This window comes from Trachurus trachurus (assembly GCF_905171665.1).
Source record: "Trachurus trachurus genome assembly, chromosome: 9".
Classification (NCBI taxonomy): domain Eukaryota; kingdom Metazoa; phylum Chordata; class Actinopteri; order Carangiformes; family Carangidae; genus Trachurus; species Trachurus trachurus.
In genome coordinates, this window is record NC_139895.1 from 17,810,980 (window position 1) to 17,955,158 (window position 144,179).

The window sequence follows — 144,179 nt, forward strand, 5'->3', positions numbered from 1 at the left end:
TCCACTTTTTTTACATGGTAACTACTCTGTAAAACTCTGATATTTACCTGTTAATTATCAGGTAGATATGGGAGTTTTTTTTACCAGGTACCATGTTCAAAATTACACACCCTGATGGGGGGCAGAGGATTATAATCTACAGTTACCAGGAAAGTACATGGTAATATCATTGAAACAAACCACGCTTCCTTTTACAGTACAGTTCCACCTTCCTTACAGGGTAATTCACAAGGTTTTACCTGATAATGTAAATTGTAACTACTGGGTAATTAGAAAGTAATTACTTGGTAAATAGTTGCAAGTTATACCCTCACTGTCACTACACAGGTTGACTGGTAATACATAATATATAATTCCTGGATAAATACCTGGTAGTTTTCCGTATATTTCTAGTAAATACTAGGTAACTAGTTGATATTTACCAGGTAAATATCAGGTAACTACCACGTAAATAAGTGGTAGTTACCAGGTAAGGTAGCGATCATTTTGAGTAAATACCTGGTAATTACCAGGTAAATATCTAAGTTATTATCACCCTAACAAAGTCACGTATAGACACATCAGGATATCTACCTGGTAATTATTGGGTAAATACCAGGTAACTTGTTGGTATTTACCAGATAAATATCAGGTAAATATTTTTTAACTACCGGGTTTAAAATCTACAATATACAATTACTGTGTATCTACCAGGAAATTATTGGGTAAATACCTGGTAGTAGTCAGGAAAAATATCTGTAAATACTGGGTAATTACCTTGTAATTACCTAGTAAGTACTTGGTAATTACAATGTAATTGCATTTAATTACCTGGTTATTACCTAGTAAATACATCTTATTACCTGGTAATTCCCTGGTAATTACCGTACCGTAAAAGGAAGCGTTACCGATGCATATGTTTAATTTATGATTGGAGATTTTCAAAAGGGATCTGTTGTCTCAGAATCAAGCTTTGCCCATATCTTCCATATATATTGCCTCATTCTCTGTCTCTCTCAATTTTCTTATCCCCTTTATCTTGCTAGGGCTGTCATGCCTACATGGTAGACCCTCAGAGGGAGTATACACACATGCACGCTAACACACAATGACGACACACACGTATTTGTGAACTGAACAGTCGCACAAGGATTGCCGGGCCCTCAGAGCACCAAGAGGAAAATCCCCAGCTGATTCCAGTTAATACCAGAAAAACAACATTAGACGTGGCATGTCTGACGTGCCATTGTTTCACAGGCACAGAGAGCCTTTCTGAAATATATCCTGTGTCAAGTCTGTAATGGAACAGGCGATAAATCTCTCTCTGGTTTGTCAGCCTGCGATTGGTCTGCATGGCTCCGGCCAAGGGAACAGTTAGAGAGGAGCTGACAAAGTGTAAAACAGCCGATAACCAGTTGTAAAAGATAGTGGTAATGTTGGAGCTGGGGACTAGGGCTTAGCAACAATGAAAATGTATGTGTTTTAATAAAATGCGTCATGGCAGCTATAAATTTGAGAGAGAAAAAATGCTGCTTGTACGTCAGCCAAAGCCTCCAAATTAAATGATAAAACAGGTAGTTTGTCATTGTCTTCACAAACAGTTCACATGAGAATTTCCCAATTTTGGCGCCGCTATCATCAGGAAAACACAGTTTATCAGTGTCTTCCAAAATCCTTCTGATTCTGTGCTTAATGCTGGGTGATAGTGAAATGACATTTCTTGAACACTGTGGCGAACACATTGCATCTCCTAAAGCCACTTCACAATAAAAGCCTCCTGCTAGATCACTGATGGAATGCTTTTGAATGTGATGCAGCAGGGCAGGGGTATCAGGACATTTTTGGTTTTGCCTTTAACAGTAACTTACTCAAACAGGGCTGGAAAGTGAGAAGCCCCCAGAGGGACATGGGGGGAAAAAGATTGATGGGTGAAAAAAAAGACAAACTTTTTCAAAGTGTTTACATTCAGGGCAATGTACTTCCGGGTCAGTTTGGCCCAATCATACGGGCTTTCATACTAAATTCCTTTATGAAGATGTATATATACGTATATATACAGTATACACAGTATATATAGCATATGACACACACACACACAGGGTTTTGGTTATGATTGTTTTACTTGTGCACCTTCTTCTTCAATAGACGTGTGAATGCGGTGTAGGCAAAGCGGGTACCCATCCAGCATCTGTCTTTAAATGTACAACACTTTGTGAGATGTCACAAAAGTTTGTCTTTTTTTTTTTTTTGGTCACCCATTAACCCCCCCTGTAGAAAAGCAATCCGTGAACTGTAAAAAGAAAAAGAAAAAGAAAAAGAAAAAAGAAAAGAAAAAAAAGAGCCTAAGTTTTAAAAGCACGTGTTGAGCTAATCAGATTAGTGAGAGACACAGGTTTGGTTTGACGGGGTAGACTGTCTCATGACCCCCGGGAGACTGTCTCATGTTCATGGTAGAACCTGTTACCAGGCAGGACGACAGTAGCACACGTCACGGCGGTTACCCTCTGCTGTGAGGACACTGTAAGTAAAGCATGAGTTCAGGGCTCAGTGCACCACTACACTATTTAAACAGAGCAAACTATGACCATGGAATAATGAAATAAAACCACTTGGTTTAGGTTAAGAAATACTGTGGTGGACTCCTGGCTGTGCTGCAGAGACAAAAGAATTATCTTTAAAACAAAGAGAGAGAGATTATTTTAGGAATTTCACCAAATGACTGCTGCTGTGATTTTCCCAGTGAGGATTCTTTAATTCAAAAACCCGGCAGCAACATAGTGACTGAAGGGTTCAGAAAGGTCTCTCTGGGTTTTTTTCTTCCTTTCTTCTTTTTTTTTTGTAATTGCAGCTCTGAATGCATGTGACTGTGTGACAGAACTCAAGTGAATAGTGACCCCATTACTGTATCATATATGTTGCTCTAAATGACCAATTACCGCGCAGCATGTACTTCTGTCACAAATGTTAGAGTCATTGTGTGACTCGCATAATTAATTGGCCTGTTTCCTGTTGTAGGCAGTTGATGATCTCTCTCCCTCCTCAACCTTCTTCCTGTTGCTCTCCCACTCACTAACCCCCGCACCCCCACCTTCTGCCCTTCACCACGGGGCCTCAAGGCCTGCAGTGGTGTGCAAATCCATTGTGGAGCTGTCACTGCTGCCTGTGTTCCTGCTCCACCAGTGGCAGGTGGTCCCATGTCCTGCCTGGGGCAAGGAAGTGTGTGTGAGAGAGAGAGGCAGGAAGAGGGAAGGAGAGAGAGAGAGAAGCCGGTGAGATATTGCTACAGGTGAGAAAGTGAACATACTTCATGGGTGGCAGTGAGCAAATCGAGACACGCTTGCGCTCATTTACCTTTGAAAATGATTCATCCGTCTTCTTTCATCACTGCGTTACTTTAAGATGTGACAATGACTGACATGAAGGGAGGCCTGTTTTGTTTCACAGATGCTCAGACATGACACAGAAAGGGGCGATGTGAGGCTCACTGACACAACATATATTTAGTGTAATACACGTTACATTTCTACCTGGAGGCCAAACATGAAGAGGGATCCAAAAATGTTCACTATTTTTGTCCTGCATGAGCTTGTAAGCTACATGAAAAACCTGCATGAGGAGATTTATCATCTAGACTGTGACAATGTTATGTTTCATGGTCTTAAAAGTTATTACTGTCATTTCTCTTCTGGATCACAAAAGACAAGAGTAATACACGTTATTTAATGAGCCGGTGTCTCAGCCCAAGATATTACCTTGTCATCTGGATTCTTTGATGGAAATGCTAAATATCCTGTGGCCCCTGACCTAAGAATATGTTTCTGATGGACACCAGATGTCTTTTCATGGAAGCATGCTAGCCCTCATATTCATGCAGTTTTTTGCAGTGCAGGCTGCTGTGGTCAAGTCCATGGCGAACATGGAAATTTCTGAGCTCCGAAAGCTTGAGCTCTGAAAAACATTCACATGACCATCCCGGAAACAATCTGGATGTGCACATTGACATTTTGACACGTTGTTGTCTTTACAGGGAGCAATAACAAGTTATTTGACTTTGATTTATTGCAGCTGCTTAATGTGTTTGAGTGAGTTGGAAAATGTCTCCAGAGATGAATGTACTTGTGTCTTTACTGACAATATCTGAGTACACCTTGTTTACAGTAAATGCGTTAATCATCCACCTCAAATTTGGAGCTTTGGGACAAAAAATCTGCCTTTGATTTATTTTTATTTTTTCAAAGTCAGAGCCTGGAATTTATGACTTTCTGATGTGTCATGAACTCAGCATTTCTGATCCATTAAGAAGTCAAAATTTCTCCTTGGTCTCCTACTTGGATGTGTTCACATGACCAGACTTTAATCTGAGGAGAACCCTAGATCGCAATCATTTTCATAACAGGGTGTTTTGAAGGCACAAATGCCTTTACCTAATATTTGGGGGATTATCTAACTTTTCCACGTTTCTCTGTCCTTGTGGGGACATGTGGCACTTAAAAGATTCAAATATACACAGACAACAAACAAACAAACAACTTTTTCTCATCTTTTTCTCTTGCTCCCATAGAGTAAATGCGTTAATCATCCAAATTTCTCCTCGGCCTCCTGCAGTACTTATACATCTTCCATCTCTCCCTCTCTCTGCCAGTGGTGGTCATGTGTTTGGGACCCACAGAAAGAAACACATGGTAACAATACCAACAGGCCCATCAATGTATTTTCTGTGACACCACCAACATTCCTATTATACTAATCCGCCCATGGAGATGGTAGTGTTTGAAGAGGAGGGGGAGAAAGGTCAAACTAAAAAACAGAAAGGAGTAGGGGTTGATAATTAGCATCAACTGTAACTAGTTGTTAGCAGCTGCAGCAACACTAGAATCATCACTCCTAACTACTACTTAGGAAGTGAGAAGGGGCCACAGAGGGAACTTACTCTTTTTGTTTAGTTTTATTTATTTATTTATTTTTAGTGGTGTAGGATTCACATGCAACAAACAATCAATAGTTATTTTAAAACTAAAACTTCTGGAGGAACGATGAGGGTGCTGTGTGTTTGAGGGCTCCTCAGTGGCAAAAACCCTGTAATTAAAACCTGAATGTCTGATTTTGAGTCATTGTCACAAAGTCTTTCAAATTGTTTCATTCCAGTGTAAAACTGCACAACAAATGAATTCAAAGCTCATCATGAGAGGCTGTTTATGATGCAAATGATTTGGTTGGAAAGTCGCTGATTGGCACAAAGGCCCCTTAGGCAATGGCATCCATTTGAGAGGAGGGTGAGAGACTGCTCTATCTGATAGATCTCTCTCTCTCTTTCTCTATGCTAAAACATCTCAGTGGAGGCCCGGCCTGCTTGGCCTCTCTGTCAGCAAATGTCACTACTAATTATGACAGGCTCCTTGTTCCCTAACAAGTCGGCGTTGGCGCTGTTAGGGTCTGTTTGACTGGGTCCTAGAGATGAATTGGGCTCCAACGACCCCTGTGCTCCTAGGGGGTGCTGTATGAAGGTAATTGCTCCAATATCCTGAGCTGCGGGGATATATAGTGCTGACAAGTTGGTATTAGTCAAACATGGCGGTTCAGAGGGCAGCACTGTGTTCTGCTGGCCTGCTGGCCAGCAGGTGTGGGAGTCTGGTGTGTGGATGCGTAACATTATCACACAGGGATAATCAGGTTGTGTAATGTGAGCCTCACTCTCCCTCTGGGGGGCATCATGTGCAAAATTCTCGAACTGTAATATTGGAAATATCTTTTGAAAATGCAAACAACATTTATAGTCTATAAAGGTTCACTTTTCTCAGATAAAAGCATTCTTCTCAATTACCTCTTATGTCAAGTCATGCAAACATGTTTTGTTTTATTTGCCCAGATTTTGAGAAATCCCTCTCTGAGATACGGTGAACAGAATGCTGTTGTTTACAATGATGAAACAATGCGTTTGTTGCTCTGGATAATCCACAGATTTAACTGCAGGATATGTCAAAACCTGGGCACATAAAACCTACAGTAAACTACGGTTCAGTAATCAAATGTTTTTGTGTAGTTTGAATGAACCCTTTTTTATCCTTTACACTTTGCACAGATTTTTTCTGTGGATGCACGAGTTGACTAACTCAGTTTTGCTGCCATGAATCTTGAGGAGAACAAATACGTATGTTCCACTTGTGCTAATCATTGTAATTAAAGTGTCACACTGTAGTAATATAGGGCCTACACTATGATTAAATCAAAATGCCAGCGACATTTTCCTGATCCATTTGGTCTCGAGATGCTGATCCACTGGGAATTTCACTTTAGTGTTCTGTACGTCATCGTGATTGATGTTACATTTGGGGAAACGGGAGTGACCTCACATTTCCCTGGATCATATCAGTGGACAGGCCTCTGAGTGATGACATCATATTTCATATAAAAACTGAGGGAGTAATTGATGACATCACAACACAGGTGTGATGGGCGTCCCTCCCAAACCGGACATTCATAAGTCAAAGTGAGAGACCAGAACTGTGTGGGCGTGTGTATACAGTATGCAAGCTGGACAAAGTCATATTATGCTCATAATACTAAATCTTCATTATTCCAAACAGTACGCCAACACTTGTTTTTCAGATTTGATTACACAAAACATTTTCCTTGAAAAAAAAAAACACCCTGAAGGTTTTCTACCCCGTAATTTCCGGAGGCTGTATTTTCACATCTCTGTGCCTATGATTACACATGTGAGGACGTCAGCCCCGCTACCTCTACACATGTTCAGATGCGCACAGACATTAAAACATGAATCTGTGCAGCATGTCATCATAATGGGCTTGCGTGTGTGTTTCATGCCGGTTGTGCGCAAATGCATGCAAACACGACTGACAGGAAATCAGATGCTAGCTCACCCTGAGCTCTTACGTGTCTTTCGTTCACTCCATTAAAGAAAAGACAAATTAAGAACACGAGAAGGAAATGGTCTATCTTGGTGACTGAGTGATATCTGGAGAGGGGATTACTGTGGCGTCAGGGGGCTATGAGACATTCTGACATTCATACAGACAGTCATGAATGTATGATTGACAAAATGGGGCCACGATTCACTAACAAATATACACAACATGATGTTATTCTGTTGTTCTGTATTCGTAATAACACCTCTGGAAAGAAAACACACTGTATATGAAAATGGATGGCCTGTAGCTGGAAACAATCTTACATATGCAACGTGCATAACAAATACCGTCATAAATACCGCAGGGCAAATCTCTTTGTCAATAGCCCGTCAGTGATACTCTCTGTGGCAAATGTATTTCTCATTATCAGGTATTCCTGTTGGGAGAAAATTATCTTAATTTGATCAGCGTCATAAGCCCTCTTGCAAGCTTGGATCTCAGCTTATCCTTTTATGTTCGGAATTACAAATGACCCGATTAGAAAACTTTCCATAATGGCAGTGAGAATTAGCAGGCTAAGCATACACTAATGCTATTGTACCCTCATCAATGATGTATAGCTGAGCTCTTCAATGGTGGGCTCCTCCGCAGAGCAACACCCGCCAGAGAATGAGGGAGACAGAGGGGAAGACAGAAGCAGAGAAAGTACAGTTTGAAAAGAGAATCAACTGGTATTAATAAGAGATTAATGTTCTTTGGCTTGGACTGACACGCAGCACTATTATTCTGCTCCTTTGCTTTGAACAAGTCTGGCTATTAGCTTTGTCCTGGGCCTATGAATCTATATTTTCTTTCGACAGAAGAGTCATAAAGGGACAGTGGAACATCAATTTCTTCCTGGGACTTCAAAGAAAGACGTGAGGCCCCATAGAGCCGAATGGCTGCAGCGTTGCACACTGTAGCCAGGCATATCAAAGGCTTTTTTTTTTTTTTTACATTCATAGCTATAATGAAAGAGCACAGAGAGTACAAAAGAGGACTTGATAGTTGCCCACCCTCTCCCCTCCCAGCTTTTTTTGGTCATGATTGTATGTAAGTATTACTCAGAGTTGAGGATAGCCTCTCCAAATTGCGGCCCTTATTGCAGAAGCCAGCTGAAGCACCATTCACATTAGGGAAGGGACAATGTGCTCATAATATCTATATCAGCGGTGTCCTGTCTTAATTCACTTTTATTACATCCATTCATAATGCTCTCATAATGATGAGATGGATCCCAGCCAAGGGATTTTCACAGTGTCACCTTTATTATCGCATACTGTGATTTGTCATTTGCTCCTCTACAGGTCCCTGTAATGAGGATAAGTTAGACTTCTCTGAATTAGATCTAAGGATAAAATGCTACAATACTTTGTATTCTTGATCATTAACCCTCAATTTGCCCACTGGAAGTAATACACTTCAGGATAATAAATGAGTTTGGTTTAAAAACGGCAACAAGAAAAAGCAGCTCAATACAGTTGCAGCTAATATAACCCTTGGAATTTAAACACACACACACAGAGAAAGGAATGCACACAAGTACACAGAGGCAGTGTGTATGCTTCATGCATGTGGACACACACAGAGTTATATACTTTGTTTGAAAGTGAAGCTAGGAACACACACAGCTGGAGCTGATGTCATTAGTGTGCAGTGTGATAAAGTATCGCACAACATAATGCATCAAACATAGACATAGAGAAACAAACTGCTTTGTTGCAGGCCAAATAAACATTTATAGTACTGGGACAGCGGGCTTTTTGTGGTCTTCGCCTTTGACTGTGAGCATGTCTTCCTTCATTTAACTGTGGACAGAATGGGAGGGGAGGAAAAAAAACAGACAGCATTATTGTAACGCTGTTGAAAAACTGGGTGCAGGTCAGACATAAAACAGCTGTTTTCACACCAGTGTTGGCTGATAATGTCCAGCTGAAGCATGAAGAATGTTCTTATTAATTCTTTATCAGATGATGGTATGTCCCAAACCCCTGGAGACACAAGCCTGTGTGGATATTCTCATTCATCCAAGAAAGTAAAACTGCTCTGTGGAATATTTACTTTGTGATAAAAGATAAGACTAGCAAAAACTCTCTGAATCACATATGAGATTGAGTCTAAATACAGTATGTACTGCATGCACATACAGTAGAGGCGCCTACATGCATTACACTTGTGCACTTTTGCTCTTTATACTTCCGTGGACCTCTAATGGAGTTTTTCTTAGTGAAGGAAAAGATCATCTGTACAATAATTTGGGGGAATTGAGAGAGAATTCATCACAGAGATAGTTAGACATTTTTGAGGGGGAAATTCACTTATTCACTTTCTTGACGAGAATTAGATTAGATTAGGAGATCGATACCACTCTGATGCCTGAACAGTAAATATGCCAGGAGATGCTCGTCTTAACTTAGCACAAAAACTAGAGACAGTGGGAAAGCATCTAACTCAGTTTGTCCAAAGAAGTGCAAACTGTCTGACTTTGACACCAGACTTTGAAGTTTGCATCCTGCTTCTTATCAGCATTTTAAATATTTTTTTTTCAGTAATAGCCAGTCTTTCCCACACTTTACCCAAATGGGCCTTTAAACCTAGTCGTTCCCTAACTTTATCCAAGCTGAAGCTACTTGGATGTGTTTACATGACCCAACTTTAACCTGAGGAGAGCCCTAGATCGCAATCATTTTCATAACAGGGTGTTTTGAAGGCACAAATGCCTTTACCTAATTTTTGGGGGATTATCTAACTTCCAAGATTCTCTGTCCTTGTGGGGACATGTGGCGCTTACAAGATTCAAATGTACACACAGTACACACACGACAAAACAAACAAACAACTTTTTCTCATCTTTTTCCCTTGCATCCATGCAAACACAGGCACTATCACCACTGTCAGTTCTCTCTTTCCCTCCGTGAATAGAGGGACCTTGGCTGTCCCTATTGAAAACCTGATTCCTCATTGAATAGGAAGCCCTTGTCCTTACATCGCTCTGTCTACTGCACTGATGGTGTACTAATGGCAACATCAGTCCCCATCTGGTGTCCATCATTTGGATTCAGGGCAGGTCCCGTCCCAGCAGATACATCCGATTAGTCCCTCTCATCGATTTGTGCTGGCTCGTCATGACTTAGTCAACCCAAGGTGTCTCTTCTATGACATGCTGTCTCCCTGTGATTTAGTTTGCCAATGCTCTAAGTGCATTGAGTGTGACAATAAAATCTTTAATCTAATATGCATCCTAAAGAGGGAGGCGGTGGAGAATGAAGAGGGAGCAAGGCGGAGAAGAGAGGTAATGTTCTCAATGAGCTCAGATGTAATGAGAAAGGTTTACGTCAAGTTTATGAAGATACAGGATACAGATATTAAAGTTTTGAACACGGCACTTGTTTTTAATCCTGACAGATATATATGATACTTAATCCATAAGGTGTGGTGTTAAATGATTTGTCATGCAGTCTTCTCAGTTATCAAATGAATATACACAAGTGCGTTGCTTATTTTTAACTCCTGGTGGAAGCGGTTCCCTTGTGCATAAAGCCGAATTGTGATCATTATCTTCTGAAATAGCCATGAAAATTCTTTGCCTGTGCTCCAAAGAGGTGAAATTCCATTTTCTCCTCATATGTAACCCAGCCTAATCTGCATTTGCAGTTTGGAGCATGTGATATGATAGGATGTGTGAATGGGGTTATGGGGCACAACACATGCACAGTGCTATCGGTAATTCTAACTGACAAGGATCCTGGGATTGTGAGAGAGCATCATATTTATGGATGTGTGAGCTGTATATCAATGAGATTTGGAGCTACACTGCCTGAATAGATCATTACACTGGTCTCCTGTACATTGCTTGATGTACTGTATCCTACCACTGCTCTGTATCTCTGTAAGCAGACATAACATTAGTGGATTGCAATGCATAGTAATGCACTGCAAGAGGTATACTACATAGAAATTTGATAATGAGGATGATTTTAAGGGTGCCTTGAGAACGGATTTAATGTTTCCTTTTTATGGTTTATGGTATTAAAAGCAAGCCATAATACCTGTAAGGTGCCACTTTGTCCATGGTTTAGTTTTATATCTCTTTTGATGTAAGGGCATCTCATCACTGATTAATGAAAGTCACATCTAATGGATGCAATAGATCCCAACTGAGAAAAGGTGATTAAATTGTGCAGATAGTTTTAATGAACGCTTTGCCAAACAGTGTGACATGTTCTTTTTGTGTTTCTTTTTTTTTTTTTGCAGCTGTCACACACCTCTAATTGACAGATATTTTCAAGAGAACTCGTTCAAAGGATCCTTTTCGTTTTTCATGTCCGTAATTGCCTATTGGCATGCCTGACCTGCCATGTTGACACCAGACATACCGAGCTGTATTCTCACATCTTTTTAATGAGTCTGTGTTATGATGCAGTCTCTAATTGTCCCATTGGCAAAAGAACAATAACATTAAAAAAAGGAGAATGAACCACCAAGTCGGCCCTTCCATCTAACCCTGCTGTGACCCTGACTGTGTGGTTGTACAGAGCAGTGTGTATGTATGTGAGTGAGAGGAGGAAAATCTCAGGGCTTGGAGCCAGACACTTGTCATTTTTGGCCAAAATGAGTTCTATATATATCAAATTGAAGCCCTTGATGAAACCACTTACCCTTCATCAAAGAGGCATTACCAGAATCATGACACAAAATTGAATTGGACCATAAATCCTCAAAGTTAAATAGTTTTTTAGAGGAAAATAAAAAGGCTCTGCAGTAATGTGAATGTAAACAATTTATGAGGGAGAATAACAAAAGGAGCTGCAATGTTCAATCCCTCTCCAACACCACATCACCTGATCACTTAGAGTGTGTGAAACATTGTTTTATTTCTCACTAATAAATCAAAAAGCAGAATAAACCCAGCTTGAAAAGTTCAAGCCATCTTTGCACAGCTCTGCTGGAACATGTGGATGAAGGTGAAGGAGAAAATAGGCCTGCATGAGAAGTAATCAACGCAACCCACTATGATAGTGACAGCAGGTTAAGGAGGGGATGGAGGGGGAGAGCTCTGTCTCTATGCCAGAGAAAATGAAAGCAGTTGGGGGTATACGCTGTGCGCACTAGTCAGTTAAATATGCTCCTTATAAAGTGTGAGAGTGTGTATGAGAGAGAGAGAGAGAGAGAGAGAGAGAGAGAGAGAGAGAGAGAGAGAGAGAGAGAGAGAGAGAGAGAGAGAGAGAGAGAGAGAGAGAGAGAGAGAGAGAGATGGGACACAGCAGGAGAGGAATGCAGTCATGGCTGTAAAGTGGGTGTGAAAACAGCCATGTTCACTGACCTTAAGCCTGACCTCCCCACCCATCCTCCCCTGGTAGTTGATAGTGTCCTCTCTGAGTGTGAGTGTGTGTGTGTGTGTGTGCGTGCATGTCTGTCTCTCTCTCTCTCTGTGTGTGCATGCAAAAAAATATATATATTTGAGAAAATATGTGATAAAAATTGCTTGAGTTTGTATGATGGTGTGTGCAGTTGCAGCATTTCTCTCGCTCAGTGTGTGTGTGTGTGTGTGTGTGATGATGATAGCTGTAAGTGAATGGCCCTGAGTTTATACAAGTCCAAGGGAAGAGGTCAAGAGGATTATCTTAAAATATTAGCTGCCCTCTCACCCTTTGCTCCCTCCTTCTTTCTTCTTTCTCTTCTTTCTCCTCCTGTATCCTTGAAGCAAATAGCACCTGTTGCGCACGCACACACACACACACACACACACACACACACACACACACACACACACACACACACACACACACACACACACACACACACACACACACACACACACACATAAACAGTAGGTGTTTAGAACTAATTGCATTTGATTTTCTCGACTTTGCATAAATTGATTGAGTGAAAGTTTTTCCTGCCTGATATTACTATTCTTATTCATTTTCTATTGTTTATATAACCTATTACTTAGTGGCTGACAGACACATCATGAGAAAAAAGATGAAGTATATATTTGAACAATCCTCACTTACCATTTTAAAATAATCAACTTTTAGGTTTTAATTCCCATTGGCCTATATATTAATTTTACTGCTTGTACGATATTCATTTTGCATAATAACTTTAAATTGATTTTTTTTTTTGATTTTCCCATTACCTGATGCCACTTCTCTCCTGTCCTTTTATTTTATTCAATGTAACTATACATTTTTCCATTTGTGGTTTTGCTACATGACATCTGAATAGAAACTTAAATAGCTTAATACTGTAAGTTCACATCCCCTTTGAAAAACAATTTGTCATATTTAATCCATCACTTTTAACACACACAGGCGCGCGCACTAAAAAAAAAAGAAAAAAGAAAAAAAAAGCGCATGTGGGTTTTTCAACCAGTCCTAAATCTGGAGAAATAGACCCCCTTTTGCCACAGGGCCAGGTCTCCATAAATCCAGTCCAGACGCCCTGTACACTGGATCCCAATGAATTCATGTTACAGTTATTTTGGTTAGTGATTTCCCACCTGAATTTTGGCCTGCTGCTCATTTTCTAAAGTGTCATAAATCCTCCTTGTGAGCACTTGTCTGACTTAAGGCGACGACAGACGCGGTTCCTCTGGCGCGCTCGGACTTGGATTTGTCCTGGGCTGAGTCAGCTATCCCGCCTGTTTGCCACTGCGGGGCGTCTGGGCGCTGGAGCGGCGCCTTGAACCCCCTTCACTGGGCTCCCCGCGACTGACTGACCCGTTACACCTCCCGAGGAACCTGCGTGGCCACCATCTCTCCACATTACGCTGTCGCAGAGGCTGAGAGGCATCACATACCTTCTGCTTCTCTTTCCCCTAAACCTGTGGGATAGATGTGACCTTTCTGGAGGATTCCCAATATGATTTTTTTTATTACTAATACTGAAAAAAAAAAAAAAAAATCAATCAACTCATTAACAATTGGAAAAAAGCCCAATAGATATTTTAAATCATAAATAAATCCTATTTGAAATTAATAACCCTATACGTCCAGTCTGTATTACCTAAATACAGGCCTCTTTCTTGTTATTAGAAGAAGAAAAAAAGCAGTGGAATTGAGTCAAACTGGATTGAGACAGAGAGAAACCCGAGCCCATGGTCTTCTTTGGTCCGCTGCGTCCGTTTGCATGTAATTAAATAGCGCCGTGCGCAGTTATCGGACGGATCTGACAGTAGAGTATCTAAAAGCGGTCCCTGTCCTGTGCACCTCTCCCCCCGTCCCCTTCCAGCTCTACCTCTCGGTAATTGAATTAGCTGGGTTTTAGGCGGAGGAGGGGCTTAGCTTTGTTCGAGAGACGCCCATTCAAATAATTTCAAACCAATGGGACTATCCCCCGCTCCTCCGTAACCAAACCCACTCTCTCAGTCGGCGTCTGGAGCTGCCTGCCTTTGCCCTCACCTTCCTGCGTGTCCCGGCGTTTTAAACCCAAAACACAAGAATAGAGGCAGACTACACGGCACGCACATGGAAGAACGCGTGGTTTTTTTCATGCCCGCACGTCGCACGATGGCTTATATATGAGGAGGACACTTTGGGATGTGGACATAAACAAGCGTCTCCACGGAGAGAGAAGCGCATGAGAAAACACAACGCTGTCCGTAGTCCCTCCGACACCGAGAAGGACTCCTCCCCACCTCGGCCGTGACACCTCCCGGTAAATCGCTGAGAAAGGATAACAGGCTGTTCTTTTTTCTTTCTTTTTTTTTTACGCCGGAGACGAAACGCCGGGTCTAACCGTGCCATTCAAATGCCAGTGAGTGACTGACTGACTGTATGGCTTTAAAAAGTTGCCTGGAGAACATGGACATCTGACGTGCGCCACACGGCGTCATTGGACACACCGAGCCTCTCTCTCTCTCTCTTTTCCCCATCACACCGGACTGAATAACCTCCTGCGCTTTGGGTTTGCAGTAAAGAAGAAGTGTTGAGCAGTTGTCATTTGTCCTGACACTGACACACGGGCTACATCCAGTAGCTCCCTGCAGAAGGGGAACATTACCACACCACAGACGACACTGCCTGTTGTGCTGCGCATTTGTGTGTGCGTGTGCTGATCTCACTGTTTGCGCGTTAGAGGGAGAGATATTTTGTCAGCGCACGACGGATTTGTCAGTGCTGACATCCCACATGAAATAAAGCGTATGATTCAACTGGACCCTCGCCCTGCATCGGGAGAAAACACACTGACGCGCTGGTCTTTGTAACTTTACGTCCCCGTCAGCCTGAACAAGTGTCATCTCAAGTGCCCCCCCCCCAAAATCCACAATTGAATGGTCACAATTTTGCCTTCTCTGTGCTGTGCGCATTTGTATTTGTATAGCATTCACAAACTGCGCCAGAAACGCACGGCCACAGGTGAATGAGACTCGTCACCTGTCCCGGTTGAAGCGCTCGCTACAACTCGACTGACTGACCCCACACACTTCAAGAGGAATAACGTGCCGAAGTTTCGCTGTAGTGATGCTGCAAATGGAAATGGTCCTCTTTGTCTGCCTGGTGCTGTTGATGTGTGTTTTTAGCCAGGAGCCCAGCTCTAAAGTGGTGGCCGACCGCTACGCCGTCTTCTGGAACCGGACCAACACCAAGTAAGTGGCCTCACACCGGGCAGGTTTACCGCGGAGAGTCGGCGATGTTCAGTCTCCTCTCCTCGCATCTGCATGAACCACGGGGTTCGCAGGTTTGCTGGACCACATCGGTGTTTATTCTCCGCAGTGAGGGCATAATGCCAGTAGCTGTAGGTACAGGCTATAGCCGAGGACAGGAGCGTAAAGAAAAAGCTGCTGTCTTTTTTTTTTTTTTTTTTGTAATACGTGGCTGCTCACAAACAACAAACAGCGCGTCCGAGGAAAGTATAGATTTAAAAAAAAACCCGTGCGTAATAAGGCCTGAACATAACATTCACCATCTGCTGTTAGATCGCTGTCAATATACACAGTGAATCCTCCAGCGGTAGGTAGGTACAGGAGCGGAGCTGGAAAACCTGGAGCAGTAGCTCTGTGTTGTTTCTCTGTCCGCCGGACTCAGGCTGTGTATTTACACAACCCCACTGGAACCATTCACACCAGTATCTGACCAGTCTCATCTGAGCTGAGAACCTGACAGATCCACATGAGCACAAACCCTGGGTTCGAGTCCAATTTACCTACCAAATGTGTCCGCTCACCTCCTCTCTACAGCCTGCGTGAAGGCTCCGAGCCTTGATTTTGAAAAACTTCAACTGTAGGCGAAACGGGCCAAACGTCTGGACCTGAGAAAGTGAGGGGGAAAAGCTTTTGTTCAAGGGGTTTAAATTTTGCGGGTTCACCTCTAGAAAACATTAAATGTAGCCGTTGTGAGCGTCACGTATCAGTCTAACAGCTCCATCAGGAAATTCACTGCTGTTCACAAAATGTCATTTACTGGGCAAAGAGCAGTCTCAGCACTTCTCAAAGTGTCTACATGAATATCACAGAGGCACCATGGCAGTAGAATCAAATCAAATGGCAAAACGGACTAAGCTGAGGCCCAAGTGGAATTTTATGATGATTTCACTGTTGAACTTGTTCAAGTTCATGGATCCCAAGAGCTTGACTTTCTTTTCTTTTCTTTTTTTACTTTTAACATTTAATCGTTAACAGCCACTGAATTACTTTTTATTTGAAGACACCCTTCCATGAGAAGTTGAACAAAATATAATGTAATTAATTTTGGTTAAATTTAAATATTTAAATATGTCACAACCAAAAGAATACATTTTTCCTTTCTTTCTTTAAAAAAAAAACAACAAAACAAAAACATGCAGTGTAGCATTATAATGTCCTGTATTTGAACACATGGCATTTGAAGCTAATTATTGTAAAGTAAAAAAAAAAAAAAATCCAATGAAACTTGCTTAATAATAGATTTATTTGCTAAAATGAAACCTAAAAAATGCAAATACAGTCTGGGAAATAAAACCCAGTGCAGTGACTGTATAAAAAGGCTTTCATTAAAGCAGTAGTGGAAACCAGGGACTTACCCTTTTAAAAACTTTCAAAAACTTTCTATCAGTTAAACAGTGAACAGCTTCCTTATTCTAAAATGATATTTAACATATTGTTTTCCCTATATTTTACATGTTGTTGAGGATGAGTGAGTAGAGTAACACACAGAAGTCTGAAGGCACATTGTCCTGAAACTATTTCACAAGTGTACATGAGTATTTATAAATATATTTAAAGCTAAATTAAATATTGCCACAACTTGTAGGAATTAAATGTATATTCTTTTAACTTTTTTTATATTAATAAAGGGCAAGTGTTCAATGTTATAAAGATTCAGCAAAAAAAAAAGTCTGTGCTGTTGACTCTAACGGGCCACACTGGAGGACTTCAGCAAAGTTCAAATAAAAGTTTCTCAGTTGTGTCTCAGCCCTCGAGTCAAACCTCTCTCTGCTCGGACAGTCCTGAGACAGTTTCGGTGTTCAGTGTATGTGTTTGTCCAGACAACATTTCCCCTGCTAAAAGTCCCTGATGGAGTTAGACTGTACAGCCTTGTCCCAGGCTTATTAAGTCTAAACACTGCTGGTGGAGTTTACATAGATCTTTCACTCAACTGCCAACGGCACTTAGTATTTGTTGAATAAAATCCTCAGCTTAGCCTCCAAGTGCGTACAAAGCCATTAATAGCACACGGTGAATTTGTTGCACAACTATTTATATTCAGTTTGAAGTTTGGGAAAACATGATTTATTGCTTGAAGCAATTAGTGGTCAGGGGTACAAACGGAGGCTGACTGTAAGCGCTCTCCTAAAGTCAGGGCCAGTCTAGCAGGGTGCGTAAGATCCTCGGCCTGATATACCGTAGACCATGACTGTTGTGGTCTTGGTCTGTGCTCCGACTTACCCTAGCTGTTTATTTGTGGAGCGCTTTCTTCAATGGAGGCAAACACAATTTTCAGTTAAATCTTGATCCCTGCTGTTGATAGACCTACTTTAATTAGACTGTAGATTTTTTTTCACAAAAAAAAAAAGAAGTTTTGACTTGACTGGCTGCTCAGTTAACTTGATATCTTCCAGATGTGCTGACAAGTTTTCTCAGTTTCAGTGAAAGAAAAAAAAAGTGTAGTCAGAAAAAAGGGAAATTTAAGTCAATCCTGTTAATCTCACATCTGACACACTAACACCAAAGGAGAGAGAGAAAGAGAGAAGGGAAGAAAAACTTGGTGATCCACTAGTCAGCATGTATGTTCTGCCTTTTTTTTACTTTCCTTTGTGTCCGCAGTCAGGGCTCGAGGAAGAGATAGCTTCCTGAGCCTCATCTGTTTCTGAAGCCTCTGACTTGCCTGAGGAATGGAAACAGGTTTTCACAGAGGCTGTAATGCAGCTAACACCACTCACTCACTCTCACTCACGTTCTACTTACTCTAAATAGAGTTTGTTTGACTCTCACCCCTACAGGGCTGAGGCAGGAAGCCAGAGAGGTAACGTAACAGCAGAGAGGAGAGAGGGAGAGAGAGATAGCAAACTGGTCTTATTGATGACTCAGTTAATAAATATCGAGTCCCTTTCCACATGCATTACTGTACGAGGCTGGTGTGGCACTGAAACGTTGCTTGCTCGCGTCTGCCTTTGTTCTGAGGCTGCAACAGTCTCACCCAAAGTACGGCTGCTTCCAAGAATTTCCACTGTGAACGCCCTTGTGCGCACAGTCACATTTGAGTCAAAGTTGCATGTGACGCGACGGCAGTAACGTAATTTGTCAGAAATAATGTCAGCAGGTAATTTAAAGGATGATTTCACAGTTTTTCTTTTCCTCCAGGTTTGACTCTCCCGTAACATTCTTTCTTGTCGGTGTCTGAGCAAGATCGTTCAGGTCTTGTTTTACTACCCCCCAGAAGAAGCCATTTATCGCCATTCTTTTTCTTCTTCTTTTTTTTTTTGCTCTGTGTGAAATTGCAGCTTCCACAGACTTGAAAATTGCCCAAGCTAGATAATCCATCACAATGAGGCTGTAGTTTGAGTTTGACACAGAATCTGTTTAGCTTTCAATTCATTGTGCCCAAGTTGGATATTTCCCATCAGTGTTTGCAATACATCACCTAAAAGGCACAGGCAGAAATGGGAGATTGTACACGGGAACACAGACTCTAAACCTTAACTAAAAACTTTGCCTCATCTCTTTCACGCTTCAGGGGGTGGACAACGAAAAAAAAAAAGCTGTTAAAAATTAGCAAAATATTATAGGACATGTGTAATGTGCAATAATGTGGGAAAGTGAAGTAAAATACATGACTTTTGTTGTTGTTGTCTGAGTTACTGGTAGACGAAACACTCTTGACTTTTCTAGCTCAGACGGTCCGGTATATCGAATGAGGGGATCTCGGATAAGGAGGTTTTTTTTGTGTATGTGTTTGAAAGGGAAGCTTTTGTTGACAAAAAATGTTTTAACTAGTCAGAATGTCGTGCTTTTGGTTTTCCAGTGGTCTGAATTACAAGCAATTGGTAGATTAGAGTGGAATTTTATCGGTTTGGAGTCTCATAATTTGTGTTAGCTGTGGCACGGTTGTGTCTGCTGAGTGTTTGTGTTGTTGGTTGAGTTGGGTAGGATCTGAAGGGGATTTCCTCGCTGTTTTGCTGGCTCCACTCCACCGTTGTGTTTCACAGCTCCAGCTTGAGACCAGTAAGTTGCGAACTTCTTTATTTTTCTGAATAACACCTTTATATCCCTCTCTCTCTCTCGTTCAGCACACTCACATTTTCTCTTTTAGCTTTCTGCCCTTGGCTCAGTTTCTCTCATAGTTTACACTTTGAGAATTTTTTGGGTTGTTTTTTTTTTGGAGCAAGTTTAGAGCAGTGTAAGAAATCTTCAAGTTTTTATCTGTAAAGAGATCCTTCAACTTGAACTTACTAAAAATAAGGGGGCATTTCTCCCCGTGGATTCTGCCCTCTGCTATCTCTGACTCTCTTTGCTTGTGAGTATTTATTCTAATGAGGGGACAGACTGTTGCCCTAATGATGTCTCAGCTGTAACGCCGAAGAGATGGCCCTTTCCTTCCTTTCTCCCCCCTGCCCTTTTTTCTTCCCCTTATCCCTCCCTGCCTCTCTTCCGTGTTGCCTCTCAGTGCTGCCTCTCTACGTCTCTTTCTCTCCCTCCCTCTCCCCCTCTCTGTCTCTGTCCCTCCTTGGCGGGTAGAGAAAATGAATGAATACAATTAGATATTTCGGGAGTCCCTCCACGGTTTATGGTAGAGAAAGACGCACAGAGGTCAGGCACACTCTGAGAGGAGCTCAAGGGGGGAGAGGTCACACATAAATGGCGAGGAATAACGCAGCAAAAAAAAGAAAGTTGGCCTGTGAATGACAAACTAGAAACAACTGTAGACCCGTCCTTGAAGAGGAAGTTGTTATTAACATAAACAGTTAGATGAGGTGGTGATCATGCAAATCTCTCAAGGTGATCTGTATTTTCCTGCATAACTTGTAGTGCAACAAGCATTTTTTTCTAAAATGCTGCTTTGGGTGTAGTTTTCACATTTTCTAAATGTGCTGCATTGTGGAGGCCTACATACTGTAGTTTTGTTGGTGGTACCAAAGACAACTTTCTTTTGTTGCAGTTGTGTCTTTGTCTTTGTCTGTGCATGTTTTTGTGTTTGAGCATGCGCGTGTGTGTGAGCCATGAGGTCATATAGGGCTTGTGTTCTCTCCTTCAGACTCATATAATACCAGAATAATTCCCTCTTATTCATTTGGACTCACCATTACCTGTTACAGACCAGTGGGACATGAATAAATGTCTTGTGTATCTGTCCGTGTGTTTGTGTGTGTGTGTGCAAATGCTGGCTGTACACTTAACAAAGGCGTGTATGCACGGAGGTGGAAAGTTCGTCCATACACCCATCTGACCAACACATGTGAAAATTGTATATTGCAGCACTTGCTTTTATTTATAATTAAATTTCTGAAAAACTCTTATTTTTGAGAGGAAAAAAAAAACAATTGTGTTGCCTGTGATTGCTGAAGTGGGTAGTTTTTGACCTCATGCGAGACTTTCATGTCCACCTTATCATTTTTATACTTAACTTGCTTGGAGCTGTTTTACTCCACTGCTCGGGCTCTTGTCACCCCCTCCTTTGCTCTCTGTCTGCAGAGTGATTAGTTCTCGTTAATGACCCCTTGCTCTGTCATTCTTTTATGCCTGTGGCTCTGGCAAGAACAAGCACCAACCGAGCAGCGGGGACAAGCGAGTGTAGGGGACACAGAGACCGCGAGGCAGAGGATATTGAAAAATAAACACACGACCTGACGGAAAACCACCAAACTGTAAAGATGGTGTTGTGCGATGTAATACTTTTATTAGGTTTAAATGGCACTCTGTGTTTTCTCACCAGACCTGTAAATGCACTTTCCATTTAAATTAGAATTTTTTTTCTATTAACTAGAAAATGAGCCCAGCAGGCAGTAGTCAATGCTTAGTCAATGTGCTTGGCAGAGCAGCTGTTCTTCAGCGTGCGGTGGAAGAGGGGGAGGACTCTTGGCCGTGACCCTTGCGGAGGTGCTATGCGGCGGACAGAAGCAGCCCTGTCGCCGGGGGTGCCTGGTGGGCAGGCTGTAGCCTTGGATATGCTAATTCTACTGAAAGGCAGCTTACTTATTTATTTCTTACTACCGTATCTATTTATCTATCTATTAGGTAGAGGTAAGATGCGACAAAAGTAAAAATGCCTCTGTGCCATTGTGATTGAGTTATGGCCTACAAAATCATATTCCTTATACAACAAAGACCCATGGTTGGTTGATACAAGCTTAAACAAAAATCAAATCATCAAAATTTCAGTAAAAATGAAATATAAAAGACAATTCCAACTTCAACTGTGACTTGTACTGCATCATACAGTATCTCCCGAAAATAACCGCGATATATATTTTTTGCATATTGTTCAGCCCTAATATAATTATATGTTTTTTTTTATGTATTATACAGGGCTGAACAATAATGTAGAAAATCATATTGCGATTATATTAGCAGATATTGCTGTTACAATACGAGTCTTACCTATATAATATATGATAAAAACATGATGTTGGCGTGGCGTGGATATGATTTGTGGGCTGTGGCATATCTGGCAAAGGAAATTGCAGCTCATGTAGTGTATAAATAATTGTTCAGCCCTAGGATTTTAGCTATACATAAACATTATTTATTTTAAAAATTGTTATTTAATAAATGCATTCTGAGCTTCTAGGTTACTGGGTTGGTTGTAAATAGCTACCCTGAAACATTGTGTTTTGAAAATCTGTCCTGCGCTTTGTGCTTTTACTCTTGAGAATTGTTACAGCTCTTTGACCTTCACTGTGGTGATTCATTTACCTTAACACAACATCGGAAACCCTATGTTTGCTCACGATTTGATATATACCACTCAGCCTGACCAAGGTTAAATGTGTTGAATTGGTATTAAGAGCCTTAAAAATACAATCATCAATTTAAACATTAGGTTATCCACCAACGAGCAGACTGGGTCCCACATTGTTACGACAGAAACGGACAGTATTGAATGGCAGTTTCATTTCAGTTGCACATGTTTCCCTTCTTTGCCTAGGGAACCAGATTTTAATGTCCAGGTTTTTGTTTTCAGAGTAATCACTCCAAGGTCAGATGGAGTGCTGAAACACTGTTATCAACTGAGCGATCTGTCTTTTAGCCCTCATTCAACCATTGGCTCTTAGGGGAACAGTCCGTATAGCACTACTTGGAAACAATAAAGTATTAACCAGCTTATGCAACAGCCGCATATGCCCAGCTCGATGCAAGACTTATATCCTGCCATGAGAGCGATACAAATAATTTCCCACTTTCTTGCTAGTTGGTTGCCTTTCTACTAGATGCATGAATTTATTCAGGGGGCAATGTTTTTTTTCTATCCCCGCTCTTGCTGTCTCAGTTTCACTCTAAATTTCAAAGTTGGGGAACGTTTTTTTTTCCCCTAACTGTTTCTTTATTTTTCCTAAAGTTACTTTGTGCCACCACAGAGCAGCTGTGGGGCCTTGCAGTCAGTCCAAAGTTGTATTTTTACTGTGATCACTCAAGTAGATTTGCAGCTAATATGAACACAGCAGACAGAGAAAGAGAAAAAAACTATTCTGCTGTCAGGTTCATTTCACTCCCATCATTAGAAAAGCACGTTTCGTTTTCAGAGTCCTAAAAAGGAGTGATTAACAGGAATATGGGATCGCTGCAGGTCCGAAAAGGCTCCAGACACGAGTCCCGGAATCTCGCTATCGTGTATTATAGGGACTCGTTCATGGCTGAAAATGGCGCTACCATATCCGTCTTCAGCTCCTCTGCTCTCCTCTGTAAGATGGAGGCTTAGAAGCAGCTGTTACTGTAGTAACGCTTGGTTGATCTATCACCCCTGACCAGAAAGGGGCGCTACTGAGAGGGGTCTGATAGCCTCTTGTGCCCTCTCCTCTCAGTCAAAAAGCATTTCAAGTGTACAGTTGGGGAGAAAAAGCCACATACATGTGCTTGATTTTAAAGTCAGCTCTTTCTGTTATGGTTGATTTGACCTCGTTAAACTCATTTACTGTCAAAGTCATACTGTATTTACAGGACCTACACTACAGCATGTGTAGGCCAAAACGACTGATGGGTTTCAATTTTCTTTTCTGTTTCTGTCAGTGTTCACAATTCAACTGGAAAATGTGACGGGAACTATTGAGACTGTTCACTTTTTTTTTTTTTTTGCCAGACACATTTTCCACAGATAATTCCTTTCATGGTAGGCTGGCTTCGGACCTTACACTGCCGTTTTCCTTATTTAACTTGGGGGGCTGCGGGGGAGTGACTGGATGTTTTTCTAGCTGGGCAGCAGTGTGGAGAATAGATCCCATAAGAGAACACATCTCCAACTTGTGAATAAAGACCTAATTGACGGGTTGTAAGCTGTTGTAAATGACTCATGAGGTAATTTGTCTTCACAGACAGCAGAGAAACACACAGGGACTGTACGATTGTGTGGTCTCGCTTTCCCTTTGGAATTTAAACTGTCTGCTTTTTTCATTTTCAAACTTTCATATCTGCAAATAGAAATTGTAGAGGTCATAAAATGCTGCTTTTAGCCTGTGATTGTGTTATCACGTCCTCACCTGTTAGTATCCTTGGAAAGAGTGCCCAGCTTGTCATGGTTTTCGTTTGCTGTTTTTTTGTTTGCGTCGGCACAGGCATGAATTAAATTGGTGAAGTGAATTAACGTGAAAAGACTAATTGATTCCCTGGCCTTGTTTTTTTTTACTATCAACACCTTCTTTATAAAGTTCCCACTGCTGCAACTGCCATAAATATAAATAAACAAACAATCAAACAATGTCACTTTCACTTTGTTCAGTCTACCGTTGTGGTGAGACGTGCCAATAATAAGCTAGCGGCATTAGCCCGGTTGAATTGACAGTAGAGAAAAAAATACTAGCAGCCAATACACCCCCTCTCCCACCCTCCAATGCCAGGCCATGAGACTGAAAGGCGGCCATTGTTCTGCTCTCTCTGTCCACTCCACATATCCACGGCTGAAAGTAATGCATGTGCTTTAAACGGAGGGAGGAAAAAAAATAGGGAGGGCAAAAAGAGAAAAGAGCGAGTGAGAATGGTGTAAATGGCGAGGGGAGAGAGGGAGAGAGCACAGCTGAAGTTGTAGTACACTTTCAGACAGAAAAAGGGAGGAGAGGAGGAGTATAATGGGAGCGCCAGGCACGAGGAGAGAGGCATGTAGTCGCCAGGGGTGACACAGTTGTGTGGAAAGGAAGAGGTGGCAGTTTCCCCTCATTTCCAACTAGCCTCATCCATCCTCTCTCATCTACTTCTTTCCACACCATCCAGCTCATCTGCCCCCACCACCACCCACCCTCCATCAACTTCTTCTCTGTCCTTGCCAAGGTTTAAAGATGCATGCGGCTTGATGTCTGCCTCTGTCTCCCTGGTGGAGGGACCGTGGCTGGTCGGTGGTGGTTCTCCAGGGGACAGACTCTGGGTCTTCACCCTGAGGAGGTGTTGTCTTTGCGGTCTGGGGTTCGGTGACACCGGGGCTATTTTCTACAGAGATAGGATTAAGCCTGCTCAGGTTCAGACCCCTGCTTTGTCTCCCCTGACACTGAAGACGTCCCACACACAGGGCTGTGTTTACTTGGGAGCTCTTGCTCTGGTTCCAAGTTGCATCTTGGACTTTACGTCAGTGAGCCATTGCACACGGTGCCCTTGAAAGTGAGTTTTTCACTGAAATGCATGTATCACAGCTGAAATACTAGGGTGTAATGTAGCGGCTTAAAACAGGGAGTTCATTCCAAAACGCTATATATCTGCCGTGGTGACAAATTGGCACAATAAGAATGAGCTACTTTTGTCCTCAGAAGTAGATCTACTCTGCAAGCACTGGTCATAAAATGATGTGTTTCCTTTCACTGTGATGAATAATTCGGATAATTAAGCACAATTGTAATTCAAATGGTGGTTAGCTCATTTTGAAACAAATCTTTGTCTTCGACTCAGCTTGGGGTCTAATAAGGCTAAGTGGAATTTTGACCAGAAATTAAATGCTAAATTGAAATTGTTTGAGTTGTATCCTACTGTATTAAAAATGTCTCAAGACTAAATTTTAGAAAACGACTAAAGTGAACTTCCAACGGCGACTTTTTTTGGGGGTTGAAAAGCTCTTTTGGTCTCCTGGCTCCGAGCCTTTTAGTAGGCAACAGATGCTTGTCTGATGTGAGCTCTAAGAAGAATCTGGAATCAAGCAGATAATAAATCATGTTTAAAAATGTAGAACACAGAACAGAGTTTGACGTCTTCAGTTGAATCTGGGTTTGATGTTCAGACAGGCGAGTCTTCAGTGTTTTGTGTGTACCGATGTCCGTGCGCCCTACGTTGTCCATGTCCGTGTGCTCGCTGGCAACCCCTGCACATGCACATCTGTATAGTTACTTAGTGCGCATGTGTAAGTGTGTATTTGTAAGTGTGTATGTGTGTGTGTGTGTGTGTGTGTGTGTGTGTGTGTGTGTGTCTGTATGCGTGCGTGCAGTTATCCTGAGCCGACCTCTGCTTCGAGGCCTGCTTTAATGAAGCAGCAGAAACACACACCCTTTACTATAGCAGAGCACAGCACTATTCTTGACCCAATTCTCCGAGCCTGCTCCTCTGAGAGCTGCTTGATAGTTTTCCCATTTTGTGAAGTTACATTGTGTGTGTGTGCACATGTCAGTCTTTGTTTATGTGTGGTGGTTGGTATTCCAGTGTGAAACTGTACTGAGTGTGTGTGCGTGTGCGTGTGTGTGTGTTTTTTTTCCCCTGAAGGGAAAACGATTGATCCCCAGAATGTGTGATAAATCCCATCTTCACCCTCTCCTCTCATCTGAGTGCAGCTTTGACTGGTCTGGCTTACTCCGAACATTATCCCACATAACCAAATATGACACCCCAAAGAACATGGGCCGACAAACTCACACATACACACGTACACACAGACACCAGTTTCGTTTGGAAGGGCAGTTCATTATTTCTTTAGTGAGGTTCAAGTTGCAGGAGATGTGGTATTTATTCTGGTTGTTTATTTTCTTCCTCTAAATCAGCGAGCAGTGAGCCTTGGAGTGCAGCAGCCTTTGAACCGCGGCCTATCCCATGACTGCAGCCCTGGGTATTAACCCAGAGCCACTGAGAGGCTTAAAAAGCCATCAGCTCATTGTCCGGAGACACAAAAACCCCCTTCCTCCAAAATCCCCCCCTCCATCCTTCTCTTCTCTTTCCCTCCTTCCCTCCTTTCTTAAGAATGCCTTGAGCTGGCCTCTGCTGGCATTCATATTAATCAGTTTTAAGGGTCTAATGAGATAAGTGAGACTTAAGGGGAGTCCCCAAAGTGGCCTAAGCCCTCCGGATAAACAGAGGTGATGAGCGCTGCCTATGGCTACATCCTCAAGAGTGTGTGTTTTTTTGCCAGCATTGTCATGCATACTAAAGTTTTTTAATGTCCTTAATCTCACTGTTGAGCTTTGCAAACCAAGGCACCACTGAACTAGATTTATTGAAGAGACAGTCAGCACTTTGCCTCCTGAATGGTGAGGCGACGATGGAGTGGTTTCATGATTTAGGTTTGTTAAGGGGCTGAGAAGTGAGTGCATCTGTGAAGTTGACCACCATCTGATCTTTTCCGTGATAGCCCCCCCCCTTTTCCTAACTACCCCACACTCCCCACCCCACCCCACTCACCCAGCCAGCTAATGCCCCCCGTTCCTTATCCCGCCAAGTATCCCTGGAATATAGGGCAGTCTGGTTCTTCCCGCTCTTTTGCTGCCTGTGCCATATTGTCCTCTTTTTCTCTTTCTTCCTCTCTCCTATCTCTGGGATTACCAGATCTGTAACTGTAGCATCCTTGCTCATGGCTCTAGGGGTCCTGCTGAGGTGACCCAGCATGCCCACTGTCAGCATTAGGCTCAATGTTGTGGCTGCAGTTCTTGACTGACAGTTGCCCACGCTCTCTTTCTCTTCCCCCCCCTTGTTTTTCAGTTTGTTTTTCTTCTCTTTTAATCTTTTTTGATACCATGCGCCACCCTAACCTCTGTCCCATTTCTACTAAAGCCCTCATCTCCTCGACAGACAGACAGACAGCTACAGTGTGTGTGTGTGTGTGTGTGTGTGTGTGTGTGTGTGTGGCACTTGTCAGACACAAAGAAGTAAATATGGCTGCCATGTCTGCATCAGTTTTTTTTTAATGTTCAGAAGAGACATTTGAAAATTGCATCAATTTGGCAACTGTGATTAAAGCTACTCAGCACAGATAACCAGCTCATCTGTAATAATCTGCTCACACTAAACCAGGTGTGGAAGTCAGAGGATGAGAACAATGAGCACAGAGATTAAAGACCTTTAAAAAAAAGAAAGAAAGAAATTCCCAGGAAAAATGCATGCTTTTGATTCAATTTTTCTTTTTCTTTTTTTTTCTTTTTTTTGGTCCAATGAAAGACTCATAACTGGCTCTGTGAAAATAATAAAAGAATAGTGTTTTCCGGACATTTGGGCTCTAGAGGGTCTGACTAAACTGAATTGGTAGAAGTAACTACTGGAGTAGCTGTGAGGCGGGACAAGTCCTCAGAGAGTTCAGTTTCACCTGCTGTTCTGTTCCTTTGGGCCGCAGGACTCCACGACCGGAGACATTCCAGCCAGGATTAGAGCGTGCATGGCAAACGGAAGCACAAATAAGAGGGAGCGAAGGACCTTTTCTTTTTTTTTCTTTCTTTCTTTTTTTTTTTCTTTTTTATACCAGACATAAAATAGTGTTTGGCCTGGCTGCTTTGTGGCGAATAGGCTTTTGACATTGGTAGAGAACCAAAGCAGAACCAACATGTTTTGAATTTTGGCATTAAAAACACAATTCAAAAAGTTAAATTATGAGCACAATTAGGGTAAAACGTTGCAATGATTAACAATTAAAACCAATTATTAAAAAAGTAATTTTCAACTAATAAAAATCAGAATAAATAGCAGCTGCTCTTCTAAAAACTGGATAATTATGTTTTGAAAAACTGTTTTAAAATGTATTATCATTATTTTTTAGGGATTTTCTTACAATATGTACATATTCTATAAAATATACAATGGAATTCAATCCAATATGTAAAAAAAAAAAAAAGAACGAAAAGAAAAAAGTTTTTGTCCACCCTGTATATTTTACATTGTTAGGCCATTTTTTACTCCATTATTTCTGGTTTATTTTATTCTTGTAATAGATGTTCATTATTATATATTTTTGCTCAAACTTAATGAATTTAAAAGTTTCCACCAAGTTTCCGTACAAAATGCAAACTTGTATTCCATTAATTACCTTTTTATAGAAGAGCCCGACAATTTGCACATGTTTGAGTATTATTTTTTATGAGGTACAGATTTGAAGTCAATTATGAGCCTGTGGGAAAACAGATGCATCATATTTCTCACTTTGCCTCAAAGCGTGTGCTTGGGTTTGGGGTGGAGTGATGAAATATTCATTGCTGTTTGTGATCTCTAAGAAGAGTAGCACTTGCAAACCTTCGCACGCAATTCATGAAAAATGAAGTCAAGGTAGACGATGTTTTGAGCATGAAGGTGATGGAAGGTTGTCTGCTTGTCTGGTTTCTATGACCTTAACCATAAACAGTCATGGTGGCTGCTAACTGTCTACCTTTCCTCTATGGGAGTTTTATCTGCTATATCGCATAATTATTTATTATTTCTGATTTGTTTTTTTTAATTTCTTGTTTAAAGTTGTTTAAACATAAAGATCATTATCACATGTTTGAAGAAGAAGAAACAGTTGTTTTTCTTGTTAACAGATTGACAGGTGTCAGTCGCCAAGTCTGTGACAGTGACTCGTCAATGTGTGAATGACATCAGATCCACAGCTGCTTTAATAATGCAGCCCAGCCACACTTTTTATATCATCTTCTGCTCTCCATCCTCTCCTTTCTCTGGGATGTAGAGAGCCGTCCTTACATTAAGGCCAGGTCAGATTGTGTCTGCTGTTGTACATTAGCAGCACAGCCTTCCTGCCTGTATCAGTGGTAAGAGGAACATGGCACGAAGATGGCTGAATTATTCACACTCATAATCGGCCTTTATGTCCTCCTGCCAAGCCTGGCCCCACTGTTATTCTAGTGCATAATTGATAGTGCTCAGAAGTGGAAAACTTAGAATAGCAGAAGTAATGCGAAGCGAAAGTGTAGTCAGGCAGCACAAGAAGGGAAAGGGGGAGGGGGGGTAGTGAGGGGGAATGGAGGGGATGGAGGTGGGCCCCTATAGGAGTTTTTACACTGAGGCCTTTACGGGGCTTAGGCCCAGCTAGTGTGAGGATCGCGTGTGTAGGCCAGCCAGACTAGTCTGGGGGGGGGGGGTAAGAGGGGGATAAGAGAGGGATGAAAGAAGGAGGGAGGGAGAGGAGATTGGGAACCAGAGTAACAAGGCCTGACGCTGAGCCGGCCCAGAATGTGGTCTACAAGCCCCCCACCCCTCCCACCCCATCCGCCATGCGCCCCCCTCAAAGTTACTCTGGGACTTCACAGTGTTCGAATATATTTTCAAAATCAGATTTAATTTTATTATGGAGTGAAAAAGTTTATTTTTATCCTTTCTATCTATGGAGAAGAGTAATCACAAGTGTTCTGTTATCTGAGCATCCTCTCAGTAGATCTCATGGGTTTGTTTTCATTTGGACCTAATCCAGCAGGTTTGCTCACCACCTGCTTGCTCGGGTAGATAAGAGCAGCACTAACATTATATTCCATTACAACTATCTGAAACAATGATCAATGAACAGCAGCATCCAGAGATGTGCACTGATTGACTTTGTTCCAATAGAATTCAATTATTGGTTTTTATTTTTATTGCATACATTTCTACAGCCAGATATATAGCTCTATTTTTGTCAGTTTTTAAAATAAGTTTTTAATTTATTTTTGGTCTCCTCGTAACTTCCGTATACTTTTCTCCGTGAGTTTCTCCAACTGAATGGAGCACGCCTTCGAATGGCTCAGGTGAAGGTGTTAACACAGCCCCAGGTGTAGTCTATTTAACACCTCTCTGACCCTTAACAAAGCCTCACTAACTGCTGCCTGGCTCTGCCTTTTGTGTTTCATAACAAAGCCCTTTAGCTTCTAATAACACCACAGCACCGCCAGTGTCAAGAGAAACCTGAGATAAGGTCCACATCAGAGGGTTGGTGGGAACTGTTTAATCCGCTTCTCGAAACCAAACCAATACACAACAGGCAGGGATCATGTTTGGCAAAGTGGCCTGCTTTGATGGAAGGATCGGATGGTGTGAGCAGGAGAAACAGGGATGACGAAAAATAGAAAGGCGGCTGAATGCCGGTAGCCTTTTACTGAGCTGTGAAAGAAAACATCTGGGGAATAATAGTATTGCACTAATGACACACACACCCACATCCACACACACACACACGCACACACACACACTCGAGTATCACAGTAGTGTTGGATGCAGTTTTTTTATGATCATTTCTTAATATAATTTTAATTCAGTATTTCCAACTCAAATTGCAAGAAAAGTAAACCATTTTTTACATGATTTTTTTGGATGAATGCAAATACACTTAGCCTTGACCACAAGTAAATGATTACAGTTGCCTATGAGCTTTCACTTCTATTCAAAGTGTTATTTTCTCCTCACTGTCTGTGATTCTCCTTTATATTCTACAAGGACTGTTACATCTTTCATTGCAGTGCCAAACACACTGTTATCATTTAAATGAAAGCTGTATATCTAAGCCATATTTTTTTGTCAACATCACTTTTACAATATATTAGAAAGTATCTTTCACCAGAGTCACTACAATGTGGCCATAAAGCCGTCGAGTGGAAACATTAGCAGCGATATGTCTCAGAAACTCATAAAGCCAATTTACGAGTGCACTTAAGGCCCATACACCTACTGGAGCCTTTCTATAAAGATGCAGACAGAGATTGCACCAAACCCTCCCCAATTACCCACATTTAAAAGTAATAAATGTGGATCGATAAGTGATAGAGGGCCTGTTAATGTTAGTTAGTTAGTTCCTTTTCAACCTAAAATTGCGGCATTTACAAGCTTACCATCGATCTGTTTTATTGTTCTTTTCCTACTTGGGGCTAAATGCTGCATTGAGCTGTTTTCGCAGTGGTCCTCGCGGATGTTTTTATCTTTTGTAGTGTTTAAATTCTTGAGAGACTCACCTTTATCTTATTAGGGGAGAAATTGCGGAGAGCAGAATGGTTTTTATTGCTATTAGTCTTTTTTTTATTAGTGTTTCATTTTTGATATCCCAAATAAGAAAAAAAAATAAAGGAAACATCAATAATCAACAGTTCGATATCATGTAAACAACACTGCTGCCCTGGTGCATGGGGAACAATAATGGCAGCCCCCAAGTGAAATACACTCTTGGTCATCCAGCAGTAGGATATGCGATGAAGCCAGGATGTCTAGTTGAGCTCATATGCTTATTTATTTACAGCTTGGCTCAGCGTGCCAGTGCTGGAAAGCTATCAGCAGTAGCAGGTATGGATTAGACCCCTTTCTGTCTCACTGTGAAGTTAATTGAGGGAATCCTCCTCCCACAGTGGACTGAGACCGTCTCAGATCTTGCATGCCGACTCAGCTCACAAAGCACTACAGTTTCACTTTTAATTTGAGCGAGAGACGATTTCTGAGTCCAATCTGATGAGACTGCATTCGATAAATCATCTCTCTGTGACCTTTTACACGCCTCATCTGAAACAAGCCCTCCTGATCACACCCCACCCCCCCTCTCTCTCCCAGCCCCCCATCGCCTCTAATGTAATGTCATTAATATGATATAATGGCTTATTATGGTGTCACTAATTAGATTGTACAACAGTTAGATGTGTTATCATCCTAGTCCCCTGTTAATTGCTTGACTTAATGGTTTACTTTTACATACTTAACGTGTAACTGTGCAGTTACTCCACATGTCTTTAGGTGTTTGTGTCTAGCCGTAAAGCTACAGAAATATATTTCCTCCCTGTTTATGATGTGGTGAACACCCAAATTTCTGCAACTAATTAGTGCACTATCAAGGAAAAAGGATCATTATGAAATGTCACTGCTAATGCCCATGGCATTTATTTAAATACTCACATGGCTGATGGAGGATGAGCTACTGTCTTTTTGATACATTTGTCTGAACATGTGTTATTTATGTGTGTTTTTTATGTAAATAGCTAATTAAGTAAATGTCACAGCAAAGCTCAGAACAGCCATGTGTTTATTTGCTCACAGTGCATATTGGAATGTGTGTGAATCTGAGAAAAAACCAGTTGATTCCTGATTGATGACAGTGTTATTTACTTGTCATGGCTTATCATATGGATTAATATATAACCACTTGCATTGTTGTAGTATGAGTTATTTCTATCTCTGCTGTTATATCAATTTTTTCTTCCATTTCCCGTCCTTGAAACCAAGAGAGAAACATTACTGCCTGCCACGTGATCTCCCCTCGGAACTTCATGTTATTGTGTCTGTTGCGCAAATGTTTTACTTTCACATATCTGGACACACAATAATTCCTCTCCTTCTGGCTTTGTTTTCTCTGTGTCTCCGTTGGTCTTTTAATTGTGAAATTTTCCAGTGTTTTACAGCCTAGTAATGATTTTATAGCAGGCTGTTTTATGCCGGTGTCCAAACCTGCAGCCTGGGGAAGATTTAGTGTGTTGCTGCTGTTGGGTACTGAGCTCTAATTGGAAGGTCAGGGGGACGTGTTTGAGAGTAGCAGGAGATCACCCGCGCACTGCAGATTTAAAGGTTATCCAAACCCCCCCCCCCCCCCCCCCCCCCAACTGCAGACATAAAGATGCAATTTTCAGTTATTATGCTATTATTATAAAAGTGTGACAAAACTTTGTAGCATCATCTAAATGAGACCAAATAAAATAATTTGTCTTTTCAAAAATAAGTTCCAGACAATAAAGCTGCAAATATGCTCCTTTTCTGCCATGATTTGCATTGAGTAAAATCACCCTATATGAATCTCCATTTGAAAGATACACACATGTACTATTTTAAAAGATTTAGATGTAAGCAATAAAATATAGGGTTTTTGGTTGCTCTGACCCCACCGGTCATGGTGTCTCTCCTAAGAACAGCTGCCTCTGGTCCTGCATGGCATGCCAGGAGTTAACCACACTGTAGGCTTGGCTGGAAGGCTGAGATGTCTGTGCTTGACTCTATGTGTGTCTGAGGGGGCTCCGTTTCTGCATTTCGTGCCACATTTCGTGTCTATTGCCAGCCCTTCTCTCACGCTTGCCTTGTCCCGTGTCGTTGATGGAGTTTGGGTGGAGGGAGGAGTGAGGAGGATGTGGGGGAGAGGAGGAGAAGGAGGAGAAGGAGGAGGAGGAGGAGGAGGAGGAGGAGGAGGAGGAGGAGGAGGAGGAGGAGGAGGAGGAGGAGGAGGAGGAGGAGGAGGAGGAGGGTGGCAGCCGGTAGATAAGTGGTCGATGTCTGGCTTATGCTGTCAATGTAGGCTGGGGTAGGCTGGGTCACGTGGTGCACCCATAAAAAATGTTTTCCCTTGGTGATTCTTGGCACGCAATGTTTTGAACTCTCCACACACACACACACAGAGCTCATGTTGTACATTCACATTCACAGACACAGAAAACCATAACGTTACTGGTTTCCAACACTGATTAGAGTGGGCATGTGTGAACTGTGTTTGTGCGCTGTGTGCACCTGTCTGTATCCACATGTATGAGCGCGCATTCGAGTGTGGCTCAGTGCTTTTTCCGCCCACTCTTGGTCGCAATACAGGTATTGACAACAGAAGGAAAGGTGAAGGTTCTGCAGACAAAGAGGCAGAATTTGCTGACCAGAGCATCCAGCGACAAAAGCAGTGAGGAGTGTGGGCTGAGGCAAGGGTGCAGGGAAAAGCAGATATACCATAAACAGCCTGGCCCAAATGAACTGGCTTGCTGACCAAGACTCCTCTATTTTATTTCTTCCCTTCCTCTTCTTCTATCTCTCCTCCCCCTGTTTCTCTTTCTCGTCTCTTTTTCAAAGGACTGTCTGCCATTAAAGCAGGGGGAATTGATTTTCTCATTCTTTCTTTTCCCCCCTCTTTCTTTTATTTAATACCCCTCTGCCATCGCCTACCCCTCACAGCCAAAATCAATACAGTATCTGCATGTACACTGGTATAAAATACAAGCACACACTATAAAAGTGTCACAGCAGGTTGGGGGTGGGGTCAGCTATTCCTATAAGGCGGTGTCCTCTTATTTGTGCATCCTTTTGCTGTTTTTTTCTCCTTTTGTCTTGTCCCTTTCCCCTATACTCCGTCAGTCTCCACTCACCTTCTTGATTATTTGATTCAGTTTACGTTGCCTCCTCGCCTCCCCTGCTACCTCCCTCTTATCGCAGCGAGGATGTAATGCAAAAAGGTGAGAAAGTTAAGAGATTGAGAATGCATTTACAGTGCCCCTCTTCTCCCCGTGCGCCTCCCCCTCCACCTCCTCCCTTTGGGATGGCTTGTAATGCGAGTCTGAATGTGTGTATGTGGGTGTGTTACGTGTGAGTAAGTAATGAGAGCCATATCGGTTCTTATGGGGTCAGTGAGAGTGAACACGCACAACAGAGCACAACACTTGCCATAACAACCCCTCACCCTGTGTGGATATTGAGTGTGAGTCTATGTGCATACGCTTCTGTGTGTGTGTAGGTTACACTATATATATATGCAGAGCTGACTATCTGCAGTCCTCTCCGCTTTAACCTTCTCCCTGTCCCCAGCCAAGCTTTGTCCGGAGAGAAAACAGAAACAGGCGAGCGCAGCGCATGCAGGCCCAAACACACACACACACACACACACACACACACACACACACTTTGCAGAAAAGCAATCAGAGAGGTGGACTGACACACAGCTGCAAACACACTGACACCGCTTCTTCATCCCTGTCTCTCTTCCTCTCTTTCCCTGCAACTGCTACTTGACTACTTGACTATATTCAGCAATTCTGTGGAGCAGCATTGAGAGCTGTCAGCCCCAGTGTGGAGCTCCCATGCTGGGCTTGCTGTTTCCTCCAGCTCCCCTCTCTGATGACAAATGACCTGTGTCTCTAGATCAGACACTGCGAGCTGCTGTTGGGGGGCGGGGTGAGGGAGGGTTTAATAGTGTAAAGTGCCCGGTTATATGGACTGAATTTTAAAAAGGTACTAGTAGAAGGCAGTAAAGGAAAAAAAAAGAAAAGAAAAGAAAACAGCACATGGAGAGAGAATGACCCATATCGGTGAGAAATGAACCTTTTAGAACAACGCAGACCTCATTCACCTTTCCCTTCACTGACTCACCTTTCCCACTATGTGTGTGTGCATGTGGTTGTTTTGTCATGTATTATGTGGTTAAAACATCAACTACACTGCCAGTTAAGAAACCATTTATCAACAATAAGCAACACAATTAAATACCCACACCTTATTGAACACAATGAAGATATTCGCAGTTTCCAAAGCCCCCTTTGGATGTTCTCACCAAAGAATACAATACAATAGCCTTCCCGTCAGACATTCAGCTCAAGAAAAAATAACTTCAAAATTGACAAGGTGGTATTGCAGAGTAATTTAGGCCTATTAGAATAGCTGCTGATTGGAGACGCTATTATTTCTGTGTATTACAGAGTAAATGGCCTCTGATTCACTGCTTGTCACAGGACGGGGGAGCCCAAGGGGGGCTGGTGTGACTAACAGTTCCTCTTTGTTCGTGCCAAGGTTTTCATCAGGCCTTCAGGACCTCAATTTTTAAACAGAAATGCCTAATTCATCCCACATGGTTCCCAATTCCTTCCCTCATTTTCTTCACTTTCTTTTTGTCATTCATTTTCTCACACACATGGGAGATTATACCTGCACACATGCAGAGCCTGAGCAGCCATGTTCATGTACAAATTCAGAAGCAGACAACCAAATTACATGCACACACACACACACACACACATGAGCGTACACCTTCAGCCCCTCTCTTCCTGCTTGGCTGTACCTTTTCTCAGTCAAGTGAGTTCAGTCAGTCAATGCTGGATCTTGCTGATTCAGACAGCTGTCACAGCAGCATCAGCACTGGAGGCTACGCCAGACAGACACCATGCAAAGCCACGCAGACATTTGGGTGTGTGTGCGTATGTGTGTGTGTGTTTGAGGGGGAAGGGGACTGGAGTGGGTGGGGTGCATATGATCTGCCTCACAGCATACATCAGTGGTTTAGTTTAATTCACTCACCGCTGCATTCAAAAGAAAATGTATGCATTCTCTGTGTTATTTCATAAGGGCAGACGTATGGTATGGCCCTGTGGTCGGAGAGACGGTGCCATAAAACGATGCTGATCTGACAGCCAGAATGAAGTGTTGAGAGCTCTTGACGCCGGAGCCTCACCTGCTCATTCTGTGTAATTTACTCAGGATGAAAGCGTCATCTGAAACACCTAATTTTGTGACAGATTGGACATGACAGCAGTTTCAGGACAAAAAATGCCTCACGGAGATCTGATTCGGAAGAAAAATACACTGGCGTTAACATTAAAGGGCCAGTTCACCCAAATCTGAAATCACGCCAATACAAAGGAGGCAAATGCATTTTCTGGGGGCTATGTTGCTTACAGCAATGAAAAATTATCTTAAAGAAGCAAGATCTTTTTTTAAAAAAAAGCAGTGCTCCTGGATAATCCATTAATCCGCCCAATAGCCCTCAGAGGCAGTATTTCTGTGGTTAAAGAAAAAGTTTCAATAAGAAACATTTGCATGGTATGCTGTGGATTATCCAGAGTAACTGGGACACATATTTGTAGAAAGAAATGTTGCTTCTAAATTTTTCATTGTTATGAGCACAACATTCAATTAATTTGCCATTGTATTTGGTCTGAGACAGCGACCTCATGTATCTGAAAACATGGGTAAATAAAACCAAAACTTTCTACATGGCTTCATGAGAAAACATGATTTTGGGTGAACAGACCTTTTAATTTATATGTCTTCACAATAACACTCTACATTTCTGGGTGAATGTACAGACATTTTGTGTTGTTCTTTTTGGAGAGCAGGTCCACTGGTGGATAAGTGTGTGAGCACCACTCGGGGTCCTTATCTCCTGCTGTGCTCTAAACCGGGGGTGGGGGGGGTGGGGGGTGCCCTTCATAGATTACACACCATCTGTTGGCTGGCACTTGACAAACACACATCGCTCTTGTAGACACACACACACAAAACACAAACTTACACATCTGTTGCACTTTTCACCCTTTTCTACATGATTTATTCCTTTATCTTTCTCCAGAACTTTTTCCATATTCACTTTTGTTTTTTCTTCTGACCTTCTCTGTCTTCCATCTTTCCAGACTTTGTCTCAGGTCTTCTTGCTTTCACCTCGTCCTTTTTTTAAATTTCTTTCCTATAGCCACTGTTTATCTCTGCCTTGCCTCTGCTGTTTTTTTCCATATTTCATTTGCCCTCTCTCTTTTTTTTCCCTTCTGTCTTTTTATCCTTCACCCTCACTGCCTCATGTTGTCCCGCTCTCCATGTGTCCTTTATCCTCGACTCTTTGCTTTACTTCCTCCTTAAATATCGCCCTCCTTCCCTCCCTTTCTGTCCAGTGGGAGTGTTTGGGTGTGAAAGACTGTCATTAAAGAGATGCCCCCTCTCCTGCTGGGAGTAATCATCTATGAAAGAGGACACATTAATGTTACCACAGCTAACACTGTTGGCTCTGTGCATGAGCGGGTGTGTGTCGCTGTCTGAGTGGCCCATGATGCCAACATGGCCCACTTTGTTTTACCCAACACTCCCTCCGCACATACTCACCAAATCCTCCCTCAAGGACACAGCCACTCGGACCAGACTCTCTCTCTGCCTGTGTGTGTGTGTGTGTGTGTGTGTGTGTGTGTGTGTGTGTGTGTGTGTGTGTGTGTGTGTGTGCGTCTCAGTCTGTTGCTGATCCCATGACTCTTGCTTTCTTGTACCTTTATGAATAGGGCTCATTCTCCCTGCTGAATCACAGACGTATTTTTTAAATCCTATTTTTGAAATTGGCATATAATCCGCAGACCAATTTCACAGGAATTGATGCTGAACTTAAATAAATGAGCGCATACTTGTGTGTGAGGGAGTGTGCCTGCATCAGCAGTGTGTGTGCATGTGTATTTTTGTAAGGGAGTCGCTTCACAAGCTCTATTTTTGTGTCAGCATTGTTTGTGTTTTTTTATGTGTGTGTGTGCATGTGTGTGTGTTTGTAGGTATGTGTGTGGCATCTCTGCGTTTCATCCTGCCTCATGGGGTTCAATGCTCTCTGGCTATTCTGAAGGTCAGAGATGACACCGTGGGAGAGGGGTCAGTCATCACTGTCATCCCTCCATCTCCTTGTCTCTCCATCTTTCCATCTCTCCATCTTTCCTTTCATGTATTCTCATCTCTGTCTTGTGTGGCTCTTGGTATGTGGACTTTATTAAATTTTCCTCCGGGTGGGTGACGGAGAAGACAGGAGGGGATCAGGGAAGTCATCCCCTCTTTGCTGCTTTCATCTGTCTCTCCTCTTTCATTCCTACACGGGGGACTCTGGGACGTAGGGTCCTCATGGTGAAAAGGTAGCCCAGGAACCTATGCCCTCTTTGGGCACAGAGCTTCATGACAGCTCCCTGATTCCATCTGGAGGTCAGCGAGTAGAAAAGAGATAAAAAGAGATGTCTCTCTTCCCTTTCACATACTACACCAAGGCCATCTTGTTCTCTTTCTTTCAGGCCTCAAGGCTGACGGAAAGGTAAAAACTTTGTTGCACTCATCTCATCAATCTGCCTCAATCAATAGAAATTACGAACTGTGCTTTGCAACAGCAAAATAAGACCCAGCTTGGAATTGCTTTGCAAATTCACTTAGGTTGGATCGTGAGCTCCTCCCTTATTGAAAGGGTAAACACATCTTGTTTTGCAAATGCCACATTTCTCAGTAGTTCTTAGTAGGCATTTCAGACAAACATGAGAATGGCAGTACTTGTGTACACACGCATGGATGTGTTTGTTCGAGTATATAATAAGTCTCTTTTTGTTTCTGGGTAGATAAGTTACAGGACAATTACAGCTGCTTATAAGCTAATATGCGTATTTTATTCTCCCCTTGTCTAGTGTGATAAAGTGTTCTTTCCCTTGTGGTCAGAACATCAGGTTTGTGTTTTTGTTGAGTGAGTCTGTGTGTGCGGGTGTGTTTGTACACTCGAGTGAAAGAGCAAGAGACAAGGAGGATTAAAATGAGAAGAAGAAGAATTGAGAATCTATTTGAATGTTATGTAAGTAAACAGCTGGTGGAGGTGCATGAATTTGGATGTGAGGATGCAACCAGTTTCTGTGCAGTTGCATACATGTTTAATTCATTTCCAGCGTGTACGTGTTGTTATAAACCAAGATGCATACATCTTTCATTCAGTTTTTCAGTAGCTGCTCAGTTGTGGTGTTTCCATGTTTGTTCTTCCTTTTTTTCGTACCATTCTGAATCAGATTGTGGTCTGCCCCGGGGCTTCCTGGCTCACACTGTCTCTGCTACAACCGGGGAATCAAATGAGGTAATTGATAGCTTAAAATGATACATTTCCCCCTGTTGTTTACTGCTCAATGTGTCTGTACACGCTGGAGCTAAAGCTTGTTTATCAGCACTGATTATTTACTCATATTTCCCATGAGGGAAATGGGTAAATAATTAACTTAAGGCCCAATTGCAGGCTTTATGTTTGTTATCAAACAGGGCCAAGTGATATGAAGTAAGTGATGAAACTGTTTTAAACGTCCTGCAGCTTTGAAACCTTAGAAACCAAAACATGGTTCTGGGTGGAGGGGTTTTCCTGTAGTAAATGTTTATTTTCTACAACAAAGTAGTTCATCCTCCAGCCTGCCCTAATGATGACATACATAGGAACTCATTTGAATGGAAAATAAGCAGGTTAGTCAAACACAAAGAACAGTCTCAGAATGAAGAGATGCTTTGTATAATCTGTTCTTTATGCAACTGAGTATGAGTAAGTCCTGAGCAGGTATTTGCTTGATGCAAACCTCCAGAGGTCACATTCACAAGAACAAACATCAATCTATGTAATGTGGAGAAACTGTGTCAGAACATACAGCGCAGTGTTCAATCTGTTAATAAATTCCCTCAAAGGGGTTCTGACAGATAAATGATTTCCCTCTTGTTTTACTCTAAACTCTGCAGCCAACAGACCGGGATTAATAATTTGCGCTAACAAGAGGGATGCCAGCCTCTCTCCATCCATCCTCAGATTGTGCCCATCTCTGCTTCCACCCCTGTCACCCTGCTGATTATACCTGACAGTTCCTCCTTCTCATCGTCAGAGATGACAAAGTGTTTCTTCTCTGCTCTCAGAGTCTCATCCCTCACCCACGGATGGCCCAGATCACAGTAGGAGCAGATATGAGACCAGGGAGGAGATCCGTCACAAGTCCCCTTTGTACCTGCAACTAATTTTTCAGCTCTCGGATAGGCGAGTGTGTGGCATCTCTTAGTGGTAAATGTGATTTATCCACTGAGTTGTTGCCTGGTGGTGTCTAACGTTGCAATAGGAGCGTCCAGAATCAAAATTAACACAGATTTATCTGCTAGCTCAACTGTTAGCCTCTAAATCAGCAGTGGCGATAATGAAAATGCTTCTGGCGGAGTGTTCTAACATTAAAAAAGTCCAATTGTGCTGGTGTGGAAAGGACAGGATAGTCAGTCATAGTTTGTTTTTGTCCAGAATGTGTAATTTGGAAATACATCACTTGAAATAATAATACATCATCCCAATTTTAGAATTAGTTTTTTTGTTTTGTTTTGACTCATGAAAGAAATACAAATTCAAATACCAACTTCATACTCTCCAGGACCCTTTTGTGACCATGAACATTACGCCCTTATGAATAGTATTAAATATAACCGTGTTCTATTTGTATCGCCATTCCTTTTCTCTGCTGCCACAATGGGAGGAAAAGCTCAGCCACATAATTTAACACAACACTAGGCTAATATAAAGCACTGTAGGCAGCAAAGACAGACATTTAGCAGCAGAGTATTAGATAGGATTAGGATGATTCAGTGTGGAAAGAAGGCGCCAGAGATGACAGCTTTAGCCACACGTTTCACTAGGTGTCATTTAATACAGCTCCACTGCCGAGCCAAAATTAATTCACTCATGATGACTTGATGCTCTTTTCATTTTCCTTATTTATATATTTACTTTTGTCACATTTGTTCCCATGTTCCCCCCTCTCCTTTTTTGTGCCCTTTTCCCTCAAAGATTTAATGGATTTATTTAATTCAGTCTTTTTTCTAGTGTGGCAGCAATCAGACTACCACCAATTTGCAAGAAAATTAGTCCATTTTATCTCTGTAATTATTGACATGAGGGGAGGGAGTGGGTGTGTTTGAAACACTCACACATGCCCATTACTGGTTTCTTTGAAGCCTGCTGCAGCCTGCTCTGTCAACAGGTTTGCCAAGAAACTGTGACATGATTTACTATCATCTAGACAGTTGAGTTAATGTCAAATAGTTTATACGCACACGCAGGGAAACAGAGACCACATTTCAAAACTGGTCAGACCATGGGGCGTGCTGAAGAACCCTGCAAACACAGGGAGTGATGAGTTCACAACAGTTTTGCATCATCTCACCCACAATGTTATAGCATGCCATAATTCATCGTGATCCAGCTTTCTCAGCATGACAGAAAACACAGTTTTCCTTACTCCACACTCCTCTCTGTTGACGTTTGGTGAGGAAAACGTCGTTTTTGCGGTCTGGGACTCGGGGGGAACGGAGGGATAGCAGGACTGAGAGGGGTGAAGGGGTTTAGGCCTTAGCCTGCTCTACCTCAGCGCTGTGTGAAGAAATGCTGAGCGCAGGCAGTGGCTGGAGGTTAGGTCAAGTCCCCAGTGGAAACCCACAACATTCTTCAAGCCCCAATGTGTGTATTGCAATCGTGTCTCCCGCGATCTGTGCATGTGTGTCTGTGCGCATTTTCACACTTCTACCGTATCAACTTATGTTTCCACTGTGTGGTGTGGTATGGGGGGGGGGGGCACTGGGGTCTCAGAGGGCTCTGGAGTTTATGCTAAGACCCTCATAAAGGATCGCGATTGCGGACATTTGTGTGAGAATGTGTTTATGTACGTCTTCGGCGGGCGCCGACAGGGCTCTCGCTCTCTCGCTTGAGGAGGGTTTTAATTCCAAATGGACGTGTGAGGACGGGCAGAGTGAAAAGTGTGTGTACGTGGGGTGTGTGTGAGTGAAGGAGGGGGTGGGGTAGAGTGGGAGGTAAAATGGTTATTGTAGCGTAATCAGCGTGGTGACCTCAGCCTGAGTTAATATTGAAGACTTTGACCTTTTCTTTTGGCGGGAGATGAGGAGTGCCCTCTATCCCCTGTGGCTTTATTCTAGGATTCTTTTAACACCATGGTGCTTCACAGACCCACAGACACACGCACGCACGCATGCACACACGCACGCACGCACGCACGCACGCACGCACACACTTGTTTGCATGCATATGCCCAACTGCAGCTAAGTAGTTGACTATTCACATCTACGATAGTTATGCTTTTTCTACAATGGTAGATGCAGTAATCCAACCTCAGACACAAAACAGACACTTAGAGATGTCACTTGTGCACCTCTGTTTGCATTCACTGATGCTGAAAATAGTTACAAAAGGGCTGATTTGTTTAGAGGCAGCAGAAATGTGTGATAGTGAAACGTCTTTTGCTGTAGCTCAAACTAGAAACAGGCTAGACAGCTCTGCAAGGCAAGCTTCAAAAGTAAGAGAGAAGCAAAGGGGGGGAAACGCACAAACAATTTTGCTGGCTGGTATAAGCAAGTCATTGTTTTGTTTAAGAAAGACACCTTATTCACCTGCTGTCACTTGTTGTTTCATTTACATGTGAGAAACCTGCCCGGTCATACCTGCCCATACCCATGGGAAACAGACAAGTACTCTGACATCACAGAAAACACTTGTTTGCAAGCGACTGCTTTACTCATCCCTCCACTCATCCCTCGCTTTTCTCCACTTCTCTGACTCAGTTGTTCTATGACTTCATCTGCTTTTATAACCTCCAATGCTATCTCCCGTATCCTCGCCTCTTAAATCCTCCCAGTAGTATTAAATTTGTGTTTATCCCTCCAGCCTGCCTCCCCCCACGTCTCCAGGTCCCTAAGGAAGCATCCAAAGCACAGAACCGCAGGTAGGAAGCCCCGGGCTGGGCTTGTAGCTGCCGTGGGAGCCCTCATAGGGATTTGCAAGCCCTGGAGATCCTGTAGTTGATGCACAAGGTCTTGTGTTTCACTGGAGAGGAATGATTGAAGGAGAGTGGGGAAGAAATAAGAGCGCAAGACAGACAGAGGGCAGAAAAAAAGGAAATCCAGTTAACAAAGTGGTTTTCTTGTGTACATTTAGAAACATAAAGGCTTGTGTTTTGCTGTAGATCTTCAACTCTGGGATGAAAAGGCTGAGGCCTGTGGCATGCATGCCCTAAACCCCTCCCACACATGAACCCCTGCCTCCCATTTGTCTGACAGAGAGAGAACAATTGGTCACAGTGGTTTCAGGGGCCCTGCCTCAGTCTCCGCTTTGTATAGGGATAAGATGATGTCCCATGCTAAGAACAAAGCTGGATAATTGACCCCCCCCCCCCCCCTTCAGTAGCACTGGGCAGCATGGCTCATGTTGGCTTGTTGGAAGGACGCAGCTTCCTGTGTACACATGAACGCACTGACAAGCATAATCACACTCACACACACGCACACATTCAAACGGGCAGAAATGCAAACAAAGTGTCTCCCACTGCTCCACGCTTGTTTCACTTTGTAAACTATAAGCTGTGTGCCATCCTCCGTCTCCTCGCCCGCACAGTGCATTTTCACTGATGTGCCGAGTGCCTTCCAGTAGCTGAACATATACACCCTGTAATCTTCTCTGCTTTGTTATACAGCCTAGGTGTAAACTTTCAGCTGTGATGGACAGCCTTACAATAGGCAGGCTTTTCCCATTTCCCTCTGTGTAAATGGAGGACTCTTGATCCTCAATGGCGGCCCACACTTAACCGTGCGAGGACAATGACAAATATTCTACATGCTTGGTTGGAGTTGAAATATACCATGTTACACTTAATCTCCCGATCTTTGTCTTTCACTTCCTGGTCTTTTCTTCATTCACTCCCTCTGTGTACAATATAGTGTAAGTACATAATGAATTGTGAACATTCACTTTCATGCTTGAAATATGAAGCTTTTCCCCTCCAGTAACCATTTGAACCTTTAAAGGGATAGTTCAACATGTTGGCAAATACAGAGACAAAAAACCGCCCCCGATGGGAACGCAGGTTTTGCATGAATTTACCTCGAAAACAACTCCGTCTTGTAACGTTCCGTTATTATTTCATAACGTGGTGAATGTACAGGTCACAACTTGTCCACCAGAACATTTTGGAGTTGTTGGATTGTGTATTTGATGAGTTTGATGTGGGAAACCAAGAAATTCCATGAGCCTCCGTAGCGTAGCTCTGAGCAGCTTGTGGCTCTGCTGCACCGTTCTAAAAATAGCTTGCACCGAAAAATAAAGGTAACGAACCTACTGCTATGACTATAGGGATAATGGCAATGGGCCAATTTGCACAAATGTTGAACTATCCCTTTAAGGGAAAAAGAGAGAGAAAGAAAGAAAAGTACCTATCTGGTGTACTGTGGGATACGGGCTCTTATTTAGTATTCAATGCAGTGTCAAAATTACTCAAGAGAGCTTTCAACCTTTTATCTAACAAATTGAATTGATTGTTTGTGAGAAAAATATAACAGACCAAAAACATTTCCAACAGAATGTGCTTGAATCTGTGGCCCAGGCCTATGAAGTAACGCGCTTTCACTCTGAGCACATGTTTGTGTGTGTGTGTGTGTGTGTGTGTGTGTGTGTGTGTATGTGTGTGTGTGTGTGTGTGTGTGCGTGCGACTCTCTCTCTCTCACTCCCTCACTCTTGTCTGTGTGTTATTGAGCTCGTGCTGCTTAGCGCGGGTCAGTCACATCAGTCATTCTCAGATGGCCAGAGTAGCAATATACTGTATGCTAATTGTTTGCTTCTTAATATGCTACATCAATCAGGACTAATTATGACATTGTTTAGCACTCGGCGTTGTTTCAGCAAATGAGATCGAGAGAGAGCGAGAGAGAGAGAGCGAGAGAGTGAGTGAGAGTAAGAGAGAGAGAGAGATGGGAGACAAAGACAGAGGGATGCTTCATAAGTGGAGCAGAACCACGAATACAAATGCAAGTGAAGATGTGCAGCATATCAAAGACAGTGTATATCGACTCTGCAGTTCCTTAAGCCTCAGAGAAATTCTTGTGTTATGATAAGTCTAGTGTTATTTTGAAATGAACTCTTTTCTATCTCGGTTCTTTTCTCTCTACGATTAAAATTGGCATTAAATGCACTGCTTTCAACAACGGAGATTATGATCTCCAACTTAGCGGGGGGTCCACAAACATGCAAGCCAACAATATGCACAGCACACATATTAAATATCGGCTTACCAAGTGCTTTCTATGGTTTTTCTGTCAGATGTGGGGGCTAATTTTAATGACTGTCACATTAAATGCCTTTCATGATTGATTACCACAGGAAATCCTTTTAATGGGCTCCCATCACACAGTCGAAGAAGCAACTCTTGTTATGATGAATTGTTGTGCGTGGCTATCCAAAAAAAAGATAGTTCCTGTGAGGAAAAAAACTAACATTGACGTACAACCAGCCTTGCACACACTCACACACACAAACACACACACCTTTAAAAACTTCTTGACTGCAGTGTGTGACCTCCTGGTGGTTGCCAAGTGCCTGGGATGGGGGCCCTCTGGCTTGTGAGGCTTTTTAATGGACTCCTAAACAGTCCATTTCTATTGTGTGTGGAGAACAACCCCAGTGAATGCAGCAAATTAATCACATTTGGACCCGGGTTGGTTGCCACCTTTCAGTGCGAGCCCCCTCGCTAAGGTGCAACTAGAAGGACCAGAGGGGTCAGACAAGCACGAAATGGAGGGCCGAGGGAAGAACAGGGGGAACTCTTTAGTTTAACCCTCAGCTGAAAGAGGAACAAGGCTGTCATTTTGTATTCTAGCATAGCCTCGTTCGTGCTCCTGCTGGCATTCCTGCTGCATTCGTAGTAGTGTGTCTTTGTGCGTTTGCGTGAGTGTGTGTGTTTGCATGAGTGTAGGCAGACAGGGAGCATTCTAGCTGTTTGGTTGTGGCAAAGGTCAGCTTGTAGTGCCAGCTGGAGAGAGGCCTGTGAGGCCTACTGGATCGACAGACTCTGAAAGAGGTGGAGACGGTGAATGAAAGGTTGAGGCAGATGGTTGGAGAGGAGTGTATAGGAAATTATTTAGAAGCAGGTATCTGTTTGACTGGGTAATGGTAGCTTCATCTCAACACATAAAACGTAGGCGATGCTTTTTGAAGACAAAAAAAAACATTTGTTCGTTAGTTTCAGTAACAAGCCGAGGCAGAATGAGGCTAATGTGGGAAGGAGGAGGAGGGGAGTGGGTGGAGAAGATGGAGGGTGGAGAGTTTTAATGGACGAGGGGAGGTGAAAGCATGGAGACGTGGAGAAAATAGGTTAAGCAGCAAGAGGAACCCCTTTGGCTCACTGTGGCCCCTGTTCAGTATGCATTCCCACTACTGGGATGATAGTGGGGGCAGAAGAAGGCCATTGTTCCTCTCGGATCTTCCTCTCCATTGAAAAGGGAGATGGATGGAAGAGAGGAAGAGAAGAAGGCAAGAGACAGAAAGAGGGGGTTAGAGTGTGGGGTTGACCCGTGACCCCACCCCGACCCGTAGACACCCGCTACAACCGGGGCTTTTGTCTGCGGATCGAGCTCTCCGCGACCTCCATGTAAAATCGAATCCTTAGAACCACCGCCCCCCCACCTCCTCTACCCTTCCCCCTCGGACACACTCGAATGTGACAAGGTCAGGGTTCAAACACTGTCGGGGGCCCCGGGGGCAGTCAAATAGAACTGGGAAGAGGCATAGTGCGTGTTCCTGTGTGTGCACCTGGCTACGTGGATATGCGTTTATATGCTTGTGTGTGCAATTGTTAAAAATCTGTGGTCATGTAATGTAATAAAGAGGGGTGGGGTTGAAAGGAACAACTCTCCCAGGGTTTTGGAGTGGTTAAACTAATGCCGGCTTTATGTTCATTTCAACACCCTTTCAGTTTTTTTTCTACCGATGTGTGTGTGTGTGTGTGTGTGTGTGTGTGTGTGTGTGTGTGTGGCTCCAGATTGCAGCGGGGACTCATTATCATTTGTCCTTTGGTTTCAGAGTATGGAAACAGCCAAATTAACTTTAAATGCGTTCACCATTCATGAGGAAGAAAAACTTTGGATTGGAGAGAGTCAATCAGATGCTTGGTGATATCAACTGTAACCGTATCCAAGACAATCAGACACACACATTCACACGTTTCTCTGTCTTTATTTCTTTATCCCTCTGTACCCCCACTTTATTCTCTATTTAGTCTTTCATCATTGGTGTATCATAGTTTATATTCATTGGAGCCCATATACTACTGCAAAATCACAGGAGCCTGACTGTTTCCATGTGTCGGGTTTTATTGCCGGTTTCCTGCCTTACTAATGTGGATTTTATCAACCCAGCATGTGAACATAGATGTTTGAGAGAAAAGTAACGTTTTCCTTTTTTGGAGCCTTTCCATCTAAACCCTCTATGACACAGTTGGTGCTTGAGCTTTAGGGGCATTCTTGGGCACACATAGACTTAGGTCCTGTATATAAAAAAACAGGAAGACTGGCTCTCTCTCTCTCTCTCTCTCTCTCTCTCTCTCTCTCTCTCTCTCTCTCTCTCTCTCTCTCTCTCTCTCTCTCTCTCTCTCTCTCTCTCTCTCTCTCTCTCTCTCTCTCTCTCTCTCTCTCTCTCTCTCTCTCTCTCTCTCTCTCTCTCTCTCTCTCTCTCTCTCTCTCTCTCTCTCTCTCTCTCTCTCTCTCTCTCACATTCACACTTCAGAATAGTATGCTTTAGGGACAAAATAAATCACCACAAGATCACACACACCTGCAGTCAACTCCTTGGCAACGCATCCCCCAATATAAATGAATTTCATAGACCTGGCCGGTGACCAGTAGGCCAGGAGAAAACATATATTAACATTTTCCTCTATATTTCAAGCTTGTCACATGAAGGTGGGGGTAGACAGGATGTACAGCTGGTAAAATGTTTTGACTGACGCTTGCTGACTGGAGTGGAGCATTTAAAAGCTATAGCAAGTGGGAGGGAGCGCAGGAAGAAAAGTGAGAAGAGCTAAATGTGGAAAACATGAAGATGCTGGCAGAAAAGCAGCCGTGGAGCAGCGGGGGATCAAGAAAGGGATGGTTTGACATGGCTCTGTCAAACCAGTGTAATTACTAAACACCCGAAATTACATACCCTCATTTAGTTGTACCCTATCATTTACCACTATCCACATAGTGCTCTTTTTACTCCTCTCCGTCCCGCTCGTTTGTGCTCTCTCACTCTTTCTCTTTCTTCCCTTCCCCCCCCCTATTCTCTGTCTGCGTTCTTTCTCGTTTTATGTCCCTTCATTTCTCCACCTGTGGTTCCTCTGAGGCCTTCAATGTTATGTGGCATCTGTATCAGGGTCCCGGATGGTTATAAAAATTTCATTTCTATGTAGGCTAGGCTTTCTCTCATGTGGAAGGTGTGTACCTTGAAAACCCAGAGCTCCGTGTGCATGCAAGCGAACGGACACGCTGGTGTTCATTTCACTGTGCTGAAATGATGAATGATGGTGATCTTTGGCACTAATGGCAGAGTGGACACACGGTTGCCAAGGAATTTGGTAAACAACAATCGGGGCGGTGGCCTTGGATAGAAACGATATCATTCCTCTATCCAAAATATACCGTGAAGCCAATGTTTCTCAATGTGTTAAACTGGAACTCACTGTGGGTGTGAGGCCTTGTTGTGAGAACATTTATTTACATTAGTCCCCTGACAGTGAGTGAAACATCATTTCCATAAGCTCAGCCTCTCGCCTTTCCACAGCCATAATGGAGACAACCATATGTTTAGAAATCTGGGAGCGAGACTCAGGGTTACAGCACCCACTGTGTACATCTGTGGGTTCTTTTTGTGTGTATGCCCAAGTGTGTGTGTGTGTGTGTGTGCATGCTTTTGTATGCACTTGCATATTTTTAAGTGTCTTAATGTGCATATGTGGTCAAAGGGTGTATGCTAGTATCAATCCCCTGTGATTGTCCCGTGCTGATTACAGCCTCGCTAGTTTGCTTGGATTGGCACCAAAAGTGGCACAGGCAAACACCAGAAAAGTAGCAAAGCCCCTGCCACAGACTAAATACCAGGTTAAAATGCCTGTATCCAATGTCCCTCTGTTTTACCCACAACACACTCGTAGGTTTCCTGTTTGGCTTTCAGTGTGTACCTTTTTGATTCAGTTCAAACCGCTCCCCATGCCACCACTATCTGAAGTGTCTCATTCTGTTCGGGAAAGAATGAAGCTCTTAGGAACATAGCCTGTTCTAACATTTTGTTACTGTTTGCACAACTTGAGAATTGTGGATAGATCAGACTATATCAGGCCTCTCTGTGTCATATCTCTGCTGTGGCAGCATGCTGATGATGTCATAAACCTGCTCCAGCCCCCTCTAGATCATGGCTGACATTTTCACGGCTGACGGGACTTCGAATGAGCCGAGCACCTCACGTCGAGGAAGAGATTCCATTACTGCTCTCGTAACTCATAACTCTCTCACACACACACACACAAACGCGCGCACGCTTCTGTCTGTCACCTATTCGCAAAAGGTAGACTTAAGCTAGAGGACACTTGCCCATTGGATTCCCACTATGCATGTCTCGGGAGGTGTGTATCATTCCCAATGAGGACATTTGGGGTTTTCAGGGTCGAGGAGTGTGTGCTCAGTTGGTCTCGTGGTGATAATCGCCAGGCGCGGCCCCTGATTTATAGTCCCATCAACAGCCACGGAAACCATCAGCGGAGCAATGCAGATGAACGGAGAGGTAACGAGATGAAAAACGACAAGAGCAACCAAGAAGTGAAAGAGAAGGGGCTGTGATCAATAGGAGAGTGGTGTCCATTTGGGTAATGGACAGAGGATCATAAGTGGACAGGGTCAGAAGCAGTTTCATTATCCACTCCATCCTGATCCCTGCCTTGTGGCCATGTGCATGCAGGTATATGCATGAGTGCATGGGTATGCTAATGTGTGTGGTGTGTGTGTGTGTGTGTGTGTTGGCCTCACACACTGGTATATAGACAGGTTGCGAGTCAGCTCCATTATCTCGTCCATCAGCTCTTTTTTCTCATCTAGGCCATGTTAAGTGAATTAGAACCGAAAGAGAAGAGGCTGATGAGACAGCCAGTGTGAGAAGCTGACACAACTTTAAAGAGAGCATTAAGATGATGTTTATCGAACGTCCACAGTATAATAAACAATAATACACTTGATCCATGTGTCCAATTTGATTACCTTCTTTGAACTCTCACGTCATCATGCACTCGCGTACACACTCGACGCTTGTTTTGAATTTCTGATTTCTCCTTCCTTTCATTTCCCGTGTGCTTGTGGCTCACTCAGGTGCACACCAGCATTTGTGTGGGTTTTGAAGATGCAGGTTAAGTTTCCACGGTCACCTCCTACAACCCCATCTCTCTGCTGCATACACTATTTGATCCCACCTTTTGCAGCAATGCTTTGAAGCGTATTTGCATTGTGACTGGCTGCCAGGTGCTCTCCATTTCCCTCTCAGCATCTCCCCCCTTCTTCTCCTCTTCAATCTCTCTCCCCTTTGTTCCCCTCTGCACTCTTTCTGATTCCTCCTCCTTGTGTTTCTCTGCCTCTCCTTACCTTTTCTACCTCCTTATTTCTCTTCCTCCCCTTTCCTTCATTTTTTTTCAGTTCCTCCATTCACCCCCTTCCTTTCTTTCCTTTTCTGCCTCTGAGCTGAAAATGGACTTAAATGGATGAGGTCATAGAGGCCTGTCAGCACTGTGATCATATGGCTGCTACCGGCTCTGCTAACAGCTGAGGATGTGCTCCCAATGGCAACTCTTGTGTTTTGTAATCTCAAGAGAATCTTAGTCTCAGGAGAAGAGATAAACTGACTGGAAACAAGGACATGGTGATAGGCAGGCATAAAGACTGACAGGTGAGGCAAACAGGTTTTTTTCTTTTCTTTTTTTACTTTTCTGTACCAGGATTGAACACGAACATAAAAGTTACCGGTTTCAGGTAACTTGTCTGTCTGGTTATGTGTGTGGTCACAGTGTCGTATGACTGGGGTGGCGTCGCTTTTCAACAGATGCTGAGACATCAGAGAGAGCATGTGAGAAGGTGTTGATTTGATCCCACATACACACCCTAAATACACACACACACGCACACACACACTCCTAAATACATACTCTTCATCTGCCAAGGGAATTCCCTCTCAGGACCAAAGTGAATGTGGTTAATGATTTTTCGGCACGGATATGATCTTGTCTCTCGCTTTCTCACACACACACACACACGCACACACACACATATATTATAGCTCCTCATGCATCCCCTCCAGTTCTGATTTAAGATACTCTACTGTTGTTTCCAATACTGTTTCCACCACCCAAGCCCCCTCACTGGTCCTTTTTCTAATGAAACACCATGCTCGCTATGGGAAGGCTTGTCTCTGTAAGTTATGTAATCCATATGTCAATAATAAGTGTTTGCTGTCTTGTCTTCTCTTAGCCCTGGGCAGTGAGTTAAATCTCCGGCTTGCTGCTGGATTTGAGTCTGTACCATCAAATATAACTATAAACAGTCTTCTTGACTAAACTGTGAATACAACTTTTGCACAAAGAGAGGAAAAGTGGAAGCTGTTTCTCACTCTTTTTGTTTTAATACACTGCTTTCTTAGTCACAGGTCAATATTTACTTTAACAATCAGCCGTGAAAAATCTGACAGTTTGGTGCCAAGTTGTTGGTTTGTTTGCACCTCTGTGTGATTTGTGTGGAGAAAGACTGAGAGTTAGAGCTATACTGTGAATTGCATGTAAAAAAAATAAATAAATAAAATAGCCGGCAGGTATTTAGGCAAACTAGCCTCCACTGATGGCTTTCTCACTACATGTGGCTAGAACGATTCTTAAGACTTTAAAACTCTTTGTCACCTCCAGGTTCATGTAGCGCTGCCTGGGGCTACTGTTGTTTACTCAAGGATAGCGTAGGATGATGGCTAACAGCATGTGTGTGTTTGTGCACCCAATGTGGATGAGGTGCATCTGCTTTTTTATGTCCCCCATCTTCTAAGCACTCCGCGCGCACACATACACACACACGCACACAAACACACACCCAGTCTCTCTTTCTAGATGGTTATAAATGGCTGGGTGTGTGGTGCCTGCAAGCTGTCATTAGGAAGCCATTAGTAGCATGCAGGGGAAGGACAAAATGAAACGGAACAGAACAGGGGAGGAAACATGCAACTGAGATCATCTTGGATCTGCCACTCTACGTCCTCCTCCTCTTCCTCATTTCCTCCTTCATCCTCCCACCCTGCAGCAGACTCAAGGTGTTCGGCTAATGGCTACCACGCCTCCTTTCAACTGCCCCAGGCCGCCAGGCACTGCTGTCAGACAGAAAAATATACAGGGAGGAGGGGCTGTGGGTGACTGGAGGGGAGGGGAGTGGAGACAGATGAGGATAGAAATCTGGCTCAGCAAAGGGATGTTGATAGCGAATAGTGAGGAGAAAGAAAAAAAAACAGGTGAAAAGAACAAGACAAGATGAGGGAAAGAGTAAGGGAGCAAAGGTGGAAAATGAGAAAGAAAAAGAGAAATTGTATGGGGGTTTTGATTTCTTAACTGTACCCTTGTGTGACACAAAGCAGGAGATGGGAGGAGAAGAGAGAAAAATCAATAGTTTCACTTTCTTGTCCTCCTCTTCAAGTTTCCCTTCATCTCTCTGCAACAGACAGCTCTCTCTTTCTATCTAAGTTCATCACTCTTCTTTTTGGCCCTCGCTCGTCTTAAGTTTGCCAGATAGTGAGAGATATAGTAATAGGACAATAACCAGATACAGTGAGTCTGAGTGAAATCGAATGAGGAAGAAAAGAGAGAGAGAGAGGGAGAGAGAGGGAAAGGGAGGAGTAAATAAAAGCTTGTGAATAGCTGCTTGAAGCGTGGACACAGGGTCTCCTAGCAACGGGGACCAGCTATGCATTTCTTCTCTTCTTTGTTTGATTTCCTTTAAAAGAATGAAAGGGGAAACACACTTTGATTAGGAGAGGAGTACTGTGGTTTTGTTCTCTATGGACCAGCAAAGGGACAACATCAGGGATTTACTATATCTCTCAGAAGGCTGCGATTTAGGGAGAATGGGATGAGGGGACATTAGAGAGAAGACTGGAAATAGATAGTGTTCAGAAAAGTGGCTAATAGGAATAAAATATAAGAAAGTAGAAGAAAGGGTTGGCCCGAAACCAGGGCTCAAGGACACACCCTGTTATGAGAGTGGAGTTGGACCTGTCTTGGGATGATGTTAGGGCTGAGGCAGAGCAAAGGAATGTAGGCCAGACAGTTAACCAGAACAGACATTTTGTAACGGAGCAGCGATGAGAGGAGGGCGGAGGTGAGGGTGGTGGGAAACGGAGATCAAGAATTTATTAGATGATGATCTTTGTGTGATCCAAATGGGCCTGAAGTTCCTCAAACGATGTCAGGACTCCAGCAGAAGGCAAATGCAAGCAAGGGGAGAAGAGCTGGAGGGATCGGAAAGTTGCAGAGCAGGTGGAAGCAAAAGTGGGTGAGGGATGAGCTGCAGGCAGGAAGGGAAGGGTCTGGAAAAAGAGGGAGGGTGCAGAAATCATGGCTGCTGTGACGTTTCTTTTGTCTTTGTTTTTTTTTTTCATGTTGACATAACCACAACATGTCCAGCAAGGGAAAAGGATGAATGGCCATGTGTGCATGTGCATACAGTTTGTCTGCGCTTTTGTTTTAACTGTATGCCTTTGTATTTGCACTATATGCAATGTGTACATGCAGACGTGCTAAGTTTAGGCTTTTGTTACAGTCGCTATAAAACAAACTGGGAGCGAAGGAACTCATCTGGGATGCCACAAGCTCAGAGATCAGAGAAAAACCATCTGTATATATGAGTAAGCTTATGTGTGTAATCGCTTTGTGTGTTTAAGTATTCGTCTCATATGGCAAGAGGGAACGGTGCTGATAAATAGAAGACCTGTTTCCAGGAGGAACAATAGATAATAGGATCAGAAATATACAGTAAACAGCAGTTAAAAAACACAGCATGTGCTTTTTCACAATAATTACAGAGTCAAAAATTACATGGCGAGTACAAGTCACTATAAATAATACTTTATATTAATGACGCCCCAAGTGATTGTTTAACAGCAGTATGTCATATGTTGATGAGGATGGTGAGCACAGTTGGGATGAAACAGAAGTAGACAGGAAGCGAAGGAAGGTGGAGATCAAAGAAGGGGAGATTAGATCATATCTCAAAATTGACTTGGTGGTGCCTCCCTTGACTTAAGATAATTAACATCCCTACCTACAGAGAGATAGAGAGGGGAAAAAAAGTAACTTGGCAGACAGATCTGTGGAAGACGAATGAAAGAGTCAGTCGGTGTGTGCCCATGAACATGCACCCATATATAAATGTGTTTGCGAATTTGTTTGATTGAGAGCTGCTTGTCAAACCGGAGGAGATAATGATTACAAATGGGAGCAGCACCGCCTGTTTGTCAGCTGTAGAAAAAATACAAGCTATATCAGTGGGATATTTATTAGTTATAGTCATGCACAGTATATTTTCTTAAGGAGGAGTTCTCAGCGATACTGCAACTTCTCAAGATTTTTATTCACACTTTAATTAAGAGCATTTGACCTTACATATAGAAATTCTTTCAAGTCACTGTGGAGAAATATCTATTTTTCTTGTAGATAGACAAATACAGATAGACAGTTAGTCATTACTTTGTTAACTCCTCTCTGTTTTCAATTCAACATGCAACCACATACTGTTGAGGTCGGCCTTGTTATGCGTTGGCACCAAGTAGATAACTCACACACGCTCTGTGTCAGAGTGACAAAATGCCGCTGTGTTGGTGGATAAAACCAGCCAAAGACACAAAAAAGAAAAAAAAAAGAAAAAAAGGAAGAATGAAGGTGAGAGCAGGGTGCATTCCTGTGTAATAGCCAGCCGGCCTGCCATCCCTTGTTCTTGTTTACTGTAAACAACCTCCATGCCAATCATTCTATTTCTCTTTCCCTCTCAGTGCTATGTGACTCCGAGCTAGTGTGTTGCCGCGGGCAAGTTTCAAGCTGAAAGCTTGCGCTCACATGCAGGAAGCATTTGTTGATACACGCAGGCCTGTCTCACTTGCATTTTCACAAACAACACTACATTTACACCCAAATAGACTTAACAGCAAATTTCTTTCCCCACCTCGCACGCAAACGTCCTATTTCTTGTACTCCAAGTCATGATGGGGATGTTTCTGAGGCCCAGGCAGAAACAAGGGAGGACTTGATCTGAAGAGTGCCACTGATACCAATATGCCGGAACTCATGCCAGCAGTAAGCCACCTAATCAGGGGGCCTGAGGACATAACCGTCTATATACTCTTCCTGCCGTGTAGCAAAGTATCAACCTGTCTACTGGCAGGCCTACCAGCTCCATTGTGTGGATCTGGGTATTTTAAGGGCGTTGGTGGGTGTGCTCTGTGCTGTCTTGGAGTAGGGAGACAGGCAGACTCCTGACAGGCACTCTAAGCAGGCTGGAGGGCACGGCAAAGAAGTGATGCATTGTTTGACCAGCTGTATAAAAGTATCTAGGTATAGGTGTGTGTGAGAATGAGAATGAGAGAGAGGGGGGGGGGGGGGGGGGGGGAAGTGGGGAAAAGAGAGTGCAGAGGACTGTGGGAGTTAGGAGTGGAAGGACGAGTGTGACAGATTCCTCAGTGACACGTGCTGCTCTTCAGGCCTCAGGATGGTGGTTGATCCAGCATAATGATGAACCATGATGGATCAACATAGGTCCCAGTAGCCGCTCGGGGCTGCTCTTACTAGAGCTGAATGAAGGGAGGGGAAACAGTCCCCGGCAGCGAGCCGACACAGAGCCAAGATGGAGAGAGGACACTTGGGGCATTTGTTTATTTATTTCCTCCCATATGCCGTATCCTCTGCAATGCTACAGTGAGTCAGCTCAATGAGGCATAAGGTGAATGCTCCATCAACCCTCTGAGGATGGGCGGGCATTTCTGCCTCAAGAGCAGCTTACTCAAACTTCCAGCATAGAAAAGTGGGAGCTTTTGGGGTGGCAACAAAGCAATTTTTGGCATTTCACTGTAGGCCAGTGGACTTTTGTTGCTCTTTTACTCACTGTCAACACACATACACATGAACCAAACTGGGTGTGTGTGCATTTTCATTATTTTTTCTGAGGCTGCCTCTGTGACAATTTACTTCCCGTCCCTGCACGTTCACACGTTAGTCATAATCTCCTATGCCCACAACCTGAGACTGTAACAATGCCATCTCATTACCAAATGTCCTTTGTGTTTGTTTACACCATATGGAGCGTTTGGAGCCAGAAGGGTAAAAAGAAGGTTTTTGACTCATTTTACATCTCAAATAGTTTTGACCTTCACTTTGAAAATTCTTTTTAAATCTTACCATATCTGTGCTCAGAGTTTCACCAAGAAAAACATTAGTATATCAAAGACCAGGGAAAGGATTCAATGGGGAAAAGGACTGAATACATACACTCACACCAGGAGGTTGCCCATTACTGGTATTTGCTTGAGCTTCATGCTCATGGAATAACAACAGACGCCTCTCAGTCCATCTGTGTACAGGTTTTTGTTGTAAAGTATTTTGCATTCTGTTCATCTACTCTAATGTCATGAATTGCCCACAGCTTTAATCACTTAAAAGGAATGTACTGTACATGTTTTAGATTATTCAAATCAGTCATTGCTCACGTCAATGAATGATTATCCAGTGCGTACAGCTACAAGTTTTTAGACTGATAACTATTTTTGTGAAAACCTATAGGATGTCTTTTGGGTTTGCTCAGTTGGAAGCTGCCAACTAAGACTTAAGATTTTACCGTTAAACTGCGATCTCTTCTGTGCAAACAAATGACCAAATTCTTATTATTATTCTTCACATCATCCATGTATGTTTTTTTTCTCCTCCGAATAGTTTTTTCTGACAACATTACTTGTGCAAGTGATGCTTTTTGGCAGCTGAATCTTGCATGTTGAAGTGCTTTGTTTTAGATGACCCCCACTCTCTCTGATAATGAAAAAAAAAGAGAAAACACTCAATTGTTTCAGCTCAAACTTTGTGCTTCTTGAGGAGTTAGTAGATTTCATTCACATCTAGTAAGAGGTTACCCACCCCTGCCACTGTCTTAAACATGGGACACAGGTATAGTATAAGCTCTTAATACTACACACCAAATCCAGTCAGGATTAACAATTTAACTATCAACCGTGACAGCTAGGTTTCATATGTTGCCTATAGTGCACTGTGTTATCCACATTAGCTCCATCCCATCCATCATTTCCTACTGAATTTAAGGCAATAACGCCCATCTTCCTTTCCTCAAAAAGACCCATGTGTCATCCCCCTTTAGAGATATTAAATTCTAGCAATGGATTTAAGAAGTCCCTGCTTGTAATGACAAAACATTCACATAGGTATTGCTGAGGCAAAAGGTTTTATGAGGCTTTGAGCTGCAAATAGCATCAAACTTCTACAGGAACACTTCTAAGAGGTAAGACAAAATGAATTCCTGATGTCTAAATCGAATTAGTCTGTGTCCAATCTCAATCTGACATGGAAATAAGAGACAAATTTAAAGAGAAAACCATATGTAGGCTACAGCGAAAGAAAAAAAAATAGAATGAAAGAGGCATCACCTCTTGAGTGTTGCACAGCAGCAGAGGCCGGGGGTGTAACTGCATCGTGATGGGAAACAATTACATGTTTACACAACGCTCCGGAACGTTCATCTGCATACATGCAGTGTACAGTGTGTGTGCATAAGAGTGCGAGCCTCTGCCTATGTGTATCTAATGAACAGTAATTTCATTTAGAAAGCAGTTAGATGGGGGCACAATCGGGCATCCCATTTCAAAACTCCTACCACCCCCAGGTCACTCAGACACACATGCACAGTCTCTCTCTCTCTCACACACACACACACACACCATGACTCTGAATGCGTACTGAATAAATGTCTCCTGGCTGCTATCTAGCTATCTAATTATTCCTTTTTTCATTAAATGGGTAAATCAGATTCTAATTAGCTAGGCTGTCATTCAGTGGCCAGGGAGCTAGGAATGGTGAACACGTATTGGACAGTATTAATCTGAGAGTGTGTGTGTGCGTGCGTGTGTGTGTGTGCGTGTGTGTGTGTCTGTCTGTCTGTCTGATAGCATATGCTCTCCTCTGTGTCCCTAGGGCGAGGTAGAGGTCTCTGGTAATTACTTTTGTTGCACCAGGAAAGAATGCCGGTGGAGAGGAGGAAGGAAGCCGGCGAGAACCAATCAGGTGTTAGACCTCTGATTAAAGCTTCTTCAGACGTATCAATACTCACACTTCAGAGGGCAGACACAACTATCCTCTGAGTACATGATAAGTAATTTAAGTAGCACCTTCATTCCAAGGAATAATCTTAATTCGTGCAACATCCAGAAGGTAACTCATCCAGGTCACGTTTCGGACAATGTGATGTCTCACGTCTTCAATGTGTCTGTGAAATCCTTACATTTGCCAATTTCTGAATGACTGTCTACCCCAATTTGCCGTACTTTGTTATACATGTTTTAGTATTTTAGTAGTGGGTAAAGGAGCCATCAAAGGAAATAAAGCAGAGTAGAGGGTTGTGTTACATTAACCATGGCTCCTCTGACTAATTTGCCCTCAAGAGACTCACAGCTGAAGGAGGACACTTTCCTCTCATTCTTGTCCTGCAGCAGGACCACCATTACCGCTCTGCTGCATCTCACTAGGAGTGGGAAAGCAGTTTACCAAGCCTTGACCATTAAGGGCATGTGTTTACGTGCACATGAGTGTGTTCCTAAGGCTGCCTTTTTTGGGGAAGAGGGGGCCATTATGTGTAACAGCCAGCATTTCTGATTGGATGCAGCACCGCTGTTTGTCCAAGTCCCATTTGAATTAGCTGAATTGATGTAAAACACTTCAGAAATTACTATCTCTGCCCGATAAGATAGACATCACCTCATCAGGAATTCCAGGCTTGCACTACCGAACAAGCCTGCCAAAGTTTCCCATCAACAAACCTTGTGTAGAATGTCAATGTCCCTTACTACTGATTCTGATTCTAATCCTGACCCAGGCCCCTTCCCTCTGGGGACCTACTGAAGATTTGTTTGGGAGGGCTTTTGAAATTTGCAGGACCTTTGCATTTGGCTCCTTGTTTTCTGCCTGTCTGGTTGTTCTAAGTTTTAATTACGACAGGGAAAGAAAGAGAGTGGACCTGCGCTTATTTCAGTGTGCGCGCTTGCATGTGTCCCGCAGGTTTTAACATGTGCGTGTGCGACTGTGATAGTAAGTGGCGGTGGGAATTTGGATTTGTTCAAACGGAGAACAAAAACATTCCTGCATTAATGTTTACTTCTAAACATCGCCACTCGATACCCTCTCCCCCTCACACACTTCAGGCGGCAGGAGGTGGGAGAAAGTTTGTTCGACCCCTCCTCACATGTTTGACATGAGAATGAGATGAGCAGATAATTTACCACTTTATTGTTGAGCACTGACCTCTCTGGTAAAGCAAAAGCATTGGTCATGGCCTCAAACTCTAAAAATGACCCATGTTCGGGTTTTTCCTGACAAGCAGCCCCTTGTGGTTGTGAATGATGAATGCTCTAGGCCCGGAAAGAAGCGTGACATTGTTACAGCATTGCGAAAAGCTGTAGGGACTAGGTCGGTGGATGGATGGATGCCCAGAATATTGGACGTTGACATCTACTTTGTCTCCACCCGACAGATAACCTTGGTTTCTTTTAGCGATGATCGTTCCCTAACAGTAAGTTACCTAAACATGTCTGAAGCATTACTATAGAGGGTGCAGCTCAGCAAACAGTCATATGAATCACTTTTGTAAATGTCATTCAGCTTGTTTTAGGAAAAGACAAATCACCTCTTTTGTCATTAACCTCTGAGGATTTGTTGGTTTCTTTTCATGCAACATCTGTTCCATTGCAAAAAAAAAAGAGCAAATTAAAACATCATGTGACGGCTCTTGGCTCTATGGTTTGTGCTTCTTGTAAAGGGATGTTCATACTTTTCACAATAAAGTTCATAAACTCTGTATAACCTAGAGTAAAGACCACCTGCACTGCTCTCCTCTCCGATATACCTGCTATAGCAACTGCCAGTGTGTGTGCTTGCATGTGTACTGTACAGAGCACTTAATCCCTGTTTGACCTACACAGATTGAGTTCAGATAGCAACACCTACACCGCGCACACTGCTGTATATATTGTGGCCGCGTGCGTGTGTGTGTGTGTAAATAGAGGACACTGTATCAGTGCGGTACGATGGTTGACCGCAGTCCAGCACCAAGTCTGGTTATGATTCAAAGCCTCCAGGGAAAAGAGGAATTAACAAGAAATACGGAGTGTTGCAGAAGACTGCACTGGCAATTCTGAAGTGTTCTTTAGAAAAATGTAGAATGAGTCATTATGTAAATAGTTAAATGCTTAAAGATATTTCTTCACTTAGTCAAGCTTCTTTTCGCTTCAAAGCAAAGACCTTTGGCATATTTAAAGATGATCTTTTCCTTTGTAAACACTCTGTGATTGAGAGCTACCCTGATGAATCATTTGTAAACAAAGAAAAACAAGAAACTTCTGTCCGCACCCCTTGTTGCTCACTTCTCACGCCGATGACATCACTGTTTAAGAGGGCCTTTTTTGCCCGGGTGTGTGAGAGCATATGACAGAAGAGGGAAGAGATGAGGATGGTGTGGCTGTATTTCCCTCTTTTTCTTTCCTAAACTTCTTAATTCATTTTCACCTATTGTTTTCTGAAAAATGATCTTCTGACACACAGAAAAGGAAGACAACTCACTTTCTGTTCCTCCTCCTATTTGTATTTCGCACCCTTTCAGTTCTGTGTGGGTGTTCTGTAAGTCGAGCCAGCTCGCCACATCTGGGTGCTGTTTGAAACTACACTGTTATTTCGGCAATTAGGCTTAAAAACAAATAGAATAGCCTCAGTTTACGCTTTCAAATCTCCACACACACATATATATATATATTTCTATAAATTCAGACGCACACAATCTCGCTCACACTACACAAGCACATGCAGGTCATGCACACACATAATGACAGTTGTTTATGTTTGTCATACATTTTTCATGGCCAATTAGGTGAAATGGAGAGCATGTCTCACCAAAAAAAGAAAAGAAAAAAAAAACTCAGCTATGGCAGAAAATCTCCGGCTTTAGAGGATGCAGACAGCAGCTTAGAGATGAGCTGTGAGTGGTAGTAGATCAGGATGCACGTGCTATTATCGTGTGTGTGCATCCCAACCCCCCAGGAACAGTCTTTTACTGTTGTTTGTTGTGTAGTATTCAAACTAGTGTGTGTGTATGTGTGTATGTGTGTGTGTGTGTGTGTGTGTGTGTGTGTGTGTGTGTGTGTGTGTGTGTGTGTGTGTGTGTGTGTGTGTGTGTGTGTGTGTGTGTCTGTGCGTGATGCTATGTAGACCTTTACAGTGTACCTTAAAGTTTCATCAGTTTTGGACTTACACATCAATCATGGCAGATTAGCTGACACCTCTCCTACCCACACTGCTCTGCTCCCTGCCTGCAGGCCTGACTGATAGGTGGGTGCTCGAAAAACAACACACACACTCAGCCGATAGCAAACAGGAATACAAGGTTTCTCCCCCTTGCACACACACACACACTCACACACATCCGTCCCCCTCCCTTGCTTATTTTCTTTTTCTCTGTCTTTGTTTTTCTCTCACTAACTCAATATTTTTTCAGCCCACTCACTGGATCAGTCCATCTTCATGTATACGATTTCTTGTGGCCTGCATATTTGTGTGTGTGTGTGCGTGTAAACCTGTATGTATGCGCTCTGGTGTTGTTGTGTATATATTTCCCTGATTGTCGTGTCTCTCCGCGGTGGCTCAACGCCCACTGGGCTCGGTATCAGTGCTGATCAAATGCTCAGCACTCTGTCTGTCTGATCACACAGGCAGACGAGCGAATCCCCGATGATAGGAGCTCCAGATTACAGTCTGCTCTGGACCACCAACCAATTCAGCCCTGAGGTTATACCCAGCTGGGACTGACAGACTGATGGATAGACGGATAGGCAGTAGATGGTTAAGAGTGTAGGCGGGTATCACTGCCTCGAAAAATACTCAAGTATATCTTTGCACTATGATTTACATGTAGATGTTTAGCCTCATCATTCACTTGACCTACTAACAGCAATGCTGTCCCGGTTGTCACTGGTGAAGGATTAGTCATCACTGGCACTCGCAGTAGAGAATTATGTTGTTTGTTTTTTTTTAGACATGTAGGAGGAGAAATAGAAAAGTTCTGCAAAAAGGAAGAGGAACCAGTGCTGGTACAGTACCACAGTATAATCTAACAGCTTTTCCTTTAGCTTCAAAACCAGAGTGCTGTTGTTTTAGCAGAAATGCACAAGCTTGAGCTATCGCAGCATTTAACCACAGCACAGGGAGTTATGTGTATGACAGCGACTATGAGGGAACTGCCACCACGGACGTGACCCGCATCGGCCATGTGGCTCGAGTGGCTGGCGCTGTGTTTACCGGATGTTTACAGTGCGTGATCAAAAGTCAAATTTCTTCATTAGAGGCTGAAGTGTGAGCTGACTAATCATCTCTGCAGGAAATGAGGTGGGGGAAAAGAGAACAGAAACAGAAATGTTGAGAGATATTGAATATTACAATAATGAGAACCACCTGCTAAGCTCTGCAAGGCCCTGCAGTGGAAACGAGGCCAGTGATTTTGTAATATCCTCACACAGTATGTTGTCTTCAGTAGCTTGAGTCATAGTCTTTAAAGAAGAAAAGATACGGGCTTACAAACACACCTACGTACACACCTGTAGATTGTGTATGCTCGTGTGGATTCCTTTGTGTCTGACTTGGTTCACCAGACCAGTAATATCAGCCCACGGGACCAGCTAAAATTGGTAGGCCACACAGGTTGAGAATATGTGTCAGCACTGTATTTTCTGTGTGTGTGTGTGTGTGTGTGTGTGTGTGTGTGTGTGTGTGTGTGTGTGTGTGCGTGTGTGTGTGTGTGTGTGTGTGTGTGTGTGTGTGTGTGTGTGTGTGTTTGTGCATTTTTGTGAGACTACAGCCTGCCTTTTCTTGATTAATGGAGTGTGAAGGGATTATGCTGATTCAGTTCATAACTGGGGCACGGTGACACAGTCATTACACAGGTGAGAGTGTGTGTGTGTGTGTCAGACTGTGAGTGTGTGTGTGGGTGTCCTTGCATGGCTGTTTTCCACACACAGGCAGGTGAATGGAGATGGTGGAGCAGTGTAAACGTCCCAGTCCCTTTGTCCTCTGTGCCAAAGGCAAACATGGCAGAGAGCTCTCACTAATCCCCTCCTCTAGCCTTATCTAAACTTCACCTGAGAGGATGGAGGAGGGGAGAGAAGAAAGGGCAGGTTGGGGGGGGATGAGGTGTGGACAGAGAGAGAAAAAGAAGAGTGATGAGGAAAGTAAGATGGTAAGATGAGGAATGTGTGCAGGAGAGAGGATGCAAGACAGAGTGGAGTTACATGCGGATGGGCCAGGATTAGAGAAATGAGAGGTGTGAAGATGAGACGTAGACAAAGCAAGAGAGGTAGACAGAGAAATAAAATGTGAGGCTGTAATAACAGTCATGGTGTAACAAAAACAACTGAAAGCTTAGTAATAGTTGTGCTGTGTGTCCTCAGGTTTTAGAGCCAGTGAGTAATGTGATTCCTGCAAAGATATTTTCTGGCTGTCATGAATATAGTCATAACGTCTACCTTTGAGACAATCAAAGCTTTGCAGTTTCACCAGACAAAACTACCTCTTACTAACATCTATATGTGGGCCATCAAAAACCATGTCACCCACAGATACTCTTATATCGATGTATTCAGCTTGATCTATAGGAGTAATGAGTTTTGTGTTGTATTCTTTTCCATTTAAAGTGCAAACCTGCTCTTCTCTGTCACAGACACAACAAGCTAATAGATTATCACAACAGCCTCTTACACAATGGGGTGGGTATGTCTGTGTAAAAGGGTGAGCCGGCATGGTGAGGACAGATGCTGACGCTGTTTTACACGTCAAGCCACTGATTGTGGAAATGCCAGCCTGCTATCTAAAAATCACGCACTGGGGTGGCAATATGCCGGCTTTGTGTGGTTCGGTGTAAACAGGCAAAAGGCTGCACAATGAAGGGTCTTCGTAACAGTAATATAGCAGGATCCCAGTGTAATAGGAGGCGGCTGAAAGCTAAAAAGGAGCAGAGGATGGACAGAATAGACAGAAAAGCAAAAATAGATTAGATAGATGATGCAGATGGTTGTGTTTGGAGAACACAAAGGATGTCTGTCTCCATCTCCCTTCACTGCTTTCTGTTACTCTCATGTTCTTCTACTTATCCCTGTGCATGTGCGTGCACGCGCCCTTGTTCTCTCACTCAGAGCTGAATGCCAGTCTCGAGTGAGGAAAACAGGAGCTGCGTCATGAGCATTTTACACAGATCAACACCTGCACTCGCCCTACAAACCAGGCATGTGGAAGACAGACAGACAGACAGACAGACACCCACGCTCACAAACACTCTGAGTGTTTATGTGGAATCCAATAAAGATAGTCCCAGCTGTCTGTCTGTCCTCCACACCAATAATCTCACAACTCTTCTTTTCTGCTTCCACAGAGTCTTACATTATGAAAACATGCTTGTATGAGTAATGTGCGTGTCTGTCGGCTATAAAATGTCTCTTATTCTCTTGGCCATTTGACCATATTCCTCCAGGGTACGGTTCTCTTTTTCAAAACAGTGATCCCATTGCCAGCTTCAGCTGGTTAGCAAACTGGCAGACGCTTGATTTATGGGCGAGGGTGGAAATATGGCAAGATCATGTTTAGGTTGGGAAAAAAAGTTGCTCTTTGGACAAGCATGTGAACCCACAAACCATGTGTTTTCATGTGCCAGTCTATGTCTTCAACTCCTCTTGCAGTATGTCCACTGCACTGATGTACGTCATATCTTGATATCTTGTCATCTGTGTGTGACTGTGCATACATTTAGGGATTTTCTTTTATCTTGTTCGTTGTGTGTGTGTGTCTTTTTGTGTGTGTGCATGCACATGAGTGTGTGCGTGCATGATAGAGTGCCAGGCAATGAGTTGATTGGCCATATGTCTGCACAAATGAGCTCTTTATTTAATAAGGCCGGTGATCTAAATTGTCATTACTGTCAACATTTAACTGTGGTCCTCCCTGCCAGATGGTATTTTGTAATATATCACAGCGATGAGCTCTCTCAGATTACTCTTTCCTCATTACACGATGAATCCATCCCAGATTAGAAAATGCTCCAGCTTTCAGTCAGATTATCTTGAAGCACTCCTCAGATTTCTTAGATTACACTCAGTTTTCCCCTCAAATGACTCTCGAGTTCCTGTTTAACTGTTTTGCGTTATACAACAAGGTGGCTGGCTACTGAGCCGACCCTCACTGATTTTGAGTGGGGTGCACAAAGCAAAGCAGAGCAGAACGCAAAGCAATCCAACAGCACCACAAAATGATCATATAACTGAATCAATACCTATTGAACCGTTTCAACAAGTGCACCTAATAAACCACTGAATGCAGTTAGTTGTGTCCCTCTGAAACTAATATAAAATAAGATTAAAGCTCAACACAAAATACTTAATTAATAAAATAAAAAATGAACTTGGCATCTGAAGGTGTGCCAATATTTCTGATCCGGGCATCCACCCCATTGTTCCATCTCAGCAACCATAATTTCCGTCTTGATGTTTGGCTGAGCTCATAACGGAGCTTGCTCTGCTGCTGACAATACAAGACAACTGATGAAAATGTCAGCCATGTTTGTTAATGATTGTGATGTCCCAGACGAGGTCAGGCGCACAGGAAGGCAATTAAACTTGGCCGAGTCTGTCCCATCGCAGGAGTGTCTCGCAGGCACTTAAACAAGGAGACAGACATTTTAGTAGACACAGAGACTAAATTAAAGTCTCTTTGTGCTTTTGGGCTAAATTGTGCAATTATGAGTAATAGTACTTTAACAAATTGTTTTCGGTGATACTGTCCTTTGTCATTTTCTCCTGCAAAATGTCTAGGAGACCATAACTAGAAAGCATTGTGTGTGTGTGTATGTGTGTATGCATTAGCAGGAGGATGTCAGTGGAAGTGCGATATAACGATAGAGTGGCAAGGCACAGCATGAAGTGGAGATACATGTTCAGACAGGGTTTGTGCAGAGACAGGGGAAAGATGTGCAGATGGACAGTCTAAAGGAGGCAGAATGTGTGTGTGTGAAGTGTGTGTGTGGTGAGCTGCTGGTCCTGTGACTGTTGCAGTCTGAGTATGTATGCATGGGTGAACGTGTGCCTGTCATATGCAGTGCACAAGCACAGCACTGTATTACAGTGCCTGTCTCCCGAGTTGTTGTCTCTTTCGCAGATCTCCTGACATCAAGCACCACGCTCACACGCCTGCATATTGTTTGTCTTTCTTTTGGACATCTTTGTCCTGTCGCTACTCCCCTGTGCCATGCATCTTGGCAGCAGTTTTAATCAACGGTCATGCCATTAAAAAGCTTCACTCCATGGAACAGAACCGAGTGCGGGAAAACAAAAGGAGAGACTCCAACTCGGCTTCCTTTCTTGCTGTCAGGGCAATACTTCAGCTGCTTATCACCCTGCCAGAGAAATTTATTCTCAGAGTTTTGGCTTGGATCAATGTGGGGATTTAAAAAGATATCACAAAAAAAAGTAACAAATCCTCTCTGCGAAAGACAAAAAGTGAAAGGGAGACATCTAATAAACCACGTCAGAGTCATAACAAATTCAACCACAGAGTAGAAACGGTTGTGTGTGTGAAGTGGAGGCATGCTGTGGGCTTGGCAGGTTGGTAGAGTGCTTTTAATACAGGATAATACGGCATATGTTCAGAAGCACACTCATGAAACGAGGCAAAAGTGCTCACTCGCTTTGGATGTAGTTCGTGTAATTTTTTGCCGTTCGGTTCATTCATTAGAAATCTCCCTTTCATCTGATGGCCCATCTTTCTTTGATGGAGTCACAAGGGGTGAGTCTGGAGAGTGTTCACATTCATTCTGTGCTGTCTGAGAAAACGGGGAACTTTTTTCCATCTTTAACTTCTTTTCTCAGTTTTGACTGTCTTCCTCCCTCTCTGCCTCCATCTCCCTCTCTCTGTCTCTCTCTGATGGGGGTTAAGTGTTCAGGTTAATTGCAGCCCTAAGTGGAGCCCCCACTGCAGCTAAAGAGGGAATTTTCACACTATTCGTAATGTCCTTTTTTTCCTCTTCTTTCTCTTACACCATCATCTGTCCTCCATTGTTTCCTCATAACCCAGTGGGAAATACAGTGGGCCACTTCACGTCTCAGTCTGTCCCCTTTCCCTCTCTTTTTTTTGCATGAGGCACATATGCTGGTTCTCTAATAGCTGTTACATGTTTGGGAAAATATTCGGAACTGCATCCAGAGATGTTTCATTACTGTTATTTACAGTATGTTTGCTGTGAGCGTGGGAGATGAATATTCATCGCCTCACCGTAAAAGATGTTCAGCCCAATTCTTTCTCTCCTTGATGTCCCCGTCTCTTGTTTCTTCCCGCTCATCTGTCATCCCTCTCATGCTGCCAAGAGACAGCCAGGAGGCAGGGAGCAGGAGCTGGGTAATAACAGGGAGGGAAAGCAGGTAAGGAAGGGAAGGAAAGGAAGGAGGGAGGGAGGATGGAGAAGGAGAGATAGCGAGAGGGAAGGGGAAGCGGTGTGTAATAATTGTGTAACAGAGGGGAGTTGAGAAAAGTACAGAGCAATGGTTTTCACCTGCTGCACTGGGACCGGTCAGGGAGCTCAGGTGTGGCTTCACACATGTTGTTACATTTTGAATCATGTTGGGAAAAGAACATCATAGATAATTAATGCGAGGTATTTCATTTTATGTTGATCGAATTTTGGTCCGACCCAGTTTTATAGCTCCCCTACTATAAATTAAAGCACAGCATGTGCTCCTATGCTTATGAAATATTTAGTTATATTTAATTAAACAAATGCTGTAAGAAGGAAAGATTAGAAGCTGTATATGCTGCTTTTGAAGGTTGAAATTGGAAATGTAATCACAGTTGCCGAAGCTGACTCAACGCTCTTTAGGTTGCCAGTCAGATCTAAAGTGATAATGCTTCTGCATGAGGGAACACAGTTGTGCCAATAGAAGCAGGCAGGAGGTCTGATCGTGTCTGATTCTCTCCCCTGTTTTCTTTTTGTTTTTATTCTCTTATTTTTGCTCTGAGGTGTGTTACTGTGCTTCTGAAAAGATTTACTGTAGATTTATTGGAAGGCTGCACTGCTCTTCTTCTCTTTGTGTGTGTGTGTGTGTGTGTGTTCCTCTGTCACACGGTGCTTAGTGTCATTCTACTTCACTTTCTGTTGGTCTTTATTCGCCTTTGTTTTTTACTCCATCTCCGCGCTGACTTCCTCTCCCTCTTTCTCCTCTCTAATTCTATTCATGAGAGGCGCACACTCCATCATTCTGTCTCCCTATATCTCTGTCTGCCCTTCATTTTCTCCACACCTTTCTGCTCCGGAGCGAGATGGAGGGAAAGGCAGGAGGGGGGTAGAAAGAAACAGAGAAAGGGGGGAGGGGTAGGAGAGATGGACAGATTAGGTGACAGTGATAAGCGATCGATCTCAAGGCCAAACAGCCCAGGGAGGATCTCCCTCCCTCCTTCCCTCCCCTCTACTCCTTTCTTCTTTTTTCCCCACTGTCCACTCATCCCCTCCTCTCCCCTCTCTTTTTTTTCTGTCTAACCTTTGTTCCCTTCAAACTGACAAGGGTTCATTAAGGATCCACTTTGTGCGTATAAGTGCGTGTAGGTGTGTGTGTGCGTATACGTGTATGCACACTTTTGCCTGTCTGCCTAGTTGATAAGTCATGAAGGATAGCTCCCTAAGGTGCCCCTAAAGAGCTTTTAGTGGCTTTCGATCACACACACACACACAAACACACACACACACATACACAAGCCTCATTAGAGTTTTTCCACAAAGCACTTGGTTAGCGATTGTTGTACAGTCGTTCTCGTGTCTGTACTGTATATTAACTTTGTGCACTGTTGCTTTTCTGCTCAAACCCACGTGAAGAGTGAAACACTGCAGGGACCGTCTTCCATATCCACCCCTGCCCTGTCACACCCACCTCCCATCATCCCCCTTGTGTCTCAGAATGTGCCCGCCACAGCATATTGCCCTAACGAGGCTGTCTATTGATCAAGTGATGCTCTTTGTTCTGGATGCCTAAATGGACCTTCAGCCACTCTCACCAGCCCTTTTATGGGAGCTGTTATGGCTTTGGCCTGATTACAATAGAAGCACTTAAAATGCTCAACGGCTGATGTTTTATGCAAGAGCATGCTCAGCTTCAGAAGTGTACGCCCGCTATATTACAGCATTCCCTGAGTGTATGCATTTGAGTGTTTTTTTTTTTTTTACCTCATGATGCTCATCGGTGGTTGGCCATCGGTTTGTTTTTAATGTGAGAGGCTATTTGCTTTGTATAGATGCTCATAATGAAAACCTGAGCAGCTCAATTGGATGTAGGTATATAAACTATTTATTTATTTAAATAGTTGATGTACTCGATCCCTTGCGAGTCTGTGCATGGTTGAAATAAGTCTGTGTAGTACATGCATGTTATTTTTTGCACTTGTGTGTGTTTGTGTGTGTACTGTATGTCTTTGTGCGCTTGCGTACATGTTCAAAAGTATTGCCGTTCCCCCCTTGTGCCAGTTTAATTTAAGGCCAACCAACTGTGACAAGGAAGCATGTGGAAATATTACCCACAACCCACTTCACTAAATCCCAGGTTTCCCTCCCTTTGCTGCCCACATCTCCTCCCCGCCCTTTGCCGCATCCTCCCGATAAATAAATACGCTTTTCCAACCAATCATTCCCTCAGCTGTTTGCTCATGATTTATCTCCTTGAAATGTTTCACCATTCATTCATTTGAGGAAATATGCAGAGTCCGGGCTTATGAAATATGAAAAGTGTCTGTGACGTTGAGCTGAGTATGTGTGTATGTGTGTATGTGTGTATGTGTGCGTGTGTGTCAGTCTTAAATACCATCTGTAAGTCAGTGAGTTAAACGGCAGCCTCCACTTTTGTTGCATTTTGTAAAACACTGATTGTCTCTGGTATTACTTTGATCCATTGTCATCTGTCAAATTTGCTCAAATGAGATGTGCGAGTGCTCTCTGTAGTTTAACAGATGTCTCTTCTCTCTCTCTCTCTCTCTGTCTCTCTCTGTCCATAAGTTAGTGTTTCTCATGAGCATATTTCAGTAAAACAGCATGAAACCAGGGTCTGATATTAAACCAACCCCTGTGAATGCCTCACACAGCGCGCTGATGTGCTCAACTGCAGAGATGGTCAATTAGATACCAACATATGATTTTCATTTTAATACTTTCATAATCTCCTTCCCTTTTCTTCTTTTGTCTGTAACCTTATGACATTCACATGCTTTCAAAATCAATGATTTTCTAGCACGCACCCCTGATATTCTTTGAAGTGTTAAGTTTTTTTTCCCATGACATATAAGTATATAAAAAAAGAAAAAAAGAAGTTTTTCTTGGATCATTTTGGTCTTTTTGGTCTTTTCCTTATCTTGATCCGTCTTTTTGCTCACTCTCCAAATATCTGATGTTTATTTTTTTCCTCCTCGTGATAAAAAAAAAGGTCAATAGAATTTATGGGAATTTATGTTTTTATCTCACTGCTTGAAAAAGGCCGACTTCTCTGTGGAAAAACAAAGAGGAGATATGGCTGTGTCTGTTAACAGCTGTGTAATGTCAGAAACTGTAAAACATGCAGGTGAGGGCCAGAGCAGGGATTAGTGTGCGAAATGATTTGTGTTTGAACTGAACTCTAACACCTGTGGGAGGACTCAGCCAAACCTACGCCGCTGTCTTGATATGGACCATCTCTCTTGGTACATACACACACACACTTGACTAATGCGTCAACTGGGACATCTCACCCAAGCATCTGTGCATCTGCATGTGTGTCCGCATGTGTGTCCGTGATGAAGGGGCCCCCGCTGTGCCCTGATGGGGACATCAATACCAGGCGGTTTAGGCTTTCGACACGCCAGCATCAGAGTGCGGAGAGAGACCAGCAGGTGGAGTGAGACAGGGACAAAATGGAGGATGGGCAGAGGGGATAATACCGGCCACAATCGTCATTGTGTTGTTAATGTAAACACAAACAAAATTAAATTGCTGCAGTTAACATGTGAGAATGCTGAGAGAACTCATTTAAACAGATCGTTTACATTATCTTAATGTAGCAAGCAAAACAATATGAAATCAATTCAGCCCTAAACTATTAAAGATTATCGTAATAATACACCATATGTACCATATGCAGTACGGCATATGGCCCTAGTTTGAGTCGTTAAGTGACAATTGGAACCACTTTTACAATACAGATTGATAGTCATTTCATTTTATGAGGTCTTGCTGTACCCAGCAGTGGTATGTGGTGAATGTGCAGTATGCTGTGTTGGAGCAGGAGGCCCTGACAGCCCGCTCAGGTCAGGGGATGAGATGAAGGAGACAGCTGGGGAGGAGTGAACGTTTAGGGATGGATAGACGCAAGGATGGAAGGCATTCTCTCCCAACTGCGCTAACTTTAGACCACACATGTCGGTAAACCTCCTAAAACCTGTCCACAGTGTGTCACCACTTGCTTCCATAAAACCCCCTTTGTGAATATTATGCATGTGTGTGTGCGTGCGTGTGTGTGTGTGTGTGTGTGTGGATGTGTGCGTGTCGATTGGGGAACATATCTCTCTTTGCCCAAACTAACTACAGTGAATAAATAAACATCACAGAGGGGCCAAATCATTTGCTAGTATAACAAATCCTGTCTCTGTGTTGAAATTTCTTTTTTTTCTCCAGAAGCTTATTGTTTCAATTTCCTGCTTTGCGCGGGCAAGTTCAAAAGTTCATGAACTCACAGTTGGAAGTGTGAACAGAATGTAGCTTGTGCCCACCAAGACGTGACCCAGAGACCTTGTTTTAGTGCCAAAAAGCCTCCTGTCTGCCTCCACAGGGGGAAACTCAACTAGGCCAATTAGATTGAATGCAGAGCTAGTTTTGGTTCAACAAGAAATCAATCAGAATCTTTATTATCAGAGGGATGACTTGAGGAGGGATGTGTGGGTGTGTGCACACATACTTGGACAAGTGGAATGATGAGGTTTTGGCTCGTGTGCGTACATGGATCATCAGCAACGCTTAGCTTTTCTTTTCTCCTCTGAATTGATGGTCTTGATAAGGACTGTTTATCCCCATTCGGAGGTTCATACAAATAGAGCGAGTTATTACACACCCATGCAGATACAGTAAGGTCACCCCTCACCTCTCACACGCAGGCAGTGTGTTTGCAACACTAATCGCCCGTGGGCCTTCTCTCTATGACAGCAGAACAAAGGCACGCTGAGCATCTTTTAGCTTGTTTGACGTGACACAAAGCTCCATGAACTTGACAGAGTTCCTGCTCCGTCAAACTGGGCCTTTTAAACAGGGCTGAGTCAGGATCAAAGGCAAGGACAGGACTGACTGCTCCCACTTTATGCGTTTTGATCCTGTTTGCTGCTCTTTCCCAAACAGAAACACATTTAGTCTCTTCAGAGGGAAACAGAAAAAAGAAGGAAAGTTTCCACAATCCGTGCAAAGTATCAATAATGCCATAACCAGCAGCAGCAGCAGCAGCAGCAGCAGCAGCAGCAGCAGCAGCAGAAAGAAACCTTTTCAATACAAAATCTTAATCTCTAGGAGGTTACTCATATAAAAGTACCTGCTGCTGCATTGTGACAAATGTCAGCAGTTAACATGTAGCTTCTTAATAAAAAATATTTTTTTCTGTTGAATGGAGTTGTCTGACAGATATGCAGGCCCTCTGTATACTGAACAAGGTTCTGTCCGCAATAAATACAAAAAATAGGGCCCACACCAAGGTCTCAGTAATGTAAGCCATTTATAATAAGGGCAATACAAGGCTAACTGCAAACTGGCCCTGAACTATACACTTTAACTTTTGAGGGATTTATGTGTGTGCATGCATGCCATGTGAATGTATGCATTCAGTTTTGTGTGTATGTGTATGTGGCGGGCAATGCGTGTGAGTGTGAGCATGCATATGTCTATATTATATAGTGACCTTTTGTGCCCTATATAAGACAGGCATTGCCCACAATAAGACACACAGCCCCAAGTACCCGACACACCACTTAACCCCCTGCCTGGGACCTTGACAGCTTCTCCATGGGAGGCTGACCCTGAAGGTCCCGGAAAAGGCTTTGTTCATACCAAACACGCACACACACAGACAGACACACACACAAACTCGCTGCTTTAATACAGACTTTACGCTCCACACATGCGTATACAGTGTTCAAGCTAAAGGACCATATAGCTTTTAAACAGGCATGAGGAATTAGCAGAGAGGTCCATATGTCAGCCCCCCCACTGACAAAAGCGCTGTTGATCCCCCACCGGAGGCACAGCTACTGCTCTGTCCTCCTGACCACCGCGCCACATCTCTCTTCCTCCATATATCTCCCTCTGACACGCACACACATGTGCACTAACACATGCGGAAATATATGTAAACACATATATGTAGAAGTATGTTTTTACTTTTATCAAGCAAGAATTTCAAACATTTGCTCACACCAGTTTCTCAAGCATGGAGATGTGCTACATCTGTTTTCTATCATTGTGAACAGAATAGGTGGAAGGTTTGAAACACTGTTTAAACAAAACAAGCATCTGAAGATGTCACTTTGGGTCATTTTTCTTGGATGTTCATTGGATTAATGACCATTCAATTTGTTGTAGAAATAATCAAAGTGTGCACTTACACAACTACATACACGACAACTAAGCATGACTGTGTGCAATGTTGTTTTGCATCTGAAATGATTAGAAAAAGAAAAAAACATCTTTGTGACACCCAGAAGCAACAGTCCCTTTACAGAGAGCGCCACTGTTGTTGCTTTGTGCCGGGGCTGGTTATGAAGGACTTCCATCATCTCCCCAGAACCATCTGCTCTTTAAAACACTCTGCCTTTTACAATCAGCAGATGCTCTGGAAATTACCTCCTCTTCCCCTCTGCCGCCACATCAACCACATCTCCTGTCTGCCAGATCTTCAGCTCAATAACAAAGTCATAACACCCGAGGATGCTGGTGAATTTCGATTGTTGTTAAAAGTTACAAGTGAACTTGACGGTTGTTATCTGATTGGGGAAAAACCAAGTCTATCCAGTTCTTTTTAATCTACTCTGTGATAGGTTTTCACTGTTGAGTTAAATGTAATAGATCTTAATAAACCCTTGTTACAAATGTGGAAACTTTAATTTGGATAGCTGCCAGGGTGATAGCTATAGGGGAATATTGCAGTTATCTGATGGCTGTGCCAGCACTGTCTCCCGACGTTGTGTTGTGTAGACTACATCATGACTAAGACAGGTGAACGCTGTCTAGACTGATGGAGATAACAGTAGCGGCAAAAAAATGACATGATGTGACAAAACATGTCATCACACAAGCTGTAAGCACGTAAACTGCTGGTGCAAGTAAGAATCCTTCAGTACAGTGAGGGATTAGCCTAGATATACAGTATTTATCATAGGGGACCCTGGGAAACAAAAATATAAACCAAAAACTGTCTGCTGGGCAACATGAAGGTAGAGCGAGTGAGTTAGACTGTTCTTAAATTAGCTGAGTAGAGTTTAGATCAATGAGCTGGTTTCCTTTAATCTAAGATGCCAGTGTTGTACTGCATTTCACTTCACAGCCCACTTATATTTCCCCAAGACAGTAATTAGTGTAAAAATGAATGGTTGACATATCATCTCATTATGTGAACAAGCTAAATCCATTAAATGAAATACTTGGGAAGTAACACTTTGTAGCGGTGCAAAGATATAGATTGCAGTGGAAAGAGTTAGAAAATCAGCCTGGAGCAAACACACTTGCGATAAGAATCCCAACAAGCTTTGTCAAGTAGTTTTAACTCAGCAGGGTGGGTGCTTGATACCCAACAAAACATTTCCAAACATGATTTTATCTACAGCAGGCAGGTGAAGGTTGTGTAATATGAAACTATCCAGGAGTCATGAAGACTGAAATCTAGGAATGACCCTGGAAAATGTGAGAGGTAAGCTGAGGGAGGAGTTTTAACCAATTCCCAACAGCACTTGCTCACCTCTTTATAAGCAGCATACTAGAAAATGCGCTCAATAGAGTGGATACCTCCGCCAAGGCTGATGGAAAACAACATACACCAGACTTCAGAGGGGAAAAAACAACAAAAAACATTCAAATCCATAGTAAATGATCCAAATCTGCCTGGAAAATGTAATGGGTTGTTCCCTGGCCCATGACCCAATCCCTCCCCCAAGTTCAGTTCAGTATGTTCTGTATTGCGCTGCTTACAAACAAATATCAAACAAACAAACAGACACAGGTGAAAATGTAAGCTCCTTGGTGGAGATTGAAAATGCAGCAAGCATGCTGGGATATTTCCATGTGCACACACAATTTCAAGGGTCAGTAAAGGGAATTATATTCACTGTTATATTTAGAATATTGTCATGCACAGTAATGACACGCAAACACTTCCAAATAAAAGGTGAATCATTTATGTAAAGCAAAAAAAAATATATGCATGGAAAATGTATTGAGCATCTCATAACCAGAACTACAGCAGACACACACAGAGTCTCATCTTAATCTGGGTAAATTTAGATAAATTAAACATCCACTGATGCAATACATTCTCATTGTTATCTGAAAGGATTTACAAAGGGGGTTATACAGTATTAACTGTAGAATTTTCCCACTTGATAAGTGGGATCCCCAGAGGAATGAGGGTTTTCACATGACAACAGTGATGTAGAGACAAGGCACAACTATAGCTACACTCTGTCAGCAGAGCAATTGCATCCCACAGATAACGCGTAACTGTTACCATCTGGCTTCCCATGGCTCCCTCTTTAAGTTTTGCATACCTAACTCAGCCTAGATCACAGCAAGCCTGACACACACACATTTTGCACGCATGCACACACACAGCATAACACATATCAGTGGTTTGTGAACTGTGAAAGGGGCAAGGGTTTTTATGAAAGTGGTGACATTATAACACCCTGACACAGCTCCATGGCAACCTACCTTGAAGGTCGGCGCGTTTGGCCGTGTGTATTTGGTGTGTATACAGTATAGGGGAAATTTCAGCGTGGGTCAGGATGTGTATGTGCAGGGATGGGATGTGAGACTTCATGGTCAATGCTTTGGATGAAAATACAGGCAGGCTGAGAGGAAACAAACAGGACACTGACATGTTTGTGAGTCCTCTTTTTTCCCCCACTGCTTTTTCTCCTTTTCTCCTCGCTTCTATGTAATCTTTTCCCCACGCATATCCTCCTCCCTCCATATTTTGCAGCTTTAAAAACTTTCATACACGCTTTTCATCTTTTCCCTCCTCCTCCCACTCTGCATCTCTCTCTCAGTGTCTCCCACATGGTGCGTTTCTTTTATTTTGTTGTCCGTGTCTGCCCTTTTTTTTGCCAGTTTTCCTACTCATTCCACTCCTCCATCCATCTGCTGATCATTTGTCCTGAAAGGCAAAGTGAGGCCGGGAGTGAGTGGGGCTTACATAGGAACAACAGAAGAAAAGTGGGCTGACATTTTTCTCTCTAGTGCGCCGTGCACAGGTGGGTCGCAGGGGGTGGATGAAGTGAAAACAGGAGATGTGACATAGGTCTAGTCAAAACATAGATGTCTACATATCCTTTTCAGAGAGAAGTGGTAGCCTAATATGTCTTTAAAAGTCAATTAAATTAAAAGGCAATAAAATGCTCTTCCCAAATACAGAAGAATGCCCACTCTCTGTTCCATCTAGATCAGGAAGAACATGTCAAAGACACACAGATGATGCACTGTGTTAGTCTGAGAGTGTGGGTGTGCAGTAGTAGTTCAGTTCTCAGCAGGTCATCTTCAATGTTCAAAATGTACTTATTGTGCTATTACGCATGTTTGCCCTTGTGGGATGAAACACTAGCATTGGATTGAAGTGAGCTGAGCTTTCTGTTCTCCATATAAGTTTTTGGCCTGCCTGAACCTGAACATTATCTCCTGAGTGCAGTGGGTTTCTCAAAAGTGAGAGAGAATCTCATAGAAATACACATTTTATATATAAAAACATTTTTCAAACTGGTTATTTAAAGAGGCTGAAACCTTATGCAATACACCAAAGCATTGTGTATGATGGTCTTCTGAATAGTATGAGAAGAAGAAAGTGATGGAACATTGTACCCATTTGAATTTGAACCACCAAGATTTTTTTTCAATCTACTGACTGCTTCATCTACTTTGGAGAGATCCTTTTAGCTCCATTTAAGGTTTTCATCCAGGGACATTATGCAACGTCGGCTACCGTTTACAAATTCAAACACGCACCTGGAGATCCGTTCTCGTATCCGTGTTTACATACGGATGTTTTCCCCCACCCATCAAAGTGTGTTGTTATGTCATGTACACTTATGTAAGAATTAATTTCTGTGTACACATGGGAACTCCTAGCAGCAATGTGGAGTGTTTGTGTTTTTCTAACCGTTAGGAACTTATCCACTGTTAGGCCACAGGTAAACAGCAGACCAAAGGTTCATCTTCATCACCATCTATATCGGAAGTGCTTATCTCACTTGTCTCTCACATTAGGAAGACATGTTACGCAGCTCAGAGCCATTTCATTGCTGCTGTTCCTCCTTAGCTGCCAAATACCTTGTCACTATAAAACAATGACTTATGATTAATAGCTAAACACGTTTCCCCACTCAGTGATGTATAGCGATTAATTGACACTAACTGCCCACGTGTGACTGTGCATAAACTCGCATGCAATCGACGGCCATGCACACACCCACTGTGGTCCCAGTAAACATGTCAGAGCATACAGTATTTACAAAGGGACTGAAGTACTGTAGGTTTGGGGCAGCAGTGATTCAGGAGAATGGCCCCAGGGTCTGACAGGATGTTGGGAGGGGATGTGTCATTCCTCCCGGACTCCCTTGGTGACGAGCGAAGACATAAAGAAACCCTTTTACACACATGGAGATAAACACAGACCCACATACATACACTCAGTCATTCACTCACATATATAGCCTACACACATCAGTGTTATACGTCCATAAAAATGGTTGTTTGACAGAGGAGTGAGTAGATGAGCTCAGAGGAAGTATCTGTCCTTCTTTTTTTCTTTTTTCCTTTCTTCTTTTCCTCCGTTTTGGATCCGAGCTGCAGCATGTTGATGCAGACGGCATCAAGCACTCACTGGAGCCCCACATCTCCACACCAAGAGCAGAACAAGAACTTGTCTGTCAATGCTCTTAATTCATTGTCTCCCCGGGGGCAAAAATGAGCGCTGACAGACATAAATGGCAGAAATGAATATCGTAAGATTACAGTAAAGGGTGAGTAGTGGTGTCGAGGGGGGCGGGGGAGGGAGGGAGGGAGGGAAGGAAGGAAGGAGGGCGGGAGGTGGTTGGGGTGGTGGTGAGAGGAACCAAGGAGCAGTGTGTGGTGGGGTTGGGGGGGTGAGGGATGGAGAGATATGGAGGAGGAACAGAAAGAGTGTGGAGAAGTGTAGAAGGGGATGAGATGGGAGGATGATGTGAGAAAGAGAGATGGAGGAATGCATGGGTACTTCTCTGTGTCCCTCACTGATGACAGTCAGTATATTATAGTGGGCTGACCACCTGCTCTGAGCTTTGAGAACACCCTTCATAAAGCTACAGCAGATGGACACAGGAAAATGCACCATGACCGGCAGCTATGTGCTTGTGTGTGTGTGTCTGTGTCTCTGTGTGTGTTCATGACAGCAGATATCATGTATAAGTATATTAAAATATTGCTACATTCACACACACACCCTCAGCCTCCCACCATGTCCCAGAGGCCATGTGAGTAATACGTGATACTCTATAGGTCTGATCTCCCTATGTCCTTTCCCCGAACCCCTCCCAGCGCTGTAAGCCTATCAGCCAGTTAGCCAGACAGGAATGCGGCTGTCAACTCGTACAGTGGGGTCCCAAAAGTCTTGAGACCACAAGTGGTCTCAGATCTTTTATAGGGCTCCACTGTATATCAGCAAGTGACACTCGCAACATATTCCTCCTCTGACTTCACAGCTCCTCTGCCTCTCCTGAGACACCTCTCCACTTCAGTAGCAGCATTTTGGCAGTTGCGTCATGCGCCCTCTCTCAGAAGGTGTTACGACCAAATCAGAGCCGAGGACAAAACGCGATACAAGATCTTAAGAGTTGAAAAGGTCTGATGGCGCAAGAAACACAAGCAGTGAGGCAATGTAGGTTTTTAACAAACCTCCCGACCACCACTCTTGGAAGAAACACTGTGCAAACTGTCAAAATAATTGCCTGACTGTTCGTACAGATCGACTCCTATAACCCAGTATGGTGCGAAACCACAGTTTTACTGTTGCAAAGAGGGAACATTACCAACATTTCAGATGGTGTAGATAATCTGGCTGCACCAGCGGATTGTTTACACCCTGTCTGAACACTTGTGTTTCTTGAAACTATGAGACTTTGACATTTGACATTTAATCTTTCTGAGCAGTGTTCAAGCCGAGTATCAGTTCAGGTCGGGTGTGATTGTTGGAGTGGTTTGCGAAATAGCCTGTTGTGTGTTACGAGCTGTAATATGAATATCCCAGAAGGTGGTATTGTCATTTCTTGCCAGTCCATCAGACTAAACGAAAAGAATGTTTTCCCATCAACAGGTCCCAAAGAAAAAATGACTGTTGAAATGGTTGGCTGTTGAGGAATTTAATTTTACAGTCAAGATGATTGTGGAGTGTAAAAATTGGATGCAGTTATCTGTTCCTCACCCATCTCTCTGTTCTCCATTACACTCCTTTCGCCTTTGGTAACAACATAGAGAATAGGTCTCTGGGTAGAAGGCCAAGTCCTTTCTGACTCAAGTCTCAGGGAATGATCAGTTGCAACAGTCTCTCTCTCTCTCTCTTCATTCCCTCTGCCTCTCTTTGTCTTTCAATTCTTTCACTCCACTCTCTTTGCCTTTCATCTCTGGTTCCCAAACCAATTATCCGTAATTAGACAACTGCACAAACTATATCAAGAAGTGTTTGTGATTTGCATTTGAGCCGTACGTGTTGAAAGGTCCCGAAAAGGCCTATGCATGTGTACTCTACTGAGGGTTCAGTCAGAGTTCGCCTCCTCCTTGGCTAAACATATTTTCCCTCCGGACAAAAATCAACAAATGATCTTTCACTTTAGGAACATGCACCCATATACACACACATCCGCATAAGTGTACACACACTCAACAGGATACAGACAAGAAAAAGTTGGGAACAAACAGTCACAGATTAGCCTTAGGATCCGGTACATTTCTAGTTTCTGACTTGCTGCGATTTGATTTATCAAGCAACTGTTCCATTGCCTGAGGATATTGAATTGAAAATATATCAGATGTATGAATTTCAACATGGGGAGGTGAAATAATGTAAATAGCACTGATTCGGGGTCACAAGCGGGATTGGGCTGAGAGAGAAAGTCAGTCAGGTGCTCAGTCAAGAAAGAGAGGGGGTAGAAAAACAAGAAAGCAAGAAAACAGAAAGGAGGGAAATAAGGCAAACAAAAGATGCTCTTTAATACCGAGGTAGACAGGGATTTGACTTTGTGATGTGTGCTGCTGTCAGAAGTAGGGAAGTGCCACAGTCTTTACAGCTCGTGAAGCAGAATTGTTTCATTTCTTTTCACATAAAACATTCACCATCTTTTCAGTCTTGTGTCGTTGCCTATCCATCAACGGTCCACCCATAAAGTCAAAATGCTGTAGCTAGTTTCAAAGTGCCGTTTTCTCCTTTAGCCTGGAAAATAAACTTTTTTGGTTGGCGTGGTATTACCAGGATTATACCGAGTTGCACCTGCACACAGAAAAAAAAACAACATGCATGAGGAAAATATTTAATACAGGATCATTCTAGTCTCCTGACATCCTGTGTTTGTAATCACTCTCAGCCTTTCCTTTGCGGTTATACCTTGGAGCATATTTAGAGCAGTGCATTGCTACGGCAGCTCATTCAAAAGCTCCTCTTTCTATTGAATCTCACTTATTCAACTGGTTAGATGACTCGGATTGCACTCTGCCTCTACCTGCCACTGAGCTCTTTCTCTCCTCCTTTCTCTTTCACTCAGGTTAGCTATCTCTCCCTGTCCTCCTTACTTTCTGTCTGCAGCCACCGGTGCACAGCTCAGAGAAGTGGCTGATGGGAGTTCACTGGGTACACTGTGTGTGTGTGTGCGTGCATGTGTGTGTTTGTGCACGCAGGGCCTTTGCGTGTGTGTGCTTGTCTCTCTCAGTGAGGGTGTGTGTGTGCGTGCGCGAGAGTGCCCGAGTGTATGCACAGCAGTGTCACTGGGCTGTGTAATTGAAATGGAAATGAGCCAATCAGCAACTGCAGTGGTGTGCCACCTTACCCTGCATTCACTTCACTGTTCAAGCTCTCCCAAAGTCTTTCTCTCTCTCTCTCTCTCTGTTTGTGACTCTATGTTTATGTGTCTCTATGTATCTGCGTGTGCGTGTGTGTTCGCACTGACAATACTTGGCCCTTCAGTTTCAGCCCTGAGGGCGCGGTGTGAAAATGTAATCAGTTGGTAATAAAGATTATCTCCCTCCCTCACACTCACACTCTCTTACTCACACACATATGCGCTCACCCTCTGCGTCCAGCTGATTTCCCTGGCTTTGTGTTGTGATCCACAGATCACTGGGACAGCTGTGTCATAACAAAGACATGTAATTATCACCATCTGACAATTAGCCTGCCACCCAACTTTGCTCCTTAATTATCTATTTTACTGCTAGAAGGCCTCCGCTGTCACGCTGCGCCACAACTCATTTCTCACAAGAATGGAAAAAAGGCTGCTCGTCAAGTTTCCCAGAAGCATGTTGTAAAATACAGGGAGGTGACTGTGGCTGCTCGGGTGGAGCGTGTGTGCATGTGTGTGGCACTGGGAGTGGAGTACGGGGGGCTACACTGTGCCAGCTCCATCTGGACTATTTCTGATGGGATTTGCACCAGCTTTTATCTTTCATCTCAGAAAACGTCACATGGGCGCCATCAGTGTATGGACTCTGAGATGTGCCACTGAAATACAGCCACAACACCTCTGACAGGCTTGTTGTGACACGTCTCATTACATTGCTGCAATCTTCTTTTACACACAGTAACAGGTGGAGGGAGCCACCTCCCTAGAGTCACATCTCGATTGGTTTCATATTTATATCAACATATAAAAGACAGAATAAGGAAATTCAATATTTGACCGCCAGTCTAATTATATTTTATTTCATTGTTTTAACACGTAACTGCTCATTGAAAGTGATAAATTCATTAATTAAGAGAATCTATATTTATTCTAGTAGCACACTGCAGACACTATATTGCTGATGGACGCACATAAAACAGCCCATTCTGATGGAGCCTTAATTTACATTTTCCTTTGTGTCCACTGGATTAGTTGATCCTGCAGTATCTTTGCAATTACTCTCTTCTATTGACTCCAGTGTTACTGTACGGTCACTCCTGCCTATATTTCACTCTTTGGGATTCTAACTGTAGAGCACGGCCTTGATTTACATTCCACTGGTGCAACCTCTTAGTGCCCGTGTGTCCTGCACAGAGGCTGATGTATGTTTGAACAACACATGTCCATTTTGTGGAGGAGAACGCTTTCCTCTTTCTGCTGCAGCAGCAGCAGCAGCAGCCAACCGAGGCTGTCGTCACTATAAACAAGACACCAGGCACATCTAAAGCTCACACATTAGTCCCCCTATAACAGGTTTTTTTTTTTTTTTTAAAGGACAATAAACACCGCTTTCTACAAAATCCAAGAAGTTTCTGGGACACATCTTGATGACAATCCAGTACTGAATAGATCTGGTGAAAATTTTACAGTCAATCTTTTTTTAATGATAAATGCATGGTTGAATAACTCCGGCAAAGACTTGGATTCACTGGGAGCCTGGCAGTATTATCAGCAGCATTCAGTCTTGCTGCCTCGTTTTTGTATTCCCTCACTCTCTTTTTGGAACCAGGTCCTTTCTCTCTCTCTCCCTCCCTGTCTGTTTCTCACCCTCACTCTCTTTCTCACTCGGTGCCATTAGCAGCTTCTGGCTGTCTCACTTCTGTTCCTTTGCCAGTGTGCCAGGGAGCTCGCTGAACTGATAACACAAACCTAATGTATGTGCGTGGGCGTGTACGCGCACGGAGGTGTGTATTGGTTGTGTATTGTGTTGCATATATATGTGTGTGTGTGTGTGTGAGAAAGAGAGAGTCAGTGTGTGTGTTACGTGTTACAAATGCCTGTCCTGTCCCTTTTTATGTGCTCACTCACCCAAACATCCTCAGCTTCATTTGCAGTCAGGGCCACGAGCCACTATTCTGACTGCTGAGGCAGGGAGAGAAGGGCAGCTGAAACATCACACACACACACACACACACACACACGCACACTCATTCTCTTTCGTTCTACCTCTCTCTCATACACACACACACACACACACACACACACACACACATATACACATAGATGCTGTGGCAAGCGGATGGGAGGATGTGACCATTAAGTCAGTGACATTTTAAAGCAGTGAGGGAGATGCATGGCTCCTCTTGGACCTCTATAGACATGTTTTAAATGAGATGTTACAGATGAGCTACTCCATGCCTTGGTTGTAAACACCCTCACATTGGTATTTACCCTACATGGGTAAACACAGAAAAAAAGAAAAGAAAAACGGATCATGCTAGCTGTGTGCTCACACACACCAACACACATGCACATACACATCAATAGACATACAGAGCAGAGCCAGGACACATTAACAGTAATGAGAAATGACAGTGGTTTGATTTGTCGCTTGATTGTTACATTAATCATCCGATTACCAACATGAATTAAGTGACAAGGGAAGGCGCCAAAACCAGACTTTGCTCAAATTGCTGTTTGATCTTCAAAACAAGCGGTGTGGTTTAAATTTTGATTGCAATTCTGCATACTTTGCCTCAACATACTGCAGATTGAAGTAAACGCAGCCATGCATGAGAAGTGTTTTCTGTGCACATACAGCGATTTGATCTTAGAAAATCCATTCTTTAGAGTTAGAACTCAGATGTCACATTGAAAACAGTGAGAGCAGCAGAGTCGTTTTGAATAGCAAAGGCAAATAAGTGGGTGGAAAGAGAGACACGGGGAAAAATCAGGAGGAGAGACGTTTTTCTTATACCATTGTGCAGCAATGTACTTTCATCAGCATCTGAAGGTGTCTGAGATCAATGCAAATTACGTTTATTTTTTCCCTACACTCATATTTTTTAGACTAACAGCAAGAAACGTTTTAGAAAATAGTCCCCCTTCTTGATAACCCTTATCCGAAGGAGACAGAAAATCTTTATAGGACGTAATGGACATTTTGGACATGAGAGCCTCAGAAAAGACTGCAATGGCGAGAGAAAGAGGTCACCATGCTGCAAGAGTGCTGCTTCAGTATGTTAATCCTGAGGCTCCAGAGTCCTCAGGATAAAATTATTTTAGCCTGTTATACGCCCTGCCCCTTGTGTGTTCTGGGGCTCGAGGAGCTCTTCTTATAGGCAGCAGTGGCAATTTTCAATTAAAAGTTTTGTCAAAACTCTTGTCAGGTTGTGCTCTTACAACATTAAAGACTGGGTCTCAATTATAAACTCACACCACCTGGCCTCTGGGTGAAATGAGTCAGTGGCACCAGCTCTGTGTGTGTGTGCGTGCATGCGTCTGAAATTGGTGCAACTTTGTGGTTGGCGTCAGTTGGAGCACTTGGAGTGTGTGTGTGCCAAATTGAGGGCTTTTCCTAGTAAGTTCACAGGTGTTCAATATTTTCTCTGTGAAGTCCCCTGTGGCCGCAGAGTGAGGGTCACGTCACCCTAGACCAAACGAGAAACTCACAGATGCAGGGAACTCTCTCTCTCTAATTTCGATAGCTGTGAAAATCGCACAGGCAGGAGAACTATTTTGTGTGCAGCAGAGATGAAATTTGTGTTTGTGTGTATAGGGTTGGGGTTTGTAAGCTTGGGGACAGTGCGTGGCCTTTTGATGAATCTGCCTGTATGTATTCGAGCCCTCTGACCCTGCGTGGCCTGTTCTAGATCATTGCAGCTGTAAAGATGCCTCGCTGCACAGCCCTCAGAGACAGCCAGGCTGTGTATTTTTCCGATCATGACATTTACTGTCTGGACCATCCTACATCCCCGTGATCATTTCTACAGCCTGAGGTTGTCTGTCTGTGGTTGTTTTTGTTTTTTTTCGTGTTTTTTCCCCTCCTACCTAAAGTCTTTTTTTTTTTTTTTCAAGAGACCCCATGTTTTCTTGAAAGCATATTTTCTCCGAGTTGGACACTTCACTTTGCTATCATTCAGAAGGCAGATGTGTGTATGTGTGTGTAAATATCTGCTGCAGTGATAGATTTATAGATAAACCAACCCACCCAGATTTATTGAAGCCAGAGGATGAGAGCCCTGGTGCTTGTAAATTTCCACGCCACTGAAAAAATACTGAGAGATCGAGCCTTGTTTCTCGACAAATACAGTGAATCCAAACCAATTCTTAACCATAATAACTGGGGCAATGTTTATACTGAGATATATTAAGATTATTAAGTATGTTTTGCAGTGCAGAATCCACAAGTACTGTACTTATAGTTTCTAGAGATTTCAAAAAGGATTAACCTCTTCCTGTTGCTCTTCTCTTCTAGGTTCCACCGTGGGGACTACCACATCGACGTGTGCATAAACGACTACCTGGATGTCTACTGTCCTCACTATGAAGACGCAGTGCCTGAGGAGCGGACAGAGCGCTACGTCCTCTACATGGTCAACTACGATGGCTACAGCACATGCGACCACACCGCCAAGGGCTTCAAGCGCTGGGAGTGCAACAGGCCGCACTCCCCGAACGGGCCGCTCAAGTTTTCAGAGAAGTTCCAGCTCTTCACTCCCTTCTCCTTGGGCTTTGAGTTCAGACCGGGCAGAGAATACTACTACATCTGTGAGTCCTCGTCATGATTGCATTGCACTAAATGTACACGCAGATGGGTGACAAATTAACTCATTGAGTGCCAACCACGTAATTTCTCGTTTTTCGTTCCCATGCGTTGAGTGCCAAAAACGTAATTTTACGTTTTTTGCTTTTTTTTTAAATTATGAAAATAGACACTTTAATACACATTATATGTAAATTTGGGGACTCTACGACGAGGAGAACTGAAATAGATGACGATCAAAGTCACATGACAGCTCATGATCTGGAAGTTTTTATCATAACTCGGCTTCTGCAAACGAGTTCTGCATGCAGATGCAGCGCAGCTGCTCTGCTCTCACCCGCGCTGCTGCTCCAGCTGCTCGAGCTGCTCGGAGCTGAACCAGGAAGCTCTCAGCCGACAGTCCGCCCGGTCTTCAGCTGGAGCAACACCGTGTCCTCCCCAAAGTCCTCCCGCGGTAAAATCTGATGGTCTCTGGGCCAAAGCAGACCGGCATCACCGACCCGAACCACAGAAGGACCGCGACCACCGGCGGGACCGGTCTTCCCGAGCCGCGGTGGCCGACTGACCCTCACGTTCCGCGGGGAGAAGCTGCGACACGGCACGGTGCGTCTGTGTTATTGTTGTTTAGTGGCGCCCCCCCCCCGCCCCCGCTGGTGGTTTTGTGAATAGAACAACAATTGTTGTATATATTTATCTTATACGAGCCCTTTGATCCAGAAATGCGAGTGTGAGAAGAGCGACAGACACAAACAGCGCACCTTTCATAAAAGACGCTCTATCTCCTTTTCTAGAAAAAAAGGAGGGATTTTGGTGAAACCCAGCCATGTTTAGCTTGAGTTTTCTCAGGAACGGAGGCACGTAGAAACAAACGGTTTGTGGCCACTTGAAGCATTAAGTTAAACCTTTCAATTGAGCCACAGTATGTGTTGGTGGCAATAATATAGAATACACTGTGGCTCTACATAAAAAGTCAAAAATGGTCTAAATTGCTGGTACACTTGACTAAAACTTTGGAAAGGAGCGCGGCACTCAATGAGTTAAAAGGGAAAAACCAGACACGAACAGAACAAAACATCTCCAGGTCTCATTGGCATCAGATTTTCACAGCTTTACGGCACGACTTGAGATCTGGTAACTGTGAAGCTAATAGCATTTGATTCATGCCGGTTTCACACTCATCTTTCCAAAAGCTGCACAAAAACCCACATTCATTCATCATAAACAGACAAAACCACATAACTTAACTTGATGTCAACTAAACATCATCATTAGGTGACCAATTCCTGACGTAATGATGTTTTTTTTTTTTAATACAACATGGGGGGGGCATGTTTTCACAAGTCCACTACAAAGCTTTGAGAGTGGCGTGACAGTGATCCGAGTAGGTGCTTTCATGCTCTGCTTTCAGCCGAGCTTTTCACACTGCTCTCATCACTGGGAAAGGGAAAAACTCTTCCCTAAAATGGCAATGGAATTCACGGGGGAGTTAAATTGAGACAGTTTGAAAGTTATAGTTCACTCGCCCTGCTACACAATACCGCATCCTTCAAACAGGAGTGCCCTCCTCTCTGCATTGTATTATGGCCCCCATTCAGCTCGCGTTGGATGTTAAGTTGTCTGCTTCTCGGCATAGGAACCGAGCCTAACTGAGTTCACCTGAACTTGAAACCCCCTGGGAAATTAGATTGTTTTTTTGTTTTTTTTTATCAAAGCAAGGTGATAGAATGGAAACGAGTTGAGTTTGTCCTCCCACCGCCCGACTGTATGCACACAGGAGACGGAGGAGTCACCATCAGTGGGCGCAGTCACTGTCACTCGCTCAAAACACATTTGTCATCGGGATCCGCTGATATTACAAGACAGGAAGTGCAGTTATGTTCTTATATGGGTGGCATTAATGTAGCATCACGCTGTGTGATGCTATTGAGTTAGAGGTTTGCTCATTTTGCGGAGGTGTGTGGGGTTTACAAAGTTAACATTCTCGTGTTAAATGCTGCTGGCTATACCGCACCCGCATCTACTTATCTGCAAAGTTTGATCTGTTATGTTAACTCAGCTCAAGGTGCCTGTCAAAGCCTTGTGTCTTTGCATTTTCCACCTCTCTGCGAGACAGCACTGAAAGAGTCGGGAGCGTAGCGTAGCTGTGCCGAACTGGGCTGAAATCTGTTTTCTAAATTGGCACTTTTTTATGAGGCAGTTAAGCTGACAGCCTGCCAAGACCTCTGTCTCTTTATTCACTTCACGTGTTTTTCGCTCTCACTCTCTTCTCTGTTATACTTTAAGAATTAGGGACCAGAGTTTGGGGGGGGGGGGGGGGGGGGGGGGTGCATGCCGCGTTTCCATGGTGAATAGCTGTTTTCTCTCTCATGCTTGTCCAGGAAACAAATAGCCTAAGTTCCTTTTCTGCGGGCCTTTCAACAACCAGGTGTTTGCCCATTTGTCTGTTCAAAAGTAACCCGATTTTCCTTTGCTTTTATAGCCAATCTGCATCGACAGTCATACTAAATAAGACAAGGGAAAAATGGAAGTCTCTGAAGTTGGGAGCGTTGATGGGGGTTAGCGAAGGGTTATACAATTCATCCACTCCCTCAAGTCTCTATTTCTAACAATTTTTTTCCCCCATTTCTGTTGAGAGATGCTTGTCCTGAGGGTTGGATTAAATTACACTGCAACCGACAGGGCTTCCATGGAACACATCCATTCTGCTGTAGCACGCCATATTGGCTTAGTGGCCCGCGGCTTCATTGGCTATTGAACGATTCTAGCGTATAGCTTCTCTGGCTACTGTGCCGGATATTAAAGTCATCTACCATGAAGTCATCTGACATGTGATTTCCCAGCGCCATTGTGTCCAACCTAAATGTCCATAAGAAGCAAGCAGAGACGGTGATGGTCTCTTTTAGTGGACAGAATGTAAAGCTGGGGGAGAGCGATTAGGATAGTTACATTACTACACCTGTCAATTCATTGGCGGCATAGGTGTCTATCACTACCACCACCAAAAGAAAGTTGTTCTCAGGCTCTAGAAATATTAAGGGTGCATCATTCTTTATTCTCCTTTAATCTTCAGATTTCAGTTTTTCTACAGCGTTCTAACTGTGGAATGAATAAACAGGCTGGAAAATGAAACCACAAAAGGGGATTTTTCAGTACAACCTAATTACTTTCATTTTCTCATGGATTACATTTTGGCTTAACATATTATTATTACAAATATTTCGGAGTTAAGATCATGAAAAAACAAATTAAAAACACTGGTTCAGACTTGATTATCTTAAATCTCTTTAAAACAGGAAAAGTGAACCCAACAGCAATTGGAAATCTTTCCTGATCTTGTTGGTACACCAGAAGCAGGCACCAGTTTGGCATCAACTGCAACAACCCCATGGTCATTTGAGTAAACTTTTCCCATGTCCATTTTCCTCCTGTGCACCATACGCTCACATGCACAGTCCATTTAGGTCTATTTAACAACACCAAACAAAGTCAAGCTGCTGGTCAACTTTTGCCTGTCCTTTCTGTTTTATAAGCTTTCCTCCACTTTCACAACAACTCCATTAAATGAGACGGTGAAAATATTCCTTTTGCGATCTTTCAGGCATTTATATTGATCAGCTTATTAAGTGCTTTTGACTGATGCGGCCATAAAACATTTCATAACTTCGCTTGCACAGTCCAATAGAAACAAACAGGTCTGTCAGCTGCTTGGCACAACATCCACCAAGCGCACATTAAAAATATTTACAAACTGAAACACAAAGAGTATTATCTTTGGAGTTTGCATGAGTCCCTACAAAAAAAAAAATAAGGCAATGGGGGTGGTCTAATAAGAAGGAAAAACAGCTCCCTCTGTGAATGCACATGTCAAACATCTTGTCCGACTGAAGTGAGCTTGAGCAAGAATATTTCAGAATTTTAAATGTTCCTGTCATTGCACTGTAAAGTATAGCGTGCTGATAAACTCCAGTGTGAGGATAAATAACTTCTCAGTGTTAGAGAGATTGGGTAACCTCAGTCGAGTTTATAGAGTTACAGCCAGGAAAAACAGCGTCCGTGTCCAGGAACAATAAGCCTGACAGGACTGCACGCATGTTATCTCTGCTGCAGAGATTTGTGTGGAGGAGGTAAGTTGTTCCAGCCCCTTGTTGTCATAAACGAGACCAAAGCCTTTTAATGAAACACTCTCCAGTCTTGTAGCGTCAGTAGTTTGTCATAGCTGCTTAATGAAGTAAAGGCAGAGCTTAGCGCTTTTTAATCTCACGCGCTCAGGTTGATTTCTGAGACGTCGGATGCCTATTGAACTATGAAGCAGCCTTGCTGATATTGAACTTAAGACTATTATTACGACGGCAGTTTGCCAGCTATCTTGTGATGATATCCAGTCTCATCATTGTTACTAATGAGTATAAAGACTGTTGTCAAATTTCAAGTTATCAATGTGTACCGCTGTGCAGCCATGAGTAAACATTGATTACACTCTAGCTCACAGCTCTAGGATCTTTTTTTCTCCAGAGCTCTTTAGTTCTGCATGTACCACTACTTGGACACACAGAGGCCAATCTAGGGTAAATGTCAGTTCTCAGACTTTGGCGATCAGTGGTGGTTGCGATGTGACTCGAATGAGCAACACACTAAATCTATTACAGAGACGAAATGAATAAAGTGAAATGAGAATATTTTACTAATATTATCATCAGTTACAACTGAGGAATGTGGGTGAGCCAGAAGTCATGAATGGCCTCACCTGCTGTGGTGAATTTAACCAATTTTGCCACGAGGATCATTAAATGTTCATCTTATCACCTCTCACTGTGCACACAGATGAAATGTTGAATCGCCTCGGGCCGAATGTCTAAATAATGAACCTCAAACAGTAATTAGTGACCGATTGCTTTCATATTTGAAATATTCAGTAACTTGTTCTTTTTCATTAACATCAGGTCCATAATAAGTCACATTTTCAAATGCACTTGCAGACCGGTGCTGACAATACATCACAAACAGTTTGCTTTAACATAGCAAAGACAAGCCTACTGTACTGTGAGGTATGATGATTTTTTCGGGTCAGCACAAAGTCAGTGGTCAGACTTTGCCCTTGTAGCCCATCTGCCTACAGTCTGTGGATGCATAGTGTAGCGTGGCTAACAGAGAAAATCCCATGCATCATTACACACTGAAGCTGGCTATATAGCGCACCTGCAGTAGGCTGGAATGTCAATATGTCCTGAGGCAGAGGTCACTGTACCTGAGTAGTTGAGCCAGAGGTTAGCATCACTTACTGAGAAATGTCCCTGAGACATAACAGTATATCATCCCGGCGGGAGAGGGGGTGGGTCATGAAATACGTCATTGTAGTATTCCTGTGTCTGTACTGTCTTAATGAAGATAGAAAATGTCTTCCCAATCAATACCTCACTGATTAACTCGCTAAGAGTAACCCGTGTTTAACTACATGCAGAGACCTTCCAGTGTATATAAAGATATACAGTATCAGAATATTCATTCACTTTTCCTCATCTCTAATAACTTTCTGTAGCCAAATGACCTGAGGGAAGCAGGGGATGAAAAATCTGCCCTCAGTAACGTGATTGATTAGCTTTCTTGTTTGTAGACGAAAATTAAGATGTCAAATCATATTCCTGCAGAGAAAATGGCTGTTAATGGTGTTTTCGCCCTATGAGTTTGATGCGGGTCGAAGGTTGATTTGTTGCGTCTCTGATAAAATTAGATAAAGGAGACAGGGTTCTGCTGTCATCTGCTTCCAACAACAGAAACAGCTTAATCAATGCTAGCAGTACAGAGGGAATTTACTCCAATGGAGGTCATAATTCTTCATTTTTGTTAGCGTCAGCCTGTTCTTTCTGTCGGGAGGCAGGTAATTGAAGACAAGAGGAAAACTACAGCCGGTCAGGAGCCTTTGTAGACAACTGCCTGCTGTGTTTTCTCGACAGATCAACCCAAGACAAACTGACAGAGGAAAAAAGAGAGAGAGAGAACTGACAGAGGAATACATTAAAGATGTGCAACTGACCATTTTCAGGGAATTGCAAGGACTTGTCTAATGCTGGAAACATATGCAAGCAATCCTGCAAAATGCAGTATTAGCAGCGAGTGAGTTGCAGCTCGCCTCTCTGAGAGACTGTCAGGATAAGCGAGGACACTGGGAGCTCTCCTCAGGGTCGCAGTTCACAGTGCACTGATGGTTTAAGTGAAACCCATCTCACAGAATGCTGATGCGAGCACATTTCTTCTAATATGGACACAATCCACAATCTTGTATTTGAGTGATTTTAATCTGAGGAGGGCAGAAATCCAATATCGGTGGCAGCTCGCCGCGAGAGATGAGTGAGCAGCGTTATGGTGTTTTTAGGCGTGAAAGATGTGTGGTAAATGGGAAACCACTTGGTGTGATCATGCAGTGGCAGATTGGCGGCAGAAAAGATTTTCGTTTTCTTGAGATCTGACTCACTCACCTGCGCAGACTGGAACTGCTCTTCACGGAAAACAATCAATAACACCTTTGTGTCTCACTTGCGGCTGGAGTTATTTTATAGATATTCCTGGGTTTGACACTGTAAAAAAGAAGAAGGACGTTACAGTGGAGTCTGCAAGCTGATTTCAAATGAACACTTGCTGCACGGCCAACTCTGCCCAGGTTATATTGCGAAATGAAAAACATCCTGCAAGGCTTCAATCACTCTGTGGATGCCTGTGGGCCAATATGCAAAATGCAACACTAGACTAAGATTGATCATAAATACCAAGCTAACAGGCGAGAAAACCCTCTGATATTTAAATAGCTCTTTTTTCCCCACATGATCTTATTCTGCTTTGCTGGGCTGCTCCATGTACACAAAGCTCAAAGAGATTCTCTGAGACATGGACTATAGCTGTCTTATGATGGATCATAAATCCTGTGATGCGCCGTACACCTTCAAGCCGCTCTTGAGAGGAGAAAGGAGTTGAGATAGTGGAGGAGGCGGGGGCAGCAGGAGCAGTAACAGGAAAATGGTATTAATGGACGAATGAAACAGAGGCAAGGGACAGTGTGTGTAGTCTGTATTTTGTTGGGAGCTATGGGAGGGTTGCTAATAATGATAAAGAGCCAGCGCCGTTCCATTTGCGGTACAAGGAGGGGAACCTGCATATGGACACCATCATAACTCAGCCCTTTCATCCATTCCCATGAAAAATCAACCCCTGTCATCAGCATTCAGAAATGATCCGGCAACATGGAGTAATGTGACAGAGAGAGCTGCACACACACACATAGATACACATGCACTCATCTACAATATGCATACAGAGGCATGAGCAGAAAAACCACACAGATGCACACTGTCTGGAATGCATTATTATAATCCTGATAGATGGATAGACGTGCCACCACCTCCATCTCCCCTGGATACTACATAATTTCTTGTCTCCCCTTTTCATCCTCATCTCTCATTTTGGATTTTAGGCCAGAGCTCCCTATAACTACTCCCTCCCTGTGTCACTTCTACACCAGACACCTGTCAGATATTTGGTTTTTGCCCTGCAGATTGAATTTGTCGGTGCTGAATTTATGAATGGGAAAACTTCACAAATGCAGATATTTCCATACAGAGCATGGGAGGGTGACTAAGTGGGTTGTAGAGTGTGGAAATTCTGTGAGTCATTTGCAGTTGCCTCAGCACACAATGGACACCTATGAGATATTTTTAGCTCATGTGTGATGTTGCATCATCAAAACAACAAATGAGGGAACATCTTCTGTTGCTTGTTTTTTTTTTTTTTTTTTCACGCATAAAGCTTCCTCAAAATCTACGGCTAAGTTATTCTAGTGGCTCCGGTCCCTCACATCTTCTCACCATAAGACAAGTTTCTTCAATTTGTCTCTCATCTGCATTTTAGCATAAAAATACATAATAGAAAAAAAGTAACAAATCAGTCAGTTTGGCCTACTGGCTTCTGAGAAAATCCAATAAAACAAGAAAAAACCTGTTAAGCTTTGGCCATGACATTCTCATTGGTGTTCTCAGAGTCAGCTTTTCAAAAAATAAATTGAAAACAGTCAAACACCGAGATACCCCACCGGCCACACTTGGCTAATAATAGACCATGAGCTAGGTCATGGCACGCTTGGTGACAGCCAAGACAAGGCGAGAGAGAGAAAAGTCTCTAATCAAGTTATTTCGGTTTGACCAGCAATAAAGTAGTCATCGCTTTGTCTGCCGAAAAACAGAAAAAAGCTGCGAAAAGCCAAGAGATGAAGGGGAAAAGTAGGGCAGGAGAGGGCTGCAATTCAAAAGGGCAAGAGGTTCCTCTCGGTCCATTATGATTCATGCATCTAACAGCCGTCTTCAGGAGCTGATTAGGATTCATCATCGCAAAGACAAGGACATTTTATCCTTGGCCATTAAACCATTAACACATATATTATTAACCCAGTGCATTAGTCATTATGTTTAATTGGTTATTCTTTTTTATTTGTTCTATTTCATTCCTCCTCTATTACAATACATGCATTTGCACGCCAGACACACACTCGGTTTATTCAGAGGGTGGACACTTTGGCCAATGACAATAATATTATGATTCTATGTGATACACTAAGTGCAGTAATGAAAGATTATTATGTACAGTGATTTATTATTCTGTGGCTGCTTTAAAAAAAGATGAACTTACGCCTTGGATTAATAAATCACCAACTTTATTGTAATTTGAGTATAAAGACATGAATGAAATGATGAAATTCTCTCCATCCCTTGCTTTTCATTTTCAAGAATACAGAGTAATTTGTTAGAGCGTCATTATGTCGTCTTTCACAAAATGATGATGCTTGATGTACGCTGACACAATAACAGAGGGAGATGATGGTTGAGAAACTAGCAGATTGTGTAATTAGGCAACTCACTGTCCCCACCCCTCAATTTATTCATTCTCTCATTCTTATCCTCATCGCTTGCGACCTTGATACCCCGGTGCAAGAGGCACGATGGGATGACTTTGGTTCACTTTTGGAGGAAAGCTGAAAAGATACGAGAGGAGAGCAAAAGGCCAGCCATCACCGGGGAGAGAGTTTATGTTCCCTCTGCTGCCTGAGTCCAAGTCCTCCTCGTCTTTCACTATTTCTCCCAGCTCCCTCATTCCCTCCCTATTGTGAGTGCGCTGTTGTAACATCTGCTTAATGGGCCTCTTCAGTGGAAAACCTCCTCCATCTTCTTACACATGCACTCACATTTTGTAGACAAGCAAACATACATGCACATACACATTCTCTGGTCTGGTTGGTTTGTGCTTTTATCACGTTTTTTCCCTCTACTCAGAGTTTTCTCTATAGAAAATACTTTAAAGCAGAAGTAAGTGATATATTTGTGTTAATATAAGTCTTAAATAGTTATATCTTCCGACAGCAATCACTTACATAGAGTGTTTGGACCGAAACACGGGTCTCCCAGTCCCTCTGCTCTGCTCTGAGCCGAGGAGAAAACATTTATCGTATCCTACAGTTTTTATCCAATGAGGAGAGAGAACGGCATGCAGGGCTGTGTGTGCAGCCAAGGGACGCCGTGAATGTGGTGACGTAGGGACGAGGACTGTTATGGGTTATCGTAACTCGTGTTTTTCCGACCTGTGAAGTCGTACCAGTTCGATCTGGTACGAGTTCACGGGTCGGAAGTTACGAGTGGCAGTTATAGTGACTTTCACAGGTAAAACAGGTCGGAAAAACACGAGTGGGTTGCCTGGAACGCTACAAAATCGTAAGTTGTGACTTGAAGCTGTAATTTACAGTTTCAAAAGCCTGCCTGGAACGCAGCATTAGCCAAAACGACCGGATCGCTTACTTCTGCTTTAAGTGGCTGAATGTTGGAAAGGACATTTCATACAGGACATTTAGTAGGCTAATTATATTAGCATGTGTGTACATTTTCTAAGAGTTCATACTGTGTGTGCCATTTCAGGCATTAAAGAGTTGGACTGTAGAGAAGTTGATATTACCTATTGAGGAGTCGTGTAAATATTCTCTCTCTTCTTTTCTCTGTCTAAAACGTTGTGAATTCAAGGTTTTTCTTCTACATGTTTAGGGTGAAAATTGGCCTCTTTTGACTGATTCCACACCCTGAAACCAATGTTAATGAATCCCAGCAGTGATTTCTGCACACGGAAAAGAAGAAATCTCTTCTGGCTGCAAACTGTCTAATTAGCTAGATGGAAACGCAGAAAGAAGATGGCTAGAGCTTCTAGAAAGTAATGCTGTGTGTGTGTATAATGCGTGTGTGTTTGTCCATGTTCTCTGCCTTAGAATCAGGTATTCAAAATCCTGAACTTCTGGATCTAAACTCTGGCCATGGATTGTGCATTGTGTGCAATACAAGGCCAGTGGTCTTTTCAGTGAGTAAGCAGAATTAGCTAGCTAGGAGCACTCAATGCTGAACATAGCATCACAGGGCATTCTGTTTAACTCGGACCATCCCAACAAATAAGCAAGGATCAAAGGATTGGACCACCGTTATTAAAACCACAGGGAGACGTGAGGCAGACTGAGGCACGCTAACATGATGCTATTTGTGTTACGCCCTCACATAATAGCATGGAAGGCCTAGCTTTTGAAAGTGAATTTTGAACACAACAGTATTGTTTCATGTAAACTGTTGACAAATCGATGTTTAGATTTTTGGACATTTGGGATGAGTATTCTCAGTGAACTGCTTCCATGGTTGTCTTTAATACTGCAGACCAAATCTTGGCAAAGGATCACTGACTATGAGAAGATCCCATATGACACTGGGATTCAGTGTGAAAAAAATCATAACAAACAAATCCTCCTGTGGCAGTTGGACTGACTCACCCTACAGTATTCTTTTACAGTTCCATTACGCCAAATCAATATCCCGCCGTGATATTATGTGCTGCATACAGCCAACCTAAACTTTGCTTTTAGCGTCCAATCATGCCAGACACGTGGTTCCATGTCCTTGTGTCTGGACTGCGCTGTTGAATCTTCCATTGAAAGGCGAAGGAAATGTGTTTTCCAGATAACATTACAGTTGCAATAAAGCTTGGCTTGGCCTGTGATTGAAACAATACCGCGCCTAAGCCGCAGTGAGCCCACCTGTTTGTTCTTCCGTAATTGGATTCTGCTTCATTCCATTTGCCTTAATGCTGATGCATAATGCAGTGTACTGAGGGGACCAGCCATTACCAGCCAAGGGACAAGGCTTGGAGGAGTAACCTGACCTCGCTCTCGCCATCCACCACCCCCCCCCCCCCCCCCGCTGCTCCCTCTCTGTCCCTGGGACTTCTTTTCAGGGTCCTTGTCCTTCAAAGCGGCCACTTGCTCAGGCTGGATGGATTGATGGTTGAGGCTGTTGGGCCTGATGGGAACCAGAATAGCAGGTGTTGATGTTACGGCCTACAAGAACAATAAACTGGCCCTCTGCAGCATGTTAATCCAAAATAAACAGGAGCTGGCGCAGGCGGCTCGGGTCTGGGTGGAGGGATCCTCATCAAACACAAAATGAGAAGTTGCTACCAAGAAAGGAATGTAAAGCCAAAGCTTAATCTTCCCTTTGTAGTCAAGAATGCACAGCAACACACCTCAGTCATCTGCAGCGTGTCAACACACTGGCCACATCCTGGCTTAGTCAAACTTTACTTTATAGTCACATCCTGTATTTGTACTGTACAACGGCTCAGCTTCATATTCAGTGCAAACAGCTAAAGATAAACAGATAGATCCTGAATTCTAGAAGTACAAAGTAATGTATGATTTATGGCAACACAATGGTGATGTGTGATCGCTCGTGCCTCATGTTCGTGGTTGTCTCTTGTGTAGGTGGTGGATGGCATGTTATGGTCAAACCTACAAACATCACAACAGCCTCACAACCTGTCATCATGACACCGTCCCCCACATGCTCTTTGCCATTTTCATCAGGGCCATACTTCTCTCATGATCAGCTGCCTCTGCTAAGTGGCTGGTGTCGATGGCTGTGACTCAGCTCTGCCCACAACAATGATGAAGATAAGACATCTGGAGATGATGATGACGATGATGATGATATGTGTGTGTGTGTGTCTGTGTCTGTGTTGAAAATGGGAGCATAAAGTAGCAGTGGAAAAGAGTGGAGCAATAAGTGGAGTGACATAAATTGTGTGGGTACTGGTGTGTATATGTGACTGAGTGGGTGAGCGATGGTGGCCGAGGTTCATTAGCGTGTCATCAGCAGCCTCCACACTGAAATAATAAGGGCCCCCACTCTGTCTCTCCTCCACTTTTTTTTTCCTCCTCCTGCATCTGGCGAATGTGAACCGAGCGGTGAAAAGGAGCATCTGATCTCAAGTCACCTCACTCGCACACTGACACATGACTAAGAAACCGATAACAGCTGATGAAGCGACAACATTAAAACGGTAGAAGCAAGGTCATGAGGTGAGAGGGATAGACAGAGAGTGAAAGACGGAGAGAAAGAAAGAGAGAGAGAGAAAGAGAGAACTTGATGAGCTGTGGAGAAGGCCCGCAAAATGAAAATGATTGAAAGAGGATGCAGCTTGCATTTAATAAGAAACTGTCATCTGGATCTCAGGAGTAGAGAGCATGCAAAATGAAATAGAATGAATAGATTTCCATTTCATGTTTTGACCTCTTTCTGCAGTTATTACTCAGTAATTAATCTTAATAAACACATCTTCTGATGACAGATACAGCTACTACCGCCTACTGCTTTAATGTGAAGTATGGGCCATTGATTGCAGCGACATATGCAGACACATCTTTGAATCTAAAACATAAAACATTCTGCACGCAGGTGATTAGATGACTAAGATTAGATAACTGTTAAAAAAAGGCTGTGAAAATCTGTTTTTTTTGTTTGTTTGTTTATTTGAAAGGGGACAGTGTACATTAATAAAAACATCGTAAAAAACTGTAAATGTACCCAGGTTAACTGAGAGGCTAATTTTCATCGGTAGTCCCTCTGCTCTGATGTTAAAGGACATCATAAAATAAATAAGAATCACAACAATAAAATATCACATTTCAGACATAGAAAAGGTAACACATACACATTATTATATACATACACAGTTAAAAGACGATAAAGACACATCCACTATATATCATGTGCACGTTTACGAATTGGCGAGCCCGTGTGCAGTAAATATGATGAGGCCGAGTCGGTCCGGCTTTGATGAGTGGATATGACCATGCTGACAGATGAGAAGAGTGGGTGACACAGCTGGGAAAGATGGAAGGGAGGGGAGGGGAGGGGAGGGGTGAGGTAAAGGTTCACTAGAGGAGTTGACAGATATAAAATGGTGGTCTTTGGAAAAGATGGTTTCATTGCATCAGCTGTGGAATGATCCACAGAAGACATAAAATGATGCCCAAAAGACACCGTAGAGGACAATATGGTCTCCGGACTAGTAATAGCAAAATAGCATTAACATGTCATCAGAGTTAGGGGAAAACCCTGCACTATTCTCCATTTGGTCTGAGGTCCTGACAGAAGAAAACAACACACTGTATATTTTTTTAAACCCATAGTATATTTTTCTGCCATGATGGATGCATGCAGTACGCACCCACCATGTGTTTGACCTCTATCCTGGTCGACAGGGGACAGCACCTGGTGCCTCACCACAGCACCATTAGTGGTCAACCACACACACACACACACACACACACACACACAAACACACACACACACATGTTCTCCACATGATATTTTTAGGGTATGTGATACAACCACTACGGTAGCTAACTCTCAGAGATTCACACCCCATGGGCTTGACAGGAAAGGATCCATTTCCTGACAGCAACCGCAAACCATCCGTACATGCACCGCACACGTCCCCCAACAGTGTGTGTGTGTGTGTAAACTTTGTGTCCATTGAAAAGTGTTGAGGTCTTTATGGTTGAAAAATACATAGATGTGTAAATACATAATAGGTATTGGCACAATGTGGTATCTTTTTCTTAAACAAGTCAAACTAATGCAATATTCCTTGATCCTTCCTAAGCCACTGCCAGTTTTTAAAAAACTTAAAGTGCTACAATTAAACTGTGAGCAAAGCACTTCACTTTCCCCAGAGAGAGTTCTCTAGCACATCTGTAAATACTTTCTACCTATTATTCCACAAGAACCATGACTAACCCTGTAAAATCCACTTAAGAGACTACATTAACTATCTGAAAGCTTATTTTCTTCCTGAATAAACTACCTCTGTTTTAACTGTTGTCTACAAGAGAGAAAATATATTCATTACTAGAAAACGTATTCATGCAGAAAGTGGAAATGAAAAGCAAGATTTTTTTTATTGTTTGCTGCATACGTGATAGAATTTGAGGTATTTTAGAAACACTTTCTTAACCTGTGTTTATTGCTTCTTTTTTTGTACAGCCTCCACCATCGCTGAGAACGGGAGGAAAACATGCCTGAAGCTCAAAGTTTTCGTCCGACCATCAAGTAAGTGTTTGCATGCAACACAAGGCTTTGTAATAGAGCTTACTGAAGTATACATTTTGGATTGAAAATAAAAACAATTTATGTCTGCCTCTCCTGTTACCTTGCTGCCTCCTCAATTACGTTTTTGCTCACTGTCCAACATACCCCACTTTTTCATTTATCACAGAGCTCTACTTCTAAGATTTTATTTTTTCTATGAAAAGGATGATAAATGATCAGATCACTTCATACCTCATCTGAATGTTGCCATGAGCTTTGTTGCTTGGGATGTTTGATTTCAGGGCTGAGAGGGTGGGGGTGGCTTCAAATGTCACTAACCTATTTGGCATAAACCTCTAATGATCTCTCATTCTCCCTATTTTCTGTTATAGACAGCTGTGTGAAAACTATAGGCGTACATGACCGCGTTTTTGATGTAAACGACAAAGTAGACAATACATTAGAACCACGAGGTTAGTATGGCTTCCTGCTTTTTTGATTCTCTTCAGTGTGACCTCCATACATCCGTACATGTGTCTCTTGTTCTGTGCTTCTCTCCTTTCGTGCTTTTTGTCTTGAAGTTGAACTGTTGTCACTTTACTTCCCTCTGCCTGATGCTTCTCCTACACTGAATGTTTGCCAGACTTTCAAAACGGTGTCCCTTCACTGTTGCTGCTATCGTTGTTATGGATGGCTGTACTGTATGTGTACTTGTACTGTATTACTTATACCGCATGCTGATGTCTCAGTTTACAGCATGAATGATTTCCCCATAGATGTGCATGCTCCACACTGTTGTCACTTCCAGCTGCATGTTGTGCCCCACACTCCAGCCTTGATCTGAACCACTTACTTGAGTATTTTAATTAACACAACCACTGTAAAAAAAAAAAAAAAAAAAAAAAAAAAGAAGAAAAAAAAGGAAAAGAAAAGAAATCATTTAAAAAAAATGACACATGCAATACATTCACAGGGCAATGATACATTTGACAAACTTTAATTTTCTGCTTTACTCTTCACTGACTTGCGGTCCGGCTCTGTAGCGCAGCATTGATTATTGTCTGTGCTCACAACGCACAGCACTTTAATGTCTTCATATGTGTCTCACCCAGTCACTGAAGTGAAAACACTCCACATCACCCACATGCTGCCGTTTCATTCCCAGCACCAGCTCACCCCATTGACTCAAACAACACAAATGTCCCCCTCACTGGGAATACACAGCAGAAATCAAACTACCACAACCAGGACAAGAGTCATTTACAATGTATTTCAAACTGTTATTATTAAAGAAAAATGTGTTGTGTTACACTACCGGTATTTTAAGCTGTGCTATGCTCATTTAATATTGGGGGACACATACACACAAAGCCAGATATACAAGGCCATAGCATAAGATGTTTGTGTAGCCCGCCTGCCTCCCCTCCTGCCTGATTTTCTACCTGTGTATTTTTGCTATCCTGCCTGCATCTTCAGTGGCTGCTGCTCACCTTGCATGCTGCATTTGGCTCATTCTCCTATCATGCTCTCCAAAGGAGGGAAATTAAAACATTCATCCGTCATCCCGCTGTTGCCCTGTCCCTCCACCCATTACCACACATACACACACACACACGCGCACGTACACACATGCACGCACACACTTGTATAGTTATGTAACTGTCCAGTCCTCTGTTCTGTCTGTCCTTTGCGCATGGTTCAGCTCCTTTCCCATGATGCAGCGGGCACATGGCTGCTCACACATACTGTTGCCATTGCCAGGCAGACACAGGAGGCACCTGAGAGATAAACTCAAAACATTTCTATGGAAAAGAGTGAAAATATTTAGCAACTGAGGTTCATATGGCAACTCAGACGCTACATTCACAGATTTGAGCTCAGGCATCGCAGTCAAGCATGGCTGTGTAGATCACAACTAAAATATGAGATTACATTAAAGACATGATGTTATTTTATATGTAATATATTCTAAAGTTTTCCCCCCTAAATAACAATCCACCTCCTTTCTTCTTCTACCCTTTAGATGACACCAGTCATGAACCAGCTGAGCCTTCCCGAAGTGAAACGAATGCTGCGCCACACCTGCAGAACACAAGTCCGCTGCAGGCTTTGTTGCTGGTCTGCCTAGCAGCACTCTTCACTTTATAGCGCCTCCCTCTGTCCCGGAGGGCATTTACACCTAGTGTGGCCTGAATCTGCCCGAGGCTGCAGGGAAACACCGGGGTGGGGTGGGTGGGTGGGTGTTGTGGGTGGGATGGGGCGGGGAAGGGTTTTGGGTGCGGCGTGTGTTTGCTTGATTGGGCATCAGAGCAGGCTTCTCAAGGAACCCTCTATTTTTTTCAGAAAAATATTTAAGTGGTCTTTCTCCGTCTGTGAGTGAAAAAAGTTGATGTTGGAAGGGGGAGAGACAGCTCCTCCCCCTCTTAAACCTTCAACTAAGATGCCAAATCTTGTTTTTTGACACTTAGTGATTCTTATTTTCCCGTGACTTGACATCTCTTTACATCACATTTATGTCATTGCAGCACTGATGATTACCCACACATCCATACACACACACACATTTACACACACTGCTTACAGAGTCAAAAGCAGAAATGCCTCTATACTAACAGTCAATAGCAGTAGGTTTTTTTTTTACAAAGTTGTATACAGTAGCAGCGTTACACAGTAGGGACGTGAAGATTCTAGGTCTTAGAAACGATATACATACACAAATAAATACAGTAGGTACCCCGAGACCTCTCAAGAAGCCTTTCAGAAAATATGTGAACAAGTTCTGCTGGGATCGTTTGCAACCCCCCTCCCCCTCTCCATTTTACTGGGAAATGGGGTGCAAAGCTGACAGAGGAAGATGTAAGGGGGAAAAAAGAGTAATGGTTTTAGGCAGAGGTCAGACGAGAAAGCACAGCACTGAGAAATACATGGCATGCACCTTAGTCTGCTGATCTTCAGACTGTCCTGGTTTAACATAAAATGTGTGAATAGGTGGGTAAGCTCCTCAGATATTGAGTGAGCGAGAGCAAAACCTTTTCTTGTCCTCCCTTGCGTCCGCGTGTTCGCAGTAACACTCCGCCCAAAGCGTTTGCTTTCAATCTGACTTGCAAAAAACTGCCAAATTGAAACTTTCTCACCACATACTTTGTGGGCTGTTATTAAGATCAGGGATCAATACCTTTTGAAAGCTGATCACACAATTTCACGGCAGCAGTCACAGTCGTTTTATTCTGTGTTTACTGGGCTGAGCAGCAATTGTTGTCTGTTCCATTTGAGTATTAGTCAATATTAACACTCCCATAACATTTGCATCTGCCGCTTTTTTTTTTGTTTTTTTTTGTTATTGATTGTTAAAGCCATTGTTTAAAAATGATTCACAGCTAAATTGCACACTTTTTTCTAAACCATTAAGTTATTCTCCTTTGCCAATGGTGACTCAAACATTGACTTTCACATTGCAGACATGACAAATATCTTGTATTTTCCTACAGGCTGAGGTCCATTGAAATGAGACAATAACAGGGGTCAAGGGAAGGTGTTTAAACAAACAACCTTCTCCTCTCACTTTATTTTGCTTTGAATTGTGCTCATCAAATAGTAGTTAGCTGGTTTGCCACGTTCAGTTCAAGGCAGCAGTTAGTGCAGTATTTACAGGGCTGATGCATAGCGCCAATTAGTTGAAAACACACTGCATGAGGACAGAAATATCCGTTTAGTTCAAGGCAAAGCACAGCTCTGTTTAGTGTAGCCAGGTTTATGTTAGCACTTACTGTATATTCAATGGAATTCACTGTGTTATAATGATATTCGGCTTCCCTCAGCTCCCACAGATGCACATGGTGAGTTAGCATAATGAAAGCTATTATGTCTTTTTTTTTTCAAACGGAGGGGCTTGTTTCTTGACTTTCAAAGAAGTATGGGCAGAACGAGAAATGAACTGTGCTGAAACCTGCTTCCTTTGAGGGTGAGGTTTTGTATGAGAAACAGGGTACCAATTGGTTTGGGAAAGACAAGATAGGAGAAGAGAGAAATAGAGCAAGAAAAAGAAGGAGCGCAGGCGCAATCCCATGTCCACCCTCAGCTCCTAGTGTTACTGGTTTAAGTGACTCTTTAATGAGGTTCAAAATGACAGGCATGTGGACCCCATGTTGTGGCAAGGGGAGTTATTTCTGGTATTAAAAATAGATGGTGGAAGGCCTGGGGGGTCTCGGGAGGTGGGTGTAGATTTCCACCACGGGGGGTTTTAAAGCACCAATGACCTTGCAGTTTGAGAGAATTGGTGAGTGAAGGAGACAGAAAGAATTAAACAGAGGGACGCACACACAGAGATAGACATGGAAGGTAGCCCAAGGTAGTGTGACTAGAGTGCCTAACAAAAACAAAACAAGTAAAAGAAATCCATGCAGCACTACTCGAAAGAAAAAACACCACCACCTGATTCAATGACAAACACACTGTTCAGTACCATTCAGTCTTAAAAGGCATGTACTGTTTTGTTTTTGCTTTGTTTTCATTTTTGTGGCTGCCTTTTTTTTCCCCCCCTCAGAAAGACTGCCTTTGCCTTTTGCCATTTGTTTTTTGTGCTACGGTAACAATGCTATTACAGTGGAATAGCAGCTCAGCTATGGGAGGTAATAGGAGACAAGGCCATTTAATGAGGTACTAATTTTCAGGCTAACACCACAGGGAATGAGAACGCATACAGTAAGATTCAAAATGGACGCTTGTCAGCAGATTAACACTAGACTTTTATCAGAAACCAGCTTCAATTGTACTCTCTATAGTTACCAATACTACTATTTGTCATTATTGCTATTATTACCATGGTTTATTCTGTACACACCTTAACTTGGGAAATGAGGATCAACTTATAAACTGGATACTGTGTATCCTGAGGTAGTCAACCATAAAACATGTAGTGTTAGGTTAGTATCTGTTTTGTACCTTTCTGGAGGACAAAAGAAAAAAAGAGATACATCATTGTTAAAACTGTATAATTATTATTATTGTTATGATGATGATGATTATGACTATTATTATTAGGAAAACTTCTTGATGTAAATAGTGTTTGATATTAAAGTATTAATTTGGTTCTTATGTCTTTTCTAAAAAATGAATACGGTATTATCTCTGGGTTTTGCGGAGTGTGTACTGTCCTCAAAAAATGCATTGTGTGCTTTGATCCTCAATGCCTAATGAAACTTTGAGCTTATACGAAGGGGAAACCTGTGGGAATTGTACACGTACCAGTGTACAGAAGGCTGGACATTAGCCAACAAGTGGCTCACCTGTTACATGTTTCCAAAACCAGTCACCAACCCTCACCATCTCTTCACATAAGGATCCTGCCTTGAAAAGAAACACTTGGGACTTAATGGACGGCCTCTTTGTACTGTTTTTTTTTTTTTTTTTTTTTTGCCTTCAATGTTTGAAAGCATGTTTGGTCAGCTAAAAGCTCTGCCATGAGTGGACTGTTGGCTTTTTAATGGAAGGATCTCGCCAGTTTCATTATGTGGCATGCGCATGAACTTGATGACATGTTTAAAAAAAACAGGAAAAAAAGAAAAAAAAAGTCAAAAAAAGTTTAAAAAAAAAGTTTAAAAAGATCGTTTTCTTTTGCTCTTATTTTCTTTTTCTTTAAGATGTACTAGAATTTTCTGATCACTGTCATGCTGTGTGTTTTTTGCATCCCCCCCATCTGAGTGATGTCATTAAGCTGTTGTAGTTACAGATGACAAAATGTACATAACACGAACCATTGTTGTGAAGTCGCAGTGGGGGGGGCGGGTCATTTTTGTAGTTCAAAAACAACTTTGAGTTTTTCGTTATCTATGAATGACTCTTTCTGTCCCCATCCACTGAATTCATCCCATGTAGTTGCAGACTGTCTCCTCTGACTATTCATCCTCTCTCATCCGCTCTCCCAAGAGGAGGCGTTTGGGAGTGTATACATCAATGTGTGGACGTTTTTCAGTGTGGAAAAAAAAGAAAAGTGTGAGACCTTTGAGTTTGTGTGTGTGCGTGTCTCATTTGCTGTTGCCGCAGTGAATGGGAAGCGGCAACCCTCTTTGGCAAAGAAGAGTGTTTCCCATGCCTTAGCCCTTCAGCCTCTGCCCTGGCAGCGCCGTCTGTGTACAAGACGCTTTCTGCCATTGTGCTTTTACATGGAATGGCTGCTGGCGTCGAAGAGACTACAACAGGGCCCTTCACTTTCTCTCCCTTTTTAACAACCCTGAATCATTTGTCCCTATGGTATACATTGGTCCTGGGTACAGTTCAAGGATTAGTGCACCCCTCCTCCTCCTCCTCCTCCTCCTCCTCCTCTCCCCGCCAAATCCTAAACGGGATTGTGAGCAGTAAGGCCTATCATCGATCCAGGTTCTGTACATCCAGGGCAAAGCCTCTCTTCGTCAGCTTCCCCTCTTTTCTGATGAGCCACTTGTTCATTTTGTGCATCTCTCCTGTCCCATTCTTATTGTGCTTGTATATCCTCCACCACACCACCTGCTGTCCTTCTTCCCTCACCTTTGAACCCCGCACCCACTTTGACATCAGTGGGGACTATTTCCAACCTGCTCTTTTACAGTATATAAACAATAAAAAAATTTGACAAAAAATTATCTGTATTTGTATATACACGTGTCTGAGCAACTATGAGTAATACAATAAAATGGAAATACATTGCTTTGATGATTGTGCTTCTGTTTTTCCCTATTCCTTAAGTAATTTACAAAGTACTTCCAGTGCAACTTAAATGAACTGCAATCATTTACTGCACTAAACACTGTAACCGATACAGAAAATGAACATACTCCTCTGATAGTCAAGCAGGATCATGCCTCATCATGTGCCAAATTGGATGCCATTACCACACACATACACATTCTCTCGCCTCTTTATGTTTCCCTCTATCTGTGCCTCTGTCTACACTGTGGAATCACACCGTCTAAAGACAGACTGAGAGCTACACCATCCATCAGGATCAGAATAAGACCTTAAACCTCCTTTCACTTCACTCGGGCACTAATGAGGACACCTAATAACCTTCTGCTGGACCCCATCAGCGCCATTTAGCTTCACCCTCCATTATCTCTGGTAATTAGACTGAGAGCCAGCAAGCCCTGAGGACCAAAGGGGGTGGGAATACCCCTGATAAGCCAATTGGATCGTAGTGATGTTATGAAGATCAGTCAAATTTGACTTGACAGAATATGAATGTTGCTCTTTAAATGGGATGGATATGTAAACAGTTGGATTCGATAAAGAAAATAAAGGAACTCAGATTCTTGAATTGCTGTGCTGCGAGTACGTCTTGGTCGGTATTAAAGGCTTTTTCAGCGACACTGTGGTCACAGTGAAGATTAAGTAGACACCGCTCTGTGGGACTGGAATAAAACGTGTTGACGCAAAAGACCTGAAATCTCTTCCAGGATGCAATCCTTTCCAATCTCATCCTTTTCCAAGGCTGGTACTTTTTTTAAGCATCAGAAGAAGAAATGCTTTATGCATGAACACACTTGACATGATGAGCCAATTAGTGTCAAGTTGTTCTTCGTGGTGATATTACCAAAAGGAAGGCTGAGAAGATGCAGGTGTGTGTGTGTGTGTGTGTGTGTGTGTCTGTGTACGTACGTGTGTGTATATGTGTACGTGTGTGTGTATGTGTACGTGTGTGTATAGGTCTGTGAAGACCAATAAAGACAAATCACAGCGCCTGATCATTAAATCTGGGGTAATGATAGCTTTATGTGAAGATGTGTCCCAGATGTGCTATTAAGCTATGAGCATAGTCAAGGTCTGTGACCAGCAGAGAGGAGGGCATAAGGATGTGATAGTGTTCAGCCGAAACCATGTCACCCTTGAGGTGGTAACATGAATGTATGCATGTGCACAGATTTACCTGCGCCTTTGATCCTAATTTCCTCTCTGCCAGTGCAGCATTCGGATAGGAGAAGTTTCATCTTACAACGTAATAACAACGCGAGTGACACTCTTGAAAAGGCCACTTTAGTGAAAGGCTTTTGAAGACATCGTTCTCAAGTCAGTCGGCTGCCTTATTGGCTGCATGGTGTTTCGTTTCCATGCGAACAATCAGTTTGATTGACAGCTCTGAATGATGTCTTCAGTTAATCGCTCCAGTGGTGTGAAAAGGTCATAAATCACCCAATTACGTTGCCCCGCTTTATGAATAGATATTTTTTGGGGGAATATTTAAAATGCCTCCGAGGCATATCAACTTAGTCAACCCCATATTTATTGAGAGGGAGTTGGGGGGTGGCTGCTTGTGCCAGAAATAACTGATAAGCTGAATAAATTTCAGAGTCTTAGTCACAGTGTGGAATGTCACAGTGTTACTAGGGTAGAAAGTTGGAATTGAATTCAAGGTCAGGATTTATGATTTATGACAGCTTTGACACGTTTTAAGAACAAGTTCAGAAAGAAGGGTAGAAATAATTACAGAGAGAGAAAGTGAAAATAAAATGGAAAACATTAGATAGAGAAGGAAAAGAAAAGATTCTTAATCAAAACCATCAGTACGTACCTGCAGTTTGACACAAGATTCATCAGAAAAGCACCAAACATTTATTTCAAATACATCTTCTCTGTCAAATCTGATACAGTGTCTCTTTCCACTCAGCTGTGTTTGATCAAAATAAACCTTCTTAGTTACTTTCATTATATTTCCAGAGTCAGCACCTTGAGGAAAACAGAAACAACTCACAGATCCTGATATTTCAGAATACGTGACTGGGTTGCAGATGGCACTTTCTTTCCTTGAAAGAGTCTGAGGCTCTAAATACTCAAAAGTATCATCCAACTGAAAGGCCTCCGTTGTAAAAATATTTAGGGATATGGTTTATGGTGGGTTATTGAGATGTTTCGCTTTCATCACTTATCAGAAGCTTTATTCCCTCCCTCTCTTTCTCTCTATCTCTCTCTCCCTCATCCAAGATAGGTTCCCCTCCCCTCAGGTGGAGGTAACTGCAATGTGTTTCACGTGGGGTCATTTTCTTTTACTGATGCCTCTCACATGTTGACCTTCAGGGCTGAGAGATGAGGGTCTGCAGCCAATCCAGAGGAGGATTACTGGGAGATGTGATACCACTACAAAATATCAACTTCAAGGCAGGTGAGAGGCAGAAAGCAGTGGTGGTGTAAGGTGTAAGGTTTGACACATCTCAAGTTTTTATGTCTTATATTGTATTCTCATTTTGAAAAATCTTGACTGAAAAGTAAAACAACAGTAATTCATTCAGTGAAATGTGAACTGGATAGATGATAGATGTCTCCTCTGCTGCGTGTAGGCAGTGGGATGCTACCAAGAACTATGAAAACAGCAGGTTTTCGCATAGTGTTTCACACCATGTCTGATGTGTTACGCTAAGTATTCACACATGGTGAAATGAAGATATCCTCATTTGAAGTGACAGCTAATTTTCACAGGGAGCTGTGAGAGGGGAGAAAAAAAAGTTACACTGTGAAACCACTGGTTGGAGTATGAACAAATCAACACACAAACACTGCTTATAATTAAACAAATGAAGTCTATGAAATGGTTGGAAATCTTTTTTTTTTCTTGGCAAATTTTCCATGATAAAGTGTTGATTTTTTCAATAACATCCATTTAAAGTGTTGATCAAAATTGTTTTTCGCACTGGAGCTGCTACCGTTTGCTGGTGTTGAAGTTTAGTGGTGTTTATTTTTACAGTTGCAGAATTTAATTATCACCGACAATGTTAGAAATTAGAGTCAGAATTACATCCCATCAACAAAGGAGTGATATGTGACCAATTTACCAGCTTTTTCCCAGAGGGGAGTGAAGGCTGGACATCTCCCGGGCAGTTCATTTCAATCACAGTGAGTGTGCCATTGAAATGAGGATTTTTCCTGCCTGTGCCCATTGAATGAATGAGGCAAAAGCGATGACAGGGATATTACACTGACATGCCAACACTAGATCATAGAAAGTCTTTGCCCCGGGGTCATAAATTAGATTCTAATGATTTTGTCATCCTGTTAAAACAATAACTTTCAAACCCAGTCTCCTTTTTTTTTGGCTCTATAACCTTTGATTTATGCTTTTAATTTTTTGATGGCAAGAAATAGTCTGACACTTAGGCCATTATGATGTTGATGGGATGAAATATAGTCACAATCCATTTTCCTTTTCAGGTTTAATTAGTTTACTTTAAAATACCATCCATCATTACTGGTGTGGATGAAATGTAGAGAGTACTGAGAGCAGGGAGACTTGGCGAGGGGACTATGTTTTACAGTTGACTTCCTGAGAAATAAACGTTGGCTGCATTATTCATGAAGCTCGCCACAACTTTAATCTGATTCTTAATTCAAGACTTCCCTCCTCTGACTGTAGATCACGTCACTCTCTCACCCTTTCCATGAAGCCTCCATCTCTGCAAATGTGTCTTCAGGTGGATTATCACGCCTGCTGTTGATAGCATCATATTGTATTTCAAATGAGAACGCAGTATGTCTGAGATCAGATTAGCAGATTAGCACAGCGTGATTTAGTGTTCCATCTTTTCATTAATCTAGGTTCAGTTGGAAACAAGACATCAAGATGATAGAGAACCTGACAGCTACATTATGATTGCCTGTGTGAATATACACGACATTCTGGTCTGCATCTTAAGTAACCTGCATTCGTTTGGTACATATCTTGTGCTGTATTTTAAACAAAGGCTAACTGGCAATCTTGACTTGTTTAAATACTGTAACTGATAAAGATTTAGAATAATGAGCATTCATAGGCCGGGTCACTGCATGGATGGACCTTGAACCGGTCAGTCTGAATTAGGGATGTCACAATTACTTGTTTTCACAATTAATCGCGGTATTAAACGCCACAATTAATTAATTACTCGTAAATCTCCTAAATACTGTCACTTTCCAAAAAGATTTTGTTGGAACCATATTGGCAGATGCGCACCAAAGTAAAGGTAAATGCACAGATACTGGTCCATTTATGTAACATTGAATTGGTAGGAATTTAAATGGCCATGAAATCAAGGGGCCTCTGCATGGGTTTGATTCCCTTGTTGACAGAGATCACACCATCGGCAGCGGCCCCAATGGCGAGGACATCTGCGAGGACATTTTCTAGTTATTAAATAGCTACTATCTTCATGTATTTTTGCTTCTCCTCTTACAGGGGTCTTTCTGTAGCTCTAGCTACAAGTTGACACAATAGAAATATAAAGGATTTGAGGTAAATAGTCAGAGAAACCAAATGTAAAGTTGGAGGGTGTCTGGATAAACTTGTCTTGGGATGTTGCCAAAAGCACTGACAGCTTTGTTGTGACATCACAAAGTTATAGGAATCCTGACAGCTTGTTTTAAGGCATGGTTTCTGAATACAGATTTTTCACATTTCTCTGTGGACTGTGGCTTTGATATTCTCACAGTATTAATACAGAACCTAGACCTGCTTTATGATAGAAATCTCATTTTATACAACGGGAAATCTCAATGGACATGGATATCAATACAAACTGCACATTCGTTCAGCTAACCTACAAGTACAAGTTCAAATTTTACAGACATGGCGAGTACGAGGCTGATGGGCTCCCTTCGCAGGAAATAAACTTCATAGCCCATAAAAGAAAAGGCTGCATACATGGAAAAACAAGCAGATTGGAAATCATAAATCAAGAGTTCATCCCTATCTTTGTCATTTGACCTGACTACAAAATGGTTGGCTGGTGAAAGTTTTACACACAATGCTTTTAAATGAATGAATGAAATTAAGCCATTGGATTAGCAATTAAGTTGAGTTAATGGGAACTTTATAGACAGAAATATTTCACGCTTATACAGCGCATTGGATAAACAAACAATTACCAATCCAGTATAGTACTGCAAAATACATATACATATTTAATATTCAAATGTAAGTTCTTACATAACCCACTCATAATTTAAACACAATTAAAAAAAATGCTGTATTTACATAAGTCCCCACAGAAGGGAATGTAGCCCTATTATAAAGACCTAAATGAATATTATGGTAATACTGTCCAAATTATGCATTAGGAATCATATTCTTCACTACTGGATCTTATTAAATGTCATTATTCTGAAGTGTTACTGAATATCATTAATTAAGGGGAAAGGGAAAGCTAATTGCGAGAGCACTACTTGATATGGTTGTTTTAATGCACCATGGAAGTGAATTTATTTATCTTGACTTGGCAGAATGAACACAGTATGGGAAATAACTCAGTTCGTTCTGAGCTCAGTATTCTTAGCAGATGCCCGAGGCTATGGCGATATTTCCAAACATCATGCAAATGACCCCTCTAACGTCCGCCTCTCTGCGTTCCCTCCCTGCTGTCCTCGCTCACTCCTTCTCACCTACACACACAGACTTACACACACGTGCATATTCTCATTCCCCACGCACTAAAAGTACACTCACACTGGATAGCTGGTGGTGAATTCTCTAATATTAGTCTCTCATTTTCATTAAAAGATAATTTATCAGACAGGCCGTAGGGGAGCATGGTCAAATTCACATTATACTAAATTTCACATGGTGTCACAACTAAATGTATCCTCAGCTTTGTGGACACTCACAACTGCATGTCTTCATTGAAGTTAGATCCTTAACATGACTAGCACCAGTGTTGACCCCTGACTTTTTTAGTCTGGTTGCTAAGCGCTACTGTATTACCCCCCCCCCCCCCCTCTGGGCCAGTCCTAAATGTCAGGGGTGATAAGGTCAACATTCAAGTAAAGGGGCATGAGCTGTCACACTCACTAGGTCACCATACTCTTTGCATATGAGCACACAAGTTATTCATGTGATCACCTTTTAAGTATAAATACAAAAGAAATCTCTATTGGAAATGGATGGTAAACTGAATACACTGTCCTTCTAGCCATAGGTATCACAGAATATCGGTGAAAGAGAAGTTGTGGAGTCATGCAGTGGATGCATGTGGTATAAAAGCTTAATATACATCCATATATATATATATATATATATACAGTATATATATATATATATATATATATATATATATATATATATATATATATATATATATATATTATTACCGAATGCTGGACATGTCTCATCCTACTGGGCTGTTTAAATGTTGTGCAGGATAGACGAAGCACACTTGCAAATATTTTCAGCCATTTGACTGTATTGCTGCTTATTTCTCATGGACTGTTGAAAATCTTTCTCTGTGAAGCCAAGGCTGATGAAACCAAAGGCAAGGGCAAGGCTGGAGTACTCACATCCTTCTGGTACCACAGAGACTTCACAAAAGTTCAAGAGTCTTTACTGTAAGTATAGCTCTAAAATGGTCCTTTAGATTAACTTTAATAAAATATATGACATAATTACGTGTGATACAGAAAAAGCACTACCTAATGAGTAAAATAATATATATCCATAGTACTCTGCATGAAATGAGAGCAATTTTAGCTAAAACTCTTGTAAAGCAACTGTTGTTTTCATGGGGTCCTGTCCTGCTGTTGTGGGGATTTAATTATCAGCGTTTTACGTCTGGACGCTCTTGCAAGCCTCCACGCAGGTTGTTGAAACAGAGCAATTATCATATCACATCACGCTGCATTATTTAGTTTACTGAAAGCCCTACTCATGTCGAGTGGTGTGTGTACAGGGAAAAGCAAACAGCTTCACAAATATTTTAATAGCCTGGATCGTGTTTCGTACATTGGTGTATCAAACAGTGTGAAAGTTATACACTTTCCTTGAACTTGTACAGTTCTAGCGTTGAAAACTGGATCCAGATATATAATGTAAAGAGAGTTAAGTGTATGTGTGAGAGAGAGGGAGAGGGAGAGGGAGAGAGCACAGAAAGACAGAGGACAGATGAACAGATGTTATCTGACAGGTGCAGTAGGCCCAGCTTGGTGTGTGGGCAGCAAGATATGACAGGGAGTTTGCATACACTGTGTGAGCAAATGCTATGCACTTCACTACCTGTCATGGCTGTAACCTTATGGTCAGATACAAAAGTTTGGGATGGGGTGTAGGAGGATTAGTCATGTCGATGTCTCACTGTCTTGATGTAACATGATCACATCAACAAGAGCGCATGAGCCTGAACAACTTGGACTGACCTGGTTAGCAGCATAAAAATAACAACAACGCATTAACAGGACGTTGTGTAGTATTTTCCATACTTGTTTTCATGGTTATGTGTGCTCTTTTACAGAGTGGGGAGGCTCATGTCATGTGATGACACATAAGCTTTTAGCCCTTCATTTTAAGACATGACTCATCTGGGTAAAATCAGTATATGATGAGTTGATAGGTTTGGATGTATCAACATAACAAACCTCTCTTTTCATCTGAAACTGCATTTTATGAGGTTCCGGTGACGTCACCATCCTGAATGGCAGCCTAAAGTAACAGCTCCCTCGCGAAAATAGTTATTTGGCCCCTTTAGACCGTCAAATACCAGATCTTCAGATAATACTTGAACAGACAAGAGGGGCAAGAATGGGGAAGTCGCGTGCAAACAAAGAAACCACCGCCGCAGAAACTGCAAGTGCAGAAAATTCGGAGAACAGCTCTCCTACGAAGGGACAAGATGGCGAAGCTAATGCTAACCCAGCTCTTTCAAGTGCCGCCGCAAGTCTGGCAAAAGTTTTGGAGGAGATTCGGGACTTCCGAAAAGACACAAAAGAACAACTGAACGATATTAAATCAGAGATTACCAGCGTTAACCAAAAAATAGCGGAGGCAGAGGTGCGAATTGAAAAAGTGGAAGACCGCGTTCAAAACCTGGAGCAGGTGCTGAATAAGGTGATAAAAGTCATGCACCAGCAAGAAAACAAGCTACTCGACCATGAAGGAAGATCCCGACGGGAGAATCTAAGGATATATAATGTTCCTGAAGGAGCCGAGGGATCGTCTATGATGGACTTTGTGGAAAAACTACTGCGGGACACGCTGGGGATAAACCCTACCGCGGAGCTCGACATCGAGAGGGCGCACCGGGCGCTGGCACCAAGACCCACCGGAGACAGGCAAGACAAACCGCGGTCAATAATAGTCAAATTCCTCCGCTATAGGGTTAAAGAAGAGATTCTACGCAGAGCTTGGGAAAAGAAGAAGGTTTTCCTGAACGGGAGGCTAATATACTTTGACCAGGATTACCCTCCAGCAGTCCTGCAGAAGAGGAAGGAATACGCAGAGGCGAAGCGGGTGTTAAAGCAGAAAAATATCCGCTTCCACACTCCGTTCCCGGCTAAACTACGAGTGTTTTATGAGGATGGAACACGTCTGTATCAGACAGCGGAGGAGGCGACCACAGACATGAAGGACAGAGGGCTACCAGTCAGCGTGATTACACCGAAGGAGAGTCTGGCTGAGCAGCTGTCCCGCACCGCCTGGGAAACAGCGGGAGGACCGATCCGGCGAGGGACAGGTGAGGAGCGAGAGAAAAACATCAGAGAGAGACTGCGAGGCTTCAGAAGACAGGTCACACCCTCCTCAGAGGAGTCATAAGTACTGACTGACTTCTAAAGTGAGGTAAAACTAAAACAGAACTTAAAATATGCGGTGTTACGCCCACCTCAGAATATTTGCATATACTTTTACCCCAGTTGGGTGAGAATATATATATATATATATATAAGCGAGGGATGCATAAGGACACATTTTCTGTGTAATGAACAGAGACCTTTTTCCTCCTTTCTCCAAGTGCCATGGTGGGGGCCCTCAGCCCACAGGTGGGAGAGGCTTTCCCTCACAGCTAGACGTTCTTTCTAGCTCAGCCCAGGGTCATCTATTAGAGACCCCAGCCTTGGAATCACAGTTCTATTTCTTTACCTGTTACCTATGTTCGATGTTCTTGTTTGTTCAGGGAGTAGATCTACTAAGTCCTACTTTATTTATTTTGTTGACACACAGTGAATACGCATGGCTAGTGACAAAGTAAAATTTATTTCTTTTAATGTCAATGGGCTGTTAAACCCAATTAAACGTAGCAAAATCCTATCTAAAGTGAGAGCAGAACAAGCCCATATAGTCTACTTACAGGAGACCCACCTGACAGATAAGGAGCATGTAAAATTAAAGAGAATGGGCTTCACTAATTTGTTCTTTTCTTCATACAAATCAGGACATAGGAGAGGAGTTGCAATCCTCATTTCAAGCAAACTAAATTTTGAAAAAGTATCCGAAATGGGTGATAAAGAGGGCAGATTTATTTTAGTAAAAGGAAAGATAGATGGGAATCCAATCACCCTTTTGAACGTTTATGCCCCCCCAGGGAGTGATATTAGTTTCTTCCAAAGAATCACTAATATTATGGTAACAGAAACAGAAGGCCTTCTGATTTGTGGAGGGGATTTAAATATACATTTACAGCCCAAATTAGACTCGTCTAGTAGGAAAACTCACGATATGAAATCCCTATATAAGAAAGTAAATACACTTCTTGAGGAGGTAGGTTTAATTGACATATGGCGAGACCTTTTCCCTAACAGAAGGGATTACACTCACTATTCCGCTCCTCACTCTCTCTATACAAGGATAGATTATTTTATAACATTTGGCAAGGATAAAGATAAAATACATACTTGTGGAATTGGGACGATAGATCTAAGTGACCATGCACCAATATACTTATCCATTGATTTTAACCTACGGTTAAAAAATAATACATGGAAATTGAACTCAAGCCTGTTAAATGATCCATCCTTTAAGGCACAAATTAAATCAGAAATTAGTCTCTTCTTAGAGTTCAATGATACTGGAGAGGTCTCACCTCCCATATTATGGGATACTCTGAAAGCTGTTCTAAGAGGGAAAATTATAGCAATATCCTCATTCAAGAAAAAAAATAGGAATAAAAAATTAGAAGACTTAAAAAACAAACTAAAGGAACTAGAAAGAAAACATAAAATGGATTCGGCACAGGATACACTAGGAGAAATTAAAAACATTAGGAATGAAATTAATAATCTAGCCACACAAGAAATCAAGAAAAATTTAATGTTTCTGAAACAGAGACACTATGAAAGTGGCTCTAAATCTACGAAAATACTGGCGTGGAAACTGAAAAAAAAGATAGCCGAAAATACAATTCATAAAATTAGGGACCCAAGAACAAAAGTGATAAAAAATAAATTAAATGAAATTCAGGAAGCTTTCGAAGTATTTTATAAAACCCTATATTCCGAAGTTCCTGGTGGGACTGTAACTCAGATTGACAGCTTCCTGAATTCCCTAGACCTACCCACTCTAGATGAAGAACAAAATCAAACAATGATAGCAGACATAACTGAAGAAGAATTAAAAGTTGCAATTAGTAGGCTTAAATTAAGCAAGTCACCAGGATCTGATGGTTACACGGCAGAGTGGTATAAAGAATTTAAAAAAGAACTAATACCCGTTCTACTTCCCACATTGAATTGGGCTTTGAAAAAGGCACAAACGCCACCCAGCTGGAAGGAGGCAATAATTTCAGCCATACCAAAAGAAGGCAAGGATAAAATGGAGTGTGGATCTTTTAGGCCAATTTCTGTTCTTAATGTGGACTATAAACTTTTTACGTCTATCATGGCCAAACGATTGGAAGAGTTTCTACCAACATTGATACATAACGACCAGACAGGTTTCATACATCAACGCCAAACACAAGACAATATACGAAAGACACTACATATTATGGACCATATACAAAAAAATAAAATTAAAGCAATTGTGATAAGCGTAGACGCTGAAAAAGCCTTTGATTCCGTCAATTGGAACTTTCTCTACAGGGTATTATATAAATTCGGCTTCCATGATACGACTATTAAAACTATACAGGCACTATATAACAATCCTACTGCTAGGATTAAAATCAATGGATATTTATCTAACAGTTTTACCCTAGAAAGGGGCACCAGACAGGGTTGTGCATGGTCACCATTACTTTTCGCATTATATTTGGAACCACTAGCTCAATTCATTAGACAAAACAAAGACATCAAGGGAATCACTATTAAAGGGACGGAATATAAATTGGCCTGTTATGCGGATGACATTTTGGTCTACCTTGGACACCCAACATATTCTTTACCTAAATTGATGCAATCATTTGAACAGTACGGCCAATTATCAGGGTACAAAATCAATATAGGTAAAACCCAGCTACTTACATATAATTATAGCCCACCAGAAGAAATAAAAGGTAGTTACCCCCTGGCATGGCAAACAGAGTCTTTTAAATACCTAGGCATCAACCTACCAAAAGATCTTACAAAATTATTTGAACAGAATTATCTACCCATACATAAAAAAATAAAGGACGACATAGCAAGATGGAATTTAATTCCCTTCTTTAGCCTTAGCTCCAGAATTGACTCTATCAAAATGAATATATTGCCAAGATTTTTATATTTATTTCAAACCCTGCCAATAGAGATTAACCAAAATCAATTTAACGAGTGGGACAAGATGTTATCTAGGTATATATGGCAAGGTAAAAGACCCAGGGTTCGCCTTAAAACTTTACAGCTGGCTAAGCAAAAGGGAGGATGGGGCTTGCCTTATTTCAGATATTATTATTTTGCAGCGCAGATGAGAGCAGTGATATGCTGGTGTAACCCGTCATACACTGCCCAATGGAAAAACCTTGAGGAAAAAATGTTGTCCATTCCCATTCAGGCAACTTTAGCTGATAACAATTTACAAACCCATATAAATAACATTGATAACCCATGGATGAAATGGACCCTTAAAACATGGAAAACTATCATAAAGGAATATAAACTCGAGAACAATATTACAGCTCTTAAATGGTGTGCTTACGAGTCAGAGTTTACACCTAATAAACTGGATTCTAGATTCAAGGACTGGATAGCTAAGGGTATAACAGTCCTATGTAGTATAATGAAAGATGGAAAATTGGTCAGTTTCGAAACGCTTAAAAGGACACATTTATTAGAAAAACAAGACTTCTATCGATATCTGCAATTACGGCATTATGTTGATGCGAAGATGAAAAATGTAACAAAGACAAGCACACGTTTGATTGAATTGTTTATAAAAAGCTATAATTCAGAAACTATTGATAGAACTGTTTCATGTCTATATAAGGGTTTATTGGATTTGAAATCACATTCAACTTCATATATTAAAATAAAATGGGAGAAGGAAGGAGGGATAAATATATCTGAGGAAGAATGGACGGCAATATGGAGGTATCAATGGAGGTGTACCAGCTCGCAAAAGTGGAGGGAATTCGGCTGGAAGAGCCTAATTAGGTACTTTATTACACCCTCCCAGAAGTCTCACTATGATAATAACTCTCCTGTCTGCTGGAGGAACTGTGGAAATCAAAGTGCCAACCACTACCATATTTTTTGGGACTGCTCTGTCTTGAGGGACTACTGGAGAGAAATACACAACGCTCTACAGGATATCTTCAAATGTGAAATACCCCTTGAGAGTAAGACTATGTTTTTTGGACACATACCTCAGGAATGGCCGAAAAGAGATAAACATTTAGTAAATATTTTGCTGGTGGCCTGTAAAAAGAGTATTACCAGAAAATGGTTATCACCGGAGAGCCCAACCATAAATATATGGATGGATATCACAATGGACATTTATAAAATGGAAAAGATAACAGCTTTTGTTAATCACAAATTGGAGAAATTTACATCATATTGGGAAAACTGGGTCAAATATGTCACGCCACATAGGCCGGATTTTATTTTCACAAACCAATAGTTATGATGTATGAGAAAGATCACTCCCTACCAGTACATAGTTTTTTTGTCTGTTTGTTTCAATTGTTGTTATGGTTGTAAGTTTTTCTTTTCATAACTTGGATATAAACTAAAATAAATTCCGGCATTTAGGGCAGACAACAGATGTAAGAAGTATGTTCACATGATGTATATGCTGTGAATGTCTGTTTCTGAATGTCAATAAAAAATAAATTACAAAAAAAAAAAAAGAAACTGCATTTTATCCTGTTTAACCTCCAGCACTCCTCCTCCATTAGAGTGGCTGCTTCTATGTGTTGATTTGGTGTAATTACTGAAAATGGAGCGATGATTGGCAGCTTTGGAATTTGTGTTTATTTAGCACTTGGTGTGAGTGTTGTTGTCCCTGTACTGCCCAGTTATAAATATGCCAGACAGGCTGGCCCCCTGGTGAGGGGGGGTAATGACCAGCAGCAACGGGGTCAAGGACAAAGGACACCCAACCCACTAGATGCAGAAAATTAAATTAGGTAACCCACCTGGAATGTAGCTGTTGAGTGAAGTGTGTGTGTGCGCGTTTGTGTGAGTACTGTATGTGTATGTGTATTAGGTTTTGAGCATTGGAAGCCCATCCATTTTTAAGCTTTTGAGTGAGTGGTTGAGAATGTGTAGGGATGGTTGTGGGCTAGGGTAGGTAGGTGGATGATGACAGAGCAAAGGTGTGCAGTGTGATACGCTTTAAGCAGGCGGGTGGGCACCTCTTAGGTAGGCTTAGCTTCTAATTCCAGATAAATGTACAGTGAACTGTGGTAATGTGAGGCTAAAACCACAAACCCATGCCAGGATCTGAGGGTGCAGTACATTATATGCACGGATCAGACACACAGATATTTCGAGGATAAATCCTGAAAGACTCTTCCCAGAAACTTGCACCTTGAAAGACAAAAACAATTTAATAGTATCCTTATTGAAACAATATATGAAAGACTGTATGCAGAGAAATGTTAAGAAAAACACAACACTGAACTGGTTATAAAAATGAACCCAGTGGGCCACAACAGTATGTACAATTGTATCAACAATCATTATAGCACCTTCCTCAGGCCAAAGTGTGTAAAGCCTATTAAAATGAAACACAACAATGAACTTTGGTAAGAAGAGGAAAAAGGAAGTTGGAATTTAGTCGGTTATGTTGAGTTTATGAGCAGATGTTGATTTCCAGAGGAATAACTGCTCCAATTAATCCCCATTTATTTGTGGAAACTTTATTCTTCACATATGTGGAATTGTATGCTTTCCTGTAGACAAATTCCACACACTTATTCATCTGACCTGCTATGCACCAAAAAAAAAAACAGGGGGACTGCATAGCATAAACTTGAAATTAACTGGAATTAATTAATTGGAAGAGTACAAATTACAGTAAATAGTGACTTTCCAGAAGAATTCTTAGGAAATGACAGATTTGTAAAATAAAGTGCTACAATCTGGTGAGATGGAGCAAAGTTCAGGTGGTGGTCTCGGTATGAAGGACAGACGAATGACTAAGTAGAAACAGAAATTGTGCTACAAGTGAGCAACAGACTTTTCCTTTTTGCCCCGCGGCATTCATTACAGACTTCATATCACTAGACAACAGCTGCACAGGGCTGTGTATAGTGTATCATCAGTTTTTCTGAACCATACCGTAGCAGAAGTAACAGTTTTTGTTTTTTCTACATCACTCTCTGTCCTAACCTGAATTATGAAGTGGTAATATGAGAAAAGAAGTATTAATCAAAATCGTGGCACCAAATGTCAAGGCCTGCTTTACACACACAATCATTTTTCAGTCACATCTATCACCGAAACCAGATGGCAAACAATCCAATAACCACTTTTCTGTGTTCCTGCCCCCTCAGACTGGCCACCACGTAGCCTTGTAGTTAAATTGAGTCAGTATGACCCTCCATGTTCGGTGAAATTGAACAAGCTTATTGTCATTGTATGTGAGCTTATGTGTTCTGCTGAGCACTGTGATACTGTGGATTATGTAAGGGACTAAAACATCACAGATTTGGCTTTACTTGGCCATGCTGAGGTTTAGCTCTGTGCTTCTAAAGGCAACACTTCAGGAATTACATTTAGTCAGCAGCAGGTGGTTCTGCTACAGCAGGTGTAATGAAAATAATGATAGTCATCAGACAAATCAGATAAAAAAAGATAATTAAATTATATGTCAGCAAGTTCACTCCCTGATTTGCGGCGTGTAAACAGAAATACACTCATGAATTCAGTTGCATCTCATGCTACTTATCCTGCATTTATATTTTTGTAGCTGATGTTTGACGTCAGCCGGCTCTCAATGATATCATCTGGCTTTGGTCCCATAGGGTGGATGACTTATATTCATTTCTTCCTCTAAATAATACTCGCTCCCTGAATTATATTAGTCTTATTGATTTTTCCTTATTTCACCTCTGCACAATGATGCTCATTTACCCTATTATTTATCTCAGATGTGACAACAGGAAAAAATATATATTTGTTATATATTTATATATGCTGTCACTGTGGCAAAGTCCTGACGTCTATTTAGCTATGACTGTGAGAGAGCGAGAGAGAGAGCGAGGGAGAGAATCCCAATGGCAAATATAAGCCTGTGTGTTTCTAAAACGTTTATTCAGTGGATGCAAAATAATTTGATGACACAATGTAATAATAATATACAAGTGCTCTTAAATGTTATTTCTCCCAAAACACCACTAAAACTGGTTGGTTTTTTAGGGTTGTCTGTGATCCTACTGTCTCGACAGTATTGATCAGACTTACATCACCAGACTGGTTTTATTAGAGGGCTTTGACTTTTCTATTACAGACATCATGTTAATATTGCCAAATCAATAAACATGAATATGGTGATTCAGGGAACGTGGGAACAAGAAGACTGTAATAAATAGATAAATAAATAAAAGGAGAGAATTGCGTGTGTGGCCCCTTATACTGGGGCGCAGGCGTTCTTTCCCTTGGTGTGCATGCAGAAAATTCTGGGTCACCTGGGGAAGGACTGAAAAGATTCCACCAAAGCGCTGTGGCACACACACAAGCATATAAGATAAATGGACTACTGTGAATTTTTATTGGGGGACATTAAAAAAGGAAAAGAAAAAGAAAAAAGCCAGAATCGCAGTTCATCTTGGAAGCCAGAGCGACCATGGAAACTCACAATGAAGTGTTTAAACACATGTTCTGGGCTGAGCCAGGCAGAGCTGCCTGCGTGGGGTATAACCATAAACAGTCGTGTCTTAAAAGAGCCCTAATCCTGAAAGGATTACAGAGAAATAATCAGTTTATGTGCACCATTACTAAATGCATACGGAAAGAAATAAAGTCACATAAAGTGTGTGTTTTTTCCTGCTTTATTTTAGGTCCAACAGCCAACAGGCATTTTAATCTCTTCTTCATAATGGTGTTTTCAGTTCATTTATTTCTATCTTGGCCACTTAGAGCAATGTAACCCTTAGTCTTAAAATAATGTCCATTAAGTATGCAGTATCTCCAGTGATACAAGTACAGAGGCTCTCCTGATGGAGATTGATGGCCCAACTAAACTGAACAGACCGGAGACAGCTAAAGACAAAAAAAAAAAAAAAAAAACAGGATGCAGTGAAGGTTTCTTTTAAGCAACAACAAAAAAGCCAATAATACATCCCCAAATTGTATTCACTAAAGAAGCTTGTTAATCAGGGGAGTGCAGAGAAAATTAATTGTTCATTCATCCGTTTTCTATATCCGCTTATACTGAGGTTCACAAGTGGCATGGAGCGGATCAAGCATTGCACTGGGCTGAAGGCTGCAAAATGCTGTGTACACATTGTCAGTCTAGTGCCTCGGGGAAAAAACATCCACATAAAGACAAGGAGAAGATGCAAACTACAAAAGCAGTTAAGTGTGCAGTGTCCATGTGTCTCACCAATGTTTCTAATAAATGTGACATTTGGTTAACATTACTCTCAGGATGTCACTTCAATGGAAAAACACCATGAACAAGGCAACTTAGCTTAATTATTTATAGTGCCAAACAATGCATGTGAACCTTAACCTTTTCCAACACCTGCCGGCCAAAATACAGTTTATTGAACCAAACTGTAACCAGGCTGTAGTGTTTGGATTCAGACATTAAGATTAATCGCTATTCTGCAGCCTCATGTCTGCACAGTACATAGAGTGCACAGCGCACACAATAAAGCAATGTAGGTACGGAGGAAATAACAACCGCCACTAGATCACATTAATCCTGCTCACTTGTATAGAACAGCGTCAAAATGAGCTTGCAAGATCAGATTTCACACACACAACACAGATTTGCTTTGCCTTAGATGATTACATGCTGATGTGAAAGCTGATTGTGATTTAATGGGAATAAAGATGTTCTTCAATTTCCTACACATGCTTGCTCCACCGTGGGGAGATCTCAGTTCAGGATGGTGGAAGCAATGATAGGGTGACGTTCACATGTGCAGGGTAATTTAGCATGGAAAATTTGTTGGTCATGGTCTGGGTAAGGTCTTCTTCAAATTATATTTTTTGTTTACTTGCAAATATATCACTAGCATGATTCCAGCTGTTATGAGTGAACCCTATGCAAGTCTAATTCTGTACCACATATGAGAAAAAGAAAACAAAACTAGGGCTGCAATTAATGGTTATTTTAATAATCAATTAATTGGTCGCTTTTTTTTTTTTTGATTAATCAATTAATCGGATTTTTAAAAAGAGCATTTTTCATTTCCATCTCTTCAACTTTACAGGTTTTCTCTGGGCTCTAAACTGACCTTTCCACTGGTTGCCCTGCTGCACCAGCACATGATTTGCTAATACTTTTTATAAACAGACTCTGAGGCTTCCTCCTCGTTAATTATTGTATGCGAATCAAAAAAAATTTAATGATAAAATTATGTCCCTAGGTTTTGATACAAGATACAACCACATTCATGACGGTTGTAAAAACTGATTGATGTTAAAAAAACAAACAAAAAAACTGTTCTCTGAATCATAACAAAGTTACAAAGAGAAACACACACAGAGCATCACTGTAAGCATAGCAACACACACGCAGCAGAATGGGAATACGTGACAATATAGATCTATGGATATTTTTCATTTTGCCCCGATGTTCTGTTGAACCCACAGTTTCTCTGTGAGTCTCATAAGGCAGTGACCTTAAACTCACTACAGACAGATCTACTACAGTACACTCATCACGGAGTATGTTCCGATGGTCAACGATGCTGATGGTGCCGTTAGAGACGCATTTAACGCTCATACGCAATTACATTTATTGTGGCATTTGCCAGTACTGTTGACAGTATGATGAGCTCAGCCCTGGTGGGTCTGATATGGCTGATGTTTGGTGTGGGATCTAGCTGCTGAGTCCCTACAAGCATCACATCATACTATTATTTAAATCATATAACGTTATGTTGTATGCCGCAACGCCGAGCTGCTACAGTAGTGGAGGTGATTCATGGAACAGCGGCAGCAGTATAGGTGATGTTTCCACTCAGTGCCATGTCAAAGAAAATAAAAAGTGAACACCAGCACTCGCGGCCCAAATGTCAGGCCGGGAATTTTCTCCTGATTAGCCACTCCACTCTTCTAGCATTATGTAGCGTGAAATACTCCCACACTTTAGAAGATTTGGGTAGAAATGTTTTCTGCGCCTCGGCCATGTTTCAAAATACGGGCGGGCGCTCTACCGGCACACTCCACTCTTCTTCTATGGTGTTTTACGGCACTTTTGCATCCGTCAAGTTGTATTTCTGCTTTGTGCTGGTAATACTCGTACTCGGCCCCATCGTCCCTACACTCATAACGCTTCGGTCAATGTGAAGTAAACAGCTCTGCAACATAGTGAGTGACATATTAATCATGCAACACATCAAATCAATAATGAAATTTGTTGCCAATGCTTTTCATATCGATTAGTTGTTGCAGCCCTAAAAAAAAAAACACTATTGGAATCCAACAGTAGCCCAAATACAGCAAATACACAGTGGGCAGCGACACAGAGGGGAAAGTAGTTGTTGATCCCTATACCACCGGAGGCTGGACTTAAGGTCATGCTTTTCAAACAGCTGTTCCCGTAGACGCAGTAAAACTCTGTATCCAACAAAAGCAGTTTGAGGTCCATTTAAAACCCTGTCACTAAATCTCCAAAACAGAATAAAAACACACCCAAACCAACCTCTCTTGGCAAGCACATCTTTACAGTGAGGAAACAAGCAAGATTCAAATAGATTAAGAAACTCACATACACACACACACACACACATGCAGACGGTATATGTCTGCATATACAGTACACACCCAAAAATACAGACACACGCATACTGTACTTGCACATCTGTGCATTTCAAACAGCAGAGCGCCACTGACACTTCATCATCTTAGATTAGCAGGGTGGTCAAACATGGTGGAAATTCTCTATAGTGTGTCTGCTTTGAAACCAGTCTTCATGTGTACATGTGTGTGTGTGTATATGTGTGTGTGTATGACCTTCTGTAGCTCGCCCCAATCTTCTATGTCATTCAGAAGGAAAGCGATGTGTCTATATGTGGATAATAAGCTCCTTTGGGGGAAAACTCTCTCCCACTGCAGACCACAAACTAGTCTTTTACTTCAGATGATACACTTCATCCCAGGAACCTTTTTTTTCCCTTCTCATGATCTCAATTATATTCCTCTCGTATTGTTTTGTGACTTTATATTTGGTGTCTCCTGTTGCCATGGCAGTAATATGGGTCCTATTAGAACATATTCGTACGATAGAGTCTACTTTCCATGTCACTGTAAAAAGCTTTCAGAGCTCCTATCAAGCTTTACTCCAAGCATTACACCACCCTCCAGCTTACTAAAAATCTAGGTCTGGCAATAAAAGCATACATGGGTGTTCTGCCGCTTAATATGTCTTTGATTTTCCTCTAGTTCCTGCTCGCTCTAAACACTTGAATTGCTTTCAGCCCAGATCTCTCAGAGCCCTGCTAAGCACCACTAATTGAGGTGTGTCGTTTTTTGTTTTTTGTTTTCCTTTTTTCCCCCTTTCCATTTAGACCCTGTCTCTCTCCTGAACATTCTATGTTTTTATTTTCTTTAATTGCAATTATGATGTCTCTGTCTTTCTCCTGCGGTCCTGCTATACACAGTGCCAGCAGCTAAGCTCAAGGTCACACAGCACTGCTTTAGTTGTGGATTCAGTCCCAGTTTTGTCACGCTGTCTCTTTCCCGTCACTCAGTAGTTTCTATGTCTCCTTAAAAAAAACAAAAAAAACAAAAAAAACATTCCAAACAAAAGTATGGATTAAAACAGTGTAAAATAAAGTTGTCATTTCTCAAAAGACACCCAGACAGGTCAATACTGTAGTATATTATGTTTTCTTTCCAGCTCCTTTTGCCAACTGATTCATCCTTTTTTCTGTGGTATTCCATTGATGAGAATGATTTTTATTTTCTTCCCTTCTCAGAAAGAGGCCACAGAATCCCCCAGTTCAGAGCCAGAAAAATTGTGTTTTCTGGCTTTTCTGGGACATTCACCTGGTGGTGCGCTCAGGGCCACACAGCCACGCATCAGTATTGCCACCGTCATACTCGCTTTTTATAGGGTCGGGAAGACCGAGATGGGATTTTGCAATCACATCACCGTGCTGAATACATCACCACAAAATGAGAGCACCACTAAGCAGGGGAAAAGAGTTTCTTTTTGCTTCTTTTTCACACAGTAGATGTCCTCATTTATGAGCTGCAACTTCTTGTTTCTCTACAGTCTATGTGGTAGTATTGCCAATGTATGGACTTTTTTTGTCTGTTTGTTATTTGGATAGTGGTGTCATCAGCAGATCAATAAAAATATGCCAATACAATTTATTGACAACACATTTACTGTATGGTGTGTATGAGATAAGGTGGTTATCGTGGTTTGTCTGGTCTCTGATGTATAATCCCTGTCTCGTGGTTGGTAAAAAATCATTAATTGTGCTGTAGGGTAATATAATAGATAAAAACACACAAACACACACACACACGACTCTGGGCGACAACACATTTCACACACACTTCAGTCACAGTCTCACATCCTGATTTCTAATGCTCCAAATTAATCAAATGACACAGAGAAGTTATCATCACTGCAGCTGCACATGATGATTGATTGTTGATTTTTTCTCCCCCCTCCCCGTCTTATCAGTCTTACTTTCACATCACTTCTCCAAATCTTAAAAGTGATCATGTGCTGACTGTAATTTTCCAAATAAACATGTGGTAGAGATGCATTGTGAACCGCAAATCAAACAACATATTTATACATTTGTCTGGGGTACAAAGGCTATCGACCTCAGTTGTTAACTGATGTGGTTGGCCAGGCTAGTTTGGCAAGATCACTTTTCATTATTCCTCCCCAGCTAGATCTGTTACAGATTAGAAATAAATTAACTCCATTCATCATACATCTATGAGGTGCTGTGTGAAATAGATCACGAGCTGCATGTGGTAGATTAGAGTTGGTGTGGTAGAATTACACTTGTGGCTTACGTAAATATTAATTAACATAACCAACAGCTATAAAGGAAAACATATTTTACTGCTTGCCTCCACAGAACTCCCTTCTGTTGTGATGACTTTATACTGATACTAACTTGATGTTGTGTATTAAATCCTGTGTATTTTTATGTAGTTTCCTGTGCACAGACTAAAAGGCACTATAATAAAAGAGGGCTACAGTCACAAATTAAAGTGCTTCTTTTATTTGACGCTATTGTTATACCCTCAATACCCATTCCTTTTATTCACGAACCTTAATACGGGTGTTTTGGCACAATTTCTGTCCACAGCTGCAGCGCCCTGAGCCAGGTCAGGCTAGCAGACTAACAGGGAGCGGAGCTGGTTTGCACATCATTAGCTCAATGATCACTTATTGTCTGTTCTGCCAACTATAACAAGAGATGCAGTGGTCTGCTCACACTGTTGGCAAGCAGCGTCAATCTGCTTCAACCAGGAAGATTAAAAGTCAAAGAGGTTTATATTCAAGTCAAAATTAAATTATATAAATGCAAATGTGTATTTAAATGTATGCTAAATAGAGACCGACAGGGAAACTGATAAATAGATAAAGGCATACAGTACCAGTGGGAAATATGATTGGAGTAAAAGAAAACCTTTCATTCCTCTGGAGTCTGATGATGGCCATGCAAAGAATCTAATCTCTATCACGCAAATCAAAACACAAATGAGGAAACAAGAGGTCTTGTTGAAGTGCTCACATAAAAAGTTATTGTACTTTTTACAACTGCAGGTCTCTGTCCTCATGTGGAGCAGCACAGAGGTTTTCCTTGAACTGTATCTGGTTACAGACCTTTTAAGTTGTGCACTTAAAATGTCTCCTGTAACTAGGGCCCTGCTTCCATTATGGCGGACCCTGGGCTGTGCGTTTGTGCGAAGCAGGGCACAGGTGAAGCCATTTTGCCACTCCGCATCATGTGTGTGGTTGAAAAGAGCACCCATTAAGTTTAATGGAAGACATATTTTATCAATTAGACATTCCCTATAGGTGTGTGTTTTAAGAAGCGGAGAAGGTATAGGGAGAAGTTGCTTCACACACCACAGGAAGCAATCATGCTTATGAGTGATGGCCAGGATGTGAAATTCATCACAAGTTGCAGAAAATCTCGTATTTTTACACAAACTGCTGCGGGGGTGGAGGGGTTGACAGTTCTTACAGTTAGGGGCCTTCCTGTCACCTCCTCCTTTGTTGTGTAATTTGTGAGTAAGTGCTCATTAGATAATGCAGTCTAGTGGTTCGGGGGTTGGTGTAATTGGCTGTTAGGCCATCTGCCCCTCCTCTTCCAAGCATTAATTTAATCAGTGGTCTAGTGTAAGCCTACACCAACCTTAATGGTTAAAGTAATTGTGTCAGTGCGCTCTCCCACAGACATTATCTGTCCGAAGTCTGTCCTCAAACTGAAATTCCACCTTGAGATACAGTTAGTCAAGGCCATTGAACTCCAGAAAACACTTGTGGCTAATGGGAAATTATTCGAGCAATTACCACGGAGGTCAGTGGCAAAATGATAATGGGAGGAAAAGGAAGTTAGAGGAAAAAAACAAAAACTTGATAGTTTTATGATTTCTCAGCTAAAGAGAAACTCATCGGACGTATATCAGACCTGACTGAGTGTGTAATGCAATTTAATGCAGCTTTAAGCAGACGAGCAAAAACATGTAAATCTGGTTCATAGTTGAAATGCAGTGCACCAGTTGAATGAAGTTGGACTCTGTGTTGAGCTGCAGCTTTGCACTGTTTATCGCCATGTGTTTAACCCAAGGCCCCCCCCTCCCTCTGTATGCCCTGCCGTCCTTCATAGCGTCACAGACCACTGGCAAGGAACTAAATAATAACATTTCACAGTTTCACTATGGGACGCCATCTAAGGCCCGTAGCACTGTCACATGATATCACTCTTGCCGAGCAGAGGGCTGGTGTGCGCTGCGAGAGTGCTGTGTGTGAATGCGCGAGGGTGTGTATTTGTGTGTGTGTATGAGAGAGAGAGAGAGAGAGAGAGAGAGAGAGAGAGAGAGAGAGCCCGTATGAGAGCTTTGTGCATGTGAAATTGCATTCTCGTGTGCTTGAATGTCACAGAGTGCAATATTACGATGACTGAGAGGCTATAACCTTCATCAGGTCTGTAAAGGTAAAACATGTGTTTCCAGGGGGAAGCTAACGTTCCACTCAGATTTACAGAGGGAAATGACATATCCCCTTTCTGACAAGGAGTGTTAAAAAGTAAAAAGGGGATAGATGCTGAGACAAAACATACCTCTGGCTACAACAGCTAGAATCATAAACCTGAGACTAGAGGATGGAGACAGGCATCTAGAGCCATATAACACCAAGCCTAATAAAAAAGAGGGAGGCTGGATTTTAAATAGCATTATATAATACAGTTATACCCAAGCTAGTTCCTCATTAAAATGATGCACAGCTAAATTACTTCTTTTACAAATTAAATTTATTTTTGTATATTTGAAAAAAAAAAAAATATCTTAATTTTTTTAATTGTACCCAGCACTACCATAAACTGCAATGACTATGGGAACATTGTGCAAAGTAGTCAGCTGTCACTTATTTGGCCATAAATCTCACATCCAGTCTAATTGCTTCCTAGCTTTTTTACCACTTATTCCACAGTAACATAACAGTACATTGTCTATGGTCCCTAAAACAATACGGCTGTTCGGCGGGTAAACACGACAGTTATTTGGACAGAAAACATGCTGCTTAGCCCTCGTCCAGTTTGTCAAGATAGGCAAAACATGATTCTGTTCAGTTTGACCGCTCAACCCCTGAAATATTGTCTCTAATCCACGCTTACATGTCCTGACTTCTCAAGGCATAAACATATTTCCTTCCCCTGAACCAGTCGGTAGTCATTTTAGCAGCGCCTGAAAAGATTGAGATGCTTGGCGTACTGGGCCAGAATCACATGTCTGTCTGAAATGGCTGCTGAGTGCCAGTGAAGGATGCCTTTCAACAGACAAGGGGATTTCCAGCAGCTCGAGGTGGAATAGTCCCTGGGAGGGGAAGTGGAGGGGATAGGGGAAAGGCAGGAAGAGGGGAGCAGAGAGACCAGAATGGCCCAGTTGCACAAGGACCATGGGGAATCTGGTCTGGGCTGTGGCTCTCAACACATCCATCTTGACCCGAGGCAGGCAAGAGATTGGTTTCCTTTAACAGTGTTCCAATGTCAAAACATCATGAGGCGCTTAACAGGAACACCACCAATGAATATCTCTGATTCCATAAACTAATATTTCAGTAGACAAAATTGATTATCGCATGCTGACAGGCAGACGTTGATATTGATCACTGAAACACTTTCCTTTTCATGTGGGATGGCCGAGCGTGTCCAAAAACAACTGCGCTGATTCATCCTAAGTGTTTTCTGATGACCAGTGGATTTGGGGAAAATATACAGAGAATTGTTGGTACAACTCAAACTGTCCACCATCGCGTCCAGAACCTTCCACAAGAATGCAGACCGCAGCAGTCTGAAGTGAAGCCAAGTTTGGCTGCGAGCTGGGAAACAGGCTGAGACAAGTTCACATTGGTTCAATCCAGCGGATTAGTAATAGCCAACATCTTACAGTGAGAACCGTTGAATTTGTGGTGCCAACATATTGCTTGTATTTCATGTGTGTACTTAAATGTGTGTGCATGTGTGTGTATTTCTAAATGTATATATGTGCACTGTTGCACTTGGCAACATCTACAGTCAGACAATAGCCTGTATCATTAGATCTGCTATCTGTATTATTTAGCCCTCCGGTAGAGTTCTAATGTGGTAAATGGAGTACTCAGTCATATGGCTGTCAGTTGCTGTATACACTGTTTAATGTCATGTTTGGGAGTTGTTTAAGCAGATTCAAGGGTCTACAGACAGAGGGTGTTGTTTTCTGTATAGACTGTAATGCAGCAGAGGAAACTTTGTGATACTGGGATGTTTAAATAAAAATAACTTGACTCTAGTGTCATTTTTCTTTTTTGAGAAAATATTCTTTCCTGCGATGTTACCGGTTCATTTTATTATTTGCTCTCTACACGGTAAGAATCTATCTTGTGATTTATTACACTTAGAGCTGCATGCTACTGTTTTTCTTTGTGGCAGTTAAATAACATCAGCCCTTGCAAGAAATGAACCCCCCCCCCTTCCTTTTCTTATATTTTTCCATAAATTGTCAAGGAGACCTGGATGAAAACCAGCTTCAAGGCCTGGAAATGAGTGTATTTTTACTGGCTCTGACACTGTCCAGAAGATATTAGCCGTGTAGGAAATGTGCTGAATATTACTGGCCCCACTATCCGGGGCCAAGAAAGACAGTTGGTGTAAACCCCAGACTGCCATGCGGCTGCTATCTCTCAAAATGTCAGAGCCTGCTCTGTTCTGCTGCAGCTCTGGATTGGACCAGCCAGCCAGCCAGTCAGTCAGTCAGGCAAGCAGGCAGGCAGGAGAGGTGACTGGCTGGCTGGCTGTCCGGCTCGCTGAGTCATAGTAGTAATTAAATGTGACCAGGAACTGAAGGGTCAACTCTGATACCCAGCCCAGTCTAAGGGAAGGATTTAGGCCCAGGCTCATTAGAGAGAGGCTGAGTACTTTGCCAGAGCCGCACACCGCTGCTGCTTCCATTTGCACCTTCTTAAAAAGGCCTGGCTACTTTAGTCACTGTCCAAGTTTCCTATTCAAATGTTAAAACAATGGCCATTGTTTGAGTAATACAGTACCAACATATTGTTCCTCTGTGTGTGTGTGTGTGTGTGTGTGTGTGTGTGTGTGTGTGTGTGTGTGTGTGCGCACGTGCGCACACATCTTTTGCAAACATCTAATTCCAGATGTGAAAAAAACAAACAACATTTGCCTGCCACAAACATTTGAAGGCTCTGAGTCGAATGAATTCAGAGTCAAGATATTTATGATCCTATAAATGGGATTATTTTGAAGTAATCCATTTTCATGAAGAATAAAATGGAGCCAGGCGTTAATCACCAGACTTGCAAGCTCTTAGCGCTACATTCCTCACATGCTGCGCAAATGAGCCCTAAAATGTGCTTGACTGGTATTCCAACGGTTACATGTACTTCCTGATCTGCGGCTTCATGCGGGCCTGCACCTAATGATCCAAAGGGGAGAACACAATGAAAGGCAATTTGTAGCATCTCATTATGCCCCTCATTCATTATTATAGTACAGCTAATTTATACTTTATGATGATTTCTGCTGCTGTGTTTTCAGGTGAGGGGACATAAAGGACGTGGTCCTACAGTCATGCTGACAAGGTCTGTCCAACCACAACAGCTATTATGTGTTAGAGGGGAGGGGAAATATAATATAATTCACATGAACAGCCACATTAAAACGATTCTGCTTGGTCTTGTAAGGTCACAGAGGAGAACATTATAACTCTTAAACTTGTCTCCTTGTAATCCGTGACAGAGGGAAAGAAATAACATTAAGTGCTTTTGGCTAAGCGCACAGTGCTGAAATTCAAACATCTCACTTCCACGCCTCCTGCGATCAGTCCATGAGCGCTCCAACACTCTGGAGACCGTGGCGGGTTCAAAGTTCAGCTTTCACTCATGCCAAGGAAAGTAAACATCAGGCCAAAGGAGTGCGTGGTGAAATCCAAATCCCACACTCCAATTGTGGATACGTGAACTTTACGAGATAGTTTAAATATGATGTGTATGATAAACGTATAGAATATCTTGTAATATCAACAGTAATCATTTAGGTTTCTCCCTAAAAACAATATATGATTCCTGCATTAATGGGAAAAGAGCTGAACCATGATTACTCAGTGACTCTGAGAGCATTTTAAAGGCTGATAAAAACAGGAAAAAGAGAAAGTGCCAAAAAAAGAATTACAGAAAATGGCTGCCTGTTTTTGTTGTTCCTTTTTGATTTGTTATGCAATATGGTTGCATGTCTCTGAGTTTATACCCTAGCTATAAATGCTAAGTAATAGAGGCCAACTCTTGGCAGGCGGCGATCATGGACTGGCCAAGCCATCTAGCAGAAAGAAGCAGTAACTGTATGTGAATGTGTTGAAGGACCAGATAAAACACACACAAACTCTGCTGTTAGATGCCATTTTGCCACGCACACACACATTCTGATTTAACACTACGGCCTCATCACACTCTTGCTTGGTAACAGCAATAAATACAGCATCTCTTAATCCAAAGACATTTCCGAGGGATCAACACTGATTTCTTAAGGGGATCTGAATGCGTTTCCTTCCACTGTTTGGGACCAGCCTCAGTAACACAGTGGCTGATTTATGGGCTGAACATGTAGAAATGAGTGAATGAATAAAGTGCTTTTCCCCATTGTGCAATATCTGACATCTCATGCCAGATCTTCACACAGAATGGCTCAGCAAGTGCCTTTTTCCTACAGAAGGAACATGTTCTTGGCCTCGATCGGAGACGCAGTTCTCCTCTGAATGTTCTCTGCATGCTTCAAAGATATGAGATTAGACAGCTGCATGTCACACTCATTGTCCTTCGTTAACAAGTGTAATTTGTGCCTCATTCTGTCTTCCAGCTCTTCCAAGATCTCAGACAATCACTCTGACCCCCACTGGGGTTGGAAGAATCATCACGCTGGCATCCGTATTTGCACCATCTGTGATGGAAGAGTGCTATGTGGTTACGGATCAATCAGGAACACACACACACACACCATATTATCTAAAGACAGTATATATACACAAACATACCGAACACTAACATACATAAACCTGCAAACTTATGAATAGATAACACTCAATCATACACACGAAAACACGCACGCACATACACTTCGATATCCCCGTGTTGCAGTCGTTTCAATCCTCATTCTCATCTGATCCCAGAATCCCTTAACTAATTTGAGCTAAAAACCACAACAAATGAGATGATACCATTTTCTGATGGGGCCTAAGTGAGTGATTTGCTGTACCAGCTTTCACTGCTGATTGTGAAACAGGCAGTTGATGCATCGTGATGACTGCGAGCTGCAAGCACTGCACAGCTGCTCGTCCACCTTTGTAGTTAACTCCTGAGTTAATACCGATTTGTACAGCTTATATACAGTACCACCTTTCTGTTGCAAAGTTGTTGCTCCCCCAAAAAAAGAGAGAAAGAAAATCCTGTAGCACCCTTAGTTCACAGATGTCTACAGTTTTTCCAGCTGTACTTACTACAGGAAAACCAAGGAATGGATGCTATCAGCTGAAGCGAGAAGAACTCAGTGTTGATCTCCCTCACACTGCAGTCACGATGAGTGAAACTGCCCACTACAGCGCCACATTTAGTGACCATATTTGATTCGAACTGTCGGTATTCCAATGAAACAAATGGAACGCATGACCATTGTTTTGGATGGATGATCCCAGTCACTGGCCATTGGTCATTTGGATGCTTTTCCAACAGACTTCGCTGTCCGCTTATTTGCGGAGTTTGCTTCCAAAATAGATTAAAAAGTCATGAATAAAACAGTGCACACTGAGTGAAACCATAATGCAGTGGCAGATTTCTCCGTGTTACAGCTATCTCTAGCTGGACTCTGGAGGACAAGCTGGCAATGAGCTTACTTAGTTTACAGCTGCCTAGATTTTGTTTGTGACCATGTGTGTTTTTGTGCGCTTCCCAGGCTGTTGGATATCGGTCTGCTCTCCTAGCAGGATGCTGACCATTGCTGCCAACCTGTGCGGGTAAATCCCACCAAATTTTTTTTCTACTTTTGTGCATTATGCCACCACCACCACCACCACCACAAACACAACAGCAAACACGCCCTATAGTACCTAACAACAGAACACCATCATGTGGCAACCTCAAACCCAAATCTGTGCATAAGCTGTTCCCAGCTGAATCTGTGAACGCCTCTCAGAGAGTGTCTGTAATCCTGGCAAGCTATGTTCTCTCTCTCTCTCTATCTCTCTCTCTCCCCCTCTCCTTTTCTCTGAGCAATTAACTTCCTCCTTTTTGCATGAATTCGTTTTCCAAGTATGATGTCGTTTCTGTAGTAGTAATTTCTGCACCCCACGCTGAGCAGGCCTCTAGCAACAGCACCGTTCTAGTGCTGCTCTGGGACACTGCAACGTCTATTCTCTGCCTTCTCGTACAGCTGTCAGCGGAGCGCCGTGTCTCGGTAGATGTTTTTGAGATGTGCTCATGAAAGCTAAGACAGATATTAAAGAGGGAATTAAATAACCTCTTCTCTGTGGTTATTCCACTATGAATGACTTGTTTAGATTTGGCTGTCTGCTTACAATGTCACAGAGATAACAACCAACAATGTCTTCATTTCAAGAACACACAAAATCTATGTTGGTGCGTGTGTGTGTGTGTGTTTGGCATGGGATCGTGGTGTGTACGTGTTGTCTATCTCCATCTGATAGACATCATCCTTAGGGAAACAGTAACAAGTCAGCCACCTGAATATTCGTCCAGGGACACCGCCTGCACGGTGGGTGATAAAGCTGGGGATACGGAGGGCACCACCAAAGACACAGAGATCGCAATCACAGAGAACAAGCAGCGGAGGTGTAGAGAGAAGGGCCTCTCGAGACAAAAGGCGGAGAAGAGCAGACCTGCAGGTTTTTTATATACAGGGGTGGCAGCAGACAAACTGTGAGCCAGAACACATCAGTGAGCCGGGAGTGCCAGGGTTGTGACTCTGCTCCAACACAGCAGTTTAGACGGTGAGATGAGAGGGGATATGTGATTGTGCAGCAGAGACAAGGCAGTCACCCAAGTGGGATTTTAAACATCACTTAGCAGTGCAGGTCCAAGATGTTCACACCCAGCGAAGGCAAGCAAGAAAATCCCACAGAGGCCTTTCACATAAGGAGAGCCTCTTGAAATTTTGTTGTTTGTTTTTTTTGTCTATGTTTGCCTTGTATGGCCACAAGTAGGGAACACTATATGACTCCACAGGCTCAATGTGTCCGACTTTCTGTCTTTGATAACATTTCAGCATATTAATATATATTAACATTTTTCCTCTGTCAGTTATGTGGCAACGTGGCTCTTTTCTTTTCTTTCCTTTTATCTCCATCGTGACTTTCTCTGGGCTTTGATTTTACTGATGAGATGTCAGCGCAATTAATGGTCTCAAGACAACCGAGTGGAAACAGCCTTCTACTGGGATCAGTGTGTGGCTTTAGGCTGTGCACAGCTCTCCACCAATCAGGCCTGAGAAAGTGCAGAGGGTCAGTAAATGGAGCCGCATGGGCAAACGAGAGAAAGACGTTCATTCAGTGCCAGAAATAGTCAAGTTCAAAGAGGGAAGACACAAGAATGGGAGACAGAGAGGCCATGATTCATTTTTAAAAATGAGTAGCGGATGTTCTAACTCAAAGTGTCCGTACCCCTTTATTCACATTTTAATTGCAAAGCTATAGTAGTGTGTGAGGTTTTTTTTTTCTTAAGAAAATATGATTTATGTTCCCATTTATATGCTAGAATGAGCGTACATATTAGCATTCTGACCTTGCCCTCCTCTGTACTCAGAGGGAGCAATCACAGCTCAATTAAACCCCAGCCATGCAGATACAAATTGTCCCAAATAGCTGGCGACCAATGGAGGCTGTCACTTTAATAGGCAGCTTTTTTGAAGGTGTCATGTAAGTTCCTGCATACAACCAAATTGCTTTAATGAAATATGCAAATTCTTATTATAAACCTGATGATGTTGCACCATAATTAACCTTAATATTTCAAAATGTTTAGAGGCTAACACAGTACATCTGTAACATCCTCTTTTCTCCTCTTTCTCCCTTTGTGTGTGTGTGTCTTTGTATGAAAGTGTGTGAGTGTTGTTAAGACCTTTAAGGATCATTGATTCGTTCCTGTCAGAGAGCTCTTGTAAACATAGAACCATTTTTCATGAGGTTGTCAATAAAGTTTCATGTATGAGTGAATGCACCGTGCACAAAAAAACAAATGCATCAACAACAAAAAAAGAGAAAATGAAATAAACAAGTCTGTTGGCATATGTGAATCCTGTGGAAATATTCAATTTTCACGGTCCATTATTATTAAATGTTTTTGATCACTCCGATTTCACAGTTGGTCAGGCCTGAATTTAACCCATAGGACCTTGGGTTTAAAACAAAATGGTCCGTTTCATGACAGAGCTTTACAAAACATGTATAAAAAATGAGCTCTTCTCATGCATGTAGATTAATACACACTTTTCTGAAGTACTGATGAATGTGTGTAGCCTTTATTTTGAAATGAGCCACAGTGTGATATGTGGGGAAAGTGGTCTGTCGAGTACAGCTGTCCGATGATTTTCAAAATGTCATTGTTTGGGCTGTTATGTAAAAGGTTTTCCTCCAGCTCATTTTTCTCTACTTACTTCAAAAACAACTATTTTTGAAACAATTTGGACACATCTAATTTGTTTTGGAACTGGAACACATGAATTGCTTATGTTAACCCACTGTAATGTTATTTTTCCTTTTTCTAAGTCTCCCTCTCCGTTTCCCTCCCTCCCACCCTCTCTGTGTACGTAGCAGCCCATCTGCTGGAATTGAAGTTTGTTAGTATGTGATCGTCTGTGTTTTGTGCGCATCCATATGCTCGCGGTTATGACTTGTGTGTTTCCGAATGTTACTCAGACTTTTGCCAGACATTTGAATAAAACACTGCGCTGATGTGGCAGATCGGAGCGGGAGAGGGGCTCACAGGAGGTAACCGCAGCAGAGTCCAAGCCCCTGAAATGAAAAGAGGTGCAAGCACAAAAACTACAGGATGTTAATGCTGAATATTATTCCAGGGACTAGATCGGCGTTCTCACCAGGGTTTTTGTTGTAAACCCTGGTCTTGATACACTAAACCAAACCAAAACACATCCTCAGGTTTAATTACACCTATCTATGTCTATAAAAGCCACTAAAGTTTGGGGTGGCCAGAGGTTATGAGGTAATATGTTGTATTCACTAGTTACCAGACAGGAGCCAGTGGGAAAATCCAGACCTTGCGTCCTCTTCTGTAGCCAGGACTGCATCATTCATCCATCCTAACCCATTTCCCTTTACACTCTTTCTGACTCTCTCTCCCTCTCTCTGTGCTTTTTTCCTCTCCAGCATTTGAGCATTTCAGCTGCCATTTAAGCCACAGAAATATGACGTCTGGTGCTCTAATGATTTGCAGACCGTAAGTGGAAATGCCCACCATGAATCATGAAAATGCATTTTCCCATTTCCATTATGGAGGAGACTACATGCTCACAGAGAGATTTACACCGTCATTGCTTTCTCATTCTGTGCCTCTTTCTCTTTCTTTCTCCCTCTCTTGCATCCTCCCAATGTGCTGTGTTGACCCATTCATCCATCCATTCATTCACTTTCCTCTTCAACTCATTTATATTAGCCATAATTTGGGATTTTATGTTTGCCAGTAAAAGCTGACCTGTCCTGTCATGCGCATGTCATGGACAGGAACGTCTTGACGAGTCCTCTTAAGTTTTTTAAATCTGATTAGTTTACAAATCCATCACAGGATCCCTATTCTTACTCCCTGAGGGACATACAGTACATCCTACATTGAATTAATGTAAGATTACTGTGTGGGCTTAGAATTTGCACAGCTGCATGCTTGACTGTAGTTATGCAGGGCTACAGCAATTATGGCATTGGAGTTTGAAACAAAAGACTACAATTCTTGCAGCGTAACACAAGGTTTCCATTTCAGAGTGTTTAGTTGTCCTGCTACAACTTGAGGGCATTTACATGCTAATCAGCATCAAAAGAATGACGGCTCTGCAACTGATTTTGTATGTGCACAGCCCAGGTTCAAGCACTGTGTCCTTCTGTTGAACAAAACATAGAGGAAAAAGCGACCTTTTTCGTTTATGTCAAGTTCCGGACTAGAAATCTGTTCAGATGTAATGCTGTTGACCTTATGATTCCAATAGTTTAAAACCAAGCCTGAAACACTTTTGGAAGTGCTCCTCTCAACAGGGCAAGCACACGCACAGAGCTCTCATGGTGAACAGTGCTAATTGTAATTTAAGATCAGTGGCTGGGTTAGGTTAGGAGCCGCCATTGATCTGACAGTATGAGTAGAATCATAATGTTGGGAGGTTTATCCCGCAGAGAAAACTGGCTGAGCTCCTAAGGATCGCCTGTGGCACAGCTGACCAGGAGCCAGACAGTACACAGTGCTTTTCCAAATCCTGATGTCTCTTTATGTTATTAATCTCACATCCTTCTAATCACAATCATTCCCAGGGTATTGCACATGTACACATTTTAAACAAAATATTTATTACAGTGCATTGCGTCACTCGTTTACAGCATGTGAGTGTGTGAGCAGATTTTTCTAATAACACCACCGCCCTTTCTCTTTCTTTTCCTGTCTTTCCTCTTTGGATCTGTCACTCATTGGCTTTGACTTTCTCTCTTCTGTCTGGTTCTTTTCAGAGGCAACAGAAATACTACAGTATACGCATTCTGTCTTAATGTGAGTAGAGGTGCTTCTTGCATAGCCAGAGTTCAGATTGTTCTCAAGTGGAAGCGATGGAGATGCCACACTAACATGATGAGTGAATGATCAGTACTACTAATAATTGAGATCATTCTGCAGCACATTGAGTTTGCCCTGTACATGAAATGTGCTTTATAAATAAAATTGAATTGAATTGAATTGAACTGAATTGTTTCTTCAAGGTTACAAACAAAAGTTGATGTGTATCATGCATGTGGAGGAAAGAAAACTCAGCCAAGGATACTATGTTTTGCTGAGACTGAGGACATCACGTTCAGATATTTAGAAGTTGCACAAAGGAGGCCATATAGTATACTTGTACATACCAAGAGATCTCTTTGATTCAATATTATCGCAAAATATTACAGTTTAGTTTTTTTCAACTGCAAAGGATGTCTCCAAATAGTCTGTTGATATCGATACAGTACAGTATATTGATACAATATTGCATAGCAAAATATTGCAATACTATGCTGTATCGATTTGAAACCTTATTTTCTTTCCAGTCCAGTTTTTAAAATAATGCCGCATCAATAATATTTACGATGACACAGAAATATAAAATCTAATGCTCCTAAAAATATGATTTCAACACCATTTGACAGAAAGTAAAACTTTTTTATAATAACACCACAACTACAAAGTAAACTGTGACCAGAGATGGATCGCCCACAGTACATCATGTTTATTGACGGTGTCAGAGTGGAATTCATTTAAACCTGAATTATTTTCTGAGACTATACTGAAGTGTTTTCTTTTCTTTTCTTTTCTTTTCTTTTCAGGGAGCAGAATATTACAAATGCTCATAACAACACAATCACACATAATGCCAAAACAAACAGCACAATTTAATTTTGGAAACGAACCAATACTATTAATCATCTCGGCTTTCAATTGTGAAATATTAGATGCCTTCCCACACTTGCCCATAGGAAAAAAGCTTTAGAATAAATCAGTACACTTGCTGAAAACATCAGGAATATAGTTTGTTAGGTGAAACTGTGCTTCCTCGCCTCATTGCTCCAGTGTCCAGAGTACCTGCAACAAACTTCTCTACCCACTGAACTTTGAATCGAGCATTCCTCGTTCCTCCTGGGTCAGCGTGAACCTTCGACTAGCTGGCCTCCTTCGTCTTTGCCAGGAAATGACTGTAGTTTAAGTGGAAGTGCTTAACAGCTGGTAGCTGCGATCCATAAACAGAAGATGGAGGCCCTGATTGGAGCAGCACACTGTGCAACGTCAAGCTAAAGTTTCAGCCCTCTGCCTCAGAGTGTAAATCACACAGCGCAGGGAAACAGAAGCCAGATGGTTATTCACCTCCCAGCATTGTGTGCGAGTGTGTGTATGCGTGTGTGTGTCCTGGAAGTTCATGTGTATTTGTTCATGTTTGAATGTACTTGGCATTGTGTTACCAAGTACATTCAAACATTATATCCTTTATACATTGTTTATCTTGTCAATGCCTCTAAGTGTTTTTGTTTGTACAAAAAAGTTTGTAAAGTGCACTTGGGCATCTTTAAAGCCCCTTATAAATAAAAATGTATCATTGTTATCATGATTAATTCTAAATCTAGGTATTTCTATACATATGCACAGGTGCTGGAAAGTGGATAAATACAGTGTTATTAAAAGCATAAAAAATCGGATATGTTAATCAGGGCTGTCGGACAATGACACGAGTATAAGACTGATTATAAAACTTTATGACTAACGCTACTGTATAAGCACTCTAATCTCAACGTACAATATCAAATGAATGCTACAGTCCTTGGGAGTGCCCAAGACCTTCTGATGAAAAGAAAAAGAAAACTAAAAACACTATGGGGCTGGGAGAGATAAGAGTGTGTTTTTGTACTTCGGTCTTTGTGGGAACCAATTTGAGTTTGACAGCGAGGCAATGTTTTTCTCCTACTTTTCTTTCTTTTCTCTTACTTTTACCTTCAAATTAAATTCAAGGAGAAAATATGACACAATGGGATTTTCT

General features: G+C 42.3%; 1 protein-coding gene across 1 annotated transcript; it reads left to right on the forward strand.

Annotated features, from left to right (window-relative positions):
- Positions 1-15,355: 15,355 nt before the first annotated feature.
- Positions 15,356-103,572, forward strand: efna5b (ephrin-A5b; the record flags this gene model as incomplete). The annotated part of the gene is made up of 5 exons (XM_083978381.1): positions 15,356-15,480; positions 86,705-86,997; positions 101,380-101,445; positions 101,817-101,897; positions 103,448-103,572. 5 exons carry the CDS (start codon positions 15,356-15,358, stop codon positions 103,570-103,572), a joined length of 690 nt encoding a protein of 229 aa, XP_083834507.1.
- Positions 103,573-144,179: the final 40,607 nt, after the last annotated feature.